At 44.3% G+C, this 111,666-nt stretch overlaps 3 protein-coding genes across 4 annotated transcripts; 1 reads left to right on the top strand and 2 right to left on the bottom strand.

Annotated features, from left to right (window-relative positions):
- Positions 1-4,575: 4,575 nt before the first annotated feature.
- On the bottom strand, positions 4,576-31,743 carry LOC116983963 (choline/ethanolaminephosphotransferase 1-like). The gene is made up of 8 exons (XM_033037929.1): positions 31,455-31,743; positions 17,330-17,477; positions 14,286-14,427; positions 12,270-12,354; positions 11,210-11,341; positions 10,966-11,124; positions 8,175-8,300; positions 4,576-7,582 (listed from the first exon to the last, which is right to left on the bottom strand). The coding sequence occupies exons 1-8, from the start codon at positions 31,689-31,691 to the stop codon at positions 7,454-7,456; spliced, it is 1,158 nt and encodes a 385-aa protein (XP_032893820.1). The 5' UTR covers positions 31,692-31,743; the 3' UTR covers positions 4,576-7,453.
- Positions 31,744-32,064: 321 nt separating this feature from the next.
- On the top strand, positions 32,065-69,907 carry gnptab (N-acetylglucosamine-1-phosphate transferase subunits alpha and beta). Of its 2 annotated transcripts, none has more exons than XM_033037928.1 (22): positions 32,065-32,155; positions 33,629-33,835; positions 35,090-35,175; positions 39,494-39,613; positions 39,797-39,835; positions 41,678-41,883; positions 43,191-43,255; positions 44,684-44,818; positions 49,828-49,989; positions 50,954-51,133; positions 52,470-52,640; positions 52,907-53,030; positions 54,741-54,932; positions 55,509-56,680; positions 58,583-58,782; positions 59,588-59,807; positions 61,179-61,292; positions 62,889-62,974; positions 64,120-64,218; positions 64,819-64,986; positions 67,017-67,107; positions 68,590-69,907. In XM_033037928.1, the coding sequence occupies exons 2-22, from the start codon at positions 33,707-33,709 to the stop codon at positions 68,665-68,667; spliced, it is 3,837 nt and encodes a 1,278-aa protein (XP_032893819.1). In that variant the 5' UTR covers positions 32,065-32,155; positions 33,629-33,706; the 3' UTR covers positions 68,668-69,907. The 2 variants fall into 2 exon arrangements, with proteins under 2 accessions (XP_032893819.1, XP_032893818.1); XM_033037927.1 differs by having other exon boundaries at positions 41,663-41,883.
- An 8,238-nt stretch (positions 69,908-78,145) lies between these two features.
- Positions 78,146-110,843, bottom strand: LOC116983964 (cholinephosphotransferase 1-like). Its single transcript, XM_033037930.1, has 8 exons — positions 110,552-110,843; positions 91,250-91,397; positions 88,113-88,254; positions 86,081-86,165; positions 82,042-82,173; positions 81,798-81,956; positions 78,931-79,056; positions 78,146-78,356 (listed from the first exon to the last, which is right to left on the bottom strand). Exons 1-8 carry the CDS (start codon positions 110,825-110,827, stop codon positions 78,228-78,230), a joined length of 1,197 nt encoding a protein of 398 aa, XP_032893821.1. The 5' UTR covers positions 110,828-110,843; the 3' UTR covers positions 78,146-78,227.
- Positions 110,844-111,666: the final 823 nt, after the last annotated feature.

Here is a 111,666-nt window from a genome sequence, read left to right as displayed (position 1 = left end):
CAGAAGACATAACAGGGGTCACTCGCAGCGCGAGCAGACACAGGCAGTCAGATCCATTATGACGTCATCAGCGTGACCATCTTGTTTATTTTCTATTTGAGATTTGTGAACATTTTCATAAATAACTCGAGAAATAATGCATGAAATTTTCAAATAAGGCGATTTTTTATTTCACGGGATAAATCTACCGGAATATGTAAAAATTGTCCCATTAGTGCGTCGTTTCTTCGAGTAGATATGATCGCACACAAACTAATAAATACACACGCAAACACACACATTCAAGATCAGAATTTTATAGTTATAAGGAGAGCACCTGCCTCAACTACCTCCTACGACAGCTCGTTCCATATACCCACCACCCTCTGAGAGGAAAAATATGCCCTTCACATTATAGACTTATACAGCACAGTAACAGACCCTTCAGCCCAACTTGTCCATGCTGACCAAGGTGCCCCATCTACACTCGTCCCATCTGACCGGCGTATGCCACATATCCTAAACATTTCCTATCCATGTACCTGTCGAATTGAATTGAATTAAATTGAATACATTGTATTAGCCAAGTATGTATACATACAAGGAATTTGCCTTGGTGCTCCAAATGTATTTAAAATGTTTTTAAAATGTTTTTACAGTACCTACCTCAACTACCTCCCCTGGCAGCTAGTTCCTTATACTCTGCGTGAATCGTGTTGTCATAAGCAGCCTCTGGGGATGAGGGGCAGCTGGTGTTTGCAAGTTGGGTTGTGCACCTCTCCTGTTTGTGCTCCTGATCTGGACCTGAGCTTCTTGATGCTTTCCCAGCTACTGCTCTATTCTCAAGTCCTGAGCTGTAATCCCACAAGTCAGTGACATGACATTTAGGAGACTTTTAGATCTGCACATGAATAATCAGGGATGGAATTGAGTTTATTATCATGTGTACTGAGGTACAGTGAAAAGGTTGTGTTGCGTGCTAACCAGTCAGCGGAAAGACTACATGATTATAATCGAGCCATCCACATTGTGGGAATAATGTGAATACTGTTTAGTGCAAGATGAAGTTCACGAGGGAACTTGGAGAGAAATGAACTTTCCAATTGATAGTATTTGCATAGTTTTTGGAAGCCTGCAGAACAAAGGGAGTTACGGTGCAGAACCTCAGAGGGACCCTTCATTGAAGAGATTCATGGACAAGTTGAGGGAGCTAATTTGGAGAGTCAATAATTAAAAGGGATCAGATGTAAGATTAGCAGTGGTAGCAGAGTTCATAATTAGAGCTGTACAGTACTAATATCTATATTTTAGCTAAATAGGGAATCCTGCTGAAGGAAATTATATATTTAGCATTTTCTAATGACTGGAAAAACTGTTTTAGAACGACGAAATATTTAATGAACCCATGTTTCAATTTATTTTTCTTCTGATGGAATAAGACTAATGAGAAAGAACTCTGATATGAAAGACAGGGAAAAGCAAGATTCAAGTGGAGCCTTCAACACGGTACTTGGTAAAGATTATAAAGATCAGATACTGTGTGGGATTACTGACTGGACTTCATGTTTGAAGTGTTGACTGACGTCGCTTTGTGCTCAACAGTGGAACTCGGGGATGGGAGATGAGAGTATGGAGAAGGGGAAAGGAGCAGGGTTTAGGTTTATTATTGTCACCTGTACGAGGTACAGTGAAAAGCTTTGTTAAAGCTTAACCAAAAAGATACCATACATAGTTACAATCAGTTCAAATCAGGAGCAAAGGGGAAGATACATAGTGCAGAATATAATTCTCAGCATTGTAGTCCATCAGTTCTCGAGCCAAAGTCCAATATTCACAATGGGGTCGAGGTGACGGGAGATAGTGGGAAAAATGTGTGTACATATGAGGTGGAGGGAAGGGGCAGGGGAATGAAAGCAGGGGAGGGAAGGTGGAAATTGCAAAACAATAAATGCTAATTGTTCTGACTTTGGCTGCATTCAGACTCCACACAGAGAGCCTATTGTAGGTAAAGTGGAATGAATGAAAGTAGTAATTCAGAGTGAGGAAAATAGAATTGTAGCTATCAGCATGCCAAGATGGTACCCAAACCAGGCGACTCTGCGTGCTGGTCCCAGAGGTGGATCTGTTCTCATTCATTACAATCGCCCCACTCTTTTAAATCTTTATTTATTTATCTTGCACTAAATGTTGTTCCCTTTATCCTGTATCTGTACTCTGTGGATGGCGTGATTGTAATCTTGTATAGTCTTTTCGCTGACTGGATAGCACACAACAAAAAAGCTTTTCATTTTACCTCAGTACACGGGACGTAACTGAATTACTACTTAAACTTAAGCTAGAATCAGAGTCATACAGTGAAAACAGCCCCATCAGCCCAACTTGCCCACACCAAGCACCATGTCTCATCTACATTAGTCCTACCTGCCTGCGTTTCGCCCATATCCCTCTAAACCTATCCTATCCATGTACCTGTCTGAATGTTTCATAAACGTTGTGATGGTACCTGCCTCAACCACCTCATCTGGCAGCTCATTCCATACACCCATCACCCTTTGTGTGAAAAAGTTACTAAACTAAACAAAAAAACTAAATCTAAATAAAATAAATTAAACTAAGAATCTAAAACTAAACTAAATTAACTGTTGAAGGGATTCAGTGAGTGATTTTTCGTGAAAATGAAAGGTCATGATCGACGTAATAAACTAGCTCCTGTGCACACTGCAAGCTCTCAGTGTTCACTTTCTCCAGAGGTTTCCAGCAGCAACTTGCACATCACAGAGCTGCCCGCACGCCCAGTGTGGCCCAAGGCCCCAGCAGAGAGGTTAGGATGAGGAGTGGTGAGGTGCAGTGAGAGGGGATGAGTGTGGAGCTGGGACATTGCACAGCTGGGTGTGTCGGGCATGTTTGTGGCAGCAAACCATGGCATGAACTCACATCCAGCTCAGCATTGACAGAGCAGTTTAGTTTAGAAATACTGCGCAGAAACAAGACCATTGGCCCACCGAATCCATGCTGACCAACGATCACTGAAGCCATACCTGCATATCTTTGGAGTGTGGGAGGAAACCAGAGCACCCTGAGAAAACCCACGTGGTCACGGTGTTCAGACAGCATCCGTTATTAGGATTGAACCTGGGTCTCTGGCATTTAAAGGCAGGAACTCTACAGTTGCACCACCATGCCACAGTTGGCAGCTAATTGAGTCAAGGAAATAGACCCTTCAGCCCATCTCAGCCATGCTGACCTTTTAAGTTAGCCTCATTTGCCTGCAGTTAGCTCATAAGGAACTGATGCGCTACAAAGCTGAGAACTATATTCCGCACTCTGTATCCCCCTCTGTGCTCTACCTATTGTACTTGAGTTTGAACTGATTGCATCAGTGTGGTCTATTTGATCTATTTGGATAGCATGCAAAACAAAGCTTTTCACTGTACCTCAGTACACATGACATTAATAAACCTAAACCTGTTCAAATGTCTTTTAAATATTGTCACAGTACCTGCTTCAACAACCTTCTCTGGCAGCTCAGTCCATATACCCTCCACTCTCGGCGCAAATAAATCGCCCCTCGGGTCTCTTTCAAATCTTTCCTCTTTCACCTGAAACCGATGCCCTCTAGCTTTGGACTCTCTTTCAGTGAACTGAATTTAAATTCTTCAGCTGCCATGATGGGGATTTAAGTCCAAATATCCAGTCCTGCCCTTCAGTCCATGACTGAACCCCATATTATCTGTGTAGGAACAGCAGATGCTGGTTTATGCCAAAGATAGGAAACGTGCTGGAGTAACTCATCGGGTCAGACAATAGGTCTTGTTTCGGATCTGAAGAATGGTCCCAAACCGAAATATTACCTATTCCTTTTCTCTAGAAATTAGTCCAGCACTTTGTCTCTCGGTGTGATCTGGCCTGCCACATGAATTAAAATGTGCACACAAAATATACCTAAAGTTTGTAAACCAGCGCTCGCAGTTCCTTATTTCCACATTAAGTATAGTTTAAACCTGACTCCAACAGGTACATTTAAAAAAAAAATTTTAATCTAATTTTAACTTATGGAATAAAAGGAACTGCAGATATTGGTTTATACTAAAGATAGACAAATAATATTAGAGTAACTCAGTGGGCCAGGCAGCATCTTCGGAGAACATGGATAGGTGACGTTTCAGGTCGGTACATGTCTTCAGAACATTTCAACCTGACTTATGGACACACTTTCATACAATAGAGCTCGTACAATATTATTAACTTCAAAAGCTTGATGTGAGTTCCTTCTGAGAAACCAAGAACTAGTTTCCTCTCTCCGTTTCTATTCATTGTTTTTCTTCTTTTTTTTTTGTACGTGGTTTTGATGCCATCCATTACAAAACTGTGAAGGTGTAGTTGCATATCCAGTGACATATCCACCCTCATTCTTCAATGTTTGTTGAGTAAGGATTATTATGATGGGTCAGGTGAACGGAATAAGGCAGAACTTGAAGGACCGAATAGCCTCTTTTACTTTTGATTAATTGAAATTTTCCACGCTCTAAAATACCGATTGAGAAGATGTTGCATTGTCATTCTGCTCAGCACAAGAAAGAGTCAAATAATATTTAGGCACGTTTGATTTTTAGTTTAATGGAAAGGTACAAAGTAAATACAAGATTTGGCGATTGCTGAACTAAATCATTTCACCCAGCCAGTTTATAAATATCACAACCTGAGAAACTGCACGTTTTATAATTCAGTTATACATGAAGAGCAACATTTACTGGACTGTAAACCCATAATTCCTCTATGTAGCCTGCACTAAACACAGTATACACCATGAACCAAAACTATCTTAGCTAATATTTAGAAACAGCATCTTGATCCCAGATAACACATAATTCACTTGGTAGTTTTCGACATCAGAGTAAATTTCACGCTTGTTAGTATTTAATCCCTAATTCCCTTGACAAGAGGTGGAGATACAAGGAACTGTAGATGCCGGGGCCTTGAGCAAAACACAAAGTGCTGGAGGAACTCTGCAGGTTAATCAGTATCTGTGGAGGGAATGGACAGATGACGTTTTGGGATGGGACTGAAAAAGTTTGAGTTTAGTTTGTCACGTGTACCGAGGTAGAGTGAAAAGCTCTTGTTGCGTGCTAATCAGTCAGCAGAAAGACTATACATGATTCCAGTCAACCCAATGAGGTGGGGGTGGACAAAGCCTGGCAAGTGATAGATGGATACATGTGAGGGGGGTGATTGGCAGATGGGTGGAGTAAGTGAGAAAGGTTGGAGGTGAAAAGGAGACAAAAGGATGCCAGATCAGGTCTATCCATTCCTTCCACTGATGCTGTCTGCCCCTTGACAAGGTGCTGGTGATGACTGTGGTCTGGGCAGTGGAGGTGATTACAGAGTGTGGTCAACCTTTGGAAATTCATCATGTTGAATGGTTTGCCTTCACCACCGACCCACACATGGATCCACCATGCACGCCTCAGACTCTGAAGCCTGTGTGCCCAACTCCAGGCTGTCCCCGTAGATCATAATAAAACTGGCAGCTCCCTGGTTCCCGCACGCTATCATATATTGAACGGCAGAGCAACAAGCAGAGTTTTGCATGTGACGGTATTGTAGACCAATGCCTTTCAAAAGTTACAAACACATTTCCAAATTTTTGGAATATTGATTCTTATGCTCTTCAATTAATTTGTTATTCCATAATTTACTACAAAAAAAATGTAAGTTAAAAAAACGTTGTTATTAATTAAGTTAGGCGGCCAGGCCCTTAGAGAACAGAAGCAGCGTAGAGACGGTCACAGCAGCAGCAGAGACTTAGTTACTGGATGTACAGAAACTGAGTCCCATGGACTGTGGTATCGAAGGCTATGAGCATCAACATCATTATTTCCCCTCAGACACCAACAGCAAAGATCAAAGTTAGGAAATTACTTTCGACAGCAACTTCTGACAAAATTTAGAAACTTCCGTCATAGAAACTCAGTATGAAAATGTTTTAGTTTAGTGATGCAACATGGAAACAGGGCCCTTGAATCCACATTGACCATTTCACTAGTTCGACGTTAGCCCACTTTCTCACCCACTCCCTGCACACTGGGTGCAATTTACCTACAATTAACCTACAAACCCACACATCTTTGGAGTGTGGGTGGAAATCTGAACCACCAGAGAAAACCCCCAACAATCGCAGGGAGAACGTGCAAACTCCACAGAGAGCACCCAAGGTCAGGACTGAACCAGGTGTCTGGTGCTGTGAGGCAGCAGTTGCACCACTGTGCCACCATTATTTTTGTGTAGATTTTAATAATGCTTAATTTTTAACGCGTTCATTTTTTAATTTTCATGAAACGGTGGGCTAAAGGGGCTGATTCCATGCTGCATCTCAGAACTAAAGAACTCAGAAACCACTGGAATATTCAGAACCAACCCGCAGTGGTTCTACCCACGTCGAGACAGATTTTTTGAAGTAGTCTTGCAGAACAAAAACAAAATGCGAGCAAGAGCACGCAGTAGTGTTTTACAGTGAATCAGACAAAGACATTTGCCCAACAGGACGAGGAGATTTCCCATTCCAAACGCAATGTTAGCCTTCGGTTGGTTGTGTGTGCAAACACAATCATTTCTGTGATGCACAGGGCAGCTCGGATCACCCGTCCTCCACAAGACAGCAGACCTGTTTGACTGCACGTTCTTGGTGGATCAACTAGTTACTTGCATTCTACAGGGAATAGCTGGAGAGCAACCTGGGTGAATGTCAGATTCGATTACTCCCCTCTTCTCCCCACGCGAGGTTCACTCTACCTCGAGTTATACCTCAGCCCAGCTCACCGCTAACACCGAGCTTCTCACTCCAAATATCCTGTGCCTCTGCATCATGCAACTCCAAACACTCGGAGGATTTAAGGCATTTGCAGGGGATGCAATTTGCCCTCAAATCAACTTTCATTTGACACAATTTGACGTCAAATTTTGAGAAATGCAATTGCTAATTTCTTCGCATTGTCAATAAAGGCACCATGTACGGCACAGACATTGTGGGCCGAAGGGCCTCCTCTATGTGTAGGAAGGAACTGAAGGCTTATACCAAGGATAAACATGGTGCTGGAGTAACTCAGGTAGGCAGCATCTCTGGAGAGGGAGAAAAAGGATGGGTGACGTTTCGGGTCAGGACCTTTCTTCAGACTCGTGTTTCAGATGTGATCTTTCTTTGTTGTGTGGAGGTTGCCTGGGTGGGGGGCTGGAGTATCAACACGAGCATTCATTGCAGGGTTGCTGTTACAGGGGCAAATGTATTCACACACTCTTTTGGCACCGAGGTATGGGCAAGGAGGTTAGGCGGTTCCTTCCCATTCATTATCAAAACATTGAGATAATTTAAATTGTAATTACACATGATTAACGAGAAGGCGTGGGGTTAGTGTTTGGTTGTGGTGGCATTGTTCTGGTGGTCCCTCGCCGCTCCTCCCTCCTCCTGCTGGGCAAATTGTCACTCGTTGTGGCTCTGCTTCTGCTCTGCTGCTTGCAGGGGGATGCGGAGGACCTCAATGCGCAGGTGTGCCGCAATCTGAATGCAGACGGTCGTGCAGTAAAGCAGCAGGTCGCACAGAGACAGGATCTGAAAGGTACCGGAACAGGGCTCACATGGTCCATCACACAAACCAGCCTCCCACCACCACCATCACGCTGCCTCAGGAGAGTAGCCAATACTATCAACGACGATTCACACCCTGGTCATTCCCTCTTCTTCCCTCTCCCGGCAGGCGAAAGATACAAAAGCTTGAAAGCATGTAACACCACTGGTGGCACGGAGGGGCAACAGTAGTGTTGCTGCCTCACAGCGCCAGAGACCCGGGTTCGCTCCTGTCCATGGGCGCTGTCTGTACAAACTCTGAACTTTCTCCCTGTAAGGCAGCAACTCTACTGCTGTGCCAGTGCTGCCGTTAAGTCCTCCCATAAGGTAGGGTGTAGTCCAGATCTCGCAACCCACCTCATTGCAGCCCTTGTGCTTTTTTTATATCTGCACTTTCTCTGTAACTGTGATGCTATATTTCATTTGGCATTACCTGTCTGTGGCTTTGACTGCCCTCTAGTATTAGCATCCTCTACCCAGGGAAAAAGACTGAGCGTTCACTTTTTCCATGCCCCTCATGACCCTGTGTAATCTCAACTTAAATCCTAGCCATGCTAGGTGAAGGTATGGTACTTACCATTGCTACCCACAGTACATAATACTCATTAATAAAGCTATTGAAGTACTGATTGAAGAAGAGCAGTGCAGGTCCGATGAATGCTGTGTCTTGTAGCTTCATCTTGCTTTTGGTTATGTGTGCCACCTACAAAGTGACAGGCAAATGTGTCATTATAGAGTAATCTGAAATGCTAGTGTGCAGTTTACTGCCACCTCAGACGGTAAAGTAATCATTCTTTTCCACCATACAACCAGTTGTGCATGCTCCTTGTGAGGCTCTTCCCCCAAAATCCCTGCAATGATTTCACCTCCTTCATGTGTTTTTCCAATGAGACATCATCAGCCCCTCAGCACCTGAACCCACAGCTGATTACTCCATCCTCAACAATCCTTCAGATCTTGTGCTAGGAGAGCGGCACTTTCTTTCAATCGAGCCACCCCTGACACCTTCAGTCCCTTCCCAACAGACAGCCATCAAGCTCATTTTGTACAAAGAACGCAAATCACTAACTGAACTATCCTCTCCCCAACCAGAGAGTAGTCCTGATCTCCCGTCTACCTCATTGGAGACCCTCGGACTATCATTAATCAGACTTTAATTCACTTTATCTTGCACTAAACATATTCCTTTTATGCTGTGACTGTACACTGTGGACAGGTTGATTGTAATCATGTTTTGCTGACTGGATAGCAGGCAACATAAAAGCTTTTCACTACCTCGGCACACGTCAAAACAATAAACCAAACTAAATGTTAGAATCTTGAGTAAAATGAAGTGCTGGAGGAACTCAGCGGCTCATGCAGCATCTGTGGAGGGAATGGACAGGTGACATTTCATGTCTGAAGAAGATTCCTGACATGAAACACTGCCTGTCCATTCCCTCCACAGATGCTGCCTGACTCGCTGATTTCCTTCAGCACTTTGTGTGTTTCTCTCTGATGGGAGCCCGTACCATTATTTTTAATTTGTTTTTAACTAAACAGAACATGACAGATGTCACCGACCTCTGAATGCAGCAGGTATGAATGAACACAAACAAGCCACACACACACAAAACAAACCTGATGCTCTTTAGTAGACTCACACATGGAGCTATTTGCCGGCTAATAAACATTGATTGGTTTCTGATCCAAGGTCTTCAGAGGGAGCACCAGCACCAATTAGGGTCCATACAAGTAAACTGAAAGAGGCATTCATAGACACATACCACTGCCCCATCACCCCTTTACCCACGGCTCTACAACACAGGAGGCTGAGGGGTTATCTAATAGAGGTTTATAACATCATGAGGGGAACAGATAGGGTGAATGCACAGAGTCTTTTCCCCAGGCCATGTGAATCAAGAACCAGAGGACATAAGTTTTTGGTGAGAAGGGAAACTATTTCATAGGAACCGGAAAATATTTAATAGGATCCTGAGGAGCAACTTTCAGATGCATTTCAGATAATTACTGCATTAAAACAAAATTGTCAGCAAAGATACTAGAGGAGCTCCTCTAGTATCTTTGATTATCAGTGAACTCACTGCTATTTTGTATGACAAATGCCTTGCCCACAACCACAAGAAATTGCAGTTGTAGGTGTAGCCAGTCCATCACACAGAGGAGACTCCCCACCATCGGCCCCCTGTACACTTCACGCTGCCTTTGGAAGGTAGCCAATATAATCAAGGACCACTCACACCCTGGTCACTCCCTCGTCTCCCCACTTCCTTCGTGAATGCATGTACCTCTAGGTTCGGGAATAACTTCTTCCCTGCTATATTCAGATTAGTGAACGGACCTCTCAGAAGCCAAGAATGAATTTCTATATCTACCAACCTACCTCCTTGTACTTTTTTTTAAATCTGCACTTCCTCTGTAGCTGTTTCTTTCTATTCTGCACTCTGCTTATTTTCTGTTTTGCACTACCTGTTGTACACATGCATGCTAGATTTACCTGTATAGAACACAAAACAAAATTTTCTTACTGTATCTCAGTTCATGTAACAGTTATAAATCAGACCAAACATTGACCTTGATGTAGATTTCCACAGTTACGTGGAGAGCACCATCAAATGCCACTGGTTCAGGTATGCAGAGCTGGCCATGCCAGTGGCTGGGATTGAAGGTTAGGACAGCTAAGTGAATCTTCGATAAACCGTCAAGCACATTGTAGTCCGAGATTGGCGTCGCAGGTAGACAGGGTGGTGAAGGAGGTCTTTAGCACACTGGCCTTCATCAGACAAGGAGTTGAGTATAAAAATTGGGAAGTTATCTTATAGTTGTACAAGATGTTGGCGAAGCCGCACTTGTAGTATTGTTTTCAGTTTTGGTCACCTTGTTATTGGAAAGGCTGAAGAGAAGACCGACGAGGATGTTGCCAGGGCATGAGGGCCTGAGCTATAGGGAGAGGTTGGGCAGGCTAGGACTTTATTCCTTGGAGCGCAGGAGGATGAGGGGTATAAAATCATGAGAGAAATAGGGCGAATCAGGTACCAGAAAACATAGATTTAAGGTGAAGGGGCAAAGATTTACTAGGAACCCGGGTGGCAACGTTTTCCACACAGATGGTGGGTATACAGAACAAGCTGCCAGAAGAAGAGGTAGAGGCAGTTACTATAACAACATTTGGATAGGTACATGGACAGGAAAGGTTCAGAGTCTTATGGGCCAAATGTAAGAAACTGGAACATCTTGGTCGGCATGGTTGAGTTGAGTGGAAGGGCCTGTTTCTGTGCTGCATGACTCAACGACAATGCCGAATGATGAGATTTGTTTAAAGTAAAAGGTGAACTGCTGTCATTGAGATGAGTTTGAGATGAACTTACCACCAATTTGTTGGTGACTTTTGAAGCCACGCATCCGAATGCCAGGACATAGAGACAAGGGTGTTCCTCAAACAAATGTGTAGTGGATTTCTTGTAGATCATTGCGGCCATTGCTATAACAAGCCCGATGTGCAAGGCTGGCGAGAGAACGCTGGTTCCCTGGGAAAAGGAAGAAGGAAATGTGACAATAAACATCAGGAGCTAGAGAATGGCAACAACATGAAGATCTGCCATGTTTGCCTACCGCTATTGTGGAGCCATTTTTCCCCATGCCGCCAGTAAAGATGACTTGGAAGTAATTGATACAGGAATAGATAGCGCCAGCGATTATCCCAAACACTGGAAGTATTTTCATCCGTATTCCTAATACTGGAATCTTTGTGGGAAGAAATAAGAGCTGTAACCATGCGTAACAGTAGCAAGAACATCAAAACATCAGTTTGAAGAAGGCTCCCGACCCAAAACGTCACCCATTCATGTTATCCAGATATGTCGCCTACTCCGCTGAGTTACTCCAGCACTTTGTATCTATCTTTGGTATACACCAGCAGTTTCTTTTTATTATAAAATATCAGCACTTCTTTTCAGCAAAAAGGATCTGTGAATGTCAGAGACTCCACCATCTCTCTTTTCACTCTGAACCTTACTCACTCAGTATGATCAGACATTCAGAAAGTGTGTATTACCTTTCTCTAGCCATCCTGCGTAATGTTTTATGGGGGATGTCCACATGCAGCAGAATGTAACATAACAAAAAGCAACACAAACTTTGTGTCAACACAACATTGGAATGTACATGGAAATGGAGAACTGTCTTAGCAAGGACACTTGTTATTGTCAAGTGTACCGAGGTACAGTGAAAAGCTTTGCATGCTATCCAATCAAATAATAATATATATACATACAATGAAGTCAAACTCAAATAGAGTCGATAGAACAAAGAGGAGGTTCCAGAGTCGAGCATATAGTTCTCAGCATTGCAGCCCTGTGTTATCAGGCTACTGGAACGTTTGTGTATTGCCCCAGTGTAATCCACTATTCCTACACTCTTGGACTTAAGTATGATCGTGCCTATGTAAAGTAAGATTTTTACTGAACTGAATGCAAAAAATGATGATTCGATTCACCTCTACCCCATTGTGGACATTGGACTTTGTCTCCGGAACTGGTGCGCTACACATCTACATAAATGATTTGGCCCAGGCCCGAGAGATAAATACAAGTGCTTTCCTCTCCACTTTTGCTTCACACAGTACCCACGTCACTAAATCAGACTGTCAGCGTTACTTTATCGAATAACTCACCACGTTGTCCCACAGTGTTGCTCCTCCAATGGCAGACAAGAAAAAGATGAGCATTATGCAGATTTGAACTTCAGTTACATCAACTCTAATCGGACAGAGAGACCAGTTGGTTAATCAAGAATTAACTTGAATAAAGCGCAGTACGAGACTTACACGGTAAATGGCGGGGCCCTGGGAATGTCTTGCCCAGAGTAGGTGAATCAAGGACAGAGGAGATAGGTTTAAGGTGAAGGGGAAAAGATATAATAGGAATCTGAGGGGTAACCTTTTCACAAAAAGGGTGGTGGGTGTATGGAACATGCTGCCAGAGGAGGTAGTTGAAGCAGGGGCTATTCCAACATTTAAGAAAGAGTTAGACAGGTACATGGATAGGACAGGTTTTGATGGAAATGGACCAAACGCGGGCAGGTGGCTCTAGTGTAGCTGGGACACGTTGGCCGGTGTGGGCAAGTTGGGCCGAAGGGCCTGTTTCCACACTGTATCACTCTACGACTCTTTATTATACTGTTTGGCCTGCTTGCCTTTATCTGTCAGCGGAGTGAGTATAAGAGTCATGATGCAATTGTACAAGTCATTGATGAGACCACACTTGGGGAATACTGGGCTCAGTTTAGTTTAGTTGAGATACAGCATGGAAACAGGCCCTTCAGCCCACCGTGTCCACGCCGACCAATGATCACTTGTTCTATCCTACATCCACAGGATAATTTACATAAGCCGATTAACCTACAAACTCGCAAGACTTTTGGAGTGTTGGAGGAAACTGGAGCATGCGAAGAAAACCCACGCGGACACAGGGAGAACGTACAAACACCGCACAGACTGCACCCGAGGTCAGGAGTGAACCCGGGTCTCTGGTGCTGTAAAGCAGCAACTCTACTGCTGTGCCCCTGTATCACCTCACGAGACCTGGGTGTGCAGGTACATGGTTCCCTGAAAGTGGCCACACAGGTAGAAAGGGCAATAAGGACTGTGTTTGACACGCTTGCCTTCATCAGTCAGGGCAGTGTAAGAGTCGGGATGCAATTGCACGTTGTTGGTGAGACCACACGTGGAGTACTGTGCTCAGTTCTGGTCGCTCAGACACAAAGAGGCAGCCAATATCAAAGACCCACACCACCCTGGCCACGCTCACATCTCGCTGCTACCATCTCAAAGGTGGTAAACAACTCAAAGGCCTGAAAACACTGATCATCAGGTTCAATAGTAGCTTCTACCCTATAACCATTAGGTTCTTGAACCACCCTGTATAACACAAACCTCAACCCTACCTGAACCATCACAGATACTTGTACTAGCTGGCACTATGAGGAAATAGTCACCTAGTATAACTTATAATTTATTGATTTTTATTGCTTATTGCGTATTTATTTCATTGTTCTGATGTATCTGACAATTAAACACTCTTGACTCTTGCCGTTCCCTGCATTATTACAGCTCGGGTTTTACGGTGGCAACCTAACACATCATTATTCTACCACCTGTAGTGGGAGAGTCTAGGACCAGAGGACACAGCTCAGAATAAAATAACATACTGTTAGAATGGAGATGAGGGGGAATTTATTTAGTCAGAGGATGGTGAATCTGCGGAATTCATTGCCATAGACGGCTGTGGAGGCCAAGGCATCGGGTATTTTTAAAGCAGAGATTGACATTCTTGATTAGAAAGGGTGTCAAAGGTTACGGGGAGAAGGAGAATGAGAGGGGAAAAGAGATCAACCGTGATCAAAAGGCGGAGCAGACTCGATGGGCCTAATTCTACTCCTATGTAAGGAGCCTACTGATCATATGCCAACAACTGGGCAACTGATGAGAGGTACAAGTTCAAATCCCACCGCACCATTACGCTAAAGGTCAATTCAAAGCCAAGCTCTGAACTTGGATCAGATATTAGTATGTTAGTGGTTTACATTCTTGGTCTCCACACCACCCTCCATACATCTCCCACACCAGAGAAGAATTCTCCTAGCTAGATTCTATTTTGAGGTTTGGGTTGAATGAAACAAGCAAACTTACTTTGCAAACCGCAGGGAGCCTGAGACATACGTTTGCCAGTGGGCGCAGTAGAAGAGGAACAGCCCGATAAAGCAGGAGAAGAACATCAGGTCAGAATCGGTTCCCAAGCGAATGGCCAGGCAGGTTCCCAAACCGACCACAACTAGAGAGGAAAAACAAGGGCGGGAAGAGAGTTATAAAACACGTGAAGCGGCAGCATTCGGAATGGTCAACGTTTGCAGGGAACGCCATCTTTAGGGAGATCAGAAACAAACTCTGCCCCAGTTCTGATCTGTGTTCTCCAACAGTCAGCACTAGGACACACGTGTCAACACTTCAGCCTCGCATTTATCTGAATTATAACATTCCATCTCTCCCTTTGGGCCAGTGCATCAAGATTACGTTGTAATTACAGATATACCACCAATTTTAGTGTCATCAACAAACCTATTAACTACATTCACATCAAACCATTAATATAAATAGTGTACAAAGGTGAATGAACCCAGTACTGATCCCTGTGAGACACCACTGGTTGCATCCCTTCAGTCTGAATAAAACAACCCTCTATCACCAGAACTCTGTCTCCTACAATTCCGTATCCAATGGTCCACTTTGATCTGGACCTCATGTAATCTATCCTTTTATACCAGCCTATCATGCAGAATTTTAGAGATACAGCATGGAAATAGGCCTTTTAACCCATCGAGTTTGCGCCGACCAGTGACCACCCCTTACACCAGGACTAACCTACACACTAGGGATAATTTTATGATTACCAAATTATCAAAGCCAATTAACCTACCAACCTGTAGGTCTTGGAGTGTGGGAGTAAACCAGGGCATCAGAGAAAACCCACACAGGGAGAATGTACAAACTCCATACAGATAGCACCCGCAATCAGGATCGATCCCTGGTCTTTGGCGCAGTAAGGCAGCAATTCTATCACTGCACCACTGTGCAGCCCACAGTAGCTTGTGAAAGGCCTTGCTCTAGTCCATCTAGACAAAGTCTACTGCACCCCCACCATCAATCTTCTTGGTCTCTTTAAAAAGATTTAATCAAATTGATGAGACACTATTTCCCATGCACAAAACCATGTTGACTATCCTAATCTGTGCTTGCCTTTCCAAACCAGCATACATCCTGCTTCTCAGAATGCCCCTCACTAACTTACCCACCACTAATGATAGGTAGACAAAAATGCTGGAGAAACTCAGCGGGCGAGGCAGCACCTATGGAGCGAAGAAAATAGGCAACGTTTCGGGTCGAGACCCTTATTCAGACTGATGTGAGGGTGGGGGTTGGGGGTGGGCGGGAAGAAGAAAGGAAGAAGCGGAGACAGTAGGCTGAGGGAGAGCTGGGAATGGGAGGAGAAAGCAGGGACTACCTGAAATTGGAGAAGTCAATGTTCATACCGCTGGGGTGTAAACTGCCCAAGCGAAATATGAGGTGCTGCTCCTCCAGTTTAGGGTGGGCCTCACACTGGCAATGGAGGAGGCCCAGGACAGAAAGGTTGGATTCGCAATCGGCAAGCCTACGCGTGCTCTCACCGATGTCAGATTCTACCAAGCATAGGCTTGGCGATCGTTTCGACCAACACCTCCACTCGGTTCGCAATAACCAACCTAATCTCCCGGTGGCTCAGCACTTCAACTCCCCCTCCCATTCCGAATCCGACCTTTCTGTCCTGGGCCTCCTCCATGGTCAGAGTGCGGCCCACCGTAAATTGGAGGAGCAGCATCTCATATTTCGCTTGGGCAGTTTACACCCCAGCAGTATGAACATTGACCTCCAATTTGGTGCTGGCTCGAAGGGCCAAATGGCCTACTCCTGCACCTATGGTCTATTGTCTAATTTAAGGTAGTCCCTGCTTGCTCCTCCCCTTCCCAGCCCACTCTCTGCCTATTCCTTTCTTCTTCCCACCCCCCTCCCCCCACCAGTCTGAAGAAGTTTCTCGACCCGAAAGGTCGCCTATTTCCTTCGCTCCATAGATGCTGCCTCACCTGCTGAGTTTCTCCAGCATTTTTGTCTACCTTCGATTTTCCAGCATCTGCAGTTCCTTCTTAAACACCACTAATGATAGGTTCACTGGCTTGCCGTTTTCAGGCTTTTCCTGGAGGTCTTTCTTGAAGAGAGGCCACCCTCTGACCTTCTGGTACCTAACCCATTGCTATTGATGATTTCTTCCCTAGCTGCCACGATGCCTTAGGATACACTTGATTGAGTCCCAGGGAGTTATCTACCTCAATGTGTTTAAAGCTCTCCAGCAGCTTTCCTCCATGATGCAGTTGGAATCGCAAGTAGGTTAGCTGGTAGCCTGGTGTATATAACAAGAGGAATGCACCACCTCCCCATCGACCCCGTAGCTCATCCCATCACCCAACCTGTGGCAGAAGTTACAGGTCACACAGTGGTCCCATCATCTAGCTCTGAACCCAAGGAACCAGAGGGGCACTTAGGTCACCTCCAATCCGAGGACCTGCCTGATTTAAGATAATACAGAGACATACAGCACGAAAACTGGCTCTCTATGCCGTCCAAGATGCCCAATGAAGCTAGTCCCATTTACGTGCTTTTGGACCATATGAATCTAACACTTTCCACCCATGTACCCTGTTATAGTACCTGCCTCAAACTTCCTCTGGCAGCTCATTCCACACACCCACCTCATGTGAAAATATTGCCCCCTCATGTTATTAAATCTTTCCCCTTTCACCTTAAACCTCTGTCATCTAGTTCTTGATTCCCCTACACTGGGTAAAATACTGCATTAATTTTCTTATGATGTGTTTAAATATGTTTACCATAAACTACTCTGCCTTTAAATTGGATGGATTTAGAAACAATTCAGTTCATAGTTTGCATTCTTTGTAACTTGCGTCAGTATATTCTACACGCTGCATTGGTGCATGGCTTGATGGTACTCATGTACAGTATGATTTGACTGCATAGCATGCAATATTTTTCATTTAATCTCAGTACACGAGACAATAATAAACCAAGACCAATATTGCTGGTAGTCATTGTGCACCAAACAGAACATGTTCCTTCAGTCCACATACCTGTAGAAAAAGAATCACAACCATGGTCAAACAGTTCCCCAAGTGGAGTGCAAGTGTTGGTCCTTCGAGCCTGCTTCCCATCAAGGGCATCCAACGACTGGTAAATAAATAATCCGAGACCGCACAGCAAATACACATACCCCGGTGCCTGCAAAGGAGGGAGAATAACAGGTCATAGACTGAGTGATTTGCATTAAGTTAAACCTAACTGGGGAGAAGGCAGGAGAATGAGATAGTGACGGAAAGATAGATCAGCCATGATTGAGTGGCGGAATAAACTTAATGAGACGAATGGACCAATTCTGCTTGTGTCTTATGAAGCTATTTTAATGCAAGAGACTACTTAGTACTATGCTTAGTCTGACCCATGACCTGCTAAACAGGGCTGAAGATGGATCTGATATAACTTTAATAGAATTCCACAGATTCACCACCCTCTGACTAAAGAAATTCCTCCTCGTTTCCTTTCTAATGGTACGTCTTTTTATTCTGAGGTTGTGCCCTCAGGTCCTAGACTCTCCCATGAGTGGAAACATCCTCTCCACAGGTCAGATAGCATCTGTGGCGAGGGAAACAAATTCATGTTTCAGCTCAAAGATGCCTTGTCAGGACCTTCCCAGTTCGAACGAGAACTTAGGAAAACGTGAAGGGTGCCAAGTAATCATCAGTTGACCATGGGTCAGTGTTTCTAATAGATTCCAGCCCAGTACAACCAACTCGATCTTCAATTAATATTCTTTATGTAATATATTCTTCAACATCCGTGTCCTCTTTGACAAGACTCTGAAAAGCTTAGAATATGAACTTTGTTCCCATTATCATATAAAAGGAGCTCTAAAAACTTTGCATTGCTTCGCCCAACACCTTCGCTCAGTTCGCAATAACCAACCTGATCTCCCAGTGGCTCAGCACTTCAACTCCCCCTCCCATTCCAAATCCCACCTTTCTGTCCTGGGCCTCCTCCATGGCCGGAGTTAGTCCCACCATAAATTGGAGGAGCAGCACCTCATATTTCACTTGGGAAGTTTACAGCATCACATGCAGGAAGACCAGGAGATTCAGAGAGTAAATTCCAGAGATGAGGCAAAGACAGAAATCCCATCGGTTTACACAAAGAGCAGAAATTGTAAGAAAACAGATCTGGAAGTGCTGTCGTGTTGGAGGAGATTGTAAAGCCAAGAGACGGACAAGGGGACAGAGGGATATGAGATGAGGGAGAATAGAAGTGGCACAGTTGCACAACAGTAGAGTTGTTGCCTTACAGTGCCACACACCCAGGTTTGATCTTGATTATTGGTGCTGTCTGTACGGAATTTGTACGTTCTCCTTGTGACCATGTGGGGATTCTCCGGGTGCTCCGGTTTCCTTCTGTACTCCAAAGACGTATAAGTTTGTAAGTTAATTGACCGGTAAGTTGTAAAAATTGTCCCTAGTGTGTAGGATAGTGCCAGCGTACGGGTTGATCGCTTGTCGGCGCGGACTCGGTGGGCCGAAGGGCCTGTTTCCGCGTGTATCTCCAAAGTCTGAAAATCTAAAGAAGCGAGACACAAGAGACTGTAAATGCTGGATTCTTGAGAAATGATCAAAGTGCTGGAGTAACTCAATGGGTCAGATCATCTGTGGAGGGAATTGGATTGGCAACGTCTCAGGTTGGGACACTTCAGACCCGCTGAGACCCTACAGCACTTTGTTTTTTGAGGGAGAATAGAAGCTGGTGAAGGCTGGTGAACAGATTTTGGTGCAAGCTCGGTTACAGAGCAGAATTTATGGATGAGTTCTAGCTCAGAGTATGGAAGCCAGTGAGCAGAGCACTGGACTCATTAAGGCCCAGGGTATAAAAAAGGCACAGTTGCACAAAATCTGAAAAACCTGATAAATAAAACTATAAACTAGAGCTATAACATTTTTGCACAGGGACAGACATACACAGCTTGATAAATCATCATACGTGACATGTGTCCAATGTAAAAGGAAACAATTCATTTAAATTCCCTAATCTCGACACCGCAGCCTAAACCAATGTTTAATCATCCTGCATTGCCCTATCTTGGTTGTGGTTACTGATTGAGATAATCAGCATTCTGCTGCTTTCTGTACAACACAAACTGGTTTATATCCATTGCCCAAATTGATTTGTATTTCTCAGAAGTCATCGTCTTTTAAATTCAGTTAAAGTTTGAGGAATAACACGTCATCTTTTGGGAGCTGGATAGCTGCATCATGCACAAACAAGTTAAACCGACATAGATAATAACCAATGCTCTCTTTGGAAGGGTCACTGGTGATATTTATGGCTCCTACCCTTCCAGCGTAGATCCAACTTTTGTTGGTTACAACTTGGAATCTTCTATCATGGAAACTCGGTCTGGAAATAATTTAGTTTAGTGATGCAACATGGAAACAGACCCTTCGAATCCACACTGACCATCGATCACCTGTTCACAGTAGTTCTATGTTATCCTACTTTCTCATGCATTCCCTTCACGCAAAGGGCAATTTACAGAGGATAATTAACCTACAAACCACACGTATTCGGGATGTGGGAGAAAACCAGAGGAGACCCATGCGGCCACAGGGAGAACAGGCAAACCACACAGACAGCAACCGAGGTCAGGATTGAACCTGGGTCTCTGGTGGTGTGAGACAGAGGCTCCACCCACTGCACCTCTGTGCCATCCAGCTTGGGAAACAACATCTTACCTTCTGTCTGAGCATCTTTCAGCCTCTTCTAGGATTCAATATTGAACCCCCAAATTTCAGATAATTAACTCTTTATGTATTAGAAAGGGCATTTCTGCCGATAATCTTTTTAGCTCTTTTATTATATCGTTTGGCAAAAAAGCATACACTGATTTTAGCGTCTGAAGAAGGGTTTCGGCCCGAAACGTTGCCTATTTCCTTCGCTCCATAGATGCTGCTGCACCCGCTGAGTTTCTCCAGCAATTTTGTCTACCACTGATTTTAGTGTTACCTCAGGTCATCTAAACTCACCCTGTCACAGATATTTCCTATGATCCAGATTCCAAAGATGTACAGGCTGGTAGAATAATTGGCTGCTGTAAATTGGCCCTGGTGCGCAGATGAACAGCAGAACCTGAGGAGTTAATAATCTGCTGGGTCTCCCGGTTGCTAACCATTACCCTTCCCATATCAACTTTTCTGTCCTGGGCCACTTCCATTTCCAGAGTGAGGAGGAATAGCACCTCATATTCCGCTTGGGTAGCTCACAAGTCAATGGTATGAACATTTAATTCTCCAATTTTGGGTTACACCCCACCCCAAACTTTTTCTACCCACCCCTCATTTCTGACCTCGGTGCACATCCATTCTTCCACTATCCCATCCCCACCCTAGCCTCTACCCAATCCCCTTCCATCTACATCCCTTCTGGCTTCACATTTCACTCCTCTTTCAAACCTCACCTCTCCTTATCAACACCCTTTTGTCTCCTTCAGTCATCCTAGTGTCTCAAAGCCTGTGTCCACCCATCTGCCTATCCAGCACCCCCACCCCCCCCCCCCCCTCTCACCTGCATGCAACTACCACTTGCCAGACTTTGTCCAGCCCCACCTCTTTTCCAGCTTTCTCTCGACTGCAACTAGTCTGAAGATGGGTTCCGAGTCGAATTGCCACCTATCCACGTCCACCAGAGATGCTGCTGATCCACTGAGTTACTCCAGCACGTTGTGTCTTTCCGTGGTAAGCCTGCATCTGCAGTTCCTTGTTTCCATCTGCATCTGCACTCCCTTATTTCTACACCTAAGTTACGCAAGTTGGTGTAAAGTTTGGAAGAACTGTGTTCTGTTCTGTGTGCTGTACGTAAGGAATACTGACCATTGACATTCCTCTTTGCATGTCTACCATTCCCTTTCCATCTTCACTTGAATCCTATCTTCATGTTGTGAATGAAGATAAGATAATCCATTTGGAATTACTTACAAAGGTGCATGCTATAGCAGCACTGGAAATAGTAAATGGCTGCATTCAGATTATTTTCCAGTTGGTCACTGAAATTTGATGCAAACCAAATAAAACGTTATATGGTTGGTATGTCCACTGACGACTTTCCCCCTTATGATTATGGAGGCTCAGTCACTGCGATCATTCCAAAGGCAGATTGACAGAATTAGAGTCAGTTATCGAGTCACACAGCATGAAAACCGGCCCAGTCAGAAGAAGGTTCTGACCCAAAACACCACCTGTTCATGTTCTCCAGGGATGCTGTCTGATCCATTGAGTTACTCCAGCATTTCGTCTCTTTCCGGCCCAACTTGTTAATGCCGACCACGATGCCCCACCTAAGCTTGTCCCACCTGCCCACGTAGGCTCACATCACTCTTATCCTTTCCTATCCATGTACCTGTCCGGATGTCTTTTAAAGCTGTTTAATACCTGCCTCAAATACCTTCTCTAGCAGCTTGTCCATATATGCACCACCCACTGGGTGAAAACCCTCAGGTTCCTATTAAATCTTTCACCTTAAACCCATGTCCTCTAGTTCTTGATTCTGCTACGCTGGGAAAAAGACTCTGTGCATTCACCCAATCTGTTCCTGGACATTAAAAGAATTTGGTGTTAGAGCTGCAAATGGCATTAAGGTTGACAATCAGATGGAAATCAGGAGCATGCCAACAGGGCCTGTTGATCTACTCCTGCTCTATTTCTTGCATCTTTACACGATAAACATCGATTGCCATACGCACCAGCCATCTCACATTTTATTTGGTTTGCATCGTATTTCAGTAACACTGTGCATTCCTACCCTGATTATAATCTGAGTACAACCATTTGCGATTTCCATTGCTGCTGTGGCAGACACCTCTAGGTAATTCTAGATAGATACTTTATCCTATGTACTCATAATATGAAAATAAGATTCCAGTAACCGTAGGGAAGGAATGATTAATGTGCAGAGAGTAACTGCTGCGGGTAATAGACTCTTCGACGGTTTTCACTTTTCTGAGTTTACAGCTTTAGAACCTAATAAATCTAAAATGAGAACCAACAAATCTCCCACTGTCAGCACCTACACAGACAATAAGTTGAAATTTATAGATCAGATCTGCAGGTGATATTTTAGGTAGGTTGAGGGGAGAGCTGACATTGTTTGCCTGGAGCAGACTGAAGAGGCTTAATGGAACTGTTCAAAACTATTGAAGGTTTTGATGGCCTTCCAATGCCACAATTGGTAACTGTAGCTAAAAGGGCAGAACCCACGAACAAGGTTCACAAGGAGATATTTTCTCAAGCACAAATTATGTTCTGGCATGAGGTCACCAGAAAAATCAGGCCAGTCTCACCCTGGACTTTCCCTCTTCTCCCTCTCCCATCAGGCAAGAGGTACAGACGAGTGAAAACACACACCTCCAGATTCAGAGCCAGTATCTTCCCAGCTGTTAACAGGCAACTGAACCATCTTCTCCCCGGCTAGTGAGTGGTCCTGATCTCCCATCTACCTCATTGGAGACCCACAGACTATCATTAATCTGACGTTACTGGACTGTATCTTGCACTAAATATGATATCCTTTATCCTGTATCAATGCACTGTGGACAGCTTGACTGTAATCATGTATAGTCATTTTACTGACTGGATAACACGCAACAAAAGCTTTTCACTGTACCTCGGTACACGCGACAATAATAAACTAAACTAAAAATGATTAAGTAATTATTGAGACTGGGAAAGGGCCCTGACGTAAAACGTGACCTATTCATTGTCTCTAGAGATGCTGCTTGACCATTGACCAATGGACCATTGGACCATTGGATCATTGGACTTGCTCCAGCACTTTCTGTATTTTTCAGATATTAAACATCTGTGTACCTTAGCTGAAGGTCTGGTTCTTGGTTCAGTGCTCAGATACCAGACTTCATTGTCAGATACCAGACTACAATTAAACCTTCACAAATTCAGAATAAATGCATGCCAAGACATTGTGTACTGAAGCAAGCCTCTTGCCCTGATAGAAAGCATCCTATCGAGATGCATTGCGGCATGGTGTGGCAACAGCTTTGCCCAAGACTGCAACAAATTGCAGAGTTGTGGATGTAACACAGACCAGCCTCCTCACCACTGACTCCATCTACACTTCATGCTGTCTTAGGAAAGCAGCCAATATAATCAAGAACCACTCACACCTCATCCATTCCCCCTTCTTTTGTTTTCTTTTGTCCCGTTGTTGCAGTTTATTTCGGTTTATTTAGTTGTGTATGTGTGGGGGGTGGGTGTGGTATGTTTTTTGACTCTTCCTTCGGGAGGGGATGCGACCTTTCCTGCCGTATCCCCCGTCTCCGTCTGCGCTGAGGCCTATCGCGGAGCTGGCGGCCTCCAACTGCGACCGACCTCGAGGCTGCGGAGGCAGAGCCAGGACTTACCAACATGAGGCTGGATGACTTCGGGGCTGTGGTTGCGGGGTGACCCAACTTCCGACCCAACTTTGGAGGCTCGGCCGCGGGCCAGTGGACGACATCGTCAGGAGTTCACAGGTTGGTGACCTGTTTTTCCGGAGCTCCCGCAACTACAGCTGCGCTCCGCTGGACTGGAGGGCGGCAGCTTCGACCGCCCCGGGCTGCGGAGTTTGAACCGGCCCGTTTGTGGAGCACGGATTCAGCCGCGGGACTTGCTCACCATCACACGGCGGGGTCGCAACATCGGAGGCCTAGATTGCCTCAGCGCAGAGGGAGAGCAAGGAGGGAAGAGACAATGACTTTGGGACTTTAAACTGTGTTGAGTGTTTGTTATTTATTCTATGTTATGACTGCAGGCTAAACCATTTTGTTGCACTGAAAAGTGCAATGACAATAAATTGAATCCAATCCAATTCTTTCCTCTTCCATTAGGAAGATACAAAAGCTTGAAAGCTCGCTCCAACCAATTCAAGAATTATTTTTCCCCGCTGTTATCAGACATAAACTAATGATGTACTCCCGATCTATCAATCTACCTTGTTGTAGTCCTTGCACTGTTTTTTAATCTGCACTTTATCTGTAGCTGTAACACTGTATTCTGCACTTTGTTTCCTCTCTTTTGCACTTCCTGATGTACCCAGGCCAAGATATACGTATCCACTCCCCCCCCCCCGCCCCCCCCCACAGATGTTGAGCGTCTACCACTCTCAACAATCAACGAATGTCGTGAAATGCTCCCCACCTATTGGCACAAGGGACTTCTTAACATCTTGTCCTGTGTATTTGATTCATTCTAATGTACAGTATATGAATGGATGGCAAACCAAACCAAGTGTTTCCACTGATTCTAGGTAATACTAATAAATCAAACCATTGTATTAATTACAGATTTATAACCATCTTGCATAACCAAAGTTCAATAGTAACAGGAAATACAAGTATAATCTGCAATGTAACGCAGGAACTATGGCAACTTATTCTTACACAATATGTCAAGTCAAGTTTATTCGTCACATACACATACGAGATGTGCAGTGAAATGAAAGTGGCAATGCTCGCGGAGAAAGTGGCAATGCTCGCGGAGAACGTGGCAATGCTCGCGGAGAAAGTGGCAATGCTCGCGGAGAAAGTGGCAATGCTCGCGGAGAACGTGGCAATGCTCGCGGAGAACGTGGCAATGCTCGCGGATAAGTTCCTGAAACAGCAAAGCGCTAATGACTAAATTGTATTTTTGAGAAGTTAGTTCCAGGATAAACAGTGGGAATGAAAAATAAAAAATGTGAATGCTGGAAATCCAAAATAAAGATCAGAAAATGCAGGAAATACTCAGGTCTGGCAGCATCGGTGGAAAGAGAAACAGAGGTAATGTTTCAGTTTGAGACTGTCAGAAGTGGGAAGATGACAAAAGCAGCCCATTAAACTGCAGGGAGGGACATGTCCTTGATAATGTAAAACTAGAGCAACCATGGGGATAACATTTAGGTTCAGGTTTATTATTCAAAGATTATTGAAGCTCCTATTGTCACATGTATCATGGTACTGTGAAAAGCTTTGTTTTGCATGCTATCCAATCAGATCAGATATATTGTACATGAATACAATCATGCCAAACTCAAGTACAGCAGATAGATCAAAAAGAAAGATACAGGTGCAGAATATAGTTCTTGTAGTGTAGTATTGTAGTGCAACGGTTTCAGAGATAGTCCAATGGCCTCAATGAGGTAGAGGCGAATCAGACAGTACCCTAGCTTATCTGCCGGCCCCTAGCTTATGTTCTTTGGCGAAACTGGATGATACTATTCGGCCCATTAAACCTGTTCTGCTCTCTATATCATGGCTGAACTGTGAATTTAACACACACCATCCTTTTTACCTTATCCCTAATACACGATAGTTGCTGCTTTTACATTTGGGATGAACAGTAGCTATTGGTCAAATTCTACTGATAGTTGACAAAAATCTATTGTTCATCCCAGATTTAAAAGCAGCATCAGTGGGTCCCTTGGAGAATTTGCTGCACTAAAGTATGGAGGGTACCGGAAATTCTCCCAAACTACCACGAACAAGAAGTGAGCAAAAATTCCCCATAGTTCTGCTCACGATCATTGGAGAGATGTGGCGATTGCAGTGTGAACCATTTTGTGAGGAATGCTGACTCGGGGAACTTGGATGGCAAAATCAAGCATTGAAGGGGGGGGCTCTCAGAGAGCCATGGGGAGGTCTTGATCCTGTGGGTGGAAACAGGACGAGAGTACTGAATGAGAGAAGGAAGGTGGCAATTTGCACCAGAAATAAATGGATCCGGTGCTCCAGCTGAGAAGTTAATTGATTTCAAAAAAATAACTTTTTTGGTCTTATGTAGACACAAGGAGCTGCATATGCTAGTTTACAAAAAAAAGACAAAGTGCTGGAGTGGGTCAGACAACATCTCTGAAGAACATGGATAGGTGATGTTTCACAGACTGCTGGAGTAACTCAGCGAGTCAGGCAGCATAGAAGACAGACACAAAATGCTGGAGTAACTCAGCGGGTCAGGCAGCATCTCTGGAGAACATGGATAGGTGACATTTTGGGTTGGGATCCCTACTCAGCACTTTGCTTCTCCTTTTGTGTCCAAGCAGGTTTTGATTACAAAGTGGAGTTCCTGCAGCACTTTGTACTTTGCATAGAAACCCATATACGTGTATCTGGACGGTGCAGATTAATGGCAGGTTTAAGCTTTTTTCCATTAGTGTACACAATAGTTGCAGGAATTGTTCTCTCTCAGTGTACCTTGCAGTCGCATTAATGCCAGGCAGGAATTGTCTTTCACAAATCAGTCAGCCACCTTTGTGTGATCTGGTCTGATAAATAGGCCTGACTTGTGCTCTGTGGCAATCATTGACCTGAAACAGACTAAAGCTGAAAGAGCACTTTTGAGTTTGCTTCTGGCAGGAGATAAGCAAATCCCTTTAACCTGTAGAATCAGTCACCATTTGAATGTGTTTAAAACCAGACTGTGGTGAAACCAGACAGTAAAAGCAAGAAACTGCAGATAGACCCAAAAAGCTGGAGTAACTCAGCGGAACAGGCAGCATCTCTAGAGAGAAGGAATGGGTGACATTTCGGGTCGAGACCCTTCTTCAGACCAAAACATCACCCATTCCTTCTCTCCAGAGATGCTGCCTGTCCCACTGAGTTACTCCAGCGTTTTGTGTGTATCTTTGATTTCAACCAGCATTTGTAGTTCTTTCCTACACAAGGAACTGCAAATGCTGGTTTCACAGCAAAGACACAAATTCCCTAATTAATTCAGCGGGTCACGCAGCATCTCTGAAGAACACAATTAGGTGAACTAGATTATGATGGCTAGCTGGCATGCTATAGACAAGAAAGTCAATCTTAACTAGCTTCGTTAGTGCACAGTACTTAAATCTGCCTGGCTTCCGATTTGGCTTTTGTGTGTACTGAGCTTCAGGTGAAACTTCCTATCAGTGAGCGAGGTTGATGAATATCTGAAAAAGGGGTACCATAGAAACATAACTCCTTGCTATTAGAGCTCCATAGCTCCTAGCTAACATAGAAACATAGCTCCTAGCTATTATCCTAGTTACGACTACGAAAGACTATTTTAGGTGTGTGACTAGGCTAACTAATACTGAACTAATCATAATAGAAACATAGAAACATAGAAATTAGGTGCAGGAGTAGGCCATTCGGCCCTTCGAGCCTGCACCGCCATTCAATATGATCATGGCTGATCATCCAACTCAGTATCCCGTACCTGCCTTCTCTCCATACCCTCTGATCCCCTTAGCCACAAGGGCCACCCTAAAACAAGTAAATATCTACGGTTAGCTCTGATCATTGGTGGTACTCTTGTTTCTAAATCAGGGTCCAGCTCCCACTATTCACCCTTGGCTACACAATCCACACCTGCTCTCCTGCACAGAACTACAGGCACACAGCACCATCCGAACAGAAAAAAAGCAAAATATTATCTGGAAGAGAAGTGAAGTTATTCTGAATTCTCTATCAAACTTCTACAGGTGCATGGTAAAGAGTGTACTGACTGGTTACATCGCGGCCTGGTTCGGTAACTCAAATACCAAGGAATGGAAGAGGCTGCAGAAAGTAGTGAACACTGCCCAGTCCATCAGAGATACCACAAGATCGAAGGGATTTACAGGAGGTTCTGCCTCAAGAAGGCAGCCGATATCATCAAAAACCCACACCAACCTGACCAAACTCTCACTCGCTGCTACCATAGGGAAGGTGCTGCAGGAGCACGAGAATCTGGAGGTAACAAATAGCTGCATTACATCAACCATCTTCTACAACCCTGTACAACCTTTAACCATAGCCCGGGTTAGCTAGAGAAATTGATGAAAGGAATTTGGAGTGAATTAGAACATAGACAATGCAGATGACCAGATTGTAGATCAGCAGAACAACTGGGTGAAGGCACAGTAAAGGCACAAAGGTCTCAGTGAAGAGGCAGAGTCAGGTGATGTGACAGGTTTGATAAAAAGAAGATTTATTGAGTATGTGGACATGAAGACTGAAACTCATCTCATGACACCGAGATTATGAACAGTCTAATTGCCATGGAGAGGGATAAGGTTAATGATTAGGGATCTAGACTTCAGACGGGATCATAGAAACATAGAAATTAGGTGCAGGAGTAGGCCATTCGGCCCTTCGAGCCTGCACCGCCATTCAATATGATCATGGCTGATCATCCAACTCAGTATCCCGTACCTGCCTTCTCTCCATACCCTCTGATCCCCTTAGCCACAAGGGCCACATCTAACTCCCTCTTAAATATAGCCTGGTATATAGCAAACAGTAGTCAAAGTCAGCATGGATTTATGAAGGGAAAATCATGCTTGACTGATGTTTTGGAATTTTTTGAGGATGTAACAAGTAGAATGGATAAGGGAGAGCCAGTGGATGTGGTGTACCTGGACTTTCAAAAAGCCCTTGACAAGGTCCCACACAAGAGATTAGTGTGTAAAATTAGAGCACATGGTATAGGGGGTAGGGTATTGACATGGATAGAGAATTGTGCAACAAAAGAACTGCAGATGCTAGTTTAAATCAAAGGCAGACACAGTAACTCAGCGGGTGAGGCAACATCTCATAGAAACTAGGTGCAGGAGGAGGCCATTCGGCCCTTCGAGCCAGCACCGCCATTCATTGTGATCATGGCACATCTCATCTCTGGAGAGAAGTAATGGGCGACATTTTGGGTTGGGACCCTTCTTCAGACTGATGTTATGGGAGGGGGCGGGACAAAGATCGAAGGTAGGCGGAGACAGTAAGACCAGTGGGAGAACTGGGAAGGGGATGGAGAGAAAGCAAGGGCTATCTGAAGTTAGAGAAGTCAATATTCATACCGCTGGGGTGTGAATTACCCAAGCGAAATCTGAAGAAGGGTCTTGACCCGAAACGTCGCCTATTCCTTCTCTCCATAGATCCTGCCTCACCCGCTGAGTGTCCTCAGCATTTTTTGGCTACAAGTGAAACATGAGGTGCTGTTCCTCCAATTTGCGCTGGACCACACTCTGACAATGGAAGACCGGGGCAGAAAGGTCAGATTGGGAATGGGAGGGAGAGTTGAAGTGCTGAGCCACCGAGAGATCAGGTAGATTAAGACGGACTGAACAGAGGTGTTCAACGAAACGATCACTGAGCCTACGCTTGGTCTCGCCGATGTAGAGAAGTTGACACCTGGAACAGCAGATACAGTAGATGAGGTTGGAGGAGGTGCAAGTGAACCTCTGCCTCACCTGGAATTACTGTTTCGGTATTTGGATGAAGTCGAGGGGGGAGGTAACTAGTTGGCAGACAGGAAGCAAACAGTAGGAATTAATGGGTCCTTTTCAGAATGGCAAGCAATGACTAGTGGGGTGCCACAAGGGACCCCAGTTGTTTATAATATATATTAACGATTTAGACGAGGGAATTAATTGTAATATCTCTAAGTTTGCAGATGACACAAAGCTGTCTGGCAGTGTGAGCTGCGAGATGAATGCTATGAGGCTGCAGGATGACTTGGATAGGTTGGGTGAGTGGGCAGAAGCATATCAGATGCAGTATAATGTGGATAAATGTGAGGTTATCCATTTAGATGGCAAGAACAGGAAGGCAGATTATTATCTGAATGATGTCAGATTAGGAGAAGGGGAAGCGCAACGAGACCTGGGTGTGCTTGTACATCAGTCACTGAGAGTAAGCATGGAGGTACAGCAGGCAGTGAAGAAAGCTAATGGCATGTTGGCCTTCATTGCGAGAGGATTTGATTTTAGGAGTAAGGATGTCCTACTGCAGTTGTACAGGGCCCTGGTGAGATCGCACCTGGAGTATTGTGTGCAATTTTGGTCTCCTAATTTGAGGAAGGACATTATCACTATAGAGGGAATGCAACGTAGGTTCGCCAGGTTAATTCTTGGGATGGCGGGACTGACATATGATGAAAGAATGGGTCAACTGGGCTCGTATTTGCTGGAATTTAGAAGGATGAGAGGATATCAATACAGAAACATATAAAATTCTTAGAGGATTGGCCAGGGTAGATGCAGGAAAAAATTTCCCGATGTTGGGGAAGTCCAGAACCAGGGGTCACAGTTTAAGAATAAGTGGTAGGTCATTTAGGACTGAGATGAGGAAACATGTTTTCACCCAGAGTTGTGAATCAGTGGGATTCTCTGCCATAGAAGGTAGTGGACGTCAATTCACTGGATGTTTTTAAGAGAGTGTTAGGTTTAGCTCTTAGGGCTAAGGGAACTGGGTACTGATTTTGGATGATCATATTGAATGGCAGCACTGGCTCGAAATGCTGAATGGCTCAATGGCACCTATTTTCCATGTTTCTGTATAAGTAGTATTGAACTAAAGCACTATAGACTAATAGAAGGGTTCAGGTTAGGCATCTGCCAGCCTGTAGCCAAGCTCAGACTGACTAAAATATGGCAAGTCCTGCTGGGCTGGGGAGTTCAGAAGGTAGACGCAAGAGCTGGACTCTAAACGCCTTCTGCCCGCAGTTCCCTCCACCTCATCCCAGCACCCAACATCCACCATCGACTCCTTTCACCCCTTGACCTTATTCCACTTGGTTTCCTGTACACAAACACACCCCTCCTCACAGATGGCCCCCATGTCCCTCCAGTACAGGCTTGGAACCACATTTACATACACATACACCCTCCACGCCAAATCCCTAGGCTAACCCGCCAGCCCTATAATCCCACATATCCCCAGGACCTGGCTGCTCCCTCAACCCAGTCACACCCATCCTTCCACCCCACACCCTGGGGAACACTGGACACGCCACACGTACTGTCACCCACAAACGCTCTGGGATCAAAACACCCCTTACATCCTCAGGGACCCAGTCAACTGCCCCGCCCCCCCGGACACATTCAGTTCTCGTCCCACTCAGCACCCAGTCACCCTGTCCTCAGAACCCTTGCAACCCAACCAGCACCCTTGGATCACTGTTAGTCATTCCCCAGCACCCCTGTGACCCATTCACTCCACCCCCAACAAACCTGCTTCCAGACCCACTCACCTCTTCCCCAGCACCCCTGGGTTCCACACACCCCCTCAGCAACAAAGGGACCCAGTCACCCCCTCCCCAGGACCCACGGGTCCCAGTCACCTCGCCCAGGGCCCTATCACCCCAGCCTCCTCATTTTGCCCTCCCTACCCGTGGGCCCACGGGCCGAGCCTACCTGCTCGGTGCCGCTGGGGCAGTGGTAGACGAGCAGCAGGGTGCTGAGCAGGTTGGTGGCGAGGCCAAGCAGGGTGATGGCGTTGGGCGCCAGCCAGGCGGGCACCAGGTTCAGCAGCCAGCACCAGTAGAGCTGCAGCGCCGGCTCGAGCAGCGAGCGGCCGGCCGCGCGGTACTGGTGCTCCTCCAACCGCTTCAGCTGCGCCTCGCTCAGCGGCCGCATCAAACGCGTTCCCATCGTCTCGTCTCACAGTCACAGCCAAAGATCCTATAGCGGAGCAAGATCTTTGGTCACAGCGAAGGCCAGGCCCACGGGGGGGGGGGCGGGGCCACAGGGCGGCGTGGTGGGGAGGGGAGGGATGGCAGGGGTGGAGGAGTAGAGGGGGAGGAGCCGGTGAGGGGGCAGGGCCGGGTGGGAGGGGGCGGGGTGAGGGGAGCGTTGGGAGGGGGCGGGGGAACGGGTGGGAGGGTGAGGAGGGATGGGAGGTCCGAGGAGTTGACCAAACTTGCCCACAGGCCCCGCCCTTCTGTCCTCCAACCCTAGATGCCACACTCAAGATGGCGACCGCAAGGCCCCGCGCGAGGGGTTAAATGGCGTACGCACGCTCGGATGGACGTGCCTGTGATGTAAGGGCGCTGCTGGGGCTGTTGTCGGGGATGGTCACGCGGAATGCGGCGGCGCCGCGGCCGGGACACGGACAGGTGTGGGCCCCGGGGCTGCGGCGTGAGGGGGCGGCAGGGGGAGGGGACAGAAGAGAAAGACGAGGGAGAGAGACTGAGGGAAGGAGGCTGCAGGAGGAGAGAGAGTGGAGGGAAGGGCAGGGTAGGAGAGGGAGGCTGGAGGGAGGGGGAGGTAGGATGGGGACAGGCGGGAGGGAGGGGATTGAGGGGGAGGCATCTGGGAGAGGATGGGGGTGAGGGGGACCAGTCAGAAGGAGGTGATGTGGAGAGAGGAGGAGTGGTGTGAGGTGGAGAGTGGGGAGGGGGGATCTGAGGGAGGCTGGAGGGGGGAGGGTAAGATGGTGACTGAGTGGGGTTTAAGGGAGGGGATTGAGGGGGATGCATCTAGTAGAGGAGGGGGATGGAAGTTGGGAGAGGTGATGTGGGTGAGGCGGGATAAGTCTCAAGAAGAGGGTTTGGGGACGAGGAGAGAGAGAATGCGGATCGGGTTTGGGAACGAAGGGGGACTGTGGGCGAGGGACGACGGGTCTGGTTGGAGAGAATGGGAGGGGTTTCCCTATAACCTCTGGCGTTCCTGAAAAAAACAATCCAAGTTTGTCTAACTTCTACCTGTAGCTAATGCCCCATAATCCAGGCGTCATTCTGATAAACCTCCTCTCCACCCTTTCCAAGGCCTCCACATCTTCCCGTAAAGGGTGCCTAGAAGGGCATGCCATAGTCCAAATGCAGCCTAACCAAAGTCCTATAAATCTGCAACATGACTTTCTGACTCTTGTACTCAATGCCCTGACCCATGAAACCAAGCATTTCATATGCTGCCTTTACCATTCTATCTTCTCCGGGGAGTTATGGACTTGCATCACAAGATTCCTCTGTACATCAATGCTGTCAATGGTCATGCCATTAATTGTATATTTCCCCTTACATTTGACCTCCCAAACATAACATCTCACAAGGCGGCTCAGTGGTAGAGTTGCTGGCTTACAGTGCCAGAGACTAATTAGATTCTGTAAAAAAATGTCCCTTTTATGTAGGATGGAACAAATGGATGGTAGTCAGAATGGACTCAGTGGGTTGAAGGGCCTGTTTCCAAGCTGTATCTCTAAACTAAACTAAATTCACACTTGGTCGGGTTAAATTCTCATCTGCCCATTTCTGCAGCTAAAGTGAAAATGCACCTAATAATAATAATAATAATATCTTTTATTGTCATTGCACGTCAGTGCAACGAGATTTAGTGGGCAGCTCCGCTGATGTACAAGAAAGGTAAATAAATACAATACATAAATAAGCAAGCTGAATTGATTGACGTGACCATCTGAGGGAGACTGTCCAAAGGGGGTGGGTGGGGGGCACTCATTAGGGCCGGTTCAGAGCCGTTATAGCTCTTGGGATAGTATGTTACATTGTGTAAGGTGCATCTTCAATGTGTGGTAATGATAAAAAATCCTTTGGTGTGGATAACATCGTGAAACTTTTGTTTTCTGTCTGCAGTAAGTGGCCTCTGCTGTCCTTGCATTTCCAACTGTTGAACTTTTGGTTATTTGTGATAAGGACTATGCTGGATCGGTCATGGTCCTCAATTCAATGCTGAAGCTGGTACAGAGGCAGACGTACACCTGCCTGTCTCACCGATATGGCTTATACCTTTGCTTCGGAGGATTAGTGCTCATGATTGTGTCTGCCTTTCAGTTTGGAGAGGTGAGTGAATCATTAAAATAGTAAACTTAATCTGCTAAATGGAAAATTTAGTAATTCTACTGCTGCCATTGTCGGAGATACAACTTGTTAAAGGTAATTAGACAATAGGTCAATCGGGCCAGCACAGCCATTCAATGTAAGAAGGGTTTCGGCCCGAAACATTGCCGATCTCCTTCGCTCCATAGATGCTGCTGCACCCGCTGAGTTTCTCCAGCATTTTTGTGTACCAGCCATTCAATGTGATGGCTGATCATCCACAATCAGTACCCCGTTCCTGCTTTCTCTCCATATCCCTTAACTCCACTATCCCTAAGAGCTCTATCTACCTAATTTATATGGCATCAATCAGATCCCACTTTTAAACACATCCTTGTTTATCATATTACAATAAACAGAAATATTAGTGACCCCCAAACGTCAACTCTAACTTTTCTTCAGTGATGCTGCTTGACCCGCTGAGTTACTCCAGCATTTTGTGTCTACAATGAAAAACATCAGTTGTATTTTTGTAACTGTTTTAGTAAGAGCCAAAAGTTTAATTGTCATATGTACCTAAACAGAACAATGTAATTCTAACTTGCAGCAGCATAACAGGTCTGTAAACACAGTATTCAAAAGATAACATAATAAATAAACAAAATACGACGTTCAATAAATTAAAAAGTACTATTCTATTGTGGGATTTGTACCCAAATAATGGATCAGTCTTATAGTAACTAAATAAAGTTGAAGCAGCTTTGGCACAACGTTCAACACCGAGTACAAAGTGAGTAAACTGCACGAGTGATCTCTATGGTGCAAATTTTAACTTTCACAGTTCGTTACAGTCATATACAGGCTATAAGCTGTCCCTGGCCTTCAGAAACAATTCTGTCATCAGACCGACCGAGAGACAAATCATACTGAACTATGATAAACAGGAATGTAAAATGTCTACTTCAGGTTTAGGTTTATTATTATTCACAGTATAATGATATTTATGTTATAATTATTACAGCAAAATCCAGGAAATCATTTACCACTGCTGGGTTTAAACCACCCTCAATGGCTATTGCACACAAACTGCTTCACAAATGGTTGCACCAAGGCCTTTGTGCCCCATGTACACTGATGACCAATTTAACCAATACAAGTCAGGAAATGGATTTAGTAAGCTTACATTTTGATACTAAGATTATTCTCTCAGTCAGATGATGAGATGTGTGTGTTTATGAGCAAACAAAAAATGTATTATATAATTTGATTATTTTCTAGGTTGTCTTGGAATGGAGTCGGGATCAATATCATGTTATGTTTGATTCATATCGTGACAATGTAGCTGGAAAATCGTTTCAAAACAGGTAAAGAAAACACTATTTACAGACCCTCCTTGATTACTCATTTAGAACATTGCAGAACACAGTTTAGCAGAATATCAGAATGTTATTGTCCAATCTGTTTGGGTGTAAACAAGAGTAGGCACAAGAGACTGTAGATGCTGGTTTCTTTGGGGGGAAAAAAGACACAAAGTGCTTGAGTAACAGAATCTCAGTCAGGCAGAATATCTGGAGAACATGATTAGGCAACATTTTGGAGTGAGGCCTTTCAGGATTGGAAACAAGTTGAATATCTGTTAATTGTAGCTAATGTGATGTTTTTTTTCACTAATTTATTTCTGTTTATTGTAATATTGTAATATGATAAACAAGGATGAGTTTGATAATGGGACTTGATTGATGCCGTATGAAATACATTTCACAATGGGAAGCTAATGTAACAAAAGTTTTAGTTGTTTGGACAACTGAAGACGCCTCTGTTCTTTTGCTGCTGAATACAAATTGTTCTTGTTAAATCATATTGTCATATTATCATGGCGCATGTTGGATGGCGCAGTCAGAAGAGCGAATATTCACTGTACCTGGGTACATGTGACAATGAAATACCATTGAACCTCCCAAATTGGGGAAGTCCAGAACAAGGGGTCACAGTTTAAGGATAAGGGGGAAATCTTTTAGGACCGAGATGAGAAAAACATTTTTCCCACAGAGAGTGGTGAATCTCTGGAATTCTCTGCCACAGAAGGTAGTTGAGGCCAGTTCATTGGCTATATTTAAGAGGGAGTTAGATGTGGCCCTTGTGGCTAAAGGGATCAGGGGGTATGGAGAGAAGGCAGGTACAGAATACTGAGTTGGATGATCAGCCATGATCATATTGAATGGCGGTGCAGGCTCGAAGGGCCGAATGGCCTACTCCTGCACCTATTTTCTATGTTTCTATTAGTTTGCACTTGGTCACTGTTACCTACTGATTTGCTATCCACTGGTTGGTGTATTTGTACAAATGTAGAAAGAAGGAACTGCAGATGTGGCTTACACAAATGGTCACAGTGCTGGAGTAACTCAGCCGGACAGGCAGGATCTCTGGAGAACTTGACGAAGGATTCCAACCCGAAACGTCCACTTATCCATGTTCTCTAGAGATACTGCCTTACCTGCTGAATTACTCCAGCACTTTGTCCTTTTAGCATATTGTAAAGTCAGCTTCAGGTGCTATCTGGTATATAGATGTATTTGTTTGGAAACATAATTGTATTTACATTAAAGAAGCCAATTAATGTATTTACATTAAAGGAGCTGATTATTTGTACCTGTGTGCTGTGTGCGTTCCTGTGTATGTCTCTTTCTTTTTGTGATTTTAAGCTACCTGCTCTGGTTTGTACAGCACTTTGGTCAACGTGGGTTGTTTTTAAATGTGCTTTATAAATAACTTTGACTTTGACTTTGAATTGTTGTCTGTATAAATATAGTGTTTTGTAGACCACTTGTGTGGCTCCCTGCTGTGTGCATTCAGGTGTCAGGGATTATGGTGTGAAGGCAGGAGAATGGGGTTAGGAGGGAAAGATAGATCAGCCATGATTGACTGGTGGAGTCTACCTTCGATTTAAACTAGCATCTGCAGTTCTTTCCGACAGCCATGATTGAATGGTGGAGCAAACTTGATGGGCCGAATGGCCTAATTCTACTCCTGTCGCTTACGATCTTATGATCTAATAGAGAATGTTTTCTCTGCACAGCTGTGATTTCAAAACCAAGCACTGCTGTGTAAATTTTGTGGGAGTAATTTATTACTCATCATCATTTTCTTTTAAGTATACTTGGTCGAGGCCACATTTGGAGTATTGCGTGCAGTTGTGGTCACCCTATTACAGGAAGGTTGTGGAGGCTTTGGAAAGGATGCAGAGGAGATCTTCCAGAATTATACCTGGATTAGGGGGTATTAGCTACAGGGAGAGGTTGGGCAGATTTGTTTTGTTTCCTCTGGAGCACCGGAGGTTGCGGGACGGAAGTATATAAAACCATGAGAGGCATAGATAGGGTAGACAGAGAACCTTTTCCCCAGGATTGATATATCGTATACTAGAGGGCCTAGCTTTAAGGTGAGAGGGGCAAAGTTTCAAGGAAAGGTGAGAGGCAAGTTTTTTTTTGTTTTTGCAGAGTGGTGGGTGCCTGGAACATGCTGACAGGGGTGGTGGTAGTAGAGGCAGATATGATAGTGACGTTTAAGAGGCTTTTGGATGGGTACATGTATATGCAGGGAATGGAGGGGTATGGATCATGTGCAGGCAGATAAGCATTATGTTTGGCACAGACATTGTGGGCCGAAGGGCCTGTTCCTGTGCTGTATATTTCATTTCTCTGTAAGGTATATTGATGCTATTAGAAAAATGTAGGATATATTTAGGTTGGGTACAAAGGAGAACATCTTGTGGTATTGTATTTTTTGTTCTGTTATCTGAGGGAAGTCTGTAACCATGGACTTAATATATTGCCACTAGAAGTGCAGTTAGCACTCTAAGAAAACCACTGCATGAGGAAATCACTATGAAACAAATGTGGAAATCACTAATATAGATTGTAATCATTGGAAAGAGAAATATTGGCCTGGATATCTGGTGATCTCCTTTATTCTTCACAAAAATTGCATTGATTCTTTTTGCTTTCAATGCAGAAGGAAAGCAGAACCTCAGTACTTTGAAGGACTTTAACGGTGGAAACGTTATCGAGTGCCAGTCTAAAGTTTTTTTTGCTTTACGTTTGAGTGAGATTGGACCTTTCAGCTTTTGACCAAGGGTTGTTTTTCTAACACTCAGCACCCATTTCAATTCATGGTACCTTTAACTTTGTTTCAATGTATGCAAAGTATAAAATGGTAGGCTTGGTGATCACAAGGATGGCGGAACTATAAATGTATTTCACACTAGTGCATTTGGTGTCCTTGAGGGTGTGGTTACAAATGTGATAGAAAGAGAACAATGAGCCTTGCTCAACGTTTAGATTAGATTAGATTAGATATAATTTATGTTTGGTACTTAATATCTAGTATAAGGAATAGCTATTAAATTTGAATTGTTGAAATAGTATTTCAAATAAGGTATTTGTGGGTTATTAATGCTGAATTTAGCAAGTCAGTTGTACTCTGTAGTGGCCTTGTGCTTTATTGTCACGTGCATAACACAGTGAAATTCATTTTTTGAGTTGCCAGATTTGGAGGCATTTCCAAAGTGCGCTAGGTCTTATGGAGCCGTGCCAGATCCACGCTGCTGCAGGGCCTCCAGCCTTCGCATAGCTGCGTTAGGGAGAGGAACACTTGACATTATACTGCAAGGTCTCTGAAGCTTCAGTAAACTCTCCTGACTGAAATATCATGCTTAAAATGGTTGCCGTGGCAGGGCCTTTCAATCAGATAAAGCAGTGAAAGTCAGCTGAATAGTGAGGCAATTGTTTAATGTTTTGGCAAAGTTGATTATAATGTCTACTGGTTCAATGGTACTTTATTGTCACGTGTACCTTGGTAGAATGAAACTCCTTCTCAGTCAAAATCTTACTATGCACAGACACAATCATGCTTGAGTACAAGAGTGTAAGAATAATAGATTACACTGAGACAGTATGCAAGAATCGCCATGTTTCCGACGCATCTGGTATTCTTGTAGAGTCCTTTCTTGGCTTTAAAGGGCATTGACCTGGCAGTGGCACTGGGTTGACCTGGCCACATGATGTGGTCGATGTCTTCACTGCTCAGCATCCATTCCATGCACCTGGCCCCTGGCCTGATTTGATCGAACCCCAGGCTGCTGCAGGGCCTCCAGTGGCCCACTCCACCAACCAATTGACCCAGGCACATTGACTTGTGAAGGCACAGTCCCCCGCCTCACATGGTTACCGTTCAGCCTCCGTGCCCTGGGACCACTCCCGCAGCCAACCTTGAACCTTCACATGTACGTGTATGTGTCTCCTATACATTAAATAGAGACGCAAGAAACTGCAGATCTGGAATCTTGAGCATAAAACAGTGCTGGGAGATCTCATCAAGTCAGGCAGCATCCGTGGAGTGAATGGACAGGCACTGTCAGTCTAAAGGCGGGTCCTGAGCTGAAACATCTATCCTTTCTTCTTTCTAAGGGAACACTTAGCTTGTTGAGTTTCTCCAGCACTTTGTTTTTTGCTCAGTGTACATTAAAGAATTTTTTGTTTGATATTAAAATACTTGTCAGACTTGTTATTCCTATAAGTTGTGGTCAATTGAAATAATTGTTCTGTATATATAAATGTAGATACCTGTAAACTGGAATAGAAATGACCAATTTACTATTTTGTTACCATTTTTTAATATAATTAGGTTATGTTTGCCAATGCCAATTGATGTGGTATATACGTGGGTGAATGGTACAGATCCCGGTTTACTAAAGGAGCTACAAGAATTAAGGGAACAGATGAAGAACGACCAGAATAAACTGAGGTGTGTTTTTCCTTCAACCTTTTAATCATTTCTTTAGGCATTAACTTGCAATTTTCATTTCTCGGTTTTCTCATTATTGAAATTTTTGCTCAGATCAGGAATTGCATGGTATTTCAGTGATGATTTAAATTTAATAGTTCCTCATTTTGTTTTATTCCATTAATGCAAATGTTTTTCTTTTAGAGAAAGTCTTGGAAACGCCACAGAGGCCACAAAGAAAAGGTAAACTAATATGTGAAACTGATTTACAAAAACCTTTCAAGAGTTGAATCTTGTTATTCTGGTTCATGAATTGTTTTTTATTGCACAAAACCCTGGAGAGGGCAGACTTTATTGACAATTGCCCTTTCTAGTTTTGACAAGTCTTGATGTGCGGCCAAAGAGATTGAGATTGAGAGTATTGGAGCTGGGCATGAAAATGGTATTTGTTCGGAATACATAAATGTCTAGACATTTGTGATAAGCCACTAAATTTCCTGGAGGCAGTTTTTATAACATTACTGTGAATGTCTTTTTTCACTGTAGTGGTAGAAGTAAAATAATTAAAAAATTTGTTACATTTTTAAAGAATGTATCCCTTATTTTCAAATGGCAGAGTGATATAAATTGATTTACTTTTGTTCTATTTAATCATGCCATATTCTGAATATTGTATAAATACAGGCACCTCGTGTTTTACGCAGGGGTTGTGTTCCTGAAAATCAGCACGTAATTCAAAAATGCGTAAACTAAACGTATACATTTAAACAAGTACAAATTTGAGTGCGTTATTTAAAAAAATACCACTGCCAGAGTCATTGAATCAGTAAGTGTAGAAACAGACCCTTCGATCCAACTTGCCTACACCACCCAACGTGCCCCATCTGTGGTAATCCCACCTACCTGCATTTGGCCCATATCTCTCCAAACCTACCTTATCCTTGTCATTGTCTAACTGAGTCTTAAACTTTGCGATAGTACCTGCCTCACCAAACTCTTCCAGCAGCTCATTCCATACACCCACCCCCCTTTGTGTAAATAAAAAAAGTCACCCCTCGGGTTCCTATTAAATCTTTCCCCTCTCACCTTAACTTATGTCCTCTGGTCCTCCATTCCTCTACTCGGGTCAAAAGACTCTGTGTATTTGTCCGATTTATTCCTCTCATGATGTTGTATACCTCTATAAGATCACCCGTCATCCTCCTGCACTCCAAGGAATAGTTCCCAGGCTTCCTCCTGCAGCCCTTTTTGAATAGAGGCACAACATTTGCCACCCTCCAGTCTTCTGGCACCTCACCGCATTTAAATCTTAGCCATTAATGAGCGTGTTATTTAAAAAATGCATTAAATGTGAGGTGCCTGTACGTGATTCAGCAGATATCAGTCATGAAAAGAGTTATGCGATGACTTGTTTACAACTTTCCAAATGGCATAACCATGACTAAAGGCAATTGGTTTTAGACAATCAAGTTTTATTCCTGGTTTAGTAAAAGCTAGAAAAATTTGGATTTTCTGGTTAGGATGAAAACTTTAAACTAGACATTTTGAGTGTACTTTGTATAAATTAGCGAACCTGGGTCTGAAGTGAGAATTCTTCTCTTGGAGTGGGGAATGCTGCAGTTTACTAAAGAAGAACATGGGTTGATGTTGTTTAGGGTCAGGACCCTTGTTTAGACTGACTGTGTCCCCTCTCTTGGCTTTCTTCCCTCCCTCACCCCTCCTCCACAAACGGTCTGAAGAAGGGTCCCAACCTGAAACATCACCGCTTCATGTTCTCCAGCGATGCTGCCTGACCTGCTGAGTTACTGCAGGACTTTTCTGTGGGTTTTTTTCCACCAGCAACTGCAGTTTCTCGTGCCTCCGACTTGGAGGATTGGGGTTATCCAGGTTCTTTTGAGGGGAAAGCAATGCAAGTCTGGAAAATGGATAGAATGGCAGTCGCTTGCTCCAAAACTAATGATAGCCACAAACATTTAGTATCATGACTGAAGAAAGTAAAGCAGTGAGTGTAGTGAATGATTTTATTACTGCCTGTAGTGCGTTTCATGTTTATATTTGTAATAAATGCAGATTTATTTATTACAGTGAGAAGCAACCAGAATGCATGTTATCGCTGTGTGTAAAGGGTCCCATGATTGTTTTGGATCCGAGTTTACCAGCAAACATTACCGTCACAGAACTGCCTTCTCTCTTCCCTCTCTTCCGTGCTGTAAAGCATCTCTATCAGATACCAAAGCTGAAAACCCCATCGTCCAATATTACTGTACTTATGTTTGATAATCAAAAAGAAGGTAAATATAAAGTGCCTTGAAACTGTATTTTTGCTAAAATAGAAAGTTTTGGTTAATATTGTTTAGAGAATTGATTAAATGAATGACATGTTCCTTTGTAAAGTAAGCTATAAATCAAAAAAATAATTAGTGTAAAGTTAAATGTTAGGTATTGGATAGTATGGGGGAAGAACTTTTCTTTTCAGCGTTCTGTAGAATTAATTGTGGTTGAAGCAGCGAAAATTTGTGTGAAAAGGTAAACTGGTATTTGTTGTCTCTTCGTAATATTTCACAGTTGATTGAAAAATACAGCCTGGACACAGGCCCTTCTGCACACCGAGTCCATGCGGACAATCGATCACCTCTTCACACTAGTTCAACGTTATTCCACTTTCACATTCACTCCCTACACTCTAGGGGCAATTTACAGAAACCAGTTAACCAACAAACCCGTATGTCATTGGGATGTGGGAGGAAACTGGACACGTGGTCACAGGGAGAATGTGCAACCTCCACCTAGACAGCACCTGGGTCTCTGGCACTGAGGCAGCAGCTCTACCCGCTGCACCTCTCGATCAAATGCAAGTTCTGCTGGAGATTGAACATTTATTGCTTTTGTGGAATCTTGCTTTAAATTATTTCAGTGACTACATTTCTGTAACAATATGTAAAACATTTTTTTTTGTTTATACAGTATTTAGTTTGACTCGGTATTTAACGTCATATCTGTGAAGCTTAGGTTAGGTAGTAAAGCTAAAAAGTTTCAGTGAATCAGGCAGCATCTATGGAGGCATAGGGGTAGGCCTTACTGGCTCCTGCTACAGGGTCTTGACCTAAAATGCCGATATCTCTTTGCCTCCATGGATGCTGCCTGACCCACATAGTTCCTCCAGCAGTTTGTGTGTTTGCAGCATCTGCAGTCTCTTGTATCTCCTGTCAGCAATAAAACTTCAGATTTAGGACGTACTACAGTAAGTTAACAAAGGACGCAGTGCTGGGGTAACACGGCAAGCAGCATCGCTGGAAGACATCATAGATTACATTTTGGGTCGGGTCCCTTCGTCAGACTGAGGGAGGGTCCCAACCTAAAATGTCACCTATCCATTTTCGCCAGATGCTGCCTGGTTTGCTGAGTTACTCCAGCACTCTGTCTTTTTTTGGTTAAACAAGCATATGCAGTTCTTTGTTATTACCAGCTATAATTCATATCGTTTTATCCATATTCAGAATTGAATGCTTACATTATCCTGAAGTGAATAAAGCTTCATGCAATCAAAAAGTATTATCGTAAATCTGTAGGAATATAATATTTAAACTTCTTCTTTTAGTGGATGATGCACTTTCAACAAAACAAAGCCAAAATGATAAACGATTGGCATGGAGAGGATATCTGGTATGTGTTTATTTTCCTATGTTGTACTTGGAGCAAACATGTATATGCTTAAATATATGGAATGAATCAATTCTAAAACGCTACTGGAGATTCAGCTGCACTCGTTGCCTATCTGTACTGATAAATATTAAGGCCATTTTTCTAATCTAGTCATAAATTGTAATATTATTTAAGCGAATTTGATATTTGCAGAATATTTTTTTTATGCTTACCACAGAGGTCCCATGCTATATTTTCATTGCAGGTCTTATCTTTGCAGTGTTGATGTTATTTGTTCACAATCTTGGTCAGCTGAAATTTAACGATCTATTGCAAAATCAAGAAAGTTAAAAAGTCCAAGTAATTTCAACATTGCAACGATCTTGTGAGGAAATAAAACTAAAATGAAAATATGAAATGCTCACAATGGCTAAAGTTTAACTGAGGAAGGCAACCCCATCCGCAAGATTAGTTTATCAAATGCCTCACTAAAATCCATGAAATAGACATCCACCACCCGCCCCATTAACCATAATCATCTCCTCAAAAAACCTAATCAAGTTAGAAAGACACGTAAAATGCCATTTTTGCAAAGCAAATAACATGATAGCTAATTTTGGATATTCTTATTTAAATGTACATCTGTCTTCTTTGAAGTCTTGGAAAAATTTGTGTGTAAAATTATGCATCAGTAGCCTTCGTAATACATCAACACCATTTGCATTAATTGTCTCGGTTCAATGTCTTTACCCTTCGGCAAATTTATGCCACTTTTTAGAGCATGGAAACAAGCCCTTTGGCCCAACTTGCCCATGCTGACCAAGACGCTCCATCTACACAAGTCCCACCTGCCTGTATTTGGCTCGTATCCCTCTCAGCACTTCCTATCCATGTAGCTGTTCAAAAGTATTTTTAAATCTTTGTTCAGTATCTGCCTCAACAACCTCCAAATACCCACCATGCTCTATGGGAAAACAGTACAGGAGTAATTTCAGGATTGAGGTTAACATCTGCTGTAAGGTTTGTTTTACTAACATATAAATTAATGATCGTCTTAACACCATGTGATAGAACAAGAAACTGAGGAACAAAATGTCACCTATCCATGTTCTTCAGAGATGCTGAGGCGGGTACCATCATAACATTTAGAAGACAATTGGACAGGTACATGGATAGGACTGGCATTGAGGGTCATGGACCAAGCGTGGGTAGGTGGGACTAGTTGGGGCATGTTGGTAGGCATGGACAAGTTGGGCCGAGGGCCTATTTCCAGGCTGTATGACTATAACTGACCTATTTTGCTTAACACGTGAATTTAAATTCACTGTTTCAGCTTATTTTTTATTAAACGTTTTTGCCAGTACCATGAGAATCCTAGATGCATGAACACCAGACAAATGAGAGTTTACTGAAACTATGCAAAAATAATGGTTGTAAACTATTTGCTAGACCACAGATAAAGAATCTCCTGGATCGGTCCTAATGCCGAATCTTGCGTTCCTGAGTGGTTTTCCAGCATCCTGCAAAGAGGAGGAACATATCCGAGCCAAACTACCGCCAGTTATTACTGGCAAGATGAAACAAGTAAGATCTTGTCTTTATAACTGCTTTGGGAATTTATGGGAAATGTTATGTATGTTATTTCATTGATTACAATCAGAATTTAGCTGCTTGAAGCTCAGTATTCCATGAGAACATAAGACGTAGAAGGAGAAGTAGGTCATTTAGGGCCTCAAGTCACACAGTAAGTTTATGGCTGATCTGGTTTTGGCCACAGCTGTATTCTGCTGCCTGTTTCTTTATTATGCTCGATACCCTTAAGAAAACGAGGACTTCTGCAAATGGACAAAATTGCTGACTAGTTTAATGCTCACTCAAGGAAAATTTGTCTCTGGTGAAACCAGTCTGCATGTGGGTGAAGTTTAACGTATCTGCAGCTATAAGTAGCTAGAAACGGAGCTATGAGTTTGTATTTTACGATTCTATTGAATACTAATGCAAATGTTTACATGTTCAACTAATTAAACCTATTGTAATAATGACTACACTTTGTTTTGTTTACTCGTTGGCAATGAGTAATGCTTGCTTGTGCCAATCCTGAACTGTACTAACTTTGTACCATCACCTCTCAATCCTTGTAGTCTTCCAGCTTTGCTCGTTCCATTAATTCCTTGCTGATTCCCTTCAATTGTGTTTTAGGAACCGCCACAGTATAAAATAATGTAATATTGTATCAGTCAGCCTATCATAAAGCATGGGAACAGGCTTTTTGGCCTAATCTGACCGGTGCTTCCTGCAGCCTTTGACGATGTCCTTTTGACCTCTTGTCTCCATTGCTTGGGTGGAACTAGACTACTTAGCTAGCATGTCACCTGCACTTGCTTCTCTTCTACACCTTTGTTCCCCAAGGACAACCTGTGGCCTCCTTCTACATCTCAACTGCCTGATGCCCTCTGGGGACATCATTGGCAAACACACTCTTATTCCCACATGAATGCTGACTGCAACTGGCCCAACCCAGTTGCATCTCTTGTCTCCACAGTACTGCATCAACACTACTTGTTTTGGAGACGACTAATTAATTTCAGCCACCAGATGGTGCTACCTGCATTTTCAAATGAATCTAGTTAGTAGTTGTCCTTGGGTTCAATGGTACTTTATTGTCAAAGATAAACACAGAGTGCTGGAGTAACTCAGCAGGTCAGGCAGCATCTCTGGAGAAATAGAATGGGTGACCTTTCAGAGCATGACCTCTGTCTAGACTTTTTCTCCAGAGATGCTGCCTGGGCCTCTAAGTTACTCCAGCACTTTGTGTCAATGGTATAAACCAGCATCTGCAGTTCATTGTTTCTGTACATTATTGTCACATGTACCTATACACAAAAATCATACTTAAGTACAAGAAGTGTAGGAATAGAAGATTAGTTTAATCTTCAAGTATATTGTGCCATGTGGGATTTAGTGTTGTGGAATTTATTGTGGGTAGCAGAATGGTAACCTTAATCTTGGAGGGATTAATTTTGGAGGGATTATTTATTGAGAGTGGCAGCAGAATGATATCTTCAGCCACACTCAGGCAAGCACCTTATTGAGCACCTTGAGCAGAGATGTCCTCCTTGCTAGACACAAAATGCTGGAGTAACTCAGTGGGTCAGGAACTATATCTGGAGAACATGGATATGGATTGTTTCGGGTTGTTTCAGGCACAGAAGTAAATGGGATATTTCTCCTTTTATTCAATCATCATCCACAGCTATCTCCACCATTTCTATGTCAACTAGTGAAATTACGCTGTGTCACAGTAGCCATCTGCATTGATGACATCTGCATTCTTGAGCTCGATTCCACTTAGGCCTCCTCATGAGTGTGGACTGGATGGCCATTCGTATTAGTTAATTTAGTTTATTGTCACGTGTACCGAGGTACAATGAAAATCTTTTGTTGCTGCTATCCAGTCAGCAGAAAGGCAATACAGCTGCTCCTCGACCTAGGATGGGGTTACATTCTGATAAACCCATCGTAAACCGAAAATATCGCAAGTCGAAAACGCATTTAATACATTACGATCACATGACCGAAAGTGACGTACGGCTCGCTGCCGTTGCCGGCCATTTGCTGATCGTAAAGTTGAAATATCGCAAGTCGAAGCATCGTAAATCGGGGAGCACTTGTACATGATTACAATCAAGCCATTTACAATGTATAGATACATGATATGGAATAACATATAGCGCAAGGTAAAACCAGCAAAATACGATCAAGGATTGCTGGTTTCTTAGTGTTGTAGAATGCACTCTGATCCCCATGAGGTAGGAAAAAGTTAGAATAGACCATATAAATAGAATCAGCCCACTTAGAAATCTAAGATAGACACAAAAAGCTGGAATAACTCAGCGGGTCAGGCAGCATCTCTGGAGAGAAGGAATGGGTGGCATTTCGGGTCAAGACTCTTCTTCGGTCTGGTTAGGGATAAGGGAAACGAGAGATATAGACGGTGATGTGAAGAGATAAAGAACAATGAATGAAAGTTATGCAAAAAAGTAACGATGATAAAGGAAACAGATCATTGTAAGCTGTTTGTAGGGTGAAAATGAGAAGCAAGTGCAACTTGGGTGGGGGAGGGATAGAGAGTGAGAGAGAGAGAGGGAATGCCGGGGCTATCTGAAGTGAGAGAAATCAATATTCATACTACTGGGCTGCAAGCTGCCCAAGTGAAATGCGTGATGCTGTTCCTTCAATTTGCGTTTAGCTTCACTGACAATGGAGGAGACCTAGGACAGAAAGATCTGTGTAGGAATGGGAAGGAGAATTAAAGTTTCCAGCAACCGGAAGATCAGGTTGGTTCAGGCGGGCTGAGCGAAGGTGTTTTACGAAACGATCGCCCAGTCGGCGTTTGGTCTCGCCGAAGTATGAGTCCACATCTTAAGCAAAGGATACTGTAGATGAGGTAGGAGGAGGTGCAAGTGAACCCCTGCCTAACCTGAAAGGACTGTCAGGATCCCTGGACAGAGTCGAGGGAGGAGTTATAGCGACAGGTGAGGAGCAAGCAAAGAGGCAGTGGCTCACTAGTATAACACTGGGCCAATCTTCCTATTTTTTAATTTGAGATACACACTAAAGCTAGCCAATTGTTCCAATTGTCTCTTAATTGGGATCAGCCAAGATTTTGTCAATGTCCTTCTGCCTGACTAAACATAAGTGGGATAGATTCTAAATTAATATCTGACTTTAATTTAATTTGGTTACTAAATTAGCCTGGCAATTGTCAGAATTAAAGAAAGATAATGTCAATAAAAATGCATGCTATTTTTGTCCACTGGTATTTTGTAGGTATCAGGCAATTGATTTGTTTTATCAACATCTTCGACTTTTGTTCCCCACTTCCTCGGGATAAAGTGTAAGTTTCCTGCACAGTTTTCCAGTTCTTTTCAGAAAAATATAACGAGACTGTAGATGGAGTTTTCCATTGAACTGCACCATGTAAGGCAAGCACAGCAGTACAATATTCTGCAGCATCTCCATTTAAACTACAACAAGTTTCAAAGATCAGGAACTTGTTTGACACTGCAGCAGTGATTTAAATTAATTTCTAATGTAAAGATTGTCACAGGGTAATTGGAAATTGTTTGATCACCGCTCAGGATTTTGGAAATTAGACACGGGATCTATGTATTCTCCTAAATGGTTCTCTGCATTTCAACAACATAGTTGAATGACATATTGGAAATTCAAATCGAGCTTGGCAGAATATCAGTCAGCCACTGCTCGGGGTCATCTTTCAATTGTCCTGGCTACCCTTAACCTCTTTCCTTGAAAAGCCTCAACAAACATAGTAGATCTTTACGCCTTAGCTAAAGGAATATTTTTAGACTATCGTGTAAAAGTCATACTAAAAGTAGCATGGCAATAAATTATTCTGTTTGTAGTTTACCAATGAATTTGAGGATGATGCAGTGAATCTTTCCAAACTTAAGCGGTTCCTTATTTAAAGTGTTTAATTTTAATTGCTGTTTTTTTTTTTTCCCCTTTATGCCATTTTTTCATGTGTAATGCAAGTTTTGCTTTAGTGATGTGTCATCTGCATTAACTGTATTGATTGTAAACCATCAGATTGGAAGCATATGAACGCTCTAATCCAGGGAGATGATTTATTCAAATTTTTTTTTTAAGTGACTGCTGTTTGGTAGACAGACCTCACTCAAACTAGCTATGAAGCTAACTTGTTCAATGACCCCTGTTATAAGCAGCATGGATATGGTTGTTGACCTTCATTTAGTCATTCTTAACCTTCCCCTTTGGGAAAAGCACTGTTCTTTGACTCCAACCTTCTTTAGTGGATTAGTCTGTCAAATTTATAGAAATATTATTTTCTCCTATTCCCGAGCACCAATCTTGAATATAAACCAATTCTATTATAATAGTGGTAAGTACCTAAAACCAAACATTATGGTGACATGACAACTTAAAACAGATGAAGAAATAAACATCTTATGATGTTACGACTGGCTAATCCATAAGAATTTCTTCTCCGAAAATACCCTACTCAAAACTCTGGCTCTGCACCTAAGGTGTTTAAAGATTTGTAAATGGACCTTTGTACCAATACTGTAAGATAAAACCAATTGCCTTGGACTTAAGGACAGACTATCCAGCAATTAAGTACTTCAGATTTTTATAATAATGAGGAAACGTGCAATTGTAAAGCACATTTCTAATGATACAGGATTGCCTCATTACTGCATTCGATCGATGATCTCAGTTGAGTATGCAAAAATAATTTCACTATGTGTGACAATAAAGTACCATTGAAATAAAGCAGTAATTGGAAGAAACATTTCATATCTTCAACGTAATATGGGGATGTGCATTACATTGCATATACTTGGTTCAATGGCCACCTCCTGTGCCATTATTATGATATGATTTGATTACAATTGTGCACTTTTCATAACAATGTGTTATTGCCTGTTTAGTTTATTGTCACGTGTACCGTTTTCACAAGCTGTTTTCACAAGCTGCTGACTATTGTGATCAATGTTACCTTGGTAGGCATTTTAAAATGACAAATTCCCAATTTGATTCTCTTCCTCTAGCTGCAGTTATATTCTGAAGCTGGTGTGGTGCTATTATTACTCAAAGATCCAAGAGATTTTGTGGAACTAACCAAGCAGCCCAAGCATAACATGACTATAGAGGGGAAAGAGATAACAGTCAACCCTGTCTATTTATTGTGGGACCTCAGCACTATCAGCCAGGTAGGTGATCCACAAAGTAAGCAAATGTGTATGTGGACTTTTGAATTGTACTCTGTGTTAAGAGTTTAAAAATATTTTTATACAGCAAATTATCTAAAATGACAGGTTAACAATTTTTGTAAATATCTCCAGTTTGATTTTCTGAAACGGCAAAAGTTCCATGTTTCAGGTAAAGGATTGCTTCCTTGAAGCACCATAATAAAGTGCGGAACCAATCTTAAAGTAAAATGCTACAGATGCTGAAAATCGAAAATAAATGAAAATTTCACGGAATTTCAAGAACTAAAGAACGTAGGATTAAGTGAGAAAGCAAAGGATTTAATAGACACCGTAGGGAAAATTTTCACACAAAGGGTGGTGGGTATATGTAATGAGCTGCCAGATGAGGTAGCTGAGGCAGGTACAATAACAACATTTAAAAAATAAAGGACAGATAAATGAACAGAAAAGGTTTAGAGTGATTTGGGCCTAATTGCAGGCAAATGGAATCCGCTAAAATTGTCCCATTATCTAAAACCATCCAGCAAATAAATGGTTCTAGCAATTCATCCATGGATGGTTGTTCATTGGTCCTCGCCAATGAGCCAATGCATTTTGGGGCATGCTCTGGAATTTTAACTTGGGCGTTCATTATTGTGAGCCTGTGAATCTTTATATAAAAGAATAATGGAAATGTTTGTGTCTGTTTAATAATTTATGGGTGTGGAAATCTGAACAAAGTGGTGGAAGCATTCAGCAAGTCAAACACTGCAGCTGTGGAAAGAGAAATTGAGATGGTGTAAATACATTACACAAATAAAAGTTGACATTTTTGTAACAGCATTGCGTGTGCTTCGATTATAGTGCACTTGGATTAGATGTGGGGATCATTTATGGTTTATTACTGCAATGATTTTTTTAATAAGCAGTTGATAGCTATAACACAGACAGTCCATTCATTACCAGCTTCACTCTTCTCCACAAGTCCAAGCAGGATGATGATATTTCAGCCAGTCGGTTTGAGGACAATGAGGAATTGCGCTACTCTCTGCGGTCTGTGGAGAGATATGCACCATGGATACGCCATGTCTTTATCGTAACCAATGGCCAAATTCCTTCTTGGTTGAACTTGGACAATCCTCGTGTAACAATCGTAACGCATCAGGCAAGTTCCTTCTCTTATTGTTGGTAGAGATGTAGGTGTAACAGCTCCAAATTAGAGCCGTGATTCTGTGGGTAAAGATAAGTAGCAAATAGAGATGTAAAAGAAAGGCCTCAAAATCAATAACAAAAATTACAGCAGATTATTTCTAATCTGCATGAATATAAAGGCTTGAAAAATGACGATCAGCATTCCAGTGTTGGCCAAAGTGTTTAATATTACCACTGAAGCAAGTTTGATACCATTAGTTTTACTAGACTTTGGTAGCATTCACTTTTTCTATTTATTTATGTGATATTTTAATTTAAGTTTTTTTAGAGATGGAGCATCGAAACAGGCCCGTAGTCGCACCAAGTCCACACTGACGAACAATCGCCCGTGCACCAGTTCTTTCCTACTCACTAATGATAATTTTGCAGAAGCCAAACAACATACAAATATCTTTGGAATATGGGCGGAAACTAGAGCACCCGGAAAAAACCCCATGCAGTCACAGGAAGAACGTACACGCACCGTACAGACAGCACTGTCGTCAGGATTGAACCTGGGTCTTTGGCACTGTCAGGCAGCGACCAGCACCATGCCACTATATAGTTAAATCAGGATTTACAAGGATGTTTTCAGGACTTGAAGGATTGAGCTACAGGGAGAGGTTGGGGAAGCTAGGACTTCATTCCATGGAGCGCATGAGGCTGAGGCGTGATCTTATAGAGGTGTATAAAATCAAGACGAGAACAGATGGAATGGATGCACAGTCTTTTACCCAGGGTAGGGGAATCAAGAGCTAGAGGGTAGAGGTTTAAGGTGAGAGGGGGAAAGATTTCAAAGGAATCAGAGGGTCAACTTTTTTCCCCACACAGGGTGTTGAGTATATAGAATGAACTACCAGAGGATGTAGTTCAGGCAGGATTTAAAAATCACTTGGACGGGTATGTGGATAGGAAAGATTAGGAGAGATATGGGCCAAACACCGGCAAATGGGACTAGCTTAGATGGGGCATGATGGCCAGCATGGATGAGTTGGACGGAAGAGCCTGTTTCCATGCTGTCTCTGACTTATTTTTGTACCTGCTGCCATATACTGTCCTGTTCTGTTCCATTCCTTGCAGAATACTGCTGTTTAAGTTGTATTGTACCTGTTCATTATACTTTACCAATCTCTGCTCTGCATTTATCATAATGACACCAGCCTTTCCAGATTATTTTGTATTTGTTTAGATCATTAAACTGGCATTCGGTGTTGGTTTGCTGTGAACCCGTTTTCCAGGAATTGAATTTGGAACGGTAATAAATTTTGTTTACACAAGATTGACTTTCATGTTTGACCTTCCTCCCTTAGGAGATCTTCAGGAATCTCAGCCATTTGCCAACCTTTAGCTCGCCAGCCATTGAAACACATCTCCATCGCATTCCCGGCCTTTCTCAGAAATTCATCTATTTAAATGATGATGTCATGTTTGGAGAGGAAGTGTGGCCTGATGACTTTTACTCTCATTCGAATGGACAAAAGGTAAGCAGTACTTTTAATTACCACATGTACTATTTAAACAACATTATATGGACCTTGCATTTTTATTTGACGTATGCAGTGTAATTGTGTTCTCTCTCTGATAAATTCTGGTAACAATGCAAAATCATACACTTTTGAAAGGCACAAAATAAATTTCCTTGACAACTAATTTGCCTATTTATACCAACATATTAAATCAAATTAAAATTTGCAGTGTGTTCATGTTGCTGGTTAATGTTAAGAAACCAACCAAACTTTTTTGTTAGGTTTACCTCACCTGGCCAGTTCCAAATTGTGCTGATGGATGTCCTGGCTCTTGGATTAAAGATGGCTACTGTGACAAGGCTTGCAATAATTCAGCTTGTGATTGGGATGGAGGCGATTGTCTTGGTAGGTTAAACCCACTTGGTTTCAATCGCTTTAAGAATCATAAAAGTAATGATATACGTGGGCAGATTCCACTCCCGTTCAGGTGTATAATGTGCAGGCAGATCTCATTTCTCAGCTCCTTCTCTAGCAGTGTAGGCCACATTGTTTCATGCAGATATCAGGTTAATTCTTAAATGTGATGGAGGTTTCTGCCTCCAACACTCTTTCAGAGGATATCAACGGGTCGATGGTTGAAAGAGTCAAGAACTTCAAATTCCTGGGGGTGCACATCTCTGAAGATCTTTCCTGGTCCGAGAACACTAACGCAATTATCAAAAAAGCTCATCAGCGCCTCTACTTCCTGAGAAGATTACGGAGAGTCGGATTGTCAAGGAAGACTCTCTCTAACTTCTACAGGTGCACAGTCGAGAGCATGCTGACCGGTTGCATTGTGGCTTGGTTCGGAAATTTGAGCGCCCTGGAGAGGAAAAGACTACAAAAAGTAGTAAACACTGCCCAGTCCATCATCGGCTCTGACCTTCCTTCCATCGAGGGGATTTATCGCAGTCGCTGCCTCAAAAAGGCTGGCAGTATCATCAAAGACCCACACCATCCTGGCCACACACTCATCTCCTTGCTACCTTCAGGTAGAAGGTACAGGAGCCTGAAGACTGCAACAACCAGGTTCAGGAATAGCTACTTCCCCTCAGCCATCAGGCTATTAAACCTGGCTCGGACAAAACTCTGATTATTAGCAACCACTTTCTGTTATTTGCACTACCAGTTTATTTATTCATGTGTGTATATATTTATATCATGGTATATGGACACATTTATCTGTTTTGTAGTAAATGCCTACTATTTTCTGTGTGCTTAAGCAAAGCAAGAATTTCATTGTCCTATACAGGGACACATGACAATAAACTCACTTGAACTTGAACTTGATCCACATCCTCGTATTCTACTTGGTGAGGGCAGAAACTAATCATCTTTCATCTTGTGCCTCCTTTAGTTAATGTCTTCTCTCGCCTCTCTCCCTCTTTCCCTCTCACCTTTGGGTCCTTTCTATCTTCTCTAAGCCACATATAAATTGATGCACTTCAGTTCAATCTCCCTTTTGGTCTTTGATCAAGCTTTAGATCATCTGTTTCAAAGTGAAACTGCAAGGCTTAGTATCAGATTTTAAAAGTCATACAGCATGGAAATTGGCCCTTCACCCAACAAGCCCAAGATGCCCCATCTATGCTAGTCCCACCTGCCCGTGTTTGGCCCATATCCTTCTAAACCTTTCCTATCCATGTTCCTGTGAAAGGTCGACTACCACAAACAATTACCCCTCGTGTTCCTATTAAATCTTTCCCCTCTCACCTTAAACCTATGTCCTCCGCTTCTTGATTCCTTACCCTGGGTAAAAAAACTCCGTATTTACCCAATTCTGAAATCCTTTGGGACATTATTCCACTGTTAAAGGCACAATGAATGAAGTGTACTGACCTGAAATGTTGCGTGTCTGTTCCTTCCGCAAGTGTTGCCTGACCTGCTGAATTTCTCTGTTTAAGAAATAACTGCAGATGCTGGAATAACCGAAGGTAGACAAAAATGCTGGAGAAACTCAGCGGGTGAGGCAGCCTCACCCGCTGAGTTTCTCCAGCATCTTTGTCTACCTGCTGAGTTACTCTAGCACTTTGTGTTGAACTGTTGAATAGGTTACACGGTGTGTTCTGATTACAGGTAACACTGCAAGTAGTCGTGGCGGTGGTGCTGCAGGAGTGGTGAATGCACAGGCCTGGCAGTTTGCTGGTGGTCTTCCAGGACTAACGTATTGCAACCAAGGTTGCGCCAACTCTTGGCTGGCTGATAAATTTTGTGATCAAGCTTGTAACGTCTTATCATGTGGATTTGACGCTGGTGATTGTGGACAAGGTAAGTTAAACTGACCTCTATATCTTGGAATACTGGACTAGATTAATTTTAAATAGCATCAGCAAACCCTCTGAAGTTTTATAATTAATGTTAGTACTGCCAACAATGTCTGCATCATGACAAAGGAAAATAAGTGTTCTAAACAAGATCTTTGAAGAATTAATTTCAACCCCATGATGTCTGCTCCATGATTTACATTTCCTCACCATAATAATATTTTGCAAACTAGTTTTGAACTTAAACACTTCAAATGCGGGTTGAAATTCAGGTTCCAATGATCAGCGTAAAGCAACCTTGGATGGACTTTATCTGATCCATTTAGAATCATTTCTTAACTTCCTTTCTCTTGAATAATGTATCCATTCAATCTCTTTGTGCACTTTATCTCAAAAGATGCACAATTGTTTTTGTATTAGCTATCTCCAGATTATTTCCAATATTTTACAAAAATATGTTTGACTCTTTTTTGCATTCAATTGATTTCAGTTATGCTGAAAAGAGAGGACGGAAATTTGAGAGAAAACTATGCTGCTTAAAGGCATTGTATATTGACTGTTTTTCCAACTATCTTTACAGACCACTTTGATCAGATGTATGGCGTGATTCTTTTTCACAACCAGACCCATTATGTGATTCCGAAAGGTGAGGCGTTGACTTACTTCAGTTTTGAGGGGTTTGCTAACAAGATCGCAGAGGCATCATTTGTAGATAATGCAGTTATTTGGCACGCTTCCGTGGCTAACAAATGGAAGACAATTCACTTGATCATGCACAGAGGAATTAATACAACCGCTGTCTATTTTAATTTGACTTTCCTGGACAAAAATGATAAGGAATTTAAAATGCACCTTACTGTTGAAGTTGACACCAGAGAAAGTCTGAAAACAAACCAATCTTCCACTTTGAAGGAAAGAAAGGCAAAAAATGTCACTGCAGCCCCACTGGAAATAGAGGTGCCATTCAAAGAGATTCCTAAAGAACTGCTATTCCCCAAAATTCAGGAAAGGACTTTGGATGACTTGAACATCAGCCTTCTGCTCCATCTTCAGTCTGTTAATGTATCACTTCTGCCTATTTCTGTACAAAATCAATTGCAAGAATTGGATTCAAAATTGAAAGAAGGTGATATTACACTTAAAGGGTATAATCATACAAAGTTATTTATTTTGAAACCTTTTGGAAATCTTATCCATGCTTCAAAAAAGAATGAAAATGAAGGAGGGAATCAGCGCACAGAAAATATTTTGGTAAAGGATCTGGACTTCTCGGAAAAGGGATTTACTGATGCAGATTATATGGGTAAGGATGAAAACGCTAAGAACCATTTGACAAAAGAGCGTGTTGAGAATGGCCAAGCAGGAAGAAATGAACAAGCTGACAATCTAGTAACTCTGAATTCTTCCTCTGCGATGAAAATGAGTGCCATATTAAAAGACCCACCCAAGGATATCCCAGTGTTACAAAAATCAGATGTCAAACCCATCACTTCACAGAGAATTCTTCATATTCTTATTCCAAATGACAGCAGCAAGCTAAAACAGGATCAGAGTGCCAAAGAGATTGATACAAAGTTCAAGGCTCAAGAGCAAAGAGTTAAAGCATTAAGAGAGGTCAACACTGTGACGTCAGAAGTTGAATTTAAAAACATCAGTACAGGATATGCCAACAGAAAACTGCATTATTATGTTGAAAATTATGTTGGCTTTCTACCGTGGGAAAAACAAAGGTATTTTCAAGATCTGTTGCAAGTAAGTGATTTATGAAATGCACGATTCACTCGGTTGCCTGCATTACAGAAAACTATCACAAATTAATTCTGATAAAATGACTAAATTGTTTCCAGTTATTCTGTGTTGTAGGTGATAAGAGCTTTTATAAATGTGTATAGTGGAAAAGATTAGCTAAAGTTTATTGTGGGTGCCTTAGAATTGATTCAGGATAAATTATACTGGACAAAAAGGAAACGGCAGAGATTTTAATATTTTGCATCTATTTTTAGGAAGGAAATAGAGCTGTACAGGGCCTGTCCCACTTAGGCGACTTTTTAGGCGAGTGCAGGAGTCTGCGCTCACCTCATGGTCGCCACATGTTCGCTGGTGGTCTCTGGTGAGTCTCCTTCATGGTCGAGAGAAGTTCCTGCATTCTGGGAACTAGTCGCGGCCTCAGTATGGTCGCAGCAAATTTTTCAACATGTTGAAAAAGTCGCCTAAGTGTGACAGGCCCAACATGTTGAAATTTTTCTGTGTCCAAAAATTGGTCGCCATGGAGAAAATCGATACTTTTGTAGTTGTATGTGCAGTTGTAGTGGGGTCGCCATGTCGTTGTAGGTAGTCGAGGTAGCCGCAGGTAGTTTTTCGTGACCGGACATTTTCATTGGCTCGTTGGGGGGGAAAAAACGTAAGCACGAGTTTTCAGAACCAAGGAAAACCGACCAGTAATGTTAAATGCCCGCTAAACTTCACAACTGTGTATCTCTGGCTTATTAAAAGTTGTCTGGCTTCTTAAAAGTGTCTCCAATCCTTCTTTCTCCCCACCCTCCTTGCTCTTTTAAAGGACTTACTGTACACTGTGCTAGCCGTCTTTAACCTTCCTGTTCATCGCGGTGTGTGTCTGTATCACCTTGGCTTTGCACCGTGTGAATTTCAGACAATGCTCCCCCGCTTTCCCTGGCCCCCGCCTTTGCGATGTGTTTGTGTGTGTGTTCCACTCTGACGCTCGCCGTTCCAGTTCGCGGTTTTTCAGGCGAATGCCGCGAGCTTGAAGGATGCAGGCAGTCTGCTGAAAAGTCGCCTAAGTGGGACAGGCCCTTTAATCAGGTGATTAGGAGCTCGAAGAAATTGCCTCTAGAGTTTAGAGGTACAGCGCAGAAACAGGCCCTTCGGCCCATCGAGTCCGCACTGACCAACGATCAGCACACATTAACACTACCCTACACACATTAGGGACAATCTACATTTCTAGCAAGCCAATTAACCTCCAAACCTGTACGTCTTTGGAGTGTGGAAGGAAACCGAAGATCTCGGAGAAAATCAATGCGGTCACGAGGAGAACATACAAACTCCGTACATAGTCGGGATCGAACCTGGGTCTCTGGCACTGCAAGCGCTGTAAGGCAGCTGACTTGGATCTATGCTGACTTGGACCGATCCTGTTACTGTTATCGAAATGTGCGGCTATTTCATCTTTTATAATTGACTCCAGCATCTTCCGCACCACCGATGTCGGGCTAACTGGTCTATAATTCCCTGTTTTCTCTCTCCCGCCTTTCTTAAAAAGTGGGATAACATTAGCTACCCTCCAATCCACAGGAACTGATCCTGAGTCTCTAGAACATTGGAAAATTATCACCAATGCACCCACGATTTCTAGAGCCACTTCCTTAAGTACCCTGGGATGCAGACCATCAGGCCCTGGGGATTTATCAGCCTTCAGTCCCATCAGTCTACCCAACACCATTTCCTACCTAATGTGTTCCTTCAACTTAATTGCAAATCTGCAGCATGTTTTGATCCTGTCCATGTTGAATTGAAGACTAACCCTTAGTAATGTGTTTATAATTGTCTTTTAAAAATATATCAGTTCACATCTGAAGATACCTAAGCTACAAGTTTTTAAATTAAAATCTCATGAGCTCTAACATCTTATTTTAGGAGAAGGCAAAGCTGGAGAAGGCGTATGCATATTACACTGACAGTAAACAAATGGGAAGAAAACTCCAGGACACGTTTGCAGACTCATTGCGCTATGTGAATAAACTTCTCAATACCAAATTTGGATTTACTTCTCGTAAGGTTCCTGCTCACATGCCTCACATGGTTGATCGTGTTATCATGAGTGATCTTCAAGATCTGTGAGATATTGTCAATTTTGTTATTCAAGCTTTGATTTTTTTTAAATAAGTTTACTATTTATTTTGTGATTCCATTTTTTTGCTGTAACGTGTTCTAATTCTAATTTGTACAGGAGCATAATTTTAAAAAATGGCATGATTTTAATATTCCCCTTATGTTAGTTAGCCTTATAGTACTTTGAATTTGCCAAGATCGTCTTACTGGGAAAAGTTTTGGTATTAATATACCATCTAATGTAACAGTCTAAAATCTTGATAAAAATAAGTATTAAATGTTTGCATTCTTCTGTACGCATGTTGTATCATCAGCTTGCATTTGAGTTTTTTGTTAAATCAGCTTGCTTGTGGCTACAGCCATACTTAAAGCCTGGCATTAAATAATGCAAGAAACCTCTTTAGGTTTACAGTGTAGGGTAGAATTGGACTTGCCGTCATGATCTTTTTTTGTTCTCTACATAGTCGAAAGTTCTTGCATATGAGATTACTTTGGGTGGATTTTTATGGCAACAAAGTGTACAGGAATCGTAAGGCCTCCGGCACCAGTACGTTACGAGAGCAGACACAAGGAATTAGCTTACAAAATAAGACACACAGTTCTGGAGTATCTTGGCGGGTCAGGCAGCATCTCTGCAGAGTATTGATAGGTGACATTTCGGGACTCTTCTTAAGAGAGGAGATGTGGGAAAACTGGAAGAATACATATGGATGGCTGCTTTGCTAATTTTTCCAATGATGTAATGTTTTGATTCGCTTTGGAACTAGCATTATTTTGTTCACTTACAGAAATTCATTTATCTTCTGATAGTTTTCCAGAGGCCTTTGACAAGTCTTCTGACCATAAGGTTCGTCATTCTGAGGACATGCAGTTTGCATTTTCCTATTTTTACTACGTAATGAGTGCACTACAGCCATTAAACCTATCCGATGTTTTTGATGAGGTTGACACCGATCGATCAGGAATCCTCTCTGATCGGGAAATCAGGACGTTAGCAACCAGGATTCATGAACTTCCCCTGAGCTTGCAGGTAAACCTGTATATTCTATTCGGATTGCTGTTTTGTGTGATTTTAAGTGGCGAGCCAATACTGTGTGTGTTGGTGCAGATTTTTTGTTGACAACAAGATTATCAATGCTTGGACTTACTGCACTGTTTCTTGCAATGAGGCTTTCAGTTGATCAGATGATGGGGCTATGTGATCACATTTGATAATGCACCGTTCCAAACACCAAGGATTTATCTTTTTCAAAAATCTGTAATCAACATGAAAATGAGAAAAAAAAAATCAACATTTAAAATGAATATATTTACAAATCCTTCCACAAACAAGCACTGAGGTAACACCCATGATAATCTACTTAAGTAACGCTAAAGAACAGGCGCAGCTGGTTAGTTGCTGCCTCACATTGCCAGAGACCTGGGTTCAATCCTGCCTCCGGTGCTGTCTGTGTAGAATTTGTGCATCATCCCTGTGACTGCTTGGGTTTTCTCTGGGTGCTCCGGTTTTCGCCCACATCCTCAGGACATGTGGGTTTGTAGGTTAATTGGCCTCTGTAAATTGCCCCGAGTGTGTAGGGAGTGGATATAAACGTGGGATAACATAGAACTAGTGTGAATGGGTGATCGATGGTCGTTGTGAGCTGAATGGTCAGTTTCCATGCCGCTTCTCTAAAACTAAACCGTCTGCTTTCCCCTTTTTTGGGCAAACCAATCTTTCCCACTATCCTTGTGTGTGCCCAATGGAAACATTGCCCAGCCTGCAGGAGTCTCTGGTGCACCAATGAACTTCCACTGGCATGTTACTTTATTGTGGTGGGAGGTTGCACTTTAACCAACATTGAGAATGCTAAGCATCTACTCAGTTAAGTGTTTGAAACCTGGCAGATATAAGTGAATCTGCTGGCTTTTAAATGAAAGGTATAGGGCATTGCATTAATAAGAACGTTTCATTTTTATTAATTTTATTTCCCGGTCCTGACCCGAAACGTCACCTGTCCATGTTCTCCTGAGATGCTGTCTGACCTGAGTTACTCCACCACTTTGTGTGTCTTGTTTTTGCAGTTCTGTATGGAGCATAGAACAGTACAACACAGGAACAGGCCATTTGGTGCCAATTTAACCGCACATCTGCCTGCATGTGGTCCACATCCCTTCTTTCCCTATCTGTTAACATGCTTGTCTAAAGGCGGCTTAAACATTTCTATCGTATCTTCTTCCACCACTTTCCCTGGCCATATATGTTGCAGGCACCAACCATTCTCTTCCTCTTTTTTGCGCCCAAAAAAGCTTGCTGACCATATTTAGTTAATTGTTTTACTGAAACAGGATTGGGGGTAGATATCTCTTTTGAACAGTCAGCATTTCTTATCTATTAATTGCTGTTTTTATTAATATTCAGGATTTAACCAGTTTGGAACAAATGCTGATCAATTGCTCAAAAATACTTCCTGCAAATGAAACTCATATCGACAGAGTTTCTCCCACCAAGGAGGCATATTATGACCCGAACTTGGTAAGAACTGCAAGTATACTAATCCACACACCTTGCTTGATCTAATATGATCAACTTTATTATGCTTCGAAAATGTAATACTTCTGTTGATGAAATTTTTTTGGTGTTCACCCAAGCAAAGCAATACTTATTTCATCAATTCTATTGCTAATGTACAAAAACAATTAGGAGCCACACCAGCATGATCCAGGGAAATTTAGTTATATTTTCACTTTGTAAATATAGTTTGCGGATGACACGAAGCTGGGGGGCAGTGTTAGCTGTGAGGAGGATGCTAGGAGGCTGCAAGGTGACTTGGATAGGCTGGGTGAGTGGGCAAATGCATGGCAGATGCAGTATAATGTGGATAAATGTGAGGTTATCCACTTTGGTGGCATAAACAGGAAAGTAGACTATTATCTGAATGGTGGCCGATTAGGAAAGGGGGAGATGCAACGAGACCTGGGTGTCATGGTACACCAGTCATTGAAAGTAGGCATGCAGGTGCAGCAGGCAGTGAAGAAAGCGAATGGTATGTTAGCATTCATAGCAAAAGGATTTGAGTATAGGAGCAGGGAGGTTCTACTGCAGTTGTACAGGGTCTTGGTGAGACCACACCTGGAGTATTGCGTACAGTTTTGGTCTCCTAATCTGAGGAAAGACATTCTTGCCATAGAGGGAGTACAGAGAAGGTTCACCAGACTGATTCCTGGGATGTCAGGACTTTCATATGAAGAAAGACTGGATAGACTCGGCTTGTACTCGCTAGAATTTAGAAGATTGAGGGGGGGGTCTTATAGACACTTACAAAATTCTTAAGGGGTTGGACAGGCTAGATGCAGGACGATTATTCCCGATGTTGGGGAAGTCCAGAACAAGGGGTCACAGTTTAAGGATAAGGGGGAAATCTTTTAGGGCCGAGATGAGGAAAACATTTTTCACACAGAGTGGTGAATCTCTGAAATTCTCTGCCACAGAAGGTAGTTGGCTATATTTAAGAGGGAGTTAGATGTGGCCCTTGTGGCTAAAGGGATCAGGGGGTATGGAGAGAAGGCAGATACAGGATACCGAGTTGGATGATCAGCCATGATCATATTGAATGGCGGTGCAGGCTCGAAGAGCCGAATGGCCTACTCCTGCACCTATTTTCTATGTTTCTATGTAATAAAAATGAACTGGATACTGGTTTGCACCAAAGATAGATACAAAATGCTGATGTAACTCAAATTGTGTCTATATTTGCCTGACCCAAATTACTCCAGTATTTTGCATCCATCTCTCTTAGTTTCACTTTGTCCATTTTCGAAGTACACCCCAATTTCACAGAGATTGCATTCAATGGTTCAAGTGTACTTTATCGAACACGGTCCCTCTGTGAAATGAGGGTGGTAAATGTACAAAGCGAAAAGATCCACCAAAATCTTGGCATAGATAAATTTCAGGAAGTCATTGGCGACAAGAACCTTGGGGAAAGAATTCCAGAACATTTACATTTAATGTCGTCACTAGATAGAATTACTTTCATGTTTGCTTAGCATGCTGTAACATTAATGTGGCAAACATTGTTCTTTCCTTTCAGTAACATTTGAATGTCTTTAAATATCTTGCTTTCTGCAGCCTGCAGTAACTAAAGGACTTGTGATCAACTGCAAACCAATCACTGATCGGATCCGTAAGGCTTACAAGGACAAAAATAAATACAAGTATTTACTGAGCTTTTCCTCTTCAAAGTGGTATTTTTAGATGATAAAACCCAAGTTGTGTATCGTGGAATAAGGAACTCCTGATAGACACAAAAATCTGGAGCAGCATCTCTGGAGAGAAGGAATGGGTGACGTTTCGGGTCGAGACCCTTCTCCGCAGGGCAGTGGCTCCAAAAGCGCCTTCAACAAGGAACTGCAGATGCTGGTTTTCCAAGGAAGGACACAAAATGCTGGAGTGACATTATCACAGATGGAGAGCAGTGAGAGAGGGTCCCACAGAACTCCCATTCTGCCATGACCTGTCAGTCTTTGTCCTGTCCCTCCACTCTTGTAACTTTCTTTCTCCCACCCCAGCAATCAGTCTGTAGAAGGATCCTGATCCAAAACATCACCTAGACACCTCCAGTGATGCTGCCTGACCTGCTGAGTTACTCCAGTACTTTGTGTCTTTCCAAATTGTGTATTTTTCAATTTAACTGATTTGTAACAAAAGGCATTGTAACAAAAATTGTTTCATTTTTATTTTATGACTTGGATGATGTTTCTAAAAGGATTTTTTTTTTCATTTTGAGCAATGTGTGGACATCAGGCACCCCAGGATTAGAGAAAGTGAACACTAAACTTCTTTGCCCAAGAAATGCTCCATTCTTCAATAAAATAAAGTTGCTTAATCGCCAATTGTAATAGGAAGCATGCATTATTGCAAGTTTCTCAATTTAGGCTGAAATGCCCAATTTATGCTTTACATCTGTACCCACGGAGAGCAAGATTAGTGCTAGCAATATTAATTTTCACATTGGATTATTATCATTAGTTCAGATGGGATTTTATCCCACTGTAGTAGATTGGAATCAAACATAAGAATTCTTCATGCAATGATTTTTGTTCGTCCTTTGCGGTTGTTTACTTTTTTTGCGGTTTAATATTCCTGCCCACTGGGAAACGTCATGTGAGAACTTTGAAAGCGATATCATATGTGCCGAGCTTATTCATATAGTTTTACATTTGTGTGTTTTAATAGCCTGGGCCGTGCCTTGCTCGGCACCTATTTCTTGTTCTCCACTCAGAATTTGAATAGGTAAGCAGTAACATTAAGCATTTTGAATAAGAGTTTCTAAATACATTTCCTCTTATTATATACACAGGTTTGAAATCATGGGAGAAGAAGAGATAGCTTTTAAAATGATTCGCACTAATGTTTCTCATGTGGTTGGACAATTGGATGACATCCGAAGAAATCCGAGGTATGTTTGCAAGAATAACCATGGCAATCCCTCCTGATTCAGGGACAGTTTCTTCCCAGCCGTTTGGGACCACAAGAAATTACAGAGAGTTGTGGATGTAGCTCAGATCATCACACAAACCAAACTCCCTTCCGTTGACTCCATCTACGCTGCACGCTGACTCGGTAAGGCCACCAGCATAATCAATGACGAGTCTCACCCGGGTCACTCCCTCCTCCTTTTGCCTTAACATGCACATCCAACATTCAGCAAAACCAATATTGGGAACTTAACAACCTCAAACTGTGAGAAAAATTGTTATGCAGCATAAATGATCTAGAAACATAGAAAATAGGTGCAGGAGTAGGCCATTCGGCCCTTCTAGTTGTGTGAGGACGTGGGCAAATCTCACAGAGGAAGCATCTAGACTAAATGATATCCATATAAAGAATTTGCATAAGAGTCGATGATTGGTTTGTGGCATACCGTAAAATATATTGAATCTTTCTCTTAAATAGGCCTCAAATAATGAACCCTGGAGAACATTCAATGTGCTGTTCAAATATTTAATGAACCATCATTTAACCCTTGTTTTAATTGTGCTTCTTTGTGTTCCAACAGGAAATTTATTTGTTTAAATGACAACATTGATCACAATCATAAGGATGGAGCCACAGTGAAGGCAGTGCTTCGAGATTTCTACGAGTCATTGTTCCCCGTGGCATCCCAGTTTGAGCTGCCAAGGGAGTACCGCAACCGGTTTCTCCATATGCATGAGCTTCGGGAATGGTGAGTGAAGATAAGAGAGTAATATGTTTACAAGAAGGAAGTGTCTTGACCTGTAAAGTCACCTATTCCTTTTCTCCAGAGATGTTGCCTGTCCCACTGAGTTATTCCAGCATTCTGTGTCTATTATCGATTTTAAACCAGCATCTGCAGTTCTTTCCTACACATCTGTAGTTCCTTCCGACATAAGTTTACAAGGCATTTTCTTTTTGTTTGGAGTTGCTGCCTAATACGTGCGTGATAGACCATGCTGCATCTCTAAGACTAAAACTAAAATATGGCACTAGACTTTACCTCACCAGCAAGTGCCTCGGAGACTTTGAGTGCGGTCTTGCTGAGATTTTTAGATGTCTTCACTGGTCAGACATCATGTAGCATATGATTGGAGGATGGCAAATGTCATTGCTCATTTTAAGAAGGGAAATGCCTGGTAATTGCAGGTAACAGTCTCATATGTAGACACAAGGAACTGCAGATGCTGGTTTAGGGGAAAAAAGACACAAAATACTGGAGTAACTAAGCGGGTTAGGCAGCATCTCAACTATTCCCTTTATTTCCCCTTGTACAAAATAAAACCATGTCATGCGCATTTGACCAGTAGTAATTAGTTTATCTCGGAGGGGAATGTGCCATCGTGTGTTACCAAAAATAGCTTTTGGCCTATTTACACTCACTGTTAATAAGTTTAATTACAGACTATTAGACACCTATTTATAAACACCAGGGTAATGTTATGGTAAATTTGATTCTAAAATATGTTGTGTTTTATTAATATACTAAAAGCAGTGATTTATTGGAGACAAACCATCCCAACCTTTTAATTTGCTAGGAAGTTTATAATTCCAATTGTCAACGCTTCAAAATAGATGGAAGTTTATTAGGTCCCTATGATTAGTCATAGACATACAGCACGGAAACAGGCCCTTCAGCCCAACTTGCCCATGCTGTTCAGAGTGCTCCATCTACGATAGTCCCACTTGCCCGTGTTTGGCCCATATCCCTTTAAATCTTTCCTATTCACGAAAAAAAAGTACCCTTCGGGTTCCTATTAGATCTTTCTCCCCTCCCCTCACCTTAAGCCTACGTTCTCAGATTCTGGATTCCCCTCCTCTGGGGAACAGACTGAATTCACGGTAGAAGGTTTTGTTTTACTTATTTCATGTAATGCACGCTATCTTTTTATGTTTTACATGCTAACATGCACGCACACACATCACCACACACGCACACACATCACCACACACGCACACACATCACCACACACGCACACACCCCAAACTTGTGTAAAACGTAATGGGGAAGATACAGAGTGCAGAATATAATTGTCAGCACTGTAGTGCATCAGTTCCATTGACAAGTCCAAAGTCCGCAATGGGGTAGAGGTGAATTAGACAATACCCAGTCTAAATATATGACAGTTAAAATATTAAAGATGTTGTCTTTTCCTAAAACAATCAGTGTAGTAATTTTGATCATTAGCGTTCTTCTCAGTCTTAGTTGGGGCGGCACGGTGGTGCAGCGGTAGAGTTGCTGCCTTACAGTGCCAGAGACCCGGGGTTCGATCCTGGCTACGGATGTTGTTTGTATGGAGTTTGTTCGTTCTCAGTATGAGCTGCATGGGTTTTCCCTGGGTGCTCCGGTTTCCTGCCATATCCCAAAGACGTACAGGTTTGTAAGGTTAACTAGCTTGGTAAAATTGTAAATTGTCCCTAGATGTAGGATTTGTTTATGTAAGGGGCGATCATTGGTCGGCACGGACATGGTGGGCCTAAGGGCTCGTTTCTGTGCCGTAACTCTAAACTAAACTAAACTAAAAAACATTGTGAATGAAAGAATTAACAAAATCAAAAGAGCATTAAAAATGTAGATGCTGGGCCAAACAGCCCATGTGAACAGACCTGGATTTGGCTTGACGTAGAGACAAAGTTAAAAGCTGAGGTTTCGCGGCTGCTGTGATGCAAAGTTTCAAGAGTCAATTAGTTGTAAGGCCTACTGTTTGTAGCTAAAGTAATTAACTGAATGTTTCCTTACAGGAGAGCATACAGAGACAAGTTGAAGTTCTGGACACACTGTGTGCTAGTCACTCTAATTGTTTTCACAATTTCTTCCTTCTTTGCTGAACAGGTGGGTAAGCCTTAAATTTTCATAGATACTCTTTAATTCAAAGCTCAAATACAGGTAGATCTTCTCCAACATGATAGGTGCATTCCTAGAAAACACTTTAAACGTCAGAGTCTGTCAATATGTGCTGGATGGAGCTGCTGAGCTTAGCTGATGATATCCAACCCAACATAATGATGTCTGCAATTCCTATTACACCCGAAATGTCCCATATCCATGTTCGCCACAGATGCTGCCTGACCTGCTGAGTTACTCTAGCACTTTGTGTTAACTATTTGTGTTATTGAGGGAGTGCTGCGTAGGTTCACGAGGTTAATTCCTGGGATGGCAGGACTGTCATATTATGAAAGAATGGAACGACTGAGCTTGTATGCACTGGAATATTAGAAGGATGAGAGGAGATCTTATAGAAACATATAAAATTATTAAGTGATTGGACATGCTAGATGCAGGAAACATGTTCCCAATGTTGGTGAAGTCCAGAACCAGGGGCTACAGTTTAAGAATAAGGAGTAGGCCATTTAGAACTGAGATGAGGAAAAGCTTTTTCACCCAGAGAGTTGTGAATTTGTGGAATTCTCTGCCTAAAGGCAGTGGAGGCTGACTCACTGGATGCATTCAAAAGAGTTAGATAAAGCTCTTAGGGCTAGCGCAATCAAGGGATATGGGGAGAAGGCAGGAATGGGATACTGATTGTGGATGATCAACCATGATCACATTGAATGGTGGTGCTGGCTCGAAGGGCCAAATGACCTACTCCTGCACCTATTTTCTATGCATCCATGGTGCTGTGGTTGGCAAATTGTAAGAGACTGTGTAGTTAGTGTCATACAGCATGTAAACGGATCCTTTAGCCCAACCTGCCCATGCTGACCAACGTCCCCCATCTACACTATTTCCACCTGCCTGTGTTTGGCCCTTATCCCTCCACACCTTTCCTAAGCGTGTATTCATCTAAATGTTTCTTAAACATTGCAATAGTACCTGCAGTTCTTAATCTCCCTGTGACTAATCACTGACTAATACATCATTTTGTTCACAGTGCAGAAATAAAAAGCTGCCCAATTAAACATTTCACAGTAAATTAATAATGCCCTGCCATATTGTGGATCAACTCAGTGCCTGACCTAATGTAGTTTTGCATGATCTATTGCTCTCTGCAGTTATCTATGTGGTTATGCATGCAGGCAATTATACCGCGGAATATCACTAAAAAAGATTTTGTAATATTTGGGGCATGGTAGCGCAGCGGTAAAGTTGTTGCCTCACAGCTTCAGAGATCCGGGATCGATCCTGACTACAGGTGCTGTCTATTCCTCACACATCTCAAAGAGGAGCATGTTTGTAGGTTAATTGATTTCTGTAAATTGTCCCGTGTGTGGGATAGAACTAGTGCATGGGCGATCATGGGTCGGCACAGACTCGGTGGGCCGAAGGGCCTGTTTCTCGAAATTAAACTAAGATTGCTTACTGTTTTTATTTCAGCTAATTGCACTAAAACGCAAAATTTTCCCAAGAAGACGAGTATACATGAATGTCGCTTTCGATCGAAGCAGCGTGTAGAGACAGAACGACACTTCGACATTGTTCATGCACTATTCAGACATTTGTCCTGCAAGAATAAGAAAATGTTTGGCAGGATGAGTTAAATAACGGACGGAAGCAAACAAGTCTCTGACTGACTCAAAGGGATGGAAGTGGGTAATTAATTACCCAGGAAAGTAGCAGACCAGGGGTCGGGAATGCATGACTCCAGAACACGAGCGTTCTCGCTGAATGCCAGAGATGGGATCCTGTTTGGTTGTCGCCGCTTGGGGATTCTCTCAAGTTATTGAAAGCATGAAAATAAATCGCGGGAATCCCAGAACAAGGATGACAAAGGATATCACAAAGGAAATTGTTGGAGCCATCTCCACACGACTCATTGATGTACCACTCCGTGTAAGATGCACCATCCTGTCTCTGCAGAAACGGTGTTGTACTGTTTCAGACTGAAACTTTAAATGACTGCACTATATATATTTTTAAATGGATCTCTCTTCTCCCTGCAATATATTGTAAAATAAGGTGATTGTAGTATTGCTTTGAGGGCTGCAAAGAAGCTGCATTATTGATTCTAATGTCAGCTCCTGTAAGGGGTGTCGGCCTGTGCATCGGACTTGGTTACATGTAATGCAACCACGGGTACATCGCAGTTGATCTATAAAGGGGCTACATGGTGGTGCAGGCATCTTGCGTATTACGCCAGAGTTACGTTCTTGAAAAGCAGCGCATAATTCACATTAAACATATACACGACTACACTGCCAGGTGTACATTTGAGTGTGTTATTCCAAAATTACGAGCGTGTAAACCAGGCTTTGGTATTAAAAGAACAAGTGTGTTATTTCAAAAACGCTTAAATCAAACAGACCTAAAACTCAAGGTGCTTGTACTTCTATTTTAATGTGAAATACATTAGTTGATGTATTTGAACGTGGTATAAGAAGTTTGAATGTTTAAATCTAACCTCATCTTTCACTCCAGTCATTAGCCTTCCACACGGCTCTGTACACAAGTGCCTGTTGTGGTTGGTGCAGGTCAGAGCTGCCGGCGTTAGATCTTTATTTATTTTGTAGTTTGAGTAGGTTAAAGACAAATTTTATTGTGTTTCTTGGATGTTTGAGGTGATCTGTTTTTACTGGAGAGCCATTTTTATACTTTTCACAGCAATTGGTGTTATATCTCTGTGGCAGTGTGAATAAATGTACGATTGTTCACTTTTTCTGGTCATTGAATTCAAAATAAAATGTTGGCAGCAAGACGATGACTAGTGTTTAGATTTAAAATACAAATACCCGTCTTTCACCACCGTGACAGCGCACTCTATCAGGAACTGGTTCTCTTGTCTTTAATTAAATCTTGGCATATTGCCATTGTTCATTTTAGTGAATACTTGAAACCGACTCGCAACAAACATATAGCCATTTAGTAACAGTAAAAGATGCCGAGGCAGCTCTGCGTGCTGTCATGCAGCAGTCATGGTTTTATTTTTAGCAATGATGTCTTCATGGACTCGTAATGAAATTGTGGAAACATTTGACAGTTGTTGGTGTACTTCACTTTGATTCTTTCATCTGATGTCCTTTGAATCAGTTCCAACACATTGAAACGTGACTACCTGATCAAATTAATTCTGTCGGTAGACAAAAATGCTGGAGAATCTCAGCGGGTGAGACGACATCTATGGAGCGAAGGAGTAGGTGACGTTTCACGTTGAGACCCTTCTTCGGACTGAAGACGTTTCTCCAGCATTTTTGGCTGCCTTTGATTTTTCCAGCATCTGCAGTTCTTTCTTAAACAAATTAATTCTGTCTAATCACACAGGCCAGCGTGGCAGTCAGTCACAGTCATACAGCACGGAAACAGATCCTTCAGCCCAACTTGACCATGCGCACTAAGATGCCCCATCAACACTTCGTTTAGTTCATTGTCACATCCCATTTGCCAACGTTTGGCCCATAACCCTGTAAACCCATCCTATCCATGTACCCGTCCTCCTGTTTATTATTTAGTTTATTATTATCATTTGTACCGAGGTTCAGTGCTACTTTTAAATGTTATAGCACCTGCCTCGACTACCTCCTGTGGCAGCTCGTTCCATATACCCACCACCCTCAAAGGGGAAAATGTTGCCCTTCACATTATAGCCTCGTACAACACAGAAACAGGCCCTTCAGCTCAACTTGCCCATGCTGACCAAGATGCCCCATCTACACTCACCCCATCTGACGGTGTTTGGTGCATATACTTCTAAACATTTCCTATCCATGTACCTGTCCAAATTTATTTTAAATGTTGCTACAGTTCCTACCTCCCCTGGCAGCTAGTTCCATATACCCACATACTGTGTGAATTGTGTTGTCATAAGCAGCCTCTGGGGATGAGGGGCAGCTGGTGTTTGCAAGTTGGAATTTTCACTTTAGTTTTCACTGTACCTCGGTACATGTGACAATAAACAAATATCAATGAATATGGAGGGCTATGAATCATGTGAGGCAGATAAGAGTTGGTCTTGGCATCATGTTTGGCACAGACATTGTCAGCTGAAGGGCCTGTTCCTGTCCTGTACTGCTCTATGTTCTATATGACATGTTTTCAAAGCATCTTCCATGTCCTAGTCAACCTATTGGGACAAGGTTTGTTGCTGGGCTGGTTGAGTGTGTAACCAACCTCGATGCCTGATTCCTGCAGTCCTGTAACTTGCCCTCTCTTACATAGTCATCGAGCCAAACTGGCCCTTTGGCCCACCTTGCGCATGCTGACCAAGTTGGTAGTTTGGGCTTGTCTCATTTGGCTCGTATTCCTCCTAAACCCTTCCTATCCATATATCTGTCCAAATGTCCTTTAGAAGTCAAAATTGTACCTGCAACTACAGCTTCCTCTGGCAGCTCGTTCCAGGTACAGACTATCCTCTGAGTGAAAAGTTTCCCCTGAGATCTCTCTCCTCTCGCCTTAACTGTGCCCTCTAATTTTACAAATCTATACCCTGGGAAACGTCTGTGAGCGTTCTTCACTTTATCGGTGCCCCTCATGATCTTGTGCACCTCAATAAGGTTACCCCCTCGGTATCCTCATCTCATATGTTAATTAATTCCTCTTTTTTTTGGCCACTTACCCATGCATTGATGGTAATTTACATTGGACAATTAAATGATTAATGTGATATGATTTACATGAATAGCACAAAGATTTTCCCTGTGACACGTGACAATAATGAACCCATACCAATCAAAACCCAGGTTCTGGGATTATGTGAGGAAACCAGCGCAGCCAGGGAGAATGCGTATGGTTACAAGGAGGATGTAGACGTGCTGAAATCAGCATTGTCCCGAGTGGACAATTAGTGTGATTTCTGACTTCTGTACCTGCTGCCACAGTAAACTTGGAGAGAAACAAACTTTCCAATTGATAGTATTTGCATAGTTTTTGGAAGCCTGCAGAACAAAGGGAGTTACGGTGCAGAACCTCAGAGGGACCATTCATTGAAGAGATTCATGGACAAGTTGAGGGAGCTAATTTGGAGAGTCAATAATTGAAAGGGATCAGATGTAAGATTAGCAGTGGTAGCAGAGTTCATAATTAGAGCTGTACAGTACTAATATCTATATTTTAGCTAAATAGGGAATCCTGCTGAAGGAAATTGTATATTTAGCATTTTCTGATGACTGGAAAAACTAATGTTTTAGAGCGGCGAAATATTGAATGAACCCATGTTCACATTTATTTTTCTTCTGATGGAATAAGACTAATGAGAAAGAACTCTGATATGAAAGACAGGGAAAAGCAAGATTCAAGTGGAGCCTTCAACAGGGTACTTGGTAAAGATTATAAAGATCAGAGATACTGTGATGGGATTAACTGACTGCACTTCATGTTTGAAGTGTTGACTGACGTTGCTTTGTGCTCAACAGTGGAACTCGGGGATGGGAGATGATATTATGGAGAAGGAGAAAGGAGCAGGGTTTAGGTTTATTATTGTCACCTGTACGAGGTACAGTGAAAAGCTTTGTTAAAGCTTAACCAAAAGGATCAGATATACCATACATAGTTACAATCAGTTCAAATCAGGAGCAATGAGGAAGATACATAGTGCAGAATATAATTCTCTGCATTGTAGTCCATCAGTTCTCGAGCCAAAGTCCAATGTTCGCAATGGGGTCGAGGAGATGGGAGATAGTGGGAGAAATGTGTGTAAATATGGGGTGGAGGGAAGGGGCAGGGGAATGAAAACTGGGGAGGGAAGGTGGAAATTGCAAAACATTAAATGCTAATTGTTCTGACTGGCTGCATTCAGACTCCACACAGAGAGCCTATTGTAGGTAAAGTGGAATGAATGAAAGTAGTAATTCAGAGAGAGGAATATAGAATTGTAGCTATCAGCATGCCAAGATGGTACCCAAACCAGGCGACTCTGCGTGCTGGTTCCAGAGGTGGATCTGTTCTCATTCATTACAATCGCCCCACTCTTTTAAATCTTTATTTATTCATCTTGCACTAAATGTTGTTCCCTTTATCCTGTATCTGTACTCTGTGGATGGCTTGATTGTAATCTTGTATAGTCTTTTCGCTGACTGGATAGCACACAACAAAAAAGCTTTTCATTTTACCTCGGTACACGTGACGTAACTGAATTACTACTTGAAGTTAAGCTAGAATCATAGTCAGACAGCGTGGAAACAGCCCCATCAGCCCAACTTGCCCACACCGAGCACCATGTCTCATCTACATTAGTCCTACCTGCCTGCATTTAGCCCATATTCCTTTAAACCTATCCTATCCATGTACCTGTCTGAATGTTTCACAAATGTTGCGATGGTACCTGCCTCAACTACCTCCTCTGGCAGCTCATTCCATACACCCACCACCCTTTGTGTGAAAAAGTTACTAAACTAAACAAAAAAACAAAATCTAAATTAAACTAACATCTTAAATTAAACTAAATGAACTATTTCCTCTGTCTGTTGAAGGGATTCAGTGAGTGATTTTTCGTGAAAATTAAAGGTCATGATCGACGTAATAAACTAGCTCCTGTGCACACTGCAAGCTCTCAGTGTTCACTTTCTCCAGAGGTTTCCAGCAGCAACTTGCACATCACAGAGCTGCCCGCACGCCCAGTGTGGCCCGAGGCCCCAGCAAGGGAGATGTTTGGACGAGAAGTGGTGAGGTGCAGTGCGAGGGGATGAGTGTGGAGCTGGGACATTGCACAGCAGGGTGTGTCGGGCATGTTTGAGGCAGCAAACCATGACATGAACTCACATCCAGCTCAGCATTAGCAGAGCATTTTAGTATAGTTAAGAAATACTGCGCGGAAACAAGACCATTGGCCCACCGAGTCCATGCCGACCAACGATCACTGAAGCCATACCTGCATATCTTTGGAGTGTGGGAGGAAACCGGAGCAGCTGTAGAAAACCCACATGGTCACGGTGTTCAGACAGCATCCATTATCAGGATTGAACCTGGGTCTCTGGCATTTAAAGGCAGGAACTCTACAGTTGCACCACCATGCCTCAGTTGACAGCTAATTGAGTAAAGGAAACAGATCCTTCAGCCCAACACGTCCATGCTGACCGTTTAAGCTAGTCTCATTTGTCTGCAGTTAGCCCATAAGGAACGGATGCGCTACAAAGCTGAGAACTATATTCCGCACTCTGTATCCCCCTCTGTGCTCTACCTATTGTACTTGAGTTTGAACTGATTGCATTAGTGTGGTATATTTGATCTATTTGGATAGCATGCAAAACAAAGCTTTTCATTGTACCTCAGTACACATGACATTAATAAACCTAAACCTGTTCAAATGTCTTTTAAATATTGTCAGAGTACCTGCTTCAACAACCTTCTCTGGCAGCTCAATCCCTCTACTTGGTGCGAAGTAATCGCCCCTCGGGTCTCTTTCAAATCTTTCCTCTCTCACCTGAAACTGATGCCCTCTAGTTTTGGGAAAGAAAACAAATTCTGGATTTATTCATGTGAACTGAATTTAAATTCTCCAGCTGCCATGATGGGGATTTAAGTCCAAATATCCAGTCCTGCCCTTCAGTCCATGACTGAACCCCATGTTATCTGTGTAGGAACAGCAGATGTGGGTTTATGCCAAGGATAGACAAAGTACTGGAGTAACTCATATGGTCAGACAGCATCTCTGGAGAAAAGGAATGTTTCTGATCTGAAGAAGGTTCCCGACCCGAAATATTACCTATTCCTTTTCTCTAGAAATTACTCCTACACTGTGTCTATCTGTGTTATCTTTCCTGCCAAATGAATTGAAATGTGCACACAAAATATACCTAAAGTTTGTAAACCAGCACTCAGTTCTTTATTTCCACATAAGGTATAGTTTAAACCTGACTCCAACAGGTACATGTTTAAAAATAAAAAAGTCTAATTTTAACTTTTGGAATAAAAGGAACTGCAGATATTGGTTTATGCCAAAGATAGACAAATAATATTAGAGTAACTCAGTGGGCCAGGCAGCATCTCCGGAGAACATGGATAGGTGACGTTTCAGGTCGGTACACGTCTTCAGAACATTTCAACCTGACTTACAGGCACATTTTCATACAATCGAGCTCCTACAATATTATTAACTTCAAAAGTTGGATGTGAGTTCCTTCTGAGAAACCAAGAACTAGATTCCTCTCTCCGTTTCTATTTATCGTTTTTCTTTTTTTGTTGTATGTGGTTTTGATGCAACCCATTGCAAAACTGTGAAGGGGCAGTTGCATATCCAGTGACTTGTATCTATATTCCAACAAAATTAAGTTAAAGGATGTTTGTAAAAGAGGAACCACTTGTTACATACAGTTATTGTACCATCTGATTGTACCTGCTGATTATTGTACCATCCAGCTGCAGTACAACGACAAGAGCAATAAAAGTATTCTTCCGCTTTTTTAACTTTCTCTCCTCCCTTGAAAACTTTCCATGACATCAAGGGTTAAAGGGAGGAGAAAAGGGAAAGATAGATCAGCCGTGATTGAATGGAGAGGGCAGACTCAATGGGCTGAATGACCTATGGGACGGGCTCGTGGTGGTTTGGGCCAAGAGCTAAATGTAACAGTCAGTTGGATATTCTATATGCAGGGTAACCTGAAGAAATAATGAATTGGCTTTCAAGGATGGCAGTGTACTCAGTTGCACAAACCCACACATCTTTGGGATGTGGGAGGAAACCGGAGCACCTGGAGAAAACCCAAGTGGTCACAGGGGAAATGTGCAAACTCCACTCAGACAGCACCCGAGCTCAGGATTGAACCCAGATCTCTGGCGCCATGAGACAGCAGCACTACCCTCTGCGCCACCATCATTGTTCAATGTTTGTTGAGTAAGGATTATTAGGATGGCTCAGGTGAATGGAATAAGGCAGAACAAACTTGAAGGACTGAATAGCCTCTTTTGCGTTTGATTGATTGAGAATATGTTGCATTGTCATTCTGCTCAGCACAAGAAAGTTAATGAGACAAATAATATTTAGGCACATTTGATTTTTAGTTTAATGGAAAGGTACAAAGTAAATACAAGATTTGGCGATTGCTGAACTAAATAATTTCTCCCAGCCAGTTTATAAATATCAAAACCTGAGAAACTGCACGTTTTATAATTCCGTTATACATGAACCCGCTGGACTTGTAAATGAACATTTACTGGACTGCAAACCCATAATTCCTCTATGTAGCCTGCACTAAACACAGTATACACCATGAACCAAAGCTATCTTAGCTAATATTTAGAAACGGCATCTTGATCCCAGATAACACATAATTCACTTGATTGTTTTCAGCAGTTTAGAGTAAATTTCACGCTTGTTAGTATTTAATCCCTAATTCCCTTGACAAGAGGTGGAGACACAAGGAACTGTAGATGCTGGGGCCTTGAGCAAAACACAAAGTGCTGGAGGAACTCTGCGGGTTAATCAGTATCTGTGGAGGGAATGGACAGATGACGCTTTGGGATGGGACTGAAAAAGTTTGAGTTTAGTTTGTCACGTGTACCGAGGTAGAGTGAAAAGCTCTTGTTGCGTGCTAATCAGTCAGCAGAAAGACTATACATGATTCCAGTCAACCCAATGAGGTGGGGGTGGACAAAGCCTGGCAAGTGATAGATGGATACATGTGAGGGGGGTGATTGGCAGATGGGTGGAGTAAGTGAGAAAGGTTGGAGGTGAAAAGGAGACAAAAGGATGCCAGATCAGGTCTATCCATTCCTTCCACTGATGCTGTCTGCCCCTTGACAAGATGCTGGTGATGACTGATCTGGGCGGTGGAGGTGATTACAGAGTGCGGTCAACCTTTGGAAATTCATCATGTTGATGGGTTGGCTACACCACCGACCCACACATGGATCCACCATGCACGCCTCAGACTCTGAAGCCTGTGTGCCCAACTCCAGGCTGTCCCCGTAGATCAGAATACAACTGGCAGCTCCCTGGTTCCCGCACGCTATCAGGGGGTTGGACAGGCTAGATACAGGAAGATTGGTCCCGATGTTGGGGAAGTCTAGGACAAGGGGTCACAGTTTAAGGATAAAGGGGAAATCCTTTAGGACCGAGATGAGAAAAACATTTTTCACACAGAGAGTGGTGAGTCTCTGGAACTCTTTGCCACAGAAGGTAGTTGAGGCCAGTTCATTGGCTATATTTAAGAGGGAGTTAGATGTGGCCCTTGTGGCTAAAGGGATCAGGGGGCATGGAGAGAAGGCAGGTACAGGATACTGAGTTGGATGATCAGCCATGATCATATTGAATGGTGGTGCAGGCTCGAAGGGCCGAATGGCCTACACCTGCACCTATTTTCTATGATTCTATATATTGAACAGCAGAGCAACAAGCAGAGTTTTGCATGTGACGGTATTACAGACCCGATACCTTTCGAAAGTTAGACACATTTGAAAATTCTTGGTATATTGATTTTTATGCTCTTCAATTAATTTGTAAGTCCATCATTTACTACAAAAAAAAATGCAAGTTAAAAAAACTGTTATTAATTAAGTTAGGCAGCCAGGCCCTTTAGAGAACAGAAGTAGCGTAGAGACGGTCACAGCAGCAGCAGAGACTTAGTTACTGGATGTACAGAAACTGGACTGTGGTATCGAAGGCTATGAACATCAACATCATTATTTCCCCTCAGACACCAACAGCAAGGATCAAAGTCAGGAAATTACTTTTGACAACAACTTTGCATGAAAAAGTTTTAGTTTAGTGATGCAACATGGAAACTGGGCCCTTGAATCCACATTGACCATTTCACTAATTCTACGTTAGCCCACTTTCTCACCCACTCCCTGCACACCGGGTGCAATTTACAGATAGCCAATTAACCTACAAACCCACAAGTCTTTGGGGTGTGGGTGGAAATCTGAGCACCCGAAGGAAAACACCAACAATCGCAGGGAGAACGTGCAAACTCCACACAGAGAGCACCCAAGGTCAGGACTGAACCAGGTGTCTGGTGCTGTGAGGCAGCAGTTGCACCATTTAAATTTTAATTATACGGTGATTAACGAGGAGGTGTGGGGTTAGTGTTTGGTCGTGGTGGCATTGTTCTGGTGGTCCCTCGCCGCTCCTCCTGCTGGGCAAATTGTCACTCGTTGTGGCTCTGCTTCTGCTCTGCTGCTTGCAGGGGGATGCGGAAGACCTCGATGCGCAGGTGTGCCGCAATCTGAATGCAGACGGTCGTGTAGTAAAGCAGCAGGTCGCACAGAGACAGGATCTGAAAGGTACCGGAACAGGGTTCACATGGTCCATCACGCAATCCAGCTTCCCACCACCACACTGCCTCAAGAGACCATTCACACCCCCGTCATTCCCCCTTCTTCCCTCTCCCGTAAGGCAAAAGATACAAAAGCTTGAAAGCATGTAACACCACGGGTGGCACGGAGGGGCAACAGTAGAGTTGCTGCCTCACAGCGCCAGAGACCCGGGTTCACTCCTGTCCACGAGTACTGTCTGTACAGAATTTGTACTGTACCTGTAAGGCAGCAACTCTACTGGTGTGCCACTGTGCTGCCATTAACAGTCCTTCCATAAGGTAGGGTGTAGTCCCAATATCGCAACCCACCTCATTGCAGTCCTTGGGCTTTTTTCTATCTGCACTTTCTCTGTAACTGTGATACTATATTTCATTTGGCATTACCTGTCTGTGGCTTTGACTGCCCTCTAGTTTTAGAATCCTCTACCCAATCATAAAGAATGAGCGTTCACTTTATCCATGCCATATCTTTATCATGACCCTGTGTAATCTCAACTTAAATCCTAGCCATGCTAGGTGAAGGTATGGTACTTACCATTGCTACCCACAGTACATAATACTCATTAATAAAGCTATTGAAGTACTGATTGAAGAAGAGCAGTGCAGGTCCGATGAATGTTGTGTCTTGTAGCTTCATCTTGCTTTTGGTTATGTGTGCCACCTACAAAGTGACAGGCAAATGTGTCATTATAGAGTAATCTGAAATGCTAGTGTGCAGTTTACTGCCACCTCAGACGGTAAAGTAATCATTCTTTTCTACCATACAACCAGTTGTGCATGCTCCTTGTGAGGCTCTTCCCCCAAAACCCTGCAATGATTTCACCTCCTTCATGTGTTTTTCCAATGGGACATCATCAGCCCCTCAGCACCTGAACCCACAGCTGATTACTCCATCCTCAACACTCCTTCAGATCTTGTGCTAGGAGAGCCGCACTTTCTTTCAATCGAGCCAGCCCTGACACCTTCAGTCCCTTCCCAACAGACAGCCATCAAGCTCATTTTGTACAAAGAACGCAAATCACTAACTGAACTATCCTCTCCCCAACCAGAGAGTAGTCCTGCTCCCGTCTACCTCATTGGAGACCCTCGGACTATCATTAATCAGACTTTAATTCACTTTATTTTGCATTAAACATATTCCCTTTATCCTGTGACTGTGGACAGGTTGATTGTAATCATGTTTTGCTGACTGGATAGCAGGCAACATAATAGCTTTTCACTACCTCAGCACACATCACTATAATAAACCAAACTAAACTAAATCTTGAGTAAAATAAAGTGCTGGAGGAACTCAGCGGGTCACTCAGCATCTGTGGAGGGAATGGACTGGCGACATTTCATGTCTGAAGAAGATTCCTGACATAAAACACTGCCTGTCCATGAAACACTGCCTCCACAGATGCTGAAGAAGGGTTTCGGCCCGAAACGTTACCTATTTCCTTCGCTCCATAGATGCTGCTGCACCCGCTGAGTTTCTCCAGCATTTTTATGTACCTCCACAGAAGCTGCCTGACTTGCTGATTTCCTTCAGCACTTTGTGTATTTCTCTCTGAACAGAACATGACAGATGTCACCGACCTCTGAATGCAGCAGGTATGAATGAACACAAACAAGCCACACACACAAAACAAACCTGATGCTCTTTAGTAGACTCACACATGGAACTATTTGCCAGCTAATAAACATTGATTGGTTTCTGGTCCAAGGTCTTCAGAGGGAGCACCAGCACCAATTAGGATCCATACAAGTAAACTGAAAGAGGCATTCATAGACACATACCACTGCCCCATCACCCCTTTACGCACGGCTCTACAACACAGGAGGCTGAGGGGTTATCTAATAGAGGTTTATAACATCATGAGGGGAACAGATAGGGTGAATGCACAGAGTCTTTTCCCCAGGCCATGTGAATCAAGAACCAGAGGACAAGTTTTAGGTGAGAAGGGAAACTATTTAATAGGAACCGGAAAATATTTAATAGGAACCTGAGGAGCAACTTTCAGATGCATTTCAGATTATTACTGCATTAAAACAAAATTATCAGCAAAGATACTAGAGGAGCTCCTCTAGTATCTTTGATTATCAGTGAACTCACTGCTATTTTGTATGACAAATGCCTTGCCCACAACCACAATAAATTGCAGTTGTAGGTGTAGCCAGTCCATCACACAGAGGAGACTCCCCACCATCGACCCCCTGTACACTTCACGCTGCCTTTGGAAGGCAGCCAATATAATCAAGGACCACTCACACCCAGGTCACTCCCTCACCTCCCCACTCCCGTCAGGCAGAACATTACCATGAATGCATGTACAACTAGGTTCGGGAATAGCTTCTTCCCTGCTGAACAGACAACTGTACGAACCTCTCATAAACCAAGAATGAATTTCCATATCTTCCAACCTACCTCCTTGTACTTTTTTTTATCTGCACTTCCTCTGTAGCTGTTTTTCTCTATTCTGCACTCTGCTTATTTTCTGTTTTGCACTACCTGTTGTGCACATGCATGCTAGATTTGCCTATATAGAACACAAAACAAAATTTTCTTACTGTATCTCAGTTTATGTAACAGTAATAAACCAGACCAAACATTGACCTTGATGTTGATTTCCGCAGTTACGTGGAAAGCACCTGGAGCTGGTTCAGGTATGCAGAGCTGGCCATGCCAGTGGCTGGGATTCAAGGTTAGGATAGCATGATCTCCCTCAAAGGATTGAATCTTCGATAAACCCTCAAGTACATTGCACTCCGAGATTGGCGTTGTGGTGAAGGAGGTCTTCATCGGACAAGGAGTTGAGTATAAAAGTTGGGATGTTATCTTACAGTTGTACAAGATGTTGCAGAAGCCGCACTTGTAGTATTGTTTTCAGTTTTGGTCACCTTGTTATTGGAAAGGCTGAAGAGAAGACATGAGGATTTTGCCAGGGCTCGAGGGCCTGAGCTATAGGGAGTGGTTGGGCAGGCTAGGACTATTCCTTGGAGCGCAGGAGGATGAGGGGTATAAAATCATGAGAGAAATAGAGTAAATGCACACTGTCTTTTTTTCTAAGGTAGGGGAATCAGGTACCAGAAAACATAGATTTAAGGTGAAGGGGCAAAGATTTACTAGGAACATGGCTGGCAACTTTTTCCACACAGAGGATGATGGGTATACAGAACAAGTTGCCAGAAGAAGAGGTAGAGGCAGGTACTTATAACAATATTTGGATAGGTACATGGACAGAAAGGTTCAGAGTCTTATGAGCCAAATGTAGGATACCAGGACATCTTGGTCGGCATGGTTGAGTTGAGTGGAAGGGCCTGTTTCTGTGCTGCATGACTCAATGACAATGCCGAATGATAAGACTTGGTTAAAGTAAAAGGTGAACTGCTGTCATTGAGATGAGTTTGAGATGAACGTACCACCAATTTGTTGGTGACTTTTGAAGTCACGCATCCGAATGCCAGGACATAGAGACAAGGGTGTTCCTCAAACAAATGTGTAGTGGATTTCTTGTAGATCATTGCGGCCATTACCATAACAAGCCCGATGTGCAAGGCTGGCGAGAGAACGCTGGTTCCCTGGGAAAAGGAAGAAGGAAATGTGACAATAAAGATCAGGAGCTAGAGAATGGCAACAACACGAAGATCTGCCATGTTTGCCTACCGCTATTGTGGAGCCATTTTTCCCCATGCCGCCAGTAAAGATGACTTGGAAGTATTTGACACAGGAATAGATAGCGCCAGCGATTATCCCAAACACTGCAAGTATTTTCATCCGTATTCCTAATACTGGAATCTTTGTGGGAAGAAATAAGAGCTGTAACCATGCGTAACAGCAGCAAGAACATCAAAACATCAGTTTGAAGAAGGCTCCCGACCCAAAACGTCACCCATTCATGTTATCCAGATATGTCGCCTACTCCGCTGAGTTACTTCAGCACTTTGTATCTATCTTTGGTATACACCAGCAGTTTCTTTTATTATAAAACATTTGCACTTCTTTTCAGCAAAAAGGATCTGTGAATGTCAGACTCCACCATCTCTCTTTTCACTCTGAACCTTACTCACTCGGAATGATCAGAACACATTCAGAAATTGTGTATTACCTTTCTCTAGCCATCCTGCGTAAAGTTTTATGGGGGATGTCCACATGCAGCGGAATGTAACATAACAAAAAGCAACATAAACTTTGTGTCAACACAACATTGGAATGTACATGGAAATGGAGCACTGTCTTAGCAAGGACACTTGTTATTGTCAAGTGTACCGAGGTACAGTGAAACGCTTTGCATGCTATCCAATCAAATAATAATATACGAGACTAAGTGGGACCCGTTGGGTCCGAGCTTCACATGGGAGGGCTGGTCCCCCAACGCAATATTCCACCTCTCCACCAATTCCAATATTGCTGGCCAGTGGGCAGGTGGGGCTTTCTGGAGCGCTAGCATGGGTGTTGTGGGCTGAAGGGACTGGTTTCAAGGGCTAGTATGGACATTGTGAGCCAAATGAATTCTTGGGCTGGCAGCTCAGTCACTGAGGCCAGGCAGCTCGGTCTCTGAGGCCTGGCAGCTCGGTCTCTGAGGCCTGGCAGCTCGGTCTCTCAGGCCTGGCAGCTCGGTCTCTCAGGCCTGGCAGCTCGGTCTCTCAGGCCTGGCAGCTCGGTCACTCAGGCCTGGCAGCTCGGTCACTCTGGCCTGGCAGCTCGGTCACTCTGGCCTGGCAGCTCGGTCACTCTGGCCTGGCAGCTCGGTCACTCTGGCCTGGCAGCTCGGTCACTCTGGCCTGGCAGCTCGGTCACTCAGGCCTGGCAGCTCGGTCACTCAGGCCTGGCAGCTCGGTCACTCAGGCCTGGCAGCTCGGTCACTCAGGCCTGGCAGCTCGGTCACTCAGGCCTGGCAGCTCGGTCACTCAGGCCTGGCAGCTCGGTCACTCAGGCCTGGCAGCTCGGTCACTCAGGCCTGGCAGCTCGGTCACTCGGGCCTGGCGGGCTGGCAGCTCAGTAACTCAGGCCTGGCGGGCTGGCAGCTGAGAAACTGCCAGAAATTCTGCCGAAAACAGGTGACAGACTCTGTGAGAGAAGGGGGAGGAGGGTGGACAATCAATTTTAGACATTTTCATCTTTTTTTACAGATCACAGCAATGAAGGAGGAAAGTCTATCCTTGCGTGGATCTCTGGAGCACTGGTATGGGTGTTGTGTGCTGAAGGGACTGGTTTTCAGAGGGCTAGCATGGACATTGTGGACTGAATGGATTCTTGGACATGCAGTTCAGTGAGTCATGGCTGGTGGGCTGGCCGTTCACCAAGTCATGCCTGGTGGGCTGGCACTTCAGTCACTTACAGCTGGTGGGCTGGCAGTTCACTTACTCATGGCTGGTGGGCTGGCAATGCAGTCACTCACAGCTGGTGTGGTGGCAGTTCACTCAGTCACCCCTCCTCCCTTCACCCCCCCACTCTGCTCCTTGCCATTCCCCTCCCCCCACACGCATTCAGTCCATCTTCCCTCAACCTCCCCCCATGCACTCTTAGTGGCTCTCCAAAAGCGCAGCCATTCCCGCCTATTAGTTTCCCATTGTGATGAAGAACACGCAGGCATTGCAAGTGGAAATAGGATTTTTTAAAGTTTAAAATGTGAATGACTTAAAATATAACAACAATTTAAATGTTAAAGATGAGATTTATTAAGTTCTTTCTTGTTGTTTCTCTTGTGTTCTGCTGCTCACTGCCTCTTGATGTCTCTGCTGTTGATTAAAAAAAAGACAATTTTAATATAGAGAGATTGAGCGGGCTAATTTTAACAAAGAAAATCTGAGAATTTACCTCAAAAGTCATCATTCAGTGCAGGCCTGCAAATCCAATCTCACAGCACTCGAAGCGTAGTGCAGGCCACAAATCCAATCTCACAGCACTCCAAGCAGAGTGCAGGCAGCAAATCCAATCTCACTGCATAGTAAGCAGAGTGCAGGCAGCAAGTCCAACCTCATAGCAAGCAGAGTGCAGGCAACAAGTCCAACCACACAGCACTCCAAACAGAGTGCAGGCCAGCAAATCCAATTATACAGCATTTCAAGCAGAATGCACACACATGCACTCACTCACTCATTCAGGAACAGCTTCTTCCTGATAGCCATCAGGCTATTAAACATAGCGAATAAGCTCTGAACTACAAATGACTATATTATTTGTACTATTTGTTATTTATTGAACACACATACACCCTCCACCTCACACTCACCCTCCACCTCACACACACACACCCTCCATCTCACACACACACCCTCCATCTCTCACACACACACCACGACACACACACCATGTATACGGTAGTAAACATTTTTGAACACTCAAACGGCTCAGCGCGGCTTCTCCACTATGGGCCTTCCGCAGTCAGCAACACTTTCCGCATTCAGCACGACCTCTGAACTCACCGGAAATTACGCGTTATTCAGCGCGTCCTGTCCGCTACCACACGGAATGAGCGGGACTTCTGCAGTAAACAGTCTGATCTTTCAAACCACATTTTCATTTTCAAGCCGACCAAATTTTCAAACCACATTTTCATTTTCAAACCAACCACATTTTCATTTTCCAACCAACCATGTTTTCAAACCAACCACATTTTCAAACCACCCACATTTTTAATTTCAAACTTCATTTACAAACCACATTTTCATTTTCAAACCAACCCCATTCAAACCACATTTTCATTTTTCAACCAACCATTTTCAAACCAACCACAACCACATTTTCCAACCAACGACAACCACATTTTCCAACCAACCACATTTTCATTTATAAACTTCATTTTCAAACCACATTTTAATTTTCAAACCTCATTTTCATTTTCAAACCAACCACATTTTCATTTTCAAACTTCATTATCAAACCACATTTTCAAACCACATTAAGGGCACTCACAGGTCATTAGACACCGTAGGCACATAAAACCACACTCACAGTTTAGTAGACATTCAGAGTTCAGTTGATTCACAGCTCAGACTGAGAGTCGTGACCTCTCGCTCGTCATTTCGCAGCAGAAGAGCCATGTCCAGACTTCCGGGTTTTATAGCTCCTCCCCTCACCTCCCAGAAGGGGCGTGGCCTTCATTGCGGCGATTGACAGGAGAGATAATCTCAACAATTTTTAAACACAAATAACTCTTTTATTTTTCATCGATGGGAAAAATCCTCTGCACCTGATGAGCGGAATGGGACTCTGAGTAGGTTAGCCAAAAATCACAGCCATAAGTGGTAGCGTTTTTTCTAAAATCAATATACAGCGCAAACAGAAAGTGGTCAAGTTTAGACTTTTAATTATAGAGATATACATACAATGAAGTCAAACTCAAATAGTCGATAGAACAAAGGAGGTTCCAGAGTCGAGAATATAGTACTCAGCATTGCAGCCCTGTGTTATCAGACTACTGGAACGTTTGTGTATTGCCCTAGTGTAATACTTAAGTATGATCGTGCCTATGTAAAGTAAGATTTTTACTGAACTGAATGCAAAAAAGGATGATTCGATTCACCTCTGCCCAATTGTGGACATTGGACTTTGTCTCCGGAACTGGTGCGCTACACCTCTACATAAATGATTTGGCCCAGGCCTGAGAGATAAATACAAGTGCTTTTCTCTCCACTTTTGCTTCACACAGTACCCACGTCAGTAAATCAGACTGTCAGCGTTACTTTATCGAATAACTCACCACGTTGTCCCACAGTGTTGCTCCTCCAATGGCAGACAAGAAAAAGATGAGCATTACGCAGATTTGAACTTCAGTTACATCAACTCTAATCGGACAGAGAGACCAGTTGGTTAATCAAGAATTTACTTGAATAAAGCGCAGTACGAGACTTACACGGTAAATGGCGGGGCCCTGGGAGTGTCTTGTCCAGAGTAGGTAAATCAAGGACAGAGGAGATAGGTTTAAGGTGAAGGGGAAAAGATATAATAGGAATCTGAGGGGTAACTTTTTCACACAAAGGGTGGTGGGTGTATGGAACAAGCTGCCAGAGGAGGTAGTTGAAGCAGGGACTATTCCAACATTTAAGAAAGAGTTAGACAGGTACATGGATAGGACAGATTTTGATGGAAATGGACCAAACGCGGGCAGGTGGGTCTAGTGTAGCTGGGACACGTTGGCCGGTGTGGGCAAGTTGGGCTGAAGGGCCTGTTTCCAGACTGTATCACTCTATGACTTTTTATTATACTGTTTGGCCTGCTTGGCTTTGTCTGTCAGCGGAGTGAGTATAAGAGTCATGATGCAATTGTACAAGTCATTGATGAGACCACACTTGGGGTATACTTGGCTCAGTTTAGTTTATTTGAGAGATACAGCATGGAAACAGGCCCTTCAGCCCACCGTGTCCACGTCGACCAAAAATCACATGAACACTTTTATATCCTACATCCCCAGGATAATTTACATAAGCCGATTAACCTACAAACCTGCAAGAGGTTTGGAGTGTGGGAGGAAACTGGAGCATGCGAAGAAAACCCACGCAATCACAAGGAGGATGTACAAACTCCGCACAGACTGCACCCGAGGTCAGGATTGAACCCGGGTCTCTGGTGCTGTAAAGCAGCAACTCTACTGCTGCGCTCCTGTATCACCTCACGAGACCTGGGTGTGCAGGTACATGGTTCCCTGAAAGTGCCACACAGGTAGAAAGGGCAATAAAGACTGTGTTTGGCACGCTAGCCTTCATCGGTCGGGATGGAATTGCACATGTTGTTGGTGAGACCACACGTGCAGTACTGGGCTCAGTGGAGAACACACGTGTAGTACTGTGATCAGTTCTGGTCGCTCGGATAGAGAAAGGCAGCCAATATCAAAGACTCACACCACCTTGGCCATGCTGTAATCTCGCTGCTACCATCTCAAAGGTGGTACAGGAGCCTGAAAACACTGATCATCAGGTTCAACAGGAGCTTCTAGCCTATAACCATTAGGTTCTTGAACCACCCTGTATAACACAAACCTTAACCCTACCTGAACCATCACAGATACTTGTACTAGGTTGTACTATGAAGAAATAATCACCTGGTATAATTTCTTGTATTATTGCTTATTGCGTATTTATTCCATTGTTCTGATGTATCTGACAATTAAACACTCTTGACTCTTGCCGTTCCCTGCATTATTACAGCTCGGGTTTTACGGTGGCAACCTAACACATCATTATTCTACCACCTGTAGTGGCAGAGTCTAGGACCAGAGGACACAGCTCAGAATAAAATAACATACTGTTAGAATGGAGATGAGGGGGAATTTATTTAGTCAGAGGATGGTGAATCTGCGGAATTCATTGCCATAGACGGCTGTAGAGGCCAAGTCATCGGGTATTTTTAAAGCAGAGATTGACATTCTTGATTAGAAAGGGTGTCAAAGGTTACGGGGAGAAGAAGGAGAATGAGGATGGGAGGGGAAAAGTGATCAACCGTGATCAAATGGCGGAGCAGACTCGATGGGCCTAATTCTACTCCTATGTAAGGAGCCTACTGATCATATGCCAACAACTGGGCAACTGATGAGAGGTACAAGTTCAAATCCCACCGTACCATTACGCTAAAGATCAATTCAAAGCCAAGCTCTGAACTTGGATCAGATATTAGTATGTTAGTGGTTTACATTCTTGGTCTCCACACCACCCTCCATACATCTCCCACACCAGAGAATAATTCTCCTAGCTAGACTCTATTTTGAGGTTTGTGTTGAATGAAGCAAGCAAACTTACTTTCCAAACCGCATGAAGCCCAAGACATATACTTGCCAGTGGGCGCAGTAGAAGACGAACAGCCCGATAAAGCAGGAGAAGAACATCAGGTCAGAATCGGTTCCCAAGCGAATGGCCAGACAGGTGCTCAAACCGACCACAACTAGAGAGGAAAAACAAGGGCGGGAAGAGATTTATAAACCACGTGAAGCAGCAGCATTCGGAATGGTCAACGTTTGCAGGGAACGCCATCTTTAGGGAGATCAGAAACAAACGCTGCCCCAGTTCTGATCTGTGTTCTCCAACACTCAGCACTAAGACACATGTGTCAACACCTCAGCCTCACATTCATTTGAATTATTACACTCCATCTCTCCCTTTGGGCCAGTGCATCAAGATTACGTTGTAATTGCAGATATACCACCAATTTTAGTGTCATCAACAAACCTATTAACTACATTCACATCAAACCATTAATATAAATGATGTACAAAGGTGAATGAACCCAGTACTGATCCCTGTGAGACACCACTGGTTGCATCCCTTCAGTCTGAATAAACCAACCCTCTATCACCAGAACTCTGTCTCCTACAATTCTGTATCCAATCGTCCACTTTGATCTGGATCCCATGTAATCTATCCTTTTATACCAGCCTATCATGCAGAACTTTATAGATAGAGTGGAAATAGGCCTTTTGGCCCATCGGGTTTGCGCCGACCAGTGACCACCCCTTACACCAGCACTATCCTGCACACGAGGGATAATTTTATGATTACCAAATTACCAAAGCCAATTATCCGACCTACCTGTAGGTCTTGGAGTGTGGGAGTAAACCAGGGCATCGGAGAAAACCCAGTCACAGGGAGAATGTACAAACTCCATACAGATAGCACCCGCAGTCAGGATCAAACCCTGGTCTTTGGCGCAGTAAGGCAGCAATTCTATTACTGCATCATTGTGCAGCCCACAGAACATTTTGAAAGGCCTTGCTCAGGTCGATCTAGACAATAGGTGCAGAAGGAGGCCATTCGGCCCTTCGAGCCAGCACCACCATTCAATATAATCATGGCTGATTATCCCCAATCAGTGCACCGTTCCTGCCTTTTCCCTATATCCCCTGACTCCACTATTTTTAAGAGCCCTATCTAGCTCTCTCTTGAAAGCATCCAGAGAACCTGCCTCCACCGCCCTCTGAGGCAGAGAATTCCACAGACTCACCACTCTCTGTGAGAAAAAGGGTTTCCTCGTCTCTGTTCTAAATGGCTTACTCCTTATTCTTAAACTGTGGCCCCTGGTTTGGACTCCCCCAACATCGGGAACATGTTTCCGGCCTCTAGCGTGTCCAAACCCGTGACAATGTCTACTGCACCACCATCATCAATCTTCTTGGTCACCTCTTTAAAAAGATTTAATCAAATTCATGAGACACTATTTCCCATGCACAAAACCCTGTTGACTATCCTAATCAATGCTTGCCTTTTCAAATTCACATACATCCTGCTTCTCAGAATGCCCTCCACTAATGATAGGTTCACTGGCCTGCCATTTTCAGGCTTTTCCTGGAGGTTTTTCTTGAAGAGAGGCCACCCTCTGACCTTCTGGTACCTAATTGAAGATACATATATCCCTCCCAGTGGCCTTGCAATTTCTTCCCTAGCTGCCACAATGACTTAAGGGCCTGTCCCACTTGGCTATCTTTCGAGCGCCATTTACGCGACCTGCTAGCGTGTGGGTAGCGCGTGATGGGCGCATGGAGTGGTGTGGAGGAGTGTGGACTTAGTCCTGAACAAAATCTTCGCTCGCCACCGGCCTGTCGCGTAACTGACGGCCAAAGTGGGATAGGCCCAAGACCGTGGCGCGGCGCAACGTCTCACATCCTACAGCAGCAGAAGCAGGCAAACGATCGTCGAACTCGGCCTGGGGCTCACGGCCGTTGCAGATCCCGATCCGCCCCCACTCCTACTCCCAGAGCGGGGCCAAGGAGATTGAGGATAGACACAAAATGTTGGAGTAACTCAGCGGGACCGGCAGCATCTCTGGAGAGAAGCAATGGGTGACGTTTCAGGTCAAGCCATCTTTCAGACTGAAGAAGAATCTCGACCCGAAACATCACCCATTCCTTCTCTCCAGAGATGCTCCCGGTCCCACTGAGTTACTCCTGCATTTTGTGTCTATCTGCAAATGACGTCACGCGCTCCAGACGGTTGTACGGACGCATGATGACGCGCACGACTCTCGCGGGAACGTCGTGTGTCAGTCACTACCGGCCTGTCGTGTAAATGACGGCCCAAGTGGGACAGGCCCTTTAGGATACACTTGATTGGGTCCCAGGGAGTTATCTACCTCAACGTGTTTGAAGCTCTCCAGCACCTTTCCTCCATGATGCAGTTGGAATCTCGAGTAGATTAGCTGGTAGCCTGGTGTATATAACAAGAGGAATGCACCACCTCCCCATCGACCCCATAGCTCATCCCATCATCCAACCTGTGGCAGAAGTTACAGGTCACACAGTGGTCCCATTATCTAGCTCTGAATCCAAGGAACCAGAGGGGCACTTAGGTCACCTCCAATCTGAGAACCTGCCTGAGTTGAAGATAATAGTCATACAGCCCGGAAACTGGCTCTCTATGCCGACCAAGATGCCCAACGAAGCTAGTCCCATTTACGTGCTTTTGGATCATATGAATCTAACACTTTCCTACCCATGTACCCTGTTATAGTACCTGCCTCAAACTTCCTCTGGCAGCTCATTCCATACACCCCCCACCCTCTGTGTGAAAATGTTGCCCCCTATGTTATTAAATCTTTCCCCTTTCACCTTAAACTTCTGTCATCTAGTTCTTGATTTCCCTACACTGGGTAAAAGACTGTGCATTCATCTTATAATGAGGTGTTTACCATAAACTATTCTGCCTTTAAATTGGATGGATTTAGAAACAATTCAGTTCATAGTTTGCATTCTTTGTAACTTGCGTCAGTATATTCTACACGCTGCATTGGTGCATGGCTTGATGGGTACTCATGTACAGTATGATTTGACTGCATAGCATGCAATATTTTTCATTTAATCACAGTACACGAGACAATAATAAACCAAGACCAATATTGCTGGTAGTCATTGTGCACCAAACAGAACATGTTCCTTCAGTCCACATACCTGTAGAAAAAGAATCACAACCATGGTCAAACAGTTCCACAAGTGGAGTGCAAGTGTTGGTCTTTCGAGCCTGCTTCCCATCAAGGGCATCCAACGTCTGGTAGATAAATAATCCGAGACCGCACAGCACATACACATACCCCGGTGCCTGCAAAGGAGGGAGAGTAACAGGTCATAGACTGAGTGGCCTGCATTAACTTAAACTCCCTTAAACCTAACTGGGGAGAAGGCAGGAGAATGGGGTTGTGACGGAATCAGCCATGATTGAGTGGCAGAGTAAACTTAATGAGACTAATGGCCCATTGCTATTAATGCAAGAGACTACTTAGTACTATGCTTAGTCTGACCCATGACCTGCTAAACAGGGCTGAGGATGGATCTGATATAACTTTATGGGAATTCCACAGATTCACCACCCTCTGACCAAAGAAATTCCCCCTCGTTTCCTTTCTAATGGTATGTCATTTTATTCTGAGGTTGTGCCCTCGGGTTCTGGACTCTCCCATTAGTGGAAACATCCTCTCCACAAGTCAGATAGCATCTGTGGTGAGGGAAACAAATTAATGTTTCAACTCAAAGATGCCTTGTCAGAACTTTCCCAGTTCGAACGAGAACTTGGGGAAACGTGGAGAAAAGTACCAAGTAATCATTAGTTGACCATGGGTCAGTGGTTCTAAAAGATTTCAGCCCAGTACAACCCACTCCATCTTCAATTAATATTCTTACATAGGTGATATATTTCTTCAACATCCGTGCCCTCTTTGATAAGACTCTGAAGAGCTAGAAGATGAACTTTGTTCCTGTTATCATAAAAAAGGAGCTCTAAAAATAAGAAGGGTTTCGGCCCGAAACGTCGCCTATTTCCTTCGCTTCATAGATGCTGCTGCACCCGCTGAGTTTCCCCAGCAATTTTGTGTACCTTCTAAAAATAAGATATTAGTTTGCAAATGCAAAGGACTCCTGTGGCACAGTCCCTGTAAAGGAAAATAGGCAAGACTGTACAAGCTGTTTTTCACAATCTTTTCCATGTGAACTCGTTAGCTACCATACAGCATCACTTGCAGGAAGACCAGGAGATTCAGAGAGTAAATTCCAGAGATGAGGCATAGTCAGAAATCCCATCAGTTTACACAAAGAGCAGAGATTGTAAGTAAACAGATCTGCAAGTGCTGTCGGGTTGGAGGAGATTGTTAAGCCAAGAGACGGACAAGGGGACAGAGGGATATAAGATGAGGGAGAATAGAAGTGGCACAGTTGCGCAACAGTAGAGTTGTTGCCTTACAGTGCCACACACCCAGGTTCGATTCTGATTATTGGTGCTGTCTGTATGGAATTTGTACGTTCTCCTTGTGACCATGTGGGGATTCTCCGGGTGCTCCGGTTTCCTTCTACACTCCAAAGACGTATAAGTTTGTAAGTTAACTGACTTCGGTAAGTTGTAAAAATTGTCCCCAGTGTGTTGGATAGTGCCAGAGTACGGGTTGATCTCTGGTCGGCGCGGACTCGGTGGGCCGAAGGGCCTGTTTCCGCGTGTATCTCCAAAGTCTGAAAGTCTAAAGAAGCGAGACACAAGAGACTGTAAATGCTGGATTCTTGAGAAATGATCAAAGTGCTGGAGTAACTCAATGGGTCAGATCATCTGTGGAGGGAAATGGATTGGCAACGTCTCAGGTTGGGACACTTCAGACCCGCTGAGACCCTACAGCACTTTGTTTTTTGAGGGAGAATACAAACTGGTGGAGGCTGGTGAACAGATTTTGGTGCAAGCTCTGTTACAGAGCAGCATTTATGGATGAGCTGCTCCTGGAGGTACCGAGGTCTAAGCGGAAGCTCAGAGGGGATAGAGCCTTCTCTGTTGCTGCTCCGACATTATGGAACACTCTGCCGTTGCACATCAGACAGGCCCCCTCACTGTCCATCTTCAAAACCAGTCTTAAAACCCTTTTCTATTCCTTGGCTTTTGACTCTGCATGAGACTTTGCATGAGACTTTGCTCCTGTTTTAGTGTTTTTAATGTTTTTATTGTCATGTAATAAAAACATTTTTGTTCATGCTTAGTCATGTACAGCACTTTGTTGCAACAGTGGTTGTTTTTAAAGTGCTCTATAAATAAAGTTATTATTATATTATGAGTTCTAGCTCACAGAGTATGGAAGCCAGTGAGCAGAGCACTGGACTCATTAAGGCCCAGGGTATAAAAAAGGCAGTTGCACAAAACCTGAAAAACCTGATAAATAAAACTATAAACTAGAGCTATAACATTTTTGCACAGGGACAGACATACACAGCTTGATAAATCATCATACGTGACATGTGTCCAATGTAAAAGGAAACAATTCATTTAAATTCCCTAATCTCGACACCACAGCCTAAACCAATGTTTAATCATCCTGCATTGCCCTATCTTGGTTGTGGTTACTGATTGAGATAATCAGCATTCTGCTGCTTACTGTGCAACACAAACTGGTTTATATCCATGCCCAAATTGATTTGTATTTCTCAGAAGTCATCGCCTTTTAAATTCAGTTAAAGTTTGAGGAAGAACACGTCATCTTTTGGGAGCTGGTTGGCTGCATCATGCACAAACAAGTTAAACCGACATAGATAATAACCAATGCTCTCTTTGGAAGGGTCACTGGTGATATTTATGGCTCCTACCCTTCCAGTGTAGATACAACTTTTGGACAAAACTTGGAATCTTCTATCATAGCAACTCGGTCTGGAAATAATTTAGTTTAGTGATGCAACATGGAAACAGACCCTTCGAATCCACACGGACCATCGATCATCTGTTCACAGTAGTTCTATGTTATCCTACTTTCTCATGCACTCCCTTCACGCAAAGGGCAATTTACAGAGGATAATTAACCTGCAAACCCGCATGTATTTGGGATGTGGGAGAAAACAAATGGAGCACGGAAACCTATGCGGCCAGAGGGAGAACAGGCAAACCAAACCGACAGCATCCGAGGTCAGGATTGAACCTGGGTGTGAGACAGCCACTCTATCCACTGCACCTCTGTGCCATCCAGCTTGGGAAACAACATCTTACCTTCTGTCTGAGCATCTTTCAGCCTCTAGCACTCAATATTGAACCACCCAATTTCAGATAATTAACTCTTTATGTATTAGAAAGGGCATTTCTGCTGATAATCTTTTTTGCTATTTTACCAAAGGGAGCTGAGGGAATGCTCTGTGTTCTGTTTCACAGAGACATGGTTCACCCCCAGCTCCCCAGGCTCAGCAGTCCAGCCTGAAGGTTTCTCCATCCACCGCATGGACCGTACACAGGTATCTGGAAAAAGGAGAGGGGGCGTCTGCCTCATGGTCAACTCTGCATGGTGCTCAGACATGGCAGTTCAGTCTAATTCCTGCTCTCCGCACCTGGAACACCTGGCAGTGAAGTGCCGCCCCTTCTACCTACCGAGGGAATTCACCTCCATCATCCTGACCGCGGTCTACATCCACCCCAGACAGAGGCGTTTACCACCATAGCCGGAGACTTCAACAAAGCCAACCTGAAGAAATCGCTCCCTAACCAACATGTCTCCTGCAGCACCAGAGGATCAAACACCCTTGACCACTGCTACACGACCATCAAAGACGCCTATCGCACTATCCCTTGCCCTCACTTTGGAAAATCTGACCATTCAGCGGTGCTGCTTCTTCCTGCCTACAGGCAGCAACTGAAGAAAGCACCCCCAGAGGTGAGGACTGTGCGGAGCTGGTCGGGGGAGGCAGATGAACAACTCCAGGACTGCTTGGAGTCTGTAGACTGGACAATGTTTAAGGACTCGGCAACGGACCTGAATGAATACGCCACAGTGGTTACAGACTTCATAAGGAAATGTGTGGAGGACTGCATCAAAAACCTTCCGAGTGTTTTCTAACCAGAAGCCTTGGATGAACCATGAGATCTGCATTCTTCTGAAGATAAGATCCCAGACATTCAGGTCTGGCGATGCAGAGGTCTATAAGTCCAGATACGACATTTTCACTGGCTCTCCACTCTGCATTGGACCACTTGGACAATAAAAACACTTACATCAGGCTGTTGTTTATAGACTACAGCTCGGCGTTTAATACCATCATCCCTTCCAAGCTGGTTACCAAGCTCACGGAACTGGGCTTCTGCTCATCCTTATGCAATTGGATCCTCAACTTCCTCATCCACAGACCATAGTCTGTTCGAATTGGCGGAAACACTTCATCCTCATTAACAATTAGTATGGGAGCACCTCAAGGCTGCATGCTCAGCCCCCTGTTTTACTCACTCTATACCCATGACTGCGTAGCTGGACATAGTGCGAACTCCATCATCAAGTTCGCCAACGACACCACTGTGGTTGGACAAATCACAGATGGGGACGAGTCAGAGTATAGAAGTGAGATCGACCGACTGACCAAATGGTGCCGGCACAACAACCTGGCTCTCAACATCAGTAAGACCAAGGAATTGATTGTGGAGTTTGGAAGGGGAAGGATGAGGGCGATTTTGGACTCCAGGGCAAAAATCTCTACCGGAATATGTAATCATATTATTGTTAGCCCGTCGTTTTTTTGAGAAGATGTGATTATACACAAACAAATAAACACACATCCAAGATCAGAGTTTTAATAGTTACTAGACCAAGTGCAGACCCATTGGGTCTGCTGTCCCAACGCACCCGTCCCCTACCCATAGTGTGGTCCTCCAACTCAACCCGTTGGCGAAGTTAAGATTCGAGGACTCAACAAAGAGCATAGCTTGTGAGCTTACCCCAGCACTGGAGTTGAAAAAAAAATCCTAATAGCAACTTCCCAATTGCAATACCAATACTCCTGACCTTCCCCCTACTGTCCTGCCAGGAGCTATGATGGCAACATTGTTGCAAATGTGCACTTGTTGTGAGATGCCATTGAGCTGAAAAGTTCAGTGTTGCTGCCAATGCTCCTGTCTTGCAACTTTGTATCGAAGTGTGTTGGAAGCTGTGAAGAATGATTTTAACAGGAAAAACCATTTAAAATTCAAAGTATTTTAAAGCATTTTCAGTAATGTTGTGAAATAAAGCCTGAAATGTTCAGATAAGTAGCTTTTGGACTCCAGGAGAAAAATCTCTACCGGAATATGTATACCTTTTATCGTTCCCATGTAGATTTTTTTCTGAAGATGTGATCACACATGTGTCCCATTCTCACACGGGAGGCCTGGACCCCCAATGCAATATTTCACTTCCACCAATTCCAATATTCCATCACTCACGCATAGCCCCCAACTACGCAGGCGTGGCTGACGGGTTCCCGTTGTGACGCCCCTGAACCTCTCCCTTCTCCCCTCACTCCCCCCTTTGCCCTCCCCCCCCCCCACGCACTCACTCCATCCCCCCTCAACCCCCCCCCCAATCCATTGTTCGCAGCTCTCCGGCGGTGCAGCCATTCCCTCCCATTGGGTTCCCATTGTGACGTAGATCACGCAGGTATTACTGCGCAGGTGCACTGACGGGCACGGCAAATGGAAAAGGGATTTATTAAAGCTTAAAATGTGAATAACACTTAAAATATAACAATTTAAACGTTAAAGAGGAGATTTATTCAGTCCATTATTTCATGTTGCATCTCTTGTTGCGTTCTGCAGCCGGGGGAGGGGGTCAGCTTCAGGCGGGGGCTGTCGGGGGCCGGTGGGGGTAGCGTCCTGCAGCCTGGGGAGGGGCATAGCTTCAGGCAGGGCTGTCGGGGGCCGGTGGGGAGCGTCCTGCAGCCGGGGGAGGGGAACGGCTTAAGGCGGTGGCCAGTGGGGGGGTGGGGCTTTCTGGAGGGCTAGTATGGACATTGTGGGCCGAAGGGGCTGATTTCCAGGGGCCTAGTATGGACATTGTGGGCCAAATGGATTCTTGGGCTAGTCCAGCTGCTGGGGATGTGGAGGCTTCAGGTGGGGTCCGGAGGGAGCGTTCTGTTGCCGAGGGAGGACGGCTTCAGAACAGGGGTGGGGGAGCGCTGCCATGGCCTGCCGCGGGGGGGGGGGGGGGGGGGGGGGGGGGGCAAGACAAGGGGGATGGGGGTGTGTTGGCAGGGGTGGTGAGCCCCGCCAGCGCCCGCTCCCGACAGCACCCTGCTCCCTCAATTCTGCCTCACTCTCACTCCTGCAGGATCTCGTTTGCAGCAATCGGGCAGGCTCCGTGCACTGGGCGGCTTCTGGACTCACAGTTCACTCACTCAAGGCTTCTGGACTCAGTTTACTCACTCACGGCTTTTGGACTCACAGTTCACTCACTCGTAACTTCTGGACTCAGTTTACTCACTCATGGCTTCTGGACTCATAGTTCACACGGCTGTTGGACTCACAGTTCACTTACTCACGGCTTCTGGACTCACAATTCACTCACTCACGGCTTCTGGACTCACAGTTCACTCACTCACGGCTGCTGGAATCACAGTTCACTTACTCACGACTTCTGGACTCACAGTTCACTCACGACTTCTGGACTCACAGTTCACTTACTCACTCACGGCTGCTGGACTCACACCCGTCCTCCGGAACTTTATTCTCCTCGTCCCGGTGATTGACAGCAGGTGTCGGAAGGGGCGTTACCTTCATGGTGACTGAGAGGCGAGAAGACCAATATGCTGATCTCACGATTTTTAAACCTTGATAACTATTGTAATATTCCACCGATCGGATCGAAACTTGGTGCGTTTGAGCAGAGGAGAACGGCGAGTAAGGTGGCGAACAAATCCTAGCAATATATGGTACCGTTTTTGCAGAAATTTAAAAACAACGCAAACTGGAAGAGGACAAGATGAGAGTTTTAGTAATAGTATAGATATAGACATGATGTTATGATGTTAACATATTCACATATTCTGTTGTGCTGCAGCAAGTAAGAATTTCATTGTCCCATCCGGAACAAATGCAATAATACACTCTTGACTCTTATACCGTTTGGCATAAAAGCATAAACTAGTTTTAGTGTTACCTCAGGTCATCTAAACTCACCCTGTCATAAGATATTTCCTATGATCCAGATTCCAAAGATGTACAGGCTGGTAGAATAATTGGCTGCTGTAAATTGGCCCTGGTGCGCAGATGAACAGCAGAACCTGAGGAGTTAATAATCTGCTGGGTCTCCCGGTTGCTAACCATTACCCTTCCCATATCAACTTTTCTGTCCTGGGCCACCTCCATTGCCAGAGTGAGGAGACTACACGGAAACTGGAGGAATAGCACCTGATATTCCGCTTGGGCAGCTCACAAGCCAATGGTATGAACATTTAATTCTCCAATTTTGGGTTACACCCCACCCCAAACTTTTTCTTCCCACCCTTCATTCCTGACCTCAGTGCACATCCATTCTTCCACTATCCCATCCCACCCTGCCCTCCACCCAATCCCCTTCCATCTACATCCCTTCTTGTGGCTGCACATTTCACTCCTCTTTCAAACCTCATCTCTCCTTATCAACACCCTCTTGTCTCCTTCAGTCATCCTAGTGTCTCATTTTTCATTGTGTCCACCCATCTGCCTATCCAGCCCCCCCCCCCCCCCCTCACCTGAATGCAACTACCACCTGCCAGACTTTGTCCTGCCCTACCTCTTTTCCATCTCTCTCGCACTGCAACCAGTCTGAAGATGGGTTCCGAGTCGAATCGTCATCTATCCACGTCCCCCAGAGATGCTGCCTGATCCACTGAGTTACTCCAGCACTTTGTGTCTTTCCGTGGTAAGCCTGCATCTGCAGATCCTTGTTTCTGTCTGCATCTGCACTTCCTTATTTCTACACCTGGGTTACGCAAGTTGGTGTAAAGTTTGGAAGAACTGTGTTCTGTTCTGTGCACTGTACGTAAGGAATACTGACCATTGACATTCCTCTTTGCAGGTCTATCATCCCTTTCCATCTTCACTGGAATCCTATCTTCATGTTGTGAATGAAGATAAGATAATCCATTTGGAATTACTTACAAAGGTGCATGCTATAGCAGCACTGGAAATAGCAAATGGCTGCATTCAGATTATTATCCAGTTGGAATGCACAATGGTTACTGACATTTGATGCAAACCAAATAAAAAGTGATACGGTTGGTATGTCCACTGACGACCTTCCTCTTATGGTTATGGAGGCTCAGTCACTGCGATCATTCCAAAGGCAGATTGACAGAATTAGAGTCAGTTATCGAGTCACACAGCATGAAAACCGGCCCAGTCAGAAGAATGTTCTGACCCAAAACACCACCTGTGTTCGTATTCTCCAGGGATGCTGTCTGATCCACTGTTACTCCAGCATTTTGTCTCTTTCCATAGAAACAGGCCATTCAGCCAAACTTGTTAATGCCGACCACGATGCCCCACCTTAGCTTGTCCCACCTGCCCACGTAGGCTCACATCACTCTAAGCCTTTCCTATCCATGTACCTGTCCGGGTATCTTTTAAAGTTGTTTAATACCTGCCTCAAATACCTTTTCTAGCAGCTTGTCCATATATGCATCACCCACTGGGTGAAAACCCTCAGGTTCCTATTAAATCTTTCACCTTAAACCCATGTCCTCTGGTTCTTGATTCTGCTAAGCTGGGAAAAAGACTGTGCATTCACCCAATCTGTTCCTGGACATTAAGGGAATTTGGTGATAGAGCTGCAAATGCATTAAGGTTGACAATCAGATGGAAATCAGGAGCATGCCAACAGGGCCTGTTGATCTACTCCTGCTCTATTTCTTACATCTTTACACGATAAACATCGATTGCCATACACACCAACCTTCTCACATTTTATTTGGTTAGTATCGTATTTCAGTAACATTGTGCATTCCTACCCCGATTATAATCTGAGTGCAACCATTTGCGATTTCCATTGCTACTGTGGCAGGCACCTCTAAGTAATTCTAGATAGATACTTTATCCTATGCACTCATAATATGAAAATAAGATTCCACTAACTGTAGGGAAGAAATGATTAATGTGCAGAGAGTAACTGCTGCGGGTAATAGACTCTTCGACAGTTTTCACAGATTTAGAACCTAACTAGACCGTTGGGTCCCATCGACACACACTAACCAGGGGGGGGGGGGAGGGAGGGGGGAGGGGGAGGAGGGGGGGGGGGGAGGGAGAGGAGGGGGGGGGGAGGGAGAGGAGGGGGGGGGGGAGGGAGAGGGGGGGGGGGGGGGGGGGGAGGGGAGGGGGGGGGGAGGGAGAGAGGAGGGGGGAGAGAGAGGAGGGGGGAGGGAGAGGAGGGGGGGGGGAGGGAGAGGAAGGGGGGGGGAGGGAGAGGAGGGGGGGGAGGGAGAGGAGGGGGGGAGGGAGAGGAGGGGGGGGAGGGAGAGGAGGGGGGGAGGGAGAGGAGGGGGGGAGGGAGAGGAGGGGGGAGGGAGAGGAGGGGGGGGAGGGAGAGGAGGGGGGGAGGGAGAGGAGGGGGGGGAGGAGAGGAGGGGGGAGGGAGAGGAGGGGGGGAGGGAGAGGAGGGGGGGAGGGAGAGGAGGGGGGGGAGGGAGAGGAGGGGGGGAGGGAGAGAGGGGGGGGGGGGGGAGAGGGAGAGAGGGGGGGGAGGGAGAGGAGGGGGGGAGGGAGGGGAGGGGAGGGAGGGGAGGGGGAGGGAGAGGAGGGGGAGGGAGGGGGGGGGAGGGGAGGGGGGGGGGGAGGAGGAGGGGGGGGGGGAGGGAGAGGAGGGAGAGGAGGGAGAGGAGGGGTGGAGGGAGAGGATTGAGGGAGCCTGGCGTGGCGGGGCCAGGCACTGGCAGGGCACATCAACCCCGGCCACACCTCTCCCCCGCATACTCCCGCAGCAGTAGGCCACGGCAGTGCTCCTTCCCCCCCCCCACCCCACCAGCACCCAACAGACCCCGTCTGAAGCCGTCCCCCTCCCCCAGCAGCAGGACGCTCGCCCCCCTCCCCCCCCCACCACTTGCCCAGCCTGAAGCCATCCCCCTCTTGCTGCAAGACGCTGCCCCCCGCCACCGGCCCCGACAGCCCCCGCCTGAAGCAGTCCCCTTCCCCTGGATACTCCCCCCCTCCCCCACCATTTCCAACAGCCCCCCGTCTGAAGACGTCCCCCTCCCCCGGTTGTAGGACGCTCCCCCCACTGACAGCCTCCGCCTGAAGCCGTGCCCCTTCCTCGGCTGCAGGACGCTCCCCCCCCCCCCTGAAGCCGGCCTCATCCCCCGGGTGCAGGATGGAGTCGAGGGGGGAGGTAACTAGTTGGCAGACAGGAAGCAAATAGTGGGAATTAATGGGTCCTTTTCAGAATGGCAAGCAATGACTAGTTAGGTGCTGTAGAGCTATTGAGAAATACTCCAAGTCATGATCGAACAGGTTTATTGGCATATAGTAAAGTTCCACAGCACGTTGTCACCTCTGTGATTACATCCCGACTAACCGCCAGAGAAGGGGAGGTGCAACGAGACCTGTGTGTGCTTGTACATCAATCACTGAGAGTAAGCATGCAGGTACAGCAGGCAGTGAAGAAAGCTAATGGCATAGAAACATAGAAACATAGAAATTAGGTGCAGGAGTAGGCCATTCGGCCCTTCGAGCCTGCACCGCCATTCAATATGATCATGGCTGATCATCCAACTCAGTATCCTGTACCTGCCTTCTCTCCATACCCTCTGATCCCCTTAGCCACAAGGGCCACATCTAACTCCCTCTTAAATATAGCCAATGAACTGGCCTCGACTACCCTCTGTGGCAGAGAGTTCCAGAGATTCACCACTCTCTGTGTGAAAAAAGTTCTTCTCATCTCGGTTTTAAAGGATTTCCCCCTTATCCTTAAGCTGTGACCCCTTGTCCTGGACTTCCCCAACATCGGGAGCAATCTTCCTGCATCTAGCCTGTCCAACCCCTTAAGAATTTTGTAAGTTTCTATAAGATCCCCTCTCAATCTCCTAAATTCTAGAGAGTATAAACCAAATCTATCCAGTCTTTCTTCATAAGACAGTCCTGACATCCCAGGAATCAGTCTGGTGAACCTTCTCTGCACTCCCTCTATGGCAATAATGTCCTTCCTCAGATTTGGAGACCAAAACTGTACGCAATACTCCAAGTGTGGTCTCACCAAGACCCTGTACAACTGCAGTAGAACCTCCCTGCTCCTATACTCAAATCCTTTTGCTATGAAAGCTAACATACCATTCGCTTTCTTCACTGCCTGCTGCACCTGCATGCCCACTTTCAATGACTGGTGTACCATGACACCCAGGTCTCGCTGCATCTCCCCTTTTCCTAGTCGGCCACCATTTAGATAATAGTCTGCTTTCCTGTTTTTGCCACTAAAATGGATAACTTCACATTTATCCACATTATACTGCATCTGCCAAACATTTGCCCACTCACCCAGCCTATCCAAGTCACCTTGCAGTCTCCTAGCATCCTCCTCACAGCTAACACTGCCCCCCAGCTTAGTGTCATCCGCAAACTTGGAGATATTGCCTTCAATTCCCTCATCCAGATCATTAATATATATTGTAAATCGCTGGGGTCCCAGCACTGAGCCTTGCGGTACCCCACTAATCACTGCCTGCCATTGTGAAAAGGACCCGTTTGCTCCTACTCTTTGCTTCCTGTTTGCCAGCCAGTTCTCTATGCACATCAATACTGAACCCCCAATGCCGTGTGCTTTAAGTTTGTAAACTAATCTCTTATGTGGGACCTTGTCGAAAGCCTTCTGGAAGTCCAGATACACCACATCCACTGGTTCTCCCCTATCCACGCTACTAGTTACATCCTCGAAAAATTCTATAAGATTCGTCAGACATGATTTACCTTTTGTAAATCCATGCTGACTTTGTCCAATGATTTCACCACTTTCCAAATGTGCTGCTATCCCATCTTTAATAACTGACTCTAGTAGTTTCCCCACTACCGATGTTAGACTAACTGGTCTGTAATTCCCCGTTTTCTCTCTCCCTCCCTTCTTAAAAAGTGGGGTTACGTTTGCTACCCGCCAATCCTCAGGAACTACTCCAGAATCTAAAGAGTTTTGAAAGATTATTACTAATGCATCCACTATTTCTGGAGCTACTTCCTTAAGTACTCTGGGATGCAGCCTATCTGGCCCTGGGGATTTATCGGCCTTTAATCCATTCAATTTACCCAACACCACTTCCCGGCTAACCTGGATTTCACTCAATTCCTCCAACTCCTTTGACCCGCGGTCCCCTGCTATTTCCAGCAGATTATTTATGTCTTCCTTAGTGAAGACGGAACCAAAGTAGTTATTCAATTGGTCCGCCATATCCTTGTTCCCCATGATCAACTCACCTGTTTCTGACTGCACGGGACCTACATTTGTTTTAACTAATCTCTTTCTTTTCACATATCTATAAAAACTTTTGCAGTCAGTTTTTATGTTCCCTGCCAGTTTTCTTTCATAATCTATTTTTCCTTTCCTAATTAAGCCCTTTGTCCTCCTCTGCTGGTCTCTGAATTTCTCCCAGTCCTCTGGTATGTTGCTTTTTCTGGCTAATTTGTACGCATCATCCTTCGCTTTGATACTATCCTTGATTTCCCTTGTTATCCACAGATGCACTACCTTCCCTGATTTATTCTTTTGCCAAACTGGGATGAACAATTTTTGTAGTTCATCCATGCAGTCTTTAAATGTCTTCCATTGCATATCCACCGTCAACCCTTTTAGAATTAATTGCCAGTCAATCTTGGCCAATTCACGTCTCATACCCTCAAAGTTACCTTTCTTTAAGTTCAGAACCATTGTTTCTGAATTAACAATGTCACTCTCCATCCTAATGAAGAACTCATCCATATTATGGTCACTCTTGCCCAAGGGGGCACGTACAACAAGACTGCTAACTAACCCTTCCTCATTACCCAGTCTAAAATAGCCTGCTCTCTCGTTGGTTCCTCTACATGTTGATTTAGATAACTATCCCGCATACATTCCAAAAAATCCTCTTCCTGAGGACATGTTGGCCTTCATTGCGTGAGGATTTGAATTTTAGAGCAAGGAGGTCCTATTGCAGTTGTACAGGGCCTTGGTGAGACTGCGCCTGGAGTATTGTGCGCAATTTTGGTCTCCTAATTTGAGGAAGGACATTATTACTATTAGGGACTGCATCGTAAATTCGCCAGATTAATTCTTCGGATGGTGGGACTGACCTATGCTGAAAGAATAGGTCGACTGGGCTTACATTCGCTGGAATTTAGAAGGATGAGAGGATATCTTTTGGAAACATAAAATTCTTAGAGGATTGGACAGGTTAGATGCAGGAAAAATGTTTCCGATGTTGGGGAGTCCAGAACCAGGGGTCACAGTTTAAGAATAAGGGGTAGGCCATTTAGGACTGAGATGAGGAAAAACTTTTTCACCCAGATAGTTGTGAATCTGTGGGATTCTCTGCCACAGAAGGCAGTGGACGTCAATTCACTGGATGTTTTTAAGAGTGTTACATTTAGCTCTTAAAGCTAAGGGAAATGGGGAAAAAAAAAAACAGAACTGGGTACTAATTTTGGATGATCAGCCATGATCATATTGAATGGCTCAAAGGGCCGAATGGCCCAATCTTGCACCTATTTTCCATGTTTCTGTATAAGTAGTATTGAACTAAAGCACTATTGATAATAGAAGGGTTCAGGTTAGGCATCTGCCAGCCTGTAGCCAAGCTCAGACCAACTAAAATATGGCAACTCCTGCTGGGCTGGGGGAGTTCAGAAGGTAGACGCAAGAGCTGGGCTCTAAACGTCTTAAGGGCCTGTTCCACTTGGGCGTCATTTGCGCGTCATTTACGCAACATCATTTACGCGTCACGACGCATGACGCGCACTATTACACGCGCAAGGTGCGTGGTGACGTAGGCAGTAACGCGCGGCGCCCCAGAGTTTTGGGATGTACAAAATCTTTGCGCGCCATCTGCGTGACGCGCAAATGACGCCCAAGTGGGACAGGCCCTTTACTGCCCGCAGTTCCCTCCACCTCACCCCAGCACCCAACATCCACCACTCCTTTCACCCCTTGACCTTATTCCACTTGGTTTCCCGTACACAAACACACCCATCCTCACAGATGGCCCCCATGTCCCTCCGGCACGGGCTTGGAACCACATTTACATATACACCCACCCTCCACGACAAATCCCTAAACTAACCCGCCAGCCCTATAATCCCACACATCCCCAGAACCTGACTGCTCCCTCAACCCAGTCACACCCATGCTCCCACACTGGGGAACCCAGGACAACCCAAACATATTGTCACCCACACACACTCTGGGATCGGAACACCCCTTACATCCCCAGGGACCCAGTCAACCCCCCCCCCCCCCCCCCCCCCCCCCCCCCCCGCCGGACACATACAATTTGATAATTGTACGTTGAGATGCAACCGTATTCTTGCATGTTTACACTTAATTTATACTGTAATTTTTTTTATTGTACCTTAAATCAACACATTTTACTGGCTTGTCACTTCTTAATTTACACAGAAAATGTGTGATAATCATACCTTAAAATGACACCAACTCCTTGCTTGTTTGCATTTAAGTCATATTGAAAATATTTTATATTATATTTTATATTACACCTACTTGTAACATCATACCTGATCCATGCTTGTTTACTCTGAGAGAGAAGTATCCTTTACCATTGTTTTTCAATGCCAAATCAGGGCTCGATATTAACGGTTGCCCGGGTGCCATTGACCACCCAAAGTGCCGCCGGGCAACCTAAATGCCGAATCATTTTGCCCAGCATGGCACTGCAGATACTGGTTTATACCGATAGACACAAAAAACTGAAGTAACTCAGCAGGTCAGGCAGCATCTCTGGAGAATAGGAACGTGACGTTTCGTGTCGGCGGCGGCTGTATTACGGGGCAAAGATACTAGGTGCGTGGTGACGAAGGGTCGGAGCGAATGACGGGTCCCGCACAGTGGCAGCAGCGGCCGCGACAGGGGCTCCACTGCCTCCTCCTCCCGCACCCCGCCCTGATAGCGGCCGCTGCTTGCAAATCCGTCAACGCCGCTTTCAAAACAACCCCTCTCGCACGCCGAGGCTGGGAGGAGGGAGGGGGAGTCCTCCTTCTGCCATCTGAAGCAGCCGCACCAAAGATCCTATAGCTATAGGATCTTTGAGCTGCACCGCTTGGCCCCGCACCTTGCTGTTGGCTGGCGGAGAAGGGGAGGCGGTGGCGAGGAGATCACAAGCGACTCCCCCTTTGGCGACGGCACTTGGCGTTGGACAGGGACGGCCAAGGCAGCGGGGCGATGTTGTCCTAGGAGCGCTGACCTTCCTTCCTCCCCACCTCCTCTGCCCCTTCCCCCCCCCCACTCTCTCTCTCGTACGCCCCCCTCCAACCCGTTATCCTGAGACCCCTCCTCTCCATCCCACACTGATCCCCATTCCCGCCTCTATTCAGTCCTCACTGACATCCCCTGTGCTCCCTTCCCCATCTACCCCCCCCCCCCCAATCTATTCATCACCCTATCAACCTCGCATTGATTCTCCTGCCACCCCCCCCATTCATCCTACACTGGCCCCCCAATTCATCCTGTACTGACCCCCCCCCTTCCCATCCATCCTGCACTTCTCCCCCCATTTATACTGCAGTGATCCCGTACTGACCCACCCTCCATTTACCCTGCACCGATCCCCCCATCCATCCTGTAGTGATCTACCCATTCATCTTTTACTGATCACCCATTCATCTTTTACTGATCTCCCATTCATCCTGTACTGATCCCCGCATTCATCCTGTACTGATCCCCACATTCATCCGGTACTGATCCCCTCATTCATCCCGTACTGATCCCCCATTCATCCAATACTGATCCCCCCATTCATCCTGCAGACCCTCCGATCCACACTGTCCTAACCTCCCCCCCATTCATCCTGTACTGATCCCCCCATTCATCCTGTACTGACCACCCCCCCCAATCAATCCTATACTGCTCCCCCCATTCAAGAAGAATGGGGGGAACAGTCTGAAGAAGGGTCTCGACCCTAAACGTTGCCTATTTCCTTCGCTCCATAGATGCTGCCTCACCCGCTGAATTTCTCCAGCATTTTTGTCTACCCCCATTCATCCTGTACTGATCCCCCCCCATTCATCCTGTACTGAACCCTCCCATCCATCCCATACTGATCCCCCCCATTCAACACCACTGACATCCCCCATGCTCTCCCCTCACAATTTTACATACTCCAACCAACACGTACTAACTAATTCACCTGCCTCAATCCTTCCATTCCGCACCGATTGCCTTCTCAACCCCCCCCCCCCCCCCTCCATCTATCCACCCCGCACTGATTCACACGCCCCCTGACCCTATTGTGCTGGAAATGTCTTCAGAGCGAACATTGACTATGTTTGATAAAGGAATGCAATCAAATGTGTTTTAATTCCCAATGTTATTATTTGTTTTAGTCCATAAAGATGGATTCATTGAATTGTGAACACGTGAAACATTAAAACCGATGTTTAATTGTCACTGCTACCATTGACACGTTATTACAGAATTCATTTTAATAGCAAATCAATGCTCTTAATATGGAGTATCAGTACTGTAGTTATTTAATGAGCAACATTCACAACTATACGGTAGGTACACAAAAATGCTGGAGAAACTCAGCGGGTGCAGCAGCATCTATGGAGCGAAGGAAATAGGCAACGTTTCGGGCCTAAACCCTTCTTCAGACTTCACAACTATACGTTGGATTTATCCAGGTTTTACTTCTACAGTCGGTCATATACATCACATATTTGGTCAGGAGATATTTCAGTTGAAATTTTAACGTTAATTCTGAGGTGGGAATGATGGAAACAGCATTTATCAATAATTTTTTTTAAATCTGGTGCGTACAAACTGGGTATCTTCATTGCTGTTCACAACACGTACATCTAATCTGAATGTCCAGCAATGTGGCGTTTTGACACCTTTAAACATATTACCAAAAGAACATTTGCAACAGTTATGTCCTTTGGCAATCTCTTGTCAGTTAGTGTAATGTTTAACCTGTCAGATGGGTATAGTCGGTTTTAACAGCTATTATCATAAAATGCCTTTAGAAATTTCCTTGCAACCTGTATATTTTGTTATGGATAAATTATGTGGGAAGCCAGAGTGTTTCTGTGCCAATAGCAATAACGACCCCATGCTATGGCCATGTCATGGTAATTTTCGGTCCTTCACAGAAAACATGCTTGCATCAATCTGTAGTGTGCATGGTTAAGTATATAGGTTACCATGGTCCAGGGTTTATTGACACAGGTTGATCATACGCTGAATAATCCAACCACATTTTTGTTTGGAAGTGGAAAGAACTAATAGAAATTGCATTAATTGCAATGTGTAAAAAGAGTTGAGATATTGTATTATAATTTTGCTGCATGTCATTGTGGTATATATCATGTCTTGATTGGTGAATATGTTTAGTTTGTGAGTTATTTGAAGCAGAAATAATATGTGAATGTAGACAAAAGTGCTGGAGAAATTCAGCGGATGCGGCAGCATCTATGGAGTGAAGGAAATAGGCAACGTTTCAGGCCGAAACCCTTCTTCAGACTGATGGGTTTCAGCCTGAAACGTTGCCCATTTCCTTCACTCCATAGATGCTGCCACACCCGCTGAGTTTCTCCAGCACTTTTGTCTACCTTCGATTTTCTAGCATCTGCAGTTCCTTCTTGAACATAATATGTGAATGCTTAATTGAGCATAATTCCGACTGGTAACTACGGACTTCGTCCGATTACATTATCGCACGTGTCATGCAAACCGTTTTAAATGACCACCTAAAATGTCATTTGGCAACCTAAAAAGCTGTCAAGGTTGCCCGGCTGGCAGGGAAAAAAAAGTAAGTGAGAGCCCTACAAATGAATTTCAAATCCAACTCTTAAGGGTCTTGGTGAGACCACATCTGGAGTATTGCGTACAGTTTTGGTCTCCTAATCTGAGGAAGGACATTCTTGCCATAGAGGGAGTACAGAGAAGGTTCACCAGACTGATTCCTGGGATGGCAGGACTTTCATATGAAGAAAGACTGGATAGACTCGGCTTGTACACGCTAGAATTCAGAAGATTGAGGGGGGATCTTATAGAAACTTACAAAATTCTTAAGGGGTTGGACAGGCTAGATGCAGGAAGATTGTTCCTGATGTTGGGGAAGTCCAGAACAAGGGGTCACAGTTTAAGGATAAAGGGGAAATCTTTTAAGACTGAGATGAGAAAAACATTTTTTACACAGAGTGGTGAATCTCTGGAATTCTCTGCCACAGAATGTAGTTGAGGCCAGTTCATTGGCTATATTTAAGAGGGAGTTAGATGTGGCCCTTGTGGCTAAAGGGATCAGGGGGTATGGAGAGAAGGTACAGGATACTGAGTTGGATGATCAGCCATGATCATATTGAATGGCGGTGCAGGCTCGAAGTTAGGATGAAAATGATGATCGATCTACTTCAAAAATGATCATATTGTGCTACATAGCTACTCAGTCAAATTAACTGCAGTGGAAAAAACATCTCTACCTGGAATTAAAGACATTATTTGAAAATAACACATCCCAAAATTTAAAATGAAAGATTTCTTTACATCGATGGTCAAAATTATTTAAAAAATAGAAAAATAAGCGAATAATTGTTTATCTTCGTTTGATTGCTGGAACTTTTTTCTGATTGCCAGAATTTGCAAAGTCAGTGATTATTAAGGAATACTAATTGCTGACTTAATGGCGAATCCAAGATGGATTGCGCTTTTTTTGCGCAGCCAGAAGGCATCTCTACAGCCCGCGGCTGTGAGCTGGGAACGTGGCCAGAGGCCTTTTTATCGATTCCTCCCGGATCGCCGCGTTGAACCCCGGCCGTGGCCTCGCGGGTAGAAGCCGGTTCGAATGAAGCGGGTGACGGCGACCGCGGACGGGGCCCGGGTCGGTACCAACGGAGGCGCGAAGTGGGGCGTCGGCCTCGGCAGCGGTGAAGCTTCGCGACGATGGGGCCACGGCGGCGGTGAAAACCTCGCAGCGGCGGAGATGCCTTGCTTACCGAATTTCAAAATCCACGGGAAAACCTCATGCCTGAACCCAGCCACACCCCACCCAGCACCCTTGGATCACTGTTATAGTCATTCCCCAACACCCCTGTGACCCATTCACTCCACCTCCAAACCACCTGCTTCCAGACAGCACACCTGGGTCACAGTCATCCCCTCCTAACATCCAGGGAACCCACTCACCTCTTCCCCAGCACCCCTGGGTTCCACACACCCCCTCAGCAACAAAGGGACCCAGTCACCCCCTCCCCAGGACCCACGGGTCCCAGTCACCTCGCCCAGGGCTCTATCACCCCAGGCTCCTCATTTTGCCCTCCCTACCCGTGGGCCCACGGGCCGAGCCTACCTGCTCGGTGCCGCGGGGGCAGTGGTAGACGAGCAGCAGGGTGCTGAGCAGGTTGGTGGCGAGGCCAAGCAGGGTGATGGCGTTGGGCGCCAGCCAGGCGGGCACCAGGTTCAGCAGCCAGCACCAGTAGAGCTGCAGCGCCGGGTCGAGCAGCGAGCGGCCGGCCGCGCGGTACTGGTGCTCCTCCAACCGCTTCAGCTGCGCCTCGCTCAGCGGCCGCAGCAAACGCGTTCCCATCGCCGCGTCTCGTCTCGTCTCACAGTCACAGCCAAACATTCTAAAGCAGCCAGCGATGGCCAAGCCCAAATATACTAGAGGAGCTCCTCTAAGATCTTTGGCCAAGCCCACGAGGGGTGTAGCCAGGTGAGGCCATGGGGCGGGGTGGGGGGAGGGGGCGGGGCTAGGACCAGGTGGAGGGGTCGAGGCTTGTGAGGTGCGTTCGTTCCCCTCCCGTCATAGATGCGGCGCTCACACAGGTCTCCTCGATACCCCCCACCCCCCCCTCCCCCAGCTCCGCCCTTGCTCCCCCTCCCCCTAGTCGTTGTGTCCTTGGGCAAGACACTTCACCCACCTTTGCCTGTGTGTGTCCTTGGGCAAGACACTTCACCCACCTTTGCCTGTGTGTGTGGATGTAATTATGTGAAGCACTTTGGGGTCAATGCAAGTTGACTAAAAATGTGCTATATAAATAAAGAAATTTAATTTAATTTAGTCGCAACAGAGACTGTTGAGTCCCCCTAGTCCCCACTTTCACCCTATCAACCGTCGCATACAACACATAATCCTCCGACATTTTGGCCACCTACAACGGGATCCCACCACGAGCCACATCTTCCCATCTCCATCCCTTCCACAGAGACCGTTCCCTCTGCAACTCCCTGGTTAACCTGTTCCTTCCCATCCAAACCACCCCCTCCTGAGGCACTTTCCCCTGCAACCACAGGAGATACAACACCAGTCCCTAAACCTCCCCCCTCGACTCCGTGCAAGGACCCAGACAGTCTTTTCAGGTGAGGCAGAGGTTCACTTGCACCTCCTCTAACCTCATTTACTGTATCCGCAGTTCCAGGTCTGGATTCATATGTTGGCGAGATCTACGCAGGCTCGGCGATCGT

This window comes from Amblyraja radiata, chromosome 19 (assembly GCF_010909765.2).
Source record: "Amblyraja radiata isolate CabotCenter1 chromosome 19, sAmbRad1.1.pri, whole genome shotgun sequence".
Taxonomy (NCBI): Eukaryota; Metazoa; Chordata; class Chondrichthyes; order Rajiformes; family Rajidae; genus Amblyraja; species Amblyraja radiata.
This window is presented reverse-complemented; position numbering and strand designations above follow the sequence as displayed.

Bases quoted from the DNA above. Each gene is read 5' to 3' on its own strand.
- LOC116983963 (XM_033037929.1), bottom strand. From the start codon at position 31,691: ATGGGAACGCGTTTGATGCGGCCGCTGAGCGAGGCGCAGCTGAAGCGG. The intron at 14,428-17,329 runs GTATGTGGACTG...TTTCCTCTCTAG, and splicing joins TTGTGATTCTTTTTCTACAG to TTGTGGTCGGTTTGGGAACC. The intron at 11,342-12,269 runs GTGAGTTATTCG...CTTCCCACAAAG, and splicing joins CAACACTGTGGGACAACGTG to ATTCCAGTATTAGGAATACG.
- gnptab (XM_033037927.1), top strand. From the start codon at position 33,707: ATGGTCCTCAATTCAATGCTGAAGCTGGTACAGAGGCAGACGTACACC. The intron at 52,641-52,906 runs GTAAGCAGTACT...CTTTTTTGTTAG, and splicing joins CTCATTCGAATGGACAAAAG to GTTTACCTCACCTGGCCAGT. The intron at 61,293-62,888 runs GTAAGAACTGCA...TGCTTTCTGCAG, and splicing joins CATATTATGACCCGAACTTG to CCTGCAGTAACTAAAGGACT.
- LOC116983964 (XM_033037930.1), bottom strand. From the start codon at position 110,827: ATGTTTGGCTGTGACTGTGAGACGAGACGAGACGCGGCGATGGGAACG. The intron at 86,166-88,112 runs GTAAGTTTGCTT...CTGTCCGATTAG, and splicing joins GGCTTCATGCGGTTTGGAAA to AGTTGATGTAACTGAAGTTC. The intron at 79,057-81,797 runs GTACGTTCATCT...GTCACTTTGTAG, and splicing joins AAGTCACCAACAAATTGGTG to GTGGCACACATAACCAAAAG.